The sequence below is a fragment of the Dendronephthya gigantea genome, unplaced genomic scaffold (assembly GCF_004324835.1).
Source record: "Dendronephthya gigantea isolate DGI-Jeju-01 unplaced genomic scaffold, DenGig_1.0 000238F, whole genome shotgun sequence".
Lineage (NCBI taxonomy): Eukaryota > Metazoa > Cnidaria > Anthozoa > Malacalcyonacea > Nephtheidae > Dendronephthya > Dendronephthya gigantea.
In genome coordinates, this window is record NW_021163248.1 from 1 (window position 1) to 144,179 (window position 144,179).

Below are 144,179 nucleotides of genomic sequence, written 5' to 3' on the forward strand. Positions count from 1 at the left end.
TTAAAATTACAACATTAAAAATATATGCAGGGACCATTATACGATATGTCGATATCCAGATGTCAAAATTATAATGATTTACTGTACACTTTTGCATTCTCATTTACCGTTGTATTTCAGATCAAATAGAAAGCAAAATAAGTGCATATATATCTACCTAAATTTTTAACAGTTAATACTTCTTATTAAATATATCTACCTAACTTTTAACAGTTAATACTACTAATTTCAGATGAAATTATTTGTCAGTGGTAGGGTACTGCTATAGTTATAGGCCAAAAAAGTATATGTCTGCTTGAATCTCTTATTAAGACACCTAGTTGTGGCCTACTTCAAAATTTTGCTCTGATTACTCCAACAAATGGGTTAATTCCCAAATTACATTTGTACTGCTGTCCAGCTCAATCATTCTCATATACTATTAATAATCGTGATCCAGCCATTATTTTAAGTTGCAACTACCTGTGCAGCCAATTTCTTTCAATGAAGGAATCTTTAGGATTAACTAATTAAATGAAGAGATTCTTCTAATGAGGCAATCTGCATATAGTATTTAAAGTTATTTAATATTATGCACTACTTTTTCATGGTATTGATTGTGAATCAAAATATACTTATATACAAATTTACAGTGGTGGATCCAGCCTGCTTTTTAAGGGGTTGTTTTCTATCTCCTAATCAACAAAGTTTTAACTTGCTTTACAGCTTGCTAACACTTTACAGCCTAAATATTCTTCTAAACTCCAAATCTTCCATAATGTACTCAATGATTTTTTGTATAAAATATATGATATTGCAGCCAAATATCTTCCAGGCAGAAAATGAATCGTTATAATAAACAGAGCCCAAAATATATCTTTTAATAATATAGCTATTAAAACAGTTAGGATTTAGTTAAGAGTTATAAAGCATAGACTTTTGCAATTAACACTTGTGAATAATTGATTAACAAAAGCTTTTAAAGTAAGGTAAAAAGCAAATTCCGAACAAACAAGACATCTTGAGAATCAAAATATAATTCAAACAAGACACAGATTGAGACTGTAAATTTTCGACTTTATTACAAAGTCATCTTCAGACAGAATGAAATACAATACTTTACAACGCATATATATACAACACAGAGAGAGAGCGCACGTGTCAATCCAGCATGTAGGCGGAAGGCCGGTAAACCAAGCAGAGCAAAACATGATAAGGGTGTGAATAAAACTAAATATGTATGCTATATTTACAACAATATGTTAGATAGATTAATTTAAGGAAAGAAAGACCCGACAATTAAAATAGAGAGATTAAGTGAACAGTTGTAGTTCTTTGCTGGCTTTAAGTCCAGTGTTAAGGAAAGGTTTGTTTTTTAAAAGCTTTTAAATAACTAAGCAGCTTAAACCCTCTCTTAAAAGCTTCATTCGATCAACATGTACCAGTTACGTCTCTTCATATGCACCATGTCATGTACTATTCCTCATCCTCCTATTCTTTATTATCCCTCCTATCTTGTAACTTAACACCTGGCAAATATTGAAACTAATTAGCACTGTAAATTTAGTTATAATTACACAGTCATACATGTAATTATTCTATGAGCACATAATTAATACAAGCTTATAAAAGATTTTAAAGCTGCATAATTTGAATGAATGATAATGGCTTTATTAAAGCACCAAAGTTTTTATTTTAAAGCTTTTATTAAAGTTTTATACTTGCTTATATGAAGTTATGTTTCCCTTATTAGTTGTGCAACTATCAATGTGAATTTAGCAAGGGAATTGATTTACATACAGATGTTTGTATGACACTATAGCTACTTGAAATTTGCTCTTTTACATTCATGCCATTATTCCTGAGATGTGGCACATGGAAACAACATGAATATTAGGTGCATAACTTTACCTTATGCATGTTGAAACAACAACTTTAACACTAAAGAAACTTTGCACATTAACCCATTAAGCACTAGTGCTCTTCCCTTGATAGGTAAAATCATCTGGCAATGGAGTAAAATACCAAAGTAGGATACATCAGGGTGCAATGCAACTTAATGAATTAACCAATTAACTGCTATAAGTCATATTCTTTTAAAGTTTTAAAATGTACAGTGGTTCAGAAAGAAGCACATAAACAAAAACTCTTCATTAAAATTTAACCCATGCAGAGTTAGCACTAACTTATCTTTGAACAACTGGCCCCTGGTGGCTGGTGAGTAAAATAATCTAGCATTAGACAGAGCAAAATACCAAAGTAGATGCATTTAAGTTCAATCGCCAGTTACATGGTCAACAAGAGACACTGGAAAATGGTTTTTTAACTCATAACATGGCAATCATCATTGATAAAATGCTAAAGTTGCTTGAGTATTGGCAAATAATAGGTTATTTAGTTCATAAGACACTACAGTACGTGTCAGATAGATATTTTGGTGTTTTCACAAAGCAATTATAGAACACCCTGCTAACCCAACTCTTAACAGTGAACTAACAGTGAATGCCATATAGTCTTGTAGATAAATGATTATAAATGTACCTTGTTTTATGTTTCTTAATGTATGAATTGGACCTCCAGAGAACAAAAATAAACACTATTTTTAAAGAACAGGGCAATTCCGTACTCTAAAATTGATCCTCTAACAGATTTTTAACATTATGCGCTATTGGCAGGGTATTCTATAATTGTACCTTTTAACAACCTCCCAAGAGAGCTTATTTACCATGTTAAAAATCAGGAAAATTTCGTATAAAACGGATGTTTAAAGCTGTCAAACTCAAACTTTGTATATGTTCGGCAGCTCTATCGGCAGCATAGATAGTTCCCAATAGCGGGGAAAGTATTTAAAGCAATAATCACGGAGGAAACATATTACAATATCAATAATTCAATATGGCTTTCACTAACTAGTTCTAAAATGCTGAAAAGTTAATTAAATAATAGTGCACTAACCATAGAGCTTTTGAAAACCACAAGAAGCATGTACAAATTCTCACCTGTTTGTCTTTCACATTCATCCATATTCATGACAAAAAACGCAAAACAATTTGTATATGTTTGTAAAATTATAATACCGGGAAAAATACCGGGTATAAATTGCGCGAAGATTTTGGATGGGTAAAGATGCGACAGCGATATCTCTCTGAAATCTGTTCAGCGTTTATCATGATAAAAATTAAGGCAATACCTTAATTTGAGAGGCTTTTGACAATTAAGATATAAGCTTAATTTTGGAATGAGATCATGTTGTCCAAGTACCAGTGCTAGTTCCCAGGCCACCTGCGACCTTGCTTCGTTCCCGGGCCACCTCGGACTACAGCTTGCACCTAACCTTCCAAATTGGTAAGTAAGCAGTGGGGACTAGGGTTAACCTACATATTAACTATATATATGATCACTGGGTAGGAAAAGAGAAGTCGACCCCGGCAGGATTCGAACCTGCAATCTTCTGATCCGAAGTCAGACGCCTTATCCATTAGGCCACGAGGCCGCCATGATTACTTGTTATTATTTTATATATTTAACCTATTTTTATATTTAATTTATCCCACAATTCTCATCGATCATTAGTTTGTTTATAAAGTACATTAATCAAATAAAATTTCAAATAAAATTTTTAAAAAGATAATATTTGTATGAACTTTATAAATGTATACTTCAGAGTCTCCTAGTGGTTCCTATGAATCAAATATTACTTGGTGTTTGTTAAAGCGGCAACAGAATTGTCTCTCCTATAAAGAACAGCGCACAATTCTGTTGTATGGCGTATACCAAACAACCCACACTCGTCGGGCTACTCCTTGCAAGTTTCAACAGTCTGCTGTGAGCACGTTTTTTATGGCTTTCAGTCCTAATGGAGAAACCGTTGCGTCGGGCCACGGAGACCACACCGTGCGAATTTGCGACGTCAAATCTGGTTGCTGTCTGCATACTCTAAAAGGCCATCCCCGTTCTCCTTGGTGTGTTGTGTTTCACCCCTCATATCCACATTTGCTTGCGTCGGGTTGCTTGAAAGGAATCGTGAATGTTTGGGACTTGAAAGAGAGAGAAAATAAATTGATTAGTTCGCGTACTTGCTTCAGCGTTACATCACTTGCTTTTCATCCAACTGACATGGTACTATTAATTGCTACAGGAAACCAGCTGCTGTTTTGGGCTTGGCACCAGAATGAACCATTTGCAATAGCAGAATCAGCATCAGTACATGAAAAAATCAGACTTGTTAAATTTGATGCATTTGGAAGTCACATATTAACTGGCATACATGACACTAGTCCTCTTGTTAGTGATGGTGTAAGGGATAAAGTGGATTGTCAAGTCAGAGAGATGTCACAGACTATTAGAACTTCTGTTGTTCATATTGAAAGGCAGAATATGAGAGCAACTGTTAAACATGTTATCACAGAAGGTGTACCTAAACACAGTAGAAGGAAAACTGGCACACTAAACCAAAATGGGCATTTAGTTAGGTTACAGTGGTGGGATGCTACTGAGATTAGAATTCCAAATATTAAACAAAGGAATTTGAATGTGATAGTACACAACTGCAAATTGTTTAATGATTTAGGAGCTGATATATCAGCAGATGGGCAATTTTTGAGTGCCTTAGTTGTTAAATTGGAAAACAATACAGAATTGTGTATGGTATGTGTATTTTCCTTGCAAAAGGGTAGCATTGGTCATTGTTTATACTCTACAGTAGTTGACCATAATTCTTTATGTGTGAGCTTCTCACCTCTGAGTTGTCACCTTTTAGTTGGACTAGCATGGGAAAACAGGGTGTCCTTGTTTCAAGATGAACAAGAAAGCACAACGACTATGCCTATGGCATACATTTTTAAACTATATAAGAAAACTAACTTTTCAACAGAGTTACCAGCAGCTACATTAAAATTTAGTATGCCTACAGATGAGAACACATCAAACCTAAAAGCTAATGTGGTAGTATGGCATCCAGTAATTGGTTATGGCCTAATTGCATGTGGTACAAATAGAGGAGAAGTGTATTTTTGTCATGTTTAAATTCACATTACACATTTTTTGAATTTCAAAATAGTTTGGTATTGGTTGGTATTTTTTGGCACTTATTATTCACAAGTCTAACAGGCATTCTTTTAATATTTCATGAATAATATATTCCACATCAACACTAGATTCAACTATTTTATAATTTAAAGAATGCTTTTTAGCATCAAATGTGGTATAACAACTGCCTAAAATAGACAAAACACTTCTCGACGTTGCGACCTGAGGGCCTTCGTCAGGAGAGTTAGTAAGACTAACTCTCCTGACGAAGGCCCTCAGGTCGAAACGTCGAGAAGTGTTTTGTCTATTATAGGCAGCTGTTATACCACATTTGATGTTAAGTTGTTTGAAGACGCTGCTACGTTGCTCCTTGGTTATATATAAACAATGCTATATTTAACAATTATACCATGAGCTCGCTAGCCAACAAGGCGATGCCATATAAGACGAGAGTGGATGGTAGAATAGACCATTCCCCTTTTAGCTTTCGAGGCTAGCCTTAGCAATGCATGATGGTAGTCAATTATCAAGTAACTTTGAGTTGTAATTTCGCCATGTTAAGCCAGCTAAGGGGCGATTTTCTTTAACAAAGAAGCCAAAAAGAATTGGCAAGGTTTTCTTACAAACAAAATATTTACATTCATACATTCAGTTCTGCCTAGACTATTTTAAAAGTGCAATGCCAATGGACCCTTTCGAAAATTATGTCACAACATTATCGTTTTAAATTTAGAACCTCCTTAACTGGGATGGATTTCAATATTTACTCTCACGAGCCACCTGCAAAGGTGCAAAACACCCTGCTTCAACACAGGCATAAAAAAATATTTTTAATTTTGACCAATAAATGTGGAAATAAGTCTTAACACTAAAACGAGGCTAGCAGGCCACAGTCGGCAGCATCGTTCTTGTGTTATGGCTTATTTTCACACTTGTTGTCAAAATGAAAATTTTTTTTTCATGCACGTGTTGAAGAAGGATGTTTTGCACCTTTGCACATTGCTTGTGAGAGTAAAACTTAAAATCCATATTTCAAATATTTCAAAAGATGAAAAGAATCCCATCTGCTTTAAAAAATCCCGAGATCTCGGAATAAAATCCCGAACTCGGCAGCGCTGACAGGGGTGGATCATACGCAGCCCAAATATGCTTGATAATTTGAACGCGAGAAATTTTTCGGCAATTTATCAAATATCAGCATGGAGTAATAATTAGCTATTTCCTAATCGAGCAGGGTACTGGGTCTAGTCGTGAACCGAAAAGCATCTATGGACTGTTTGGAGGGACAAATCACACAAATGATTTCAGACCAGTGTTTCAGACTACATTATTTTCCTGTCTCTCCAAACAGTCCATAGTTCATACTTCATAGTTGCTTTGCGGTTCGCGACTAAACCCAGGCCAGTACCCTGCTCGATTGGCCGGAAATGGCTAAGTGTACACCATGTTGACAAATTGCCGAAAAGTTTCTTGCGTTCAAATTATCACGAATATCAGGCTGCCTATGGGTGGATCCAGCACTAGTGCACTAATTTACATTACAAAACAAAGTGGTTATATATATTTAACAATTTTCTTGTGTCATTCAAATTAGTGCACTAGTGCTGGATCAATAAAATAGACAAAAACGATTTTGAAAACGCTCGAAAACGACGCTCGTGTGCACAGGAACGTCATCATTTTTTATTTGTTTATTAATGCAGTTTTGATGCGTATGCAACAGTTTGAGTTTCACGCTTGATTTTTATGGTAGAATTGTAAAGAAAATTAAAATGAAAATATCTGTTGTACATTTTTTTAACCCTCTTCATTGTCAAAATATTGAACTTTGTGAGATGTCGAAATAACACAATTGATGATATCGCACTGTATTATGATTAACACATGCACTTTTTACAAGAATAATTGTTACATGATATTTTGAGTAGTTGATCTTCAAGACAACAGATTGTTTAACATTACTAGCTCTGTAATTCATATATCATACAAAGTGCTATATCTTTAAAAAAAGGTAACAAAATTATTCAAAGGGAGTGATTTTAAGTGTTCTTTACAATGCAACCATAAATAAAGTGCAAATTTCCTTTGCATAGCCATAGGCTTTTAAGTTCTTTAACATATATGGCGTATTAGCGAAGGGGCAAATTGCAATTTACCCTGCCCGGCTATGGATTTTCACCCCCAAAAAACAAATCGAGAGAAAGATAGTGGTTAGTTGTTTCTTCTTCAAGCTTTCTAAAGTTTAATCAACCATGAGCTACCTGCAACAAAAAAGTACGTGACAAAATATACAATAAAAAATTAGCAAACTAACGAGTAACGTCCAACTTCATTTGCGTTTTGCTAACCTGACTGACAGGATATGCAAATTTTAATCAAACTTTACCTCCACACCTTTCTATACATGTAAAATCAATACTTAATATTTGCAAATAAACTTTGGGAAGTTGGTTAACGTTAGGAAGTGTATAAAATGTATATACTAAAGTTTACTGGAATTTTCATGTGTGCGTTATAATTAATCCTAGGGATTTTTTATCCCAATTTTTAATGTCAATATGAGTGTATATATATATATATATATATATATATATATATATATATATATATATATTATAATATATATAGAGCCTATATATATATATAGGAAAAGTATATAGGCACCAAACAAAACGATGCAGCCCCCAGTAGAAGGATCCACCATCGGGATACAATTTCCGCTTCTTAACTTATTAGAAGATAGGAATATAGGTATAATAAAAAGCAGACAACTTCTCACTGCTCCATTTATTTATTTAAATAAATATGCGAAGCTGCAATCTCCTAATGGGGAATTGACATATTCAGAAAACCGTTCTAAAAATCGACATGCAAATACATCTTCAATGGCACATGGTTCCACACTTCCACTTTGAAAAAAAAATGATAATGTAATGTCATTACCATGGGGAAATATTCCCTGGCCTCAACTCAATATCCGAGTCGTACTTGTTGCCAAATTTTACTGTTTCAGCTCTGTCATGAAGATACTATCGATAAAGCCAGACAATTAAATAAGGACTCTGGCGTCTGTACGGCTGTATCCAATTTTATGCAGAATTTTCATGTAACATTTTGTTGTCAACCCACTCAGTGGGTCAACTGCAATCAATTGAATCAAGTGGAAAAATGGTGTACATTTTCTATTGTTTGTAAGTTTTTAACTTCAATTTCAAAACTGTTTCATATATTAATATAGTTAACTTGACAAAATTTTCATAAAAAAATGTATTTCGTTCAACCCAAGTGAAAAAGCGACAGTTTTTCGGAGATAGATCGTAGAATATTTAAATTAATAGCTTGTCAAACTATTACGATTGCACGAATTTTAATTGTTCTAGTTTGGGGGGGGGGGGAGGGTAGCGTTATTTTGCCCAACGAACAGAGTGCGGCCAGACTGCCAGTGGTCACTTAACTGAAACTAATAGCTTTTTCAGGTAGAGGTTTATATTTTAGTAACGTTTTTCTCACCTGCGATCAGATTTTATAGTTTATTATACATTATAAAGCCGTTCTATCCGGCAAAACTTACTTGAAGTCAATCTTTTCAGCTAAGTCCTTTTCGGCTGCCAGAACAAGGAAATCTTCCAAACATTCGCCAGCCATCGTTGCCCGACGAATGTATCATTTCAAGAGAATGTACCATTGTCACACCCCCCAAAATCCCCCTGTAGTTGTGCTCCTGATTTCATCATTACAACGGTTAAATTTATTTATTGTGTTTATAAAAATCCGCCCTTTTCCATCGTGATAGGCCTTTCTTGTATTCGTAATTATGGTAACCGAACATTCATTAAACTCTTTTTTTACTCGAACAACTTGCCTAGTAATACGAAAACAATAGATACCAGCATTACCAGGCCAATAGTTCATTACGTTAAATATCTGTTAAAGGATCGATTTTAGAGTATAAAACTATCCCATTCTTTAAAAATAGTGTTTGTTCTTGTTCTGTGAAAGTCAAATTCATGCATTAAAGTAACATGAAACAAGGAAACAAGGTAGTTCTAATTGACCTTCGCTGTTAAGAGTTGGGTTGGCCAGGTTTTCTGGGGGAAAGTTTTAGAAGAAAAATTATTATTCCTCCAGTAATAACAGTATAGCTCAGTGAGTTTGTCAATTGACAAGTGACGTCACGTCAGGTTGGTTTGTTATAGCAATATGGCGGCTTATGCGATCAAAGGTGATGGGTAGGGCTTCGTTATGTCTCGTTTGGCAGATTACTTTGCCGTTATTGGCATACTCAAGGATAGTTCAACAGGTGTATATCACTTTTTTTAATAACATGGGTATTTGTTAAATTAATTTTATCGGGAGTTTATTTTATTGATTTTTACTACCAGTCATCCAAGTGTATGTTTATGTTTTGAAACTTTTATTTTGCACTTGAAAACCAATGAATTCATCCCCTTATAGATGGCCAGGAGTTAGTGGGTAAGGTGCTCGAACGTTTTCCTTCTCAAGACAGAAAGGATGTTACCTTCCCTGAAGGAATTGAAATGGTAATTTAAAAATGAGTTTATAAGACAAAATCATGTTCAATGTTTTTTTATATGTATAACTTACAGGTTTATCAGTGTGTATTCATATCTTGCTACCGTGGGTTCTGAAGTAATCTTTGAAATTTTTACTATCATCAATATAGCATAATAGTGAAAACCCTATTTCTTCCAACCTACCAAGTTTAATAGCTGTTCACTATTTTCACTAAATCTCTTATTCACACAGATTTTTGCCTATGAGTTTCAACCATGGTTAAATTTCAAAATGTTAAGTTTTTAAATTTTAAAACTAGTTACATAAGCAAATTTTTGTTTTCAGTACCATACATATATGCATAAAATATGGTGAATATAGTGAATAAAGTAACTTGTACAGTAACACTATATATCCAGTGTAATATTTTGGAGGCTACTGACCTGTCTTCTTTCAGTGGTGTGTGATTCATACAGTATTGAGTCATATCCTTGTAAGGTTCGCATTTTGGCAGCTGTCTCCAAAACGTTCTCAACAGATATAGATATAATTTACCTAGAAATTTCATCAAATGTCATTTCAACCTTAATATTGATTGAGCAAGATGTAACCAAAGGTTATACTATGCATTTGATATTTTCCTGAAGTAAAAAGCTAAAAGGGAATAACATGTTCTTGAAAAAGGATATATTTTTTTCCTAGTTCTGCCAACCTGGGGGTTGGGAGATATCCTATTACAGCAAACCATCAACATTTTATGTGTCAGTACTGACAGATATGGCTGGTACCAGGAGTTATGTAGCATGTTTGTCATTCTATGAACCTTTTACACTTGTAAGAAAGGGAGATGACTTTGACAATGCCATGAATGTTTCTGGTGATACAACTCATACAAGTAATAGTTCACCAATATCAAAGAAGGATGTGCAGATGGAAGCGTATTATCCAAAGTGTCTTTGTCTTGTCTCAAGATTTACCTACTTTGATATCTTAAAGGTATTTTCAAACTTTATATTCTACTGATTTATCTACTTTTAATTTATACAAATGTGTTAAAAATATGTGCCTGTCCCCAAACAGTACCTTACAGTTTATTTTATACCACTTTTGTTAAAATATTCTGAAGTTAATTGAACTTTGCATGTATGTTTGTGAACAAGGAAAGTTTAAAACTTTCACACACTTATTTGCAAGAAGTTACAACATATCTTCTATGTATTTTTTCATTAGAGTTGTCTTGTGACAATTTATACATCATGGTTGAATGGGGATGCAAATCTCGAAAAGATTATTGGCTCAGTTCTTGGTTTTGTTCATGTCCCCTCTGTTGGTTCTGATGCAGTTACATTCTCTATTGGGATAGGGGAAAAGAAAACTCTTAGTCCACCACACTGGGATGAAGTTCCAATCACTGGAAAATCTGTGGCTAATGTTTTTCGACTTCTTGGTAATATATTTAAAGTGTTGTTGCAGCCTTTCTTTAGAATTGTGGCATTGTGGTTAGGTAACTTTTTATGTGTTTGAGGAATTCAGGTTAATACACAAAATAATTTCTTTTAATCTTAACATGAAAAGAAAGATAATACTTACCGTCCATTTCAATTTAATGTACAGAGGTTTCTTTCCAAATAAGTTTTTGAGTGGAAATAATGTCAACATTGGTAAATTTTGATATGCTGTGTTTACTAGAATCAGTGTTGCCAACTGTAATTTTTTAAAAATCCTGATATTCCCTGCCCATTGTTCCCAGTTTCCACAATTTTTAATTTGGCCTTAGGTGTTATATGAAGGCTTGTGTGTGATGTTATAGAGTCAAAATTTGACAGGAAATCTGAATATACAGCTGAAAAGAACTTTATAGTATAATAATTGTAGTACGTGCTGAAACTTTTAAGACTCAAACGTTCAAATTCACCGAAATATTGACTTCTAAGTTTCAAACACCCCTTGCTTAGGCAAATTGCCGGTCTTAACAAGGGGTGACTAAAACATTCTGAAAATTATTAGTCACGATTGCAAAGCACTTTAATAGACTTTTTTGCAGTATAGCCAGTCACCAGTTCTCCGTCTAATGATGCATGACGTCTATGCACGGGATTCTCACAGACGACTCACATACTACTAACATGCTACTGCATTGATTGTTCTTGATAACATACTCAGCTGCAAATTGGAACTTTATATCTCGGCTATAATGTTACTGTATAAATTTTAGAAACCTGCATGGCATGCATAAAAAATTAGATTTACATCAAGCAGAGATGAAGGCCATCAAATGAAAGAATTTGACTAAATTGCATAATATAAATACCTCAAATATTGCTAACGTTGATTTTAATCTGTTTTAAATCCGTTATTAAGGAAGTGATAATAATACTATTTATTGCTTTTCTGTAGGTATGCACAACGTGCTTTCGTTGTTCTGCGCATTGGTTACAGAGAACAAAGTGCTTCTGTTTTCTAGCAGTTATTCATCGCTCACCAATGCTTCCCTTGGTCTTCTCGCCATTTTATATCCTCTAAAATTTAGGTATGACATAAACATATTTATAATATAAGCATAATTTAAACATGCACATTCAATTCAAGTTGATGCATTTAGTTATTTACACCTTTCATGGCCAGAAATCACGAAATTTTTTTTCAACAGTAAACAATCAATGTATTAGGTCAGAAGCCATATGTGATATGGAGTATACGGTAGTAGAGGTATAACAATGATTGAATGAGGCTGGACATGATATCAAGAATTATCAAGCCGAAGTTTCTGGTTATCGACCGAAGCCGAAGGCTGAAGGTTAGAAACTGTTGTGAGAGTTTTGTTCACAAATAAAAGCACTTGCGACCATACAATGAACATGAAATTTCGAGGTCATTGTATGGTCAGCAAGTGCGTTTATTTGTAAACAAAACACGAACATAAAGTCTCTAACATTTTTTATATACAATCTCAGTTCACTACTGTAATTGCTGCATTGAAGAACCAAGCTTCGTTGCAGGCTGTCATTTTTGAATAAACCATGATTTTCATGGGTTATTGCGAATAAACCATGATTTTCATGGGTTACTGCGAACAAGTTATGATTCTCATGATCTCAAGGAACGCGGATTCTGAAGTAAACCGCGTGATTGATTTTGACCAATCGCGTGAGTAGTTAGGCTAATGCACGAAGATTGTGTATTAAAATGACATAAACTAAGGCTTGATAATTCATCATATCATGTGAAAACCGAATTCAATAATTGTTTTATTATTCATTTAGAAGAATGAACATTACAATTTTGAATTGTTCGCTTGAATTTGTGTCGATTTCACATTTCTGCTCCTTTGGGACGTTGATGTTTTTGGCATTGATGTGACGTCATAACGTAGGGTACGACTATTTATCACACGTTATGACGTAGTAAAGTGCAGGAAAAAAGTCGTATCACGCGTTATAACGTCACACGTTGGACATGACGATTTCACACATTGCTATTAGCAAATCAGAGGCTGTGAATTCTTTTAAATGAATAATAAATACTATTATTAAATATTCAAATTTTATTCTCGTTAGTGCATGATTGAACATTTAAATTTTATTCTTGGCCGAATTGCCTCGAGTAATATTTTGAGGCGGACCAGTTGTTTCAGGTGCTGAAAGTTCGGTCCAAAAAAAGTGTTAAGTGCATAATAACTTGGGAACTACAGCGTGCATGCAATAATAAGTTAGGAACTAGTTTTCAAGTTATTATTACACGCTGTAGTTCCCAAGTTATGATTACACGCTGTAGTTTCCAAGTTATTATTCCAAGCTGTAGTTCCCATGTTATTATTGCATGCTGTAGTTCCCAAGTTATTATTGCATGCTGTAGTTCCCAAGTTATTATTGCATGCATGCTGTAGTTCCCAAGTTATATTATTACACGCTGCAGTTCCCATTTCCCAAGTTATTATTGCATGCTGTGGTTCCCAAGTTATTATTGCAAGCTGTAGTTTCCATGTTATTATTGCATGCTGTAGTTCCCAAGTTATTATTGCATGCTGTAGTTCCCAAGTTATTATTGCACGCTGTAGTTCCCAAGTATATTATTGCACGCTGCAAGTACAGTACACGCTGCATGTAGTTCCTCAGGCTTCGGTGGAAAACACAATCTCGGCCTTGATAATTCTCGATATCATGCAAATGTTTCTTAACACGTAACCTTACTCTAATATTATAGCTTACAATATGCGGCACATGAAACATTACCTAATCAATGTGACACTAAAGCTATTTTTCCTGTTTGTTTAGCTATGTGTATATACCAATATTGCCGTCAGCCTTGCTGGACTTTATAAATGCTCCAACACCTTTTGTAATGGGTGTGCATACAAACTATAAAACCAATATACCCGAGGTGGTAAGTTCACATTATATATATATATATATATATATATATATATATATATATTATAATATATATATATATATCAAATATGTATTTAGAATCATATATGAGTAGAGTGCTCGATATACCAAAGTATAGAGCTAGTATAAAGATAAAATAAAATAAACTTGGTTTACTTCATAAGATTTTATTCACTACAAACTTGTTTCGTATGACAAGCAACGCTTGCCACACTCATCAGGTGAATTTATTTAAATTATATAAAGTTTAAATTCACCTGATGAGTGTGGCAAGCGTTGCTTGTCATACGAAACAAGTTTGTAGTGAATAAAATCTTATGAAGTAAACCAAGTTTTTTATTTTATCTTTATATATATATATATATATATATATATATATATTAATATATAATATATATATATATATATATATATATATATATATATATACATATATTCATTTATTTAAGCAGTTTAGTTGCTAAACAATTTAGTATATATATATATATCGCCTTGGTTTTTTTTATGTTTTTTTTTTCGTCCTCGCAAGTGTGCTTGGCGCGAAATGTACTAGTATTTGAAATGTGTATGTGACCGTATTACGTCCCAGTTTTGTCTCTCAAGACTTGTGGTGCACAGCTTTGTCTAATTTTCCGATGCGCGATTCGATTTCGCTCGTATGATACGGCAATTCCTCCAGTAAACCTTTTTTGATGCTGTTCGATTAAGTTTACATTTAATTGGGGTCAGAATATATTTAATACATGTAGCCAAAGACAAAGTGAACGTATCATGCGGCTTATTTACACTTTAGAACAATTGAACTTCTATACTTTTTAAAGTACGATGTGCTTCTAAAATTCGCGATCGAACAACATTTAGGTTCGCAAGGCATCTATATTTATATTGCAACTAAACTATTTTATAATTGAATAAATGAATATTAGATTAAATATTATAGATTAATATATATATTCAGTACCCCAAAGTCTTCTTACGCTTCGTTTAATCTCTGTTAAGCAGGATTATGTAAACATCTCAGTTAAGCAGAATCATGTAAACATCTCGGTTAATAAGCGGGATCATGCCTCGAAGCCTCGAAGAGGAGTGAGATTTGAGTCTATAGTATATGCAAATACATTCAAATTGTACTATTTACCAAGGAAGGTTGTGATAAAAATTTAATAATTATGTTAAAGTTCAATAAATTGAATCTTTTAATAACAGAATTAAGTTGCCAAAATCATACTCGTATACCCGGTCGGTTGATAATAACTATATTCGTATGATTTTGGCATTAATTGCATGGTATACTGAATTGTGGAATTATTAATGGTATATTGACATTATTTTTTAGAATGATGTTATTTTGGTTGATCTAGACGGTGGACATGTCAGTATACCGGAATCTGTCAATTTATGTTCCATTCCAGAACCATATTTATCCAGGACAAGACATGCATTAACATTGGTATGTCTATATGTAATGTTTACGATATTGTAGTGTATGCGTGATGGGAATTTAATTTAGACCTCCCTAGTGTGTTAAGTTCTTGTGAAGAAGTGGATTTTCCCCCTGAATTAAGAGTTAACTCATCCGACAACTATGCGGTTCTGTTGCTGCGACATGGCGCAAGGCGAAATAAGATTTGGGGAATTAAAATTATCAATGTGTAAAAAAACAGCGCGCGTGAACCTTTCGGTCCGTTAACCCGGGCCTTCATCAGTGCAATTCAAGCGGTATTTTCTACAAATGAATGATTTGATTATGAATTAAACATGCAAAAGTTCAAGAACATTATGGTTTTAATATGTCGTATATTAACATGACAAGAATTCCTCCAGGCTCCAGATGTTTCCTTGCTTCAATAAAAATATTCGTTATGCGTGCACCAGTTATAGTTTCACACATGCACCAGTAAATATTTCTGTATCTTATGCAAAATTTATACTACGTTAATTTGTCCTTCAGGGGGCGGTTGTTCGAAAGGCGTTTAGCTTAAACGGCGCATAAGTTCAGAACGGAAAACAAATGTTATTTATTGGACAAATGAGCTGAAATATTTCGATGTATAGCTTGATTTAGCTAAATGGAAGTACATCTGTTCAATAATAGCTCAATGGAATTACATATTTAATGCATAAAATGCAGGTTCAGTCAATTCACAACATATAGAAGAGTATTTTTAGTGGCCCCAGATGCGACGTCAAGGGTCTAATTAATCGCGCAAAATGCGTGTGATGCATCAAAGGCCTGGCACGAGCGCTTATTTCTTAAAAAATGCAAAGAAAGCAAATTAAAAATATCGCGGAAGTCGTCCGAAAAAAAAAGGAGGAATTTCGTTTTAAACTAGTTGGCATATTTGTTTACATTTTCAGGCACAGCCAATCAGAATACTTCGTGTAAAATGACAAATGTTATTGAGTTGTTCCTTGTAATATGTCGGTATTTTTTACTGTCAAACCATACACAGTCCAAAAGCCAACACAAAAAACTTTTGTTCAACTAAAATAATAGTTTTGTTCAAATAAAAAATAAACAAAACATTGGCGAAATTGACGATCGCTTTTTTTATAAGCAAGGTCGTATATATGAGATTATATATTAAACACACGCTAGGAAAATGTTAAGGGTATATGAAATATATTAAATGAAAGGGACGTTTTGGAGCTTTTATCAAAGAGAGAAGTAGCGACCCGGAAAAAATACTCATTACAACAGTCCACAGCAAGCGCTGTATACAATGTTGTAACAACGTCGTCACAAAAGCTCACACGAAGAGTTTACCACTAAAAGAGGCGTAAATAGTGTGGTTAACCGATGCGGATAAATATATAATTTATTCTGTTTATATACCGGCGAAAGAACGGCAACTACTCATGATTATAAACATTTATGTACTAATTATACTTGACTGAAACTTCGACTGTATATAATGATATATACTTTAACGATCTCAAAGATAGTCGAGGCTCTTTCCCGCAGCAGAGAGGGTTCAATCGCGCACGATACTTACAATAGCGTCTAACTAGATCATGTGTTTTGCGAAGCCGCTAAACCTTTTGGCAGCCATTTCAAGAATGCTCAATCCTGGAAGGAAGCAACAGATGGGTCAGGAGCCTCGATTAAAGTCGTATTATTTGATTATCAAAAGGCGTTTGACCTTGCTCACCATACCATCATCCTGGATAGATTGAAATCCCTAGACATCATGAGCTCTGAAATTAATTGGATAGCAGATTTCCTGACCAACAGGCAACAATTAACGAGTCAAACTTGGAGAAGACTGCTGCTTTTCAGAATGGGGGAATGTCCCTGCTGGTGTTCCGCAGCGAACAAAACTTCGTCCCTGGCTTGTTGTTCTAATTATCAATGACTTAAGTACCACCAGTGTTGATGATCAATTCAAATTTGTAGACGATGTCACAATATCGGAATCCGTCCAGAAATTCGCACCAAGTAACAACAAGAATGCATTCACGGATATTCAGAAATGGTCTGAGGCAAATCACTTTCGCCTTTACAAGAAAAAGTGTAAAGAACTGCGTATTGATTTTAAAAAAATAGGGAGTTAATTACCCCCAATTGAAGTCAACGGGGAACTCTTAGAAGTTGTAGAAGAGGCGAAATTACTTGGTCTTACCATCACGCCAACCTTGAAGTGGAGCAAACACGTCAACAACATTATTTTAAAATCCTCCAAACGGAAATATTTTTAATTCAATTAAAGCGTGCAAGAGTACCTGAAAAGGACATCCTACAGTTCTATTCCACTTGTATTCCACTTGTATTCCCCCTATTTTGGAATACGCATCGACAGTGTTTCATTATGCACTACCAAAATACTTTAGTGGTGAAATTAAACGTGTCCAAAACCAATTTCTACGAATTATTTACCCGTCCGCACATTATAATAATGGATTGATCGAAAGTGGGTTGGAAACACACGCACGAAGGGAATCTGCCTGTAAGAAACTTTTTGACCAGATCTTAGTCAATCGAAGCCACAAATTGAACCATTTGATGTGTAGATCGGAACCTCCATTAACGTACGAGTTGCGTACGGAGAAACATTCTTATATTCCCAAATTTTTTACAGACCGTTTCAAAAACTCTTTTATTGTTAGTAGTTGCCCAAATAAATAAATAATTTAAATTTTTAATCTATATCTGAATACTATATATTGTAAATTTTATAACTATATATGATATTGTAACGTTTTATAATCTATATACTATTTAACTATTAGACAACGAGTCCGAGTTGTCTATGAGCGAATAGTCAACGAAGGCGAAGCCTGAGTATACACTCTGTACCTAGATATATTAATTTCGAGACAATAATCGATACACCGCAATTACACCGAAAAATAATTTAATTAATTCAATTTTATACGGTCGCGCGAGTGAATTTTCCCCAAACGTCTACCATCACGAATAGACAATGGTTGAGTAGCCAATCAGAATGTAGGATTTGTAAAAGACATTATTATATTCACAAGCGCCAGATATGAGGTATGCTGCAATTTCATTGGTTGGCTACTAGACAGATATTAGCTCATATCTGTCTAGTAGAGAAAGTAAACAAAATGGCGGGAAGATTTGGGGAGTTGAGTGAAATAGAAATCCAAGCCTAGTTGATATAATAGAACACCAAAATGCACCGAAAGGGCGACAAAGTTTGTGAATATAAAAAACAGTTACTCTCGTCGTATATGGCCGATAGCCAACTCGGCGCTACGCGCCTCGTCGGCTATCAGCTCATATACGACTCGAGTTCGCAGAATAACTTTTAAATAGTCGGGTGTATACTAAATTATAATTTTTTACTGCCATACTAGCTCAATTATTGTAAATATTTACAACATTTTTAGCCTACTATCACCTGTAATTACTACGTAATTCAGTCCTTGTAACTGCAATGTGTGTGAACTATGAAACTATCTATCTATTTAACACGGCAATGCGATCGACGGAAACGAAGCAATCGAGCTAGACGATGCGATCTAAGTTAATTGCGGTGATACGTAGGAGCATGTGGACCTAAACGGTACCCTGTCCATTCCATGATCACACGCAATTCTCAGCGGTGAATCCGAGTGGAGATAATATACACGCACAAACAAAAAACTTACCGAACCTAAAGAGAACTCACCTACCCGGGTGCGTGTAATTGTCCTGCAAACTAGAACAAAGAAAGAGGGAAAAGCCCCGACGCGAGGGGAAGAGAATTAAGGAGAGTTTTACGCCTCGCGTGGCCAAAAATATTAAGCATGTTTGATAAAAGATTGCGTGAATCGTAAAACTCAGTGAAATGTACTCGCACACGGCGAGTTATTCACAGAACTAACAGGCACGAGTAACCTTTAGCTCAGCTACTAGCTCTCTTGTGCCGCAGGTTTTTATGTATATATAAGACAGAACTCCATGGTTTTGGCACATCTTTAATTAATCAAATGCATTGCGCCATGCAAAGAATTCTTTTTAGCTGATGTATATGCATGTGTCAATTTTTCTGCATGAATAACATTAACAAGCCCTCTAAATCCCAGGCGTCCATGCATGTGGCCAATTTGTATAAGAAAATTGACAATAGGATATAACGTAATTAGCATATATCTATTTTCTGATAATATCTTTCATTACAGGTCCTCAATCCCAATTTAGTCGTGTCTGATCTCACTTTCCCACCGTTGGTCAACCCATCACCCGTACATTTGCAGGTATAATTATCAAAGGCAAGGTTGCATGCAACGAATGAATTTCAGACACGGACGCGTATTTCATGAATGTGCCATTTTTCCGCGACGTTAATTGTTTTGGTTGCAACTGTTGGCCTTCATGCATGACAACCTACAATTTTGCTTTAAAAGTTGTTGACTATACAAAACGTGTCGTCCCTTTCTTTCATATACTCTCTTGGCAAAGGACCAACTGACCGTAGACCAAATCCGCTGTGACATATACTGCATGCATTCTTTATTTTTGTGAATTAAATGCATGTATAGCCAAAATAACTATATAAAACAACGTGCATGACAGCTATAAAATAGACAAGAATATAACTCCTGACAAACGCCATTAGATCGAAACGTTTAAAAGCGTTTTTGTCTAATTTAGGCAGTTGTTGTAGCATGCAATTTGCTGTGAAAGTTAAATGCATGTGTAGACAACCTCGTTCTCAGGGCCATTTTCCTTCATTCTGGGTTGGGGTAAAAGGCCCTGGGATCGGACAGCCGCTTGGCCCGCTTCTGACTGCATGGTTAAATGATTTTTCCTAATTTATGTAATTAGTGGAATATTTTGTAATTATTCCGAAATAGTACAATTCCAATATGCCTAAGTGCGACCATATTATAGTTCTATGTGACGCCGCCATTTTGAAAATATTGCGCAAAATTTAATGATAAATTATGCTAATTCAAAATACCCACGAAATGTGGGTATTTTGAACGGCCGATCCCAGGGCCTTTCCTCTTCTCTCCTCTCGCCCCCATATAAAGTCCCAAGAGGCCCTGGGAACTTGATGTGCAGAGTTAGGTGTCATTCCTACAAGGCAAAATAATTACTGTTTGTATTTTATTTTTTAGGATAAAGAAATCCGTGCAATTTTTATGCGTCTGTTCGCTCAAATATTTTCAGGGTACAGATCATGTTTAAAAGTCATTCGTATTCATCCTAAACCGGTCATCACATTTCATAAGGTATATAGCATACATTATCAGCTCGCGTTTCATTTGCAATGTAAAGTACTAATTTATCTCTTGCGTGTGTTTATTATGTAGGCATTTTAGAGTGCCATCATTGTGTATAATTTGGTATATGTTCGGAATGGCGAGAAGCATATATAGCTATTCTCGACTTGTATAAATTTAATCTAAGCATATATAGCTGATAGTCATATAAGACGTCCACATTGAGACATTTCTCAATAGACCTTTCTTATAATGACGTCAAACGCGGAAAGTCTGATCTGATACAAAATTTGATTGACTCCACAAAACTATCAAGCGAATCAAACTTCGTGTAACATCAGACTTTCCGCGTTTGACGTTATTATGAAAAAGGTCTATTAAGTTTGGCAATGACATGCAGACATTGTATATAATATTGGAATGCTTCTACTTTTCATATGTTAGGGAACATTTATGGAAAAAAGAGGAGTTTTTGGAGATGATTTTTTTAACAAGGTTTGTTTAATAAACTGAAGTGTTACTGAACGCTTTTTATATATAGTTCATAGAATACATTGTGATATAAAGTTCAAGGAATCGAAGGAATACATAAAATCATTACATTTAAATGAAACTCTCCATGGTTGTCCGGCAGGATTTAATCTTGTATTTTATTTATGCCCGATAAGTACACCTTGGATTTTTCCATTAAATCATTTGCAGAAGTTTAATTATATGGACCAAAATGACATCATGATGATATCACAAATTTTAAGAATAATTCATTTGATTCATTCAATTCATTTGTTGCTGGCGTATATTTCTTAACTTTTTGACTAAATTTCACACATTCAAAAGATTTCAGGAGATAGGTCGATTAATTGAATTTCTGAAACGGCAATGAACTTGACACACATGCGTATGCATATTTTTTACAAGGTTTTAGATAGCATCAGTTTTAACCAGTTAATAACTGATCGAGGTCCTCCGCACCGAACATGTGATCTATTTGACGAGGTGAGGCAATAATATATTCCATGTAACATTCTAAAATACATATCTAGTTATCTAAGCTAGTATTTACCATTTTCTCCAAAGCTTGTAGCAAGCATTGATGAAACTTTGAAAAGTGAATTGGGTCTCGACGCTGAAATAACGTCGAATGTTCAACAGATTGCCAAACGGCTGTATGATAGCGTACGTATGTATACATGTATTACTGAAACCTATAGTACATTCTAAAAAATGTAATTCGAAGTTGAATTACCGAGGTATAAACATTTGTCTACATTTGTTGCCTTGTGGTTTGTTTTCAGGAGTCTAATTGTTCCCGAGAAGATGACATGCCACCTTTAATACCAAATATAAATGACGACCCACCATCTACATTCCCCATGCTTGATTCCTCTGTTATTGAAAAGTATTTGGTAGACGACCAAGATCACAGTAACTCTGCAACGTGCAAGACAACCCAGTTATCGTATGACAAAGTTCCGTATGGGTCAGGAGAGTTTAGTTTTCAAACCCGGCATTATATCAATATTCGAAAGTTAGAAGTATTGCACGACTGCGTGGCGTATATATTTGAAAACAAGATATCAGAGGCGCGAAAGGTAAGAATGTCATAAACAATACCAATCGTTTTTATTCAAGGTCAGGTTATCATTTGTGCTATATGGTAATTTGTGGATGCAGCTTTGCTTTCCACCGCTATAAAGAGACAACTGAAAGACACCTCAATTTTATTCACATGACAGATATATTTCAAAATTAAAGGAACTATTGCACTAAAATTATGATTTTTATATTCTCTAATGTCTAACTTAAATTTTGATATATAGCATGAGGTTTTTCATGCAATTTTGACTGAGATATCGCAGTTTCAATTTAAGTATGCATTTTCCAAAAGTGTAAAAATGGCATATTAAAGTGAGTTAACAAATCCTAGTATTTTATGGCACGTATTCTGTCTGTTTCAATGAAGTTTAACTAGAAGCATTTGACAGATGGATTAAGTTTTTAATTTTCTGTGTAATGACATGTTGGAAAGCGTTAAAACAAAAATTATCTATTTTGGTTTGGACTTTGTTCTAAATGTTTCATGTCGCATGGGGGATAAAATTCGTTCGGTAGCTCGCTACCAAATTTAACAAACAATCTCGCATGAATTCTGCTTCTTCTTTTCTTAATATGCCTCGTTTAACGATAGCTACAACAGCTAGCGTGTTTGAGTTTTCACAGAATATGCCAGGGTTAACAATGCTCAAGAAGTCATATCAGGAAAAAAGTTGAAAACGAACATTATCTTTTCTTATTTAATATGCCATTTTTGACTAATTTTTGTATACTTTTCAAAAATACGTATTAAAAGTAAAACGCTGATATCTCGGGGAATATTGTATCAAAATACGCATGGTATATACCAAATTTTAAGTTAGACATTCACGAAGCTAAAGAAAGTTATTTCAGTGTAACAGACGTTTTAGTTTTGAAGTTATACTCAATCAAACAGGTTAACCTTTTTTTAGCGCCACCCGGTATATCGGTATATGTATATATATATATATATATAATATATATATTATATATATATATATATATATATATATATATATATATGTATATATATATAATATTAATATATATATATAATATATATATACACCCGTTTGCAAAAACGTTGGCCGCAGATAGATATATAGATAGATACCCGAAATCTAATTAGAATTGCATATGTTGTGTAATATGATTGAAATCCCATGCAAATGTAATCATATGCAATTCTAATTAGACTTCAAGTATCTATCTATCTATCTATCTGCGGCCAGCGTTATATATATATATATATATATATATATATATACAGTCGTTATCAAAAAGGTTGTCATATGGAAATATATATAAATACGTAAATATCGGTCACGTGATTTTACTACATACGTTAATTTTATGAGAAATCAGTCGTGAAAATTTCTTAAATGTCATAATAAAGTGAACAATATTATAATAATAAAGAAACAAGTGAAAAGTGATATATATATATATATATATATATATATATATATATATATATATATATTTATGATATAACATTTATAGTACGCGCGTGCTGATTGGTCGAGAAGCGTGTTTCTATAACTGTATAGAAACACGGGAATTTTCCCGCCTAACTTGTCAAGCGAAGTAATGTAATGAGCATTTGTAATTGAATTGAATTATAATATTTGTAAAAAAGTCTTTTTATTGAGTTATATTATAAAAGAAATAGAAAACGTTTTTTCCTCGAAATAACGTGGAAAAACTCGCCCTATACGAGCTCGTTTTCCCACTGATTATTTCTCGTTCTCCCAAACTCCCACGCGTGTTTCTATAACTGTATAGAAGCACGGAAAATGTTTTCTTTTTCTTAAATGTGTATGTATATATATATATATATATATATATATATATATATATATATATATATATATATATATATATATATATATATATATATATATATATATATCATTGTGTTATCAGCCATTGTTATTCACTCGTCCTAAATATTATTCCCATTTGGTATAAAAATATTTTTCTATATACCACTTATTAACCGAATTTGAGGTCCATATTAGAAAAATATCAGACCGAGGTCTTGACAGTACCAACCGAGCGATAGTGAGGTCCGTACATAAAAGACCGAGGTCTGATATTTTTCCAGTACGGACCGAACGTATTCGGTTAATGAGAGATTTATTATATGGCATACAGTATTTACTTAATTTTTTTATACAACGCGCTGCAGCATTCTTGCCGACTCTTTCGCCAGCCAGTCAGTCGCCAAGCAAGCAAAGCAAGCACTGAAGTGGCTTCCAAAACTTTGTTTTTTACTCGTTAAATAAGAATAATACGATGAATAGGTATAATATTCACATGTTCCAAATAACAAAATATTATGTCCACAGTTGTATAGGAACATAAAGCTGATGTTACACGGAACGATTTTTAACGACAATTCACAATGTAAATGAAGGAAATTTCGCTATTTTGCTACATTGTTCGGACATGAAATCATTCGATACGCCAAGATCTTCTTGATAGTAAAATTCGTCCGGGTGGTGCTCTTCTTCGTCCATTTTTCGTCGATATTTTTCGTGTCAAAATTAAAAGTGCAAGCTGCTTGTTTTTGTTCAGAAATATGAGAGTTGGACCGTTACTACGGCAACGGTCTAATACTGGGGGATTCCATTAGTCACAAGAGCGCGTGCCATATAATAAAGATGGTTATTAATACTCACATTTCATGAATTTTTCAGGCACTTCCATCGGTCCAAAGAGCTTTAAAATCAAGAGGAGCGCAGTTGGCGTTATGCCAAGAGCTGGCAGCACGTTCAGAACAGCATAGAGCTGTGCTTGAACATGATCAATTTAATCTTGTTATTACGTTAATGAACTGTGCGTTACAGGTAAATAGGGAGATTTGCATACGTTTAACCCTTAGTTTAACAGGGATAGTTTTCAGAGCAGAGTTTGGAAGAGTTTGTGGTTGAAAATTTCGAATTTGATCCCACATATTAGAATAAAATGGGCCGTCTTATCTGAATAGGATGATGCAAGCTTGAACGATGGTGCTGTTGCCTCCGCTTTGCTTCCATTAACGTCGGAATTTTGTCGAGTAAGTTGCATATTTTGTACTAACACACAATACCCGTGGCATTCAATTATTATATATAGTTGGTTTTGATATCCCTTCTCTTTTATAATTGTAGAATTTGGCGCCCGGGGTAATGCAGTTTGCTTATACCTGTGTTCAAGACCATCCAATCTGGCAGAATGCTCAATTCTGGGAAGAAACTTTCTTTAGTGACGTGCAAACAGATATAAAGAAGCTGTATGATGGTTCGAATAATAAGAAGAGACAATCGTCAGATAAGTGTAGGTGTATTTATTATTAGGCCCTGTATGTTTACACAACCATTCGTTTATTAGTGCGAATTTTCAAAGAAACTTTGCAGTATTGTAATGAGTGGCGAAAATTCAAACGAGTAAGTCGGTCAGTTAGTCAGCCATTGTGTAAACTTTCCGGGGTTCATGATCAGTAATGTAAAGTTGTATATGATCAGTAATGTGAAGTTTTTAATTAAGTCAGTTTAACTTGTTTTATTTATTAATTCTCTATCCCTTTTGTTAAGTTCACAAAAATATTAAGGAGTCTGGCCTGTTACTGTAAAATTTGAAGCATTGCTTTTCCGTGGTTTGGGTTTGGTTTTAAAGGAAATTACCCCCCGGAACACCCGATTTTTTCTTAAACGTTGCAACAGCGCATGTGCCGCCTGGCCTTGATCAATATTCATGATGTAAGGAAAGGAGGAACGACGAGTGTTGCTTGAAACATTCCGGGCACAAAAATTGAATAATTCTTTGAGAATCGATGCAATTCATAAACTTATGTTATAAATTACGAGCATTCTATTAAACAAATATAACTTGGACTGTGGTTGTCTAGTTGCTTAGCTATTACAGGGCATGGAAACTTTACGCTATCCTTGCATCACTAGTTGAACTAACCAACCAGTTTGCTTTAGTTCAAGTTAGAGTTTTCAGTGAAAACAGAGGGTTACAGTGGAAGCCAGTGAATCGGTTCTGCTAATAACAATTGGATTGATTACGTTATGTAAACTCCAGGTCATATTAATTTAGAACTACAGCCAACCAAAATAAATTTAAATATTCTGCTACGCATAAATATTGATGCGGTATGATGAGAATTCTACTCTCGAAAAGAATGTTAGAATGAATCATATACCTATACCTCGTCCTCGGTGAAACACATGCTGGCTCCTTTTCCAATTATTTATGGCCATAATCTTCAATTTATTTTAGTATTCGCGAATAATGCAGGCTTGTTTGAACGCCTTTCAACGCCACGTACGTCAAGGACTAGTATGACACAGCACCTTCACAGTCCACCAGTGCATAAACATGATGTTGTTGTGATTACACAGTCGGGTGTTTATCAACAGGAAAACATTGATCGGGAATTGGGAGTGAATAACGAAGCTCTAGATATCGCTGCTACACAGGTACGATAGTTGTTTTTGAAGAAGACGGCCACCGCAGTAGAATTTGGGATTAATGTTCCAATGATGTTTGAAAAGCTTTCCAAAATTACACGAGTCCAATTTGTCAAAATTTTCAAACATGAGGTGGACGATTAAATGGTGCATTTTTGTAGGGCTTTATCGCGGTTCAATTTAACAATAAACACGATAGTTTTTTGTCAAAACATGCGCGTCTTTGCCGGACGTTTTATTTAATACGGGGTGTTTCAAGAAATTCGCGTTAAATCTAAAAATACGGAGTATATGCATGTGCTGCACAAGCTATCAAAGTTTGAAGAAATTTTGGGCACTCGCAGCCAGAAATTCCCTTAAAGCTTTGTCTAATTAACTTGACCTGAACTGAAGCTGAAATTTTTGTTTAAGGTTCTTCCCATTTTTTTTTTGCTTCAAAAACGTTAGAATACCTAAGTTTTAAAGATCTTACGTTTGCCAACGCGTGCACCAAATTTCTTTAAACTTTAACAGCTTATGCGGCATACTCCATATTTTCACTCAGTGTGATGATTATTCTGTTGTAACAATATACTATTCTGATAGTTGTTTTACTGTATTGATGATTCATCATTTTTTTTATGTTTAAATTGTAGTACCTCGGTATAGATACGCCCTCGCAATTATGATATTTCCCATTTCCGGCACACCCCTATTCCACCGTTTTGCAGTAATATATAATATGATAGTATAATTGAAGGTTTATAGCACCTGACGGTGAATTGCAATATGTTTACAATCAATTAAAATAAGGTGAATAAGCTTAGAATCGAGATCTTGGATCTTTTGAAAAATTCTTCCACAAATTTATATGCTGTTTCATCAAGACGCATACCTGCATTGAGCAATTCCATGAGAGTCACTTCATAATCTACTTGCGGATATATATTATACCAGAAGCTCCTTTTTAGAAGTTTTGATATTATCAGACAGGTCACAGGTATTGTGGTGTGCCAGACGGGGCAAGCGTGTTTTAGTTTATATAATAGTTTATATATAGTTCATGATATAGTTTATATATATATTTGTATACAAATGTATACAGACGGACAGATTTGTGTCTTTTTTTAGATGCGCAACTGGGATTCACTTTCCGAGGAGGTACAAAAAACAAATGTTACAAATGAAGAAAGTATCGTGTTTAGTCAGGCAATTCATTTCGTCAACCGTATGGTATACCTTATGATACCTTTGAATGTTTCACAACTGGTCAAACCAAAGAGAAGACGCATTCAGGAAACTGTACACGAAAACGCTGGTTAGTATGCCGCTTTTCAAATGCATAGAGAGGAATTTCATCACTACGTCAGTCGAATGTTTTAAGATAGTTTGTACTTTTTTTGCATGCAGGGGCCGATTGTTCGAAAGGCGTTTAGCTTAAACGGTGGATAAGTGTAAAATGGAAAACAAAACTACATTTATATTTATGAGCTGAAATATTTCGATATAAATAGCTTAATTGTCAATGGAAGTACACATTTAATGCATGCATAAGATGCAGATTTATAGTCATTCACAAGATGCATGAGAGCAATTTTAAACTTTGGCTTATCCACCGTTTAACCTAAAGGCCTTTCGAACAACCGACACTATAAGTATATATATACGCTTCCAGTTACACAGTTATACTTTCTTATTCTATCGTTTGTACCGTAAATACCTTCATGAATTTCAAATTTTGAACTGCCTATGGTAATTTCACTTGTCAGTAGTCGTGTGTAATGGCCCAGGAGTCGATTTTGCAAGATCGCACGATTTTATTTTTCCAAGCCCCGAATGTTCACTTATGCACGATGTCCGAGGCCAAAATAAGTCGTTTTAAACGAGATTTTTTTTTAATTCTAATGGTTTTTGCCCTAAAATATCATTTCAGGATGTCTAAAGAAGTAAAACCAGTTCAAAAAACACTGTTTTTCCTTAAAAACCGGCAAAGCGACCTAAAACAACGAATAGAAATTTTTATATTACAGATTTTAGTTGTTGCTAATGTGGTTGCTAAGGAGGCATCCATGTAGCCAACAGGCGCTTGGTTTAGAATCCGGGACATGAATTTGCCCCCCATTAGCGCGCTCTCTTTTTCGACTGATGTTTCCGATATCAATGACCCCTGTACTGTTATTTATATAATCTCCATGCAACAACTCCCCGAGGGAGCGGAAATGCATGTGAAACCGACACAAATTCGCGCGTTCATTCAAAATTAATAGTCGTTGATAACGACAAACCGAGGCTTGGCAATTCTTCGTATCATGTGAAAGCAGAATTCAATCCTAAATAATTCCTATCTTATTCATAAAACAGGGGCTCCAAAAGATAATATTGATGGATCTTTGGCTAATACTAGCATTGGATCAGACAGTCGGAGTAACGTTGCTAGAGTCGGCCAAAGTACTAATGGGTCCGTTGTTGATGTAACAGATTCTGGCACAGGTAAAAAGTGTTTCCCTTTTTTTGCAAAGGGAAATGTTGTTAAAATGTGTGTCGAATGTGTTTCCGTTTCTTTTTTATTTCAAACATATTGAAAATACAATTTAAATTATTATAATAATATATATATTAAAAATGATTATGAGCAATGTGGCCAAAAACAGTCTAAGACTTTTTATACAGGGTGTATCAGGAAAAACTAGAAGATTTTAAAATGTTCAAAAAATGATCATTTTATCAAAATATCTCAAAAATATATTTACGTCTAAGTATTTTGGCATATTCTGGCTTATCTAACAGTAAAAACTATATAGCAGAAAAATTAACCTCAAAAACCGGGAGAACGGTTTGTAAAAGCCTTATTTTTTACCGCTTGCGCAAAGAAAATGAGAGGTTAAAAATCCAAGTTCATTCAGAGAGGTGGAAGTGTGGACTCTTTTGCATGTGCAATATATCGCATTTTCAGAAAATTTGATAAACATTAACCCCGCCACGAAACGTTTCAAAAGTAGACTTTTTTCCTGTTTACTCCGCTCTCGCGTAACTTTTTAGATGCAAGAATGATTACATGCATGAGTGATAGTAATAAAACAAGAGTATTTATTGTTAGTTATGTTTACGTACGCTTTTCGAGTTAATTTTTCTGCTAGTTTTTACTGTTAAATAAGCCAGATGCTAAAAACAACAAATTAACCTAAATATATTTTTGAGATATTTTGATAAAATGATAGTTTTCTGGACGTTTTAAAATCTTCTAGTTTTTTCTGATACACCCTGTGTAGAAAAGTGCAATCGTGCCCTATATAAAGCTGATTTTCCACTATAGGGAGATTTTTCGCGCGATTTATTCTTTTGCATTGGAGCAATTTGTTCCAGATGGTTGCAGTGACAGTTCTGAGACAAAAGTAACATTTCGCTTTGCGCGAAAATTATCGCTACATGAAAACTGGTTCAAGTGTTTATACCTTGGCGCACGCTGATATTTAATTATTTCCTTGCATGAGCAGACGAACGCTAACGCTCTTTCCCGTAGGTATTGGAGTTTAAAATAAGGTGTTGTTGAATTACTTGATTTCTTCTATGCAGATATTACTGTATCCGTATAGGTGCATGCGTTTTTTGTGGGTAGCCCGTTCGCGGGAATCGCAGAAATGGTATTTCATTGGTATTTCATTGATTATTCTTATGTCTACTTTGTTATAACTGTATCCAACTAGCAAACTAGCCCATTTTTGCCTTTGCGTATGGCATTAGAACGTAAAACTAAGCATCATGCAGTTGATTTCCCCGCCATTATTGCGGCCTGTCATTTGACATTGGAAAAAACTTGAAAATCTTTGCCAATGCTTTGGAGGCTACCCACATGTATGCCTTGCATACCTATTTTTTATTTTTTAGCCCAAGGCAGTGTATATGGTGATGTACATAACAGTGATCACTGGGATGAAGAAGAGGATGATGGCACTATCACTAACGAAGTGACACGATTTGTTATTCGATTTGTCGATCGGGTCGGAACTGCTGCTGGTATATCCACAGAACACCTGAAGTCGTTGTACAGTTTGGTACCAAGTTAGTATAAAATATTGTTTAAAATACTTAAAAGTTAGTATAAAATACTTTTAGAAAGACACATTCCACATGCAGTCTCTTTACTTGGAAAACTTTTTCTTATCTAAAATAGAGAAACTATAGTGAAACATAGTTTGTTTGTTTCTATAACCAGGGCCGGAACTAGAACGATAATTGGGAGGGTGTTTATTGAAAGGGACTTACAGAAGAAACCGTCGGGCAGAACTATAAATATACCGTCGTTGACATAAAGTACATGTGACCACAAAACATGTTTTAATTAGATTCAAAGTTGTAACGACATTTTACAATTATATTACATGTGTGTTTGTGTAAAACAACTCCCGTATGAATAAACACCTCCCCTTCTCAATTGTCTTTCTGGTTTTGGCCCTGCTATACGTTGTGCTTTTACCAAAAACAAATTGCGAAACATGTTAGCAACTTCATAGTCATAATTCTTCATTGCATAAAAGATTGAGACAAAGCTAAAATTTAAGGACATATATAGTTTTTAATAATCTAAATGCATACTTTGTTTCTCTCTACCTTCACTTTCTCTGAGATATCACAAAGTGTTATCACAAAATGTTTTGTGTTATCACAAAAGCAAAAGCTATTGGATGACTCGCAACAGAATAAAAACACAAAATTTTAGTATAAATTTTATATATATAGTGACAAATCAGTTCAAATCAAAATTAAAATATAACATTTATATTACGCACGTGCTGATTGGTCGAGCTTCTATTTAACAATTAGTCGTCGAAGACGCTTCTACGTTTCCAACGTGGCTATATTTCTCAACAGGGAGGGTTAGTGGCTATATAGGTTGAAATTATTTCGCGTAGACCAATTTAGGGTTACATTTCTGGGGTTTAGAAGCAAAAAATGAATAAAATATGATTGTTCAATCACTTCTATACTTGAATAATGTTCAATGATTCTTTTGGTCGTCGTTCTATAGGTGTGGTAACTATGCACACGGAATCGTTGGAACCAGTTTACAGAGAGCATAAGCAACTTGCGCCAATTCGAAAGGTAATTGTTATGCTCACGCTTTCAGTACATTATTTCTTCAATTGTCTCTCACTTATAGTAGGACTATCTATATATTTTCCTGCCTCAACATGCACATACAACATGCATGTAAATAATATATAATACTTTAATCTTGGTCATTGGGACTGATATTTCATATCGAATATTTTTACAGGCGAAAATAATCAGACCAGTGATGTTACCCTATGAGGAGATGCAAATGGATGGACTACGGTGTTATTTGATTCCCGATGGTCGGGAAACCGGGACTGGTCTACATTATGGTGGACCATGTCTGTTTCCTGCGGAAGGAGCTGTTTTTCTTACAAATTACAGGATAATCTTTAAAGGAACTCCTGTTGATGAGTTTGGTAGGTTTTATAAATCGTAGTATTATTATACAAAGATATAGTTGGCACACACTGATTGGCTGCCGATCTGTCCAATAGAAAATAAGTCGTCATTACGCTATCCATCATCGTTGTTGGACCGCTCAAATAAAAATTGGCATTCGAGGATTACGAGATTTGCAATTTTGTCAGTTGTATAATGCAAGAATAATATGGAAAAATATTGTCCATAAATGAAAACAACACCTGCAAATATATTTTATAACCCCGCTCCTTGGCTGAGCGAATTTGACCTTTTCCACTTGTTATTTCCAGCACAAAATAGACATTTATCTGTTTGTTCAGCTCAAAATAATTGATTAAATGTTCAGTTGTTTTATCATTTTACGAAAATAAGCGGGCCAATGGAGGATGATAGCTTCCGACCGATCACGAACCGGTCCTCGGAAGATATCATATTATATGACATTCAAACAGACCATGCTAGTTATATTATACTACTAGAAATACATGCATGCAGCAACCCCTCGCCATTTCAAACGAAGCAAAATATTTCCTGAGCTAGCCAGACCTAACCTTCAATATTATGAAATGTCCTAAATGTAAAGCCGATAGCTGATGTTTCAAATTTTTCGGAAACAAATACAGTCGTAAAGGTGAAGTGAAATCACCCGTTTTCCTGCTGCTTTCCGTTGCATTAAGTTATAGACTTTCACAGTTTAAGTGAGAGTTAATACTTCATTATAGCTATACCTTCAAAACATCAAAACAGCACAAATAATATAAATAACCAAGCAGTGAACGTCGAATGTTGTTTTTCGATTATTAAATTCATGCAGTGATTGCAGTCGACTCTATAAACCTTTAAAGTGATATTTGTTATATAAAAACTCCAAAATACACTTTCAAGAACTCTTTTTGAAGTTAAAACGATGATGTAAAGCCTTAAATAGTCGGTCACGTCTTCGCAAAACCAAGCAAAACGACACACTGTACCAAGCTCATAAAATGTATTCGTACAGCAAACACGAAAGAAACCTCGAAATAAACAAAATAGACTCCTACCATTTCAAGGATTATAAACCAGTTGTTCCTTTTCACCGCTAATTCTTCCAGTTCTGATAATATTTTAAACTCTTCCCAGTGTTTTATCCGTTATTTGATTCCACATTTCATATTGTGTTTTCGAAACATTTTTTTAAAAAAAAAGTTTGCAAAATGACAGTTAAATTGCAGACGTTTTTCACTGAAACACGAACGTTTCGTCTTAGCCAATCAGCAAGTTGCTAATTACCAGTCGTCACTCATTCAAATTTTGCGCGTGCGCACAAGTACCATGACCATTGAACGTCCATGACATTTGGGCGACTTTGGATTCCGCTATGTTCTGCCGGGTTCCGGGTGTAATTCCTAATCTCCGGGCGGAATTAGTACCCTCGCACGGTGCTCCGCACCGGCTCGGGGATTATATTTTTTAAAACTTTATAGAATATGTACATTCTGCATTATATTTTTTGTCAGAGAGGTGCCAGCCTTGGGATAATTATATATGCACTCACCGGGCTAGCTATGGTTATACTTGATTTTAAGTAGAGTGCAATTACATTTAAAATTGTACATACCATACCAACTAGGAACAATAATGTTTTACTATATTTACTATATTTTATATTACGTTAAAATCATAAGAAGCAATGAATATTTTCAGCTTCAGAGATGGTTGTCACTCGAAGCTTTCCACTTGGATCTCTCGTTAGAGAGAAGAAACTTGCTGCTCAATATATACAACATTTGAATTCGTGGATGGGAGAATGTGTTCAGTTACGTTCTGTAACATTTCAGGTTAGATATGATCAGAAACAGGTAATTCGAATTTTTTGGATGGAAACTAATGTATATATTTATTGTTATGACAGATGTTAAAACTTTGTTTTGACGAAGAAGTAGGTGCAGAAAAGGTCGAAGCATTTCGCAAAACTATAATCAAACTTCGCTATCCTCCGTCCGTTTTAAGCACTTTCTCCTTTAAAACGAGTGATAAGAAACAGCCGGTGAAGGTTGTGCGCTTACAACTACCGCCGAATGATCACCAAGTAGCTGAACCCAAGAAAATGAAACCTCGGGCAAGTAATGTGGCTGTGAAAAGAGAAAGTGGAATTAGACATTTTAAAGGTTCGATAAAAAGAGTACGAAATCGAAATGGCTTGTCTTCACCTAGACCAGGTCGCAAAAGAAATTTATCTTCTGATGGCTCAATGGAAAATATATCTGATGGGCAGGTCAGTGTTATTCTAAACGCATTTGGCCATCCGCACTAGTTTGTAAAGTATACATAAATGGTAATGACAATGTGGAGAGTTCCTGGGCTAGTCCCAAGCACAAAATTTTTTAGTTCTTGATTCAAAATGGCGGCGAGAAAATTTATCTCTGATATACTGATCTCAAAATATTTGCATCAGAGACAAAATCAGGGACAATTTTTGAAATCTCAACATTTTGTGCTAGACCTCTCAGCGTTGGCAGCCCCTCCGTGCATAATTAACAGCGCACGTACAAGGCCCGGGACTAGGCTGGAGAGTTCCCTTGTTTTGATTGTGGTTGTGGTTTAATCGATAACCATTGTTGGGAGAAGGGAAAAGTTTTCAATAATCATCTCGCCTTGAAAATGTTAACTATACTTTTATCTCAACCTTCACTATCTAGTGTTTAGTGAATAATCATTCATTTTAATCTTTTAAGCGATGGTTTAAGACTAATTGGATAATACGAAAATTGTTAGAATTAGTGAGAATTAGGCTAGATTAGATTGTAGAAGAATTCGAAGGATTGTCCAAAAGATTAGATTGTACAAAAAAATACTAATAACTTGCCTTTTCACGGATTTGCTTATTTAAGTTAATTTTATGTTATCGTCTGTGCAAGGTAGATAAGGAACTGGGGAGCAGGGGAATGGAGGAACTAGGAAGCGGAAAAACCTGTTTCCATGTTTCACTTGTTTGCGATTTTAAAGATAGCCATGCAGTAAGAATGTCACGTAGTACGATCTCCTCCGAGGACTGTAAAATTTGTGATCGGTCGGAAGCTATTATCCGCCATTACTGTTTGTCAGTTTGTAGATACTCGCGATCTTTTGGGCAAAACAATCCCACTTATTTTCGTAAAATGTAAAAACAACTAAACATCTAAGCAATTATTTTGTGCTGGAAATAGCTACAAGTGCCTGTTTTTTCCATATAGGGATGAATTGGAAATGCTATACCTTACCTAATTCACCTTTTTCGAGGTTAAAGAGGCATTGGGCATGCCCTGTTAGGCAACTAGTCTTCCATTTGAATTTAAGGTTTTATAATGCAAAGCAAAACTTGAAAGGCACCGCTCCACGAAATTGAATCGGGGGAGGGGCTAAGGTTTGAGTTGACTGTCTAGGACCGACCGTGGTTGGGCAACGTGCAAGAAAATCTTATTAATTAGACCTTCCAGGATGGCTAATTGATGCTTGGATGAACTATTTTTAGGTTGATCTTTCTGATATTCCGATATCCCTACCTAATGAAACGGTTCCTCCAATCGACAAACTGAACTCGACTCCTTATTGTAAAGAATATGTACGCCTTGGTTTTGGCTCGTTACTAAATGACTCAAACAGTAAGAGTATGCCTTGGAGAATATCAGTGGTCAACCTCCAATACGTTTGTAGAAGGTAATGCATTCATGTGAATTTCAATTATGATGGAATAATCACCCTACACATATGCAAATGAGATGTGTGGTTCCTTTGAATTCATGATAGCCTAAAGGTCTGTACACACGATCCACTTTTGTTGGATCCAATTAACTTCTGACGAAAGAAATATTAGTCAGTTATTGATAAAGCAGTACTGCATTTTCTTCAGTTGATTTGCTGCTCATATATATTTCAAGACAACAAACTATAAAATATCCATCAGAAGTGAATTGAATCCAACAAAATTGGATCGTGTGAACAGACCTTAAGCCAAAGGAATAACATATAAATACGCTACCTTATCAGACAAGAGAAAGACCCCGCGTTCATCTTCTGATAGATAGATTTTACACCATCGCAAACGTGTCATTCTTCACCCATCCAGTCGGGAATAAAGAATGGGTTTACGCTATAATGCTTTATCGATAGAACTGTTTTACAGTGGCTTAGCCAGCCTAGCTATTTAGTCATGATATGCAAATTTTATGTATCATCACTATTATGCTGAAAGGATGGCGAGGCTATTTGTCGTCGCTACAGACGCTACTTTCTCGCTTGTCCTACAATTACAAATATATAAAGTTTTAAATAACGGCCGGTTTATTTACAAGCTTTGCTTTATATCGTCTTCAAAATATAATAATATTTTCTTCAAAATATAATATTGAATAAGCATATTCATTACAGCCGGTCGAGCGAGAACGAGAAGAAAATAAGAAAATTAAAACGACACATAGGTCATGTAAAGATTATACAACAACATCTTTAATACTGGAAAAGATTTATTTATTCTAGGCTCAACTCCGAGGCAAAAATATTTAGAATTAAATAAAACCAATTCCATCGTTCTAGAGTTAAAACCTAATTTGTTATCGTGTTTACAAAAATCGTCTATTTTCCACCATTGGGTGTGTCTGGTCTGGGTAACTATAGTGATTGAAGATTCCTACAAGCTTTAGCGATTTAGTTTTGCAAAGAAAATTTGCAAGGTTTTCACAAAAAAGAATCGCTTCCGAACACAGTGATATCACAACAGGGCGGATCTAGGATTTTTTACGTTAGTCAAAATTTTCGTAGGCCAGGCTAGTCTGCTAAATTCTTAGGGCACACCTATAGAATGCCACAAAATATTCACAAAATGTAATTACATTAAACTTTTAAGAATTCAATAATATTGGAGTAAAGACTTTTTTTGAGTTACATATATAACAAATATGTAAAATATTTTCATTCGGTTATATTTTCAAAGATGGAATGTTCTTTTCCAAATTTTTATGGCAATTTATTCTCACACCATCTTATTTTGTAGTTATCCGGCTGTTTTGGTCGTTCCTCATCAAGTCTCTGACGATTCCATACTACGAGTGGCAAAAAACCATCGTCAGATGCGCTTTCCGGTTGCTACGTGGAGAAATAAGACAAATATGGCTGTTTTGTTGAGGTCATCCGCGATTGAAAGAAGTTCCGTTGCTTCCATCATCCGCACTGGAGTTGCCGCAAGCGGTGGAAGTACGGACGCCATTCGTTCTTCAAATGTGGAACAAGACAAGTATTTGGCTGCTGTTGGTACGTTTTTGAAGTTAAAAAAATGCAAACGCCAATTTTAATTTTCCCAAAAAACCGCTTTAAAATTCTAGTTTCCTAGAAATCTCCTAACTTTTTTTGTACAAAAGAGCCCAGGTAACGCTAAAGTGTAAACACGGCTGTGAAGTGTAGGGGGGTTCGGAGGCTACGACGTAGGCTATAATTTAGCTGTAATGCGATATAATTATAAGGCGCTAAATGCAATTCCTGAACTTTATCTTTTGTTCTTCAAGAACAGATTGGATTTCCCAAGGGTTTCCAAGGTTGCACACTTGACTGCGTTATATACTGCATAAGCCGTGTTTAATCGACGACTTTTCTCTGTATTATATAGTCGCTGCAACTCCTGTATCAAAAAATAAGGCGGCTGCTAAACAACAATCACTTGCATCAAATGCAAACATGTCAAGTGCTACTCTGGATATGAGAGATCTAAGTGATAAGGATTTAAAACGTGTTTCAGCAATCGATACCATTGACAAAGCAATGATTACACAAGGCTGGGAACCAGCAGCCTTGTATGTTTTTTGCGATAAGAACAATTTGAAGGTGAGTGAGGCGAGGGAATAAAATTCCCGCACGCGTAGTAATATTCAGGACGGCTTAACTTGGAAAACCCCGACATGAAAACCAATTTTTCGATAGGTCCCTACTTCACTGTTGCATAAAAGACCCACAGTTTTGCTTTTTTTGCCGTACGAGCGTCGTCATCGATACAAGTTTTCTTTGTGTTATCGTATAACATCTCCACCGTGTTTTAATCTTCACGTTGTGTCATCTATAGAGCTTAAAGAAAGAAGCTTATCCTAAAATTGAGTTCGTGCCAGCTGAGGTTTGTTTATTTACGTGATCATTGTGGATTCAATAGAAAGATGCATGTTGAAAAACGTTCAAAATAAGAATTAAAGTGAAGCATAAATATATACCGTATCGCTCTTTAGTTGCCCGATTTGCGGGACATGAAAACAAGCTTGAAGAAATTATTTAAAGTGTGCTGTCCAAGTGGCCCACCAAGGGACTCCGCGCAGGGTGAAACGTTTTTGAAAGCTTTGCAAGAAAGCGAATGGTTCAATCAGGTATTTGGACTTTTTTGTATAAATAATTTCATAATGTTCTCTGGTGCTTTTCTATATAATGCCTAGTTTTTTCGTCACATTCTCGTTGCATCGAATGCAATTGAAATAATAGATGACTCATCACAAAGCTAATTTAAATATTCCTCTTGTATTGTGCATGCATTATAAAAAGTATATGATATCGATTTATTATGTATTTATAGTAATGTTCGAATAAATTTCTCTATATACCTTTAAAAAATAATAAAAAAAAATTTTTTCATTCTAGTTGTCGCTTACATTGCGTATTTCCGGTGCTGTTGTTGATCTACTTGACATTCAAGGTTCATCCGTGTTGATCGCGTTTGAAGATGGATGGGATAATACGTCACAAGTGAGTATTTTTAAGTTACATTTAGCAGTTATAGTTTATCTGTTTATTTAGCGAAGGGACCCTTTTGATTGATAGAACTTACCTGCATGCAGTTTTCCATGAAAATTTTTGCACTTATTTACACGAAAAACTTGTTGGAAACATATCCTGCCAATTCTAATACTTCAAGTAACTTGGATCAGTCCCATATGAGGTAAAATACCCGTTCGTTCATTAGGAGTGACATTAAAAATGGACAACATTTTATTGAGGGGGGTCTAAGAATTTACAAATAACAAGGAGGAATTTCGTTTTAAACTAATCGGCATATTTGTTTACATTTTTTAGGCAAAGCCAATTAGAATGCCTAAATTTCAAATACTTCATGTAAAATGGCATATATTGTACTTTTTATCAAAATTTATGCATTCTGATTGGGTTACTGAAAATGTAAACAAACTTGCTGATTGGTCTAAAACGAAATTCCCCTTTTTTTTACAAAGGGCAAAAAACAACTGACTGCAATAATGCCTAAAATAAACAACTTATTTTACTAGGAGACATGAACTGCCCTTTCAATTTAAATCAAAATTATAAATTCTTAAATATCATGTGCTTTAAGGTGGTCTTATACAAAAAAAAATTATTTTTTTATTTTGAAAAATATAAAAATCTTTTCATGCCATATTGCAAGCCAAGTTGCTCTGAGTGAAAAACGGCTTGTATGAATCTTCAATCACTATAGTTACCCAGACCAGACACATCCGATGGTGGAAAATAGACGATTTTTGTAAACACAATAACAAATTAAGTTTTAACTCTAGAACTAAAATTTCTCCGATCTATCTGAAATAAACAGGTCGCTATTTTACTTAGACTGAACGGAATACAAAACTTTTAGTTCATCTCCGAGCAAATTGTCTTTTAAGTCAACCATGAAAATTTTATCAAGTTAGCTTTATTACTTTTTGGTTTTCGTACACAAAACTGAGGGGAGTGAGAAATTCAGTTGCTAAGCAATGCGACGAAAAAGGTTTTGCCCTTTGCTCGGTTTATTAAAACCCCTAATTAATAAACTTTTCGTTTAATTCTCGCGTTCTTTATATATATAAATATATATATATATATATATATATATATATATATATATATTTTTTTTTTTTTTTTTTGAGAAAAAATATTAAGGATCGAATAGGGAGACATTTATATTGGGATCCCTTGAAATTTTAAAAACAATAAATTGTTATAAGACCACCTTAAAAATAACTGAGTGTACGAGTATACACCCCTCCACCCAATTATTCGTTTATAGTCTGATGACCATGAAATTTGATATCTGAGAATAAAAATCAACCAATCAGAAGCCAGATCCTCGACAAAATTGAATTATCAATTCTTTCATTTCATATGACTTTAACACAAATTAGACGTTTAATCCCGCACCCTTTATAGTTTAAACCATTAGTTAGAAGAACGTGGACAAATTCTCCAGGCGCTTGATAACTCAGTTTTGTCGAGGCGTCTTATGATATCATGATCTCAGATCAGCTGGATATGATTATTACTCCAACAATTGTATAATTTTCCGACTATTGTAGATAACGTCTCTCGCACAAGTAATGTTAGATCCCAAGTACAGAACAATTAACGGCTTTAAATTATTGATTGAAAAAGAGTGGTTATCATTTGGGCATCGTTTCTCCCACCGCTGTAATCACACACAATCAACACAGTCGAGTGGATTCGCACCAGTATTTTTGCAATTTCTCGACGGGGTTCATCAAGTAAGTATTTCGAAATCCCACTTTTGAAAAAAATTATAAAATTGTATCAATTTTTCAGAGCCAGTTTATGGATTTGCAAACTAAGAACCTTACTTAGCTTTGATTATGCTTCTTGTCAACACAGTCTTGTGAGTTATTTCTATGGCGAGTAGATCAAAAACATACTGTAAAATGTATTTATGGAAACCAAATTACACATCAGCCTGGGCTGAGGTTAGTCTTTTTGTAACTGAGATTCTTTTTCCAAAAAATTGCGTTTCTTGCAACTACTGAAATTTTGATATAATAATGCACTATTTCAATAATTTTTCATCCATGGTATGGGAGCCTCGCCGCGCTCTCGTTTATCACGGTGAGTCAATCGCTTTGTTCCATGCATGTTTTTCTGGGAGTTTTCTAGCCGTTTTGAGAGTCTTCTATAGCCTAAAATGTTGCCTGGCGTATATTTATTAAAAAGATGTATTTGCCTAATAATAGTGAATATGCACAATTTAATGTAGTTAATTCTCATTTTTTCCTGTCATTTGTATTTTAGATTCTTCATCAATATCCATTATCATTCGAATTCAATGAATATTTCCTTCACTTTCTCGCATACCATCATGTCTCAATGCGCTTTCGTACGTTCTTGTTGGACTCAGAGCACGAACGGCAACAAATGGGGTGGTTGTCTGACGATGAAGATAATGACAAATCACGTGGGAAAAGCCTTTGGGATTATGTTGATGAACTTCATAGAAAGGGTTCAATATTCTACAATTTTAAGTATTCAAGCCAGCACTCGAACAAGGTTAGGTTCTAATAGATTCAGCAACTGCACAAATTTTGTCCACTGCATGATGAGGAAGCAAGATATATAAATAGGAAAACGTATAGGTTTCGTTCGTCGGGTGAAAATCAACAGTATTTCTGCTGATTAGCCATTGTTTTTAAAGTTGATAATTTTTAGCTGATGGAGGCCTGGAAGAAAACCGATGTTTGCAACGTTTTATTCTCTTATTGCATTGTTATAAAAGTAATTCTTCCTATCTCCGTGTTTTGTCAGGTACTTCGGCCTCATTGTAATGTATCTAACCTTAAGTTGTGGAGCTATTTTGTGTCTGAAAATGTTTCGACGGGTCCAACATTTGACCAAGAACTTATCAACGAGACAGAGACTGCAGCCGAAGAAGGCCAACAAAAATTTGAGGACAAGTATAATTCAAACAGGTATGCATGGGAAATTTTTTTTTATGGTACTTTAGAGCACAAAATACGGAAAAATGTGCGTCATATTATTTCTACTTCTTGTGACGTGTGAATTGTACGGTATTTGAATTACACACTGATTTAGCTAGGTTTACTCAGGTTTAGCTTGAGGATGGAAACGTCAAAGACGATGTGAAAATGACGAATATATAAATGGCGTGTAATAAAAAGTGTATTTTCATCGAAATTTTGCGAAACCCAGGCATGCAGAATGGAATTTACTCGACAAACGTTATCGGAAAAATCGTTTGCATGATAGGCTGTTGGAAGTTCGGAAAATTACGAAGGCAAACTTAATGAAGAGAAATTCCTTTGTATACACTATATATGATGATGTTTTAAGCATGAACGTTGCCTTTCGTATAGATAAAAGACTTTGATAAAGCCTTTGCTGTTCCTTGCTTTTTTTTTTGAAAATGTTTTAAGGAGTGCACATAGATAAATCAACGTATAATATTTATTGCGTTGACAGGAAACCCATGCTTACCTGCTTTTTTCAGGCGCTGCTTGAGTGGAATGTACGGCGGTACTGCCAACTATGATAGCAGTGGATGTTCATTCCAACTGCAAGAGTATAACCGGATAGAAGAAGAAGCAGATCGACGAACCAGCCGATGGAAAAGGATATGGGATAAGTTGGAGTCCCCTAACATCCCGAAAAAGGTATGGTATATATATATATATATATATATATATATATATATATGTATATATATATATATATATATAATTATATATATATATTTATTGACTGGTTTTAAAGCAATATTTAGGAGTGGACGCAGCGAGTGAAATGTTCTTTTTATTATAGTTAACACAATTAAGACAGATATTAAATTTTAATAGTTGCACGAGTTTGGTTGAACAATTGAACAACACATTAATGTTTCACTAAACGTCTTAAAAACAACGTCAAAACTGGTTTTACGTCTTCACTGTGACTTTAATACGTCTCGCCAATATTTTCATTTATTATCATCAATCAAATGATCTTGAAAATATCCCCCTGTAAATATATTTTTTCACTCTTTTTTCTTTTCATTGTAAAGATAAAATAATATTGTTCTCTGAACCACTGAGATATTTCAACAATTCAACTACAAAATGGTGATAATGAATAGTGTTGGAGTTACCTATGCTCTGTATAGCTAATATTGTTCATCATATCTATAAAGTATTTTTGTTTTCCATATCCAATTATTATAACAAAAGTTATATATATAGAATTCACAGTATATGTGTTGTCGAATTTTACAATCGATATAATTACCATGCAATAGACCTTTCCCCTTTTAGCTTTCAAGCGCAATGCGTGATGGTAGTTGATTGTCGCGGTTAATTTGGTTTGTGATTTCGCCATGTTCAGGAGTGATTTAGTTTAACAAAGGAGAAAAAAGAATCGGCAAGGTTTTCTTACAAACAAAATCGCTTCTAAGCAGAGCGATATCGTAACTCAAAGTTGCTTGATAATCGACCACCGTCACGCATTGCGCGCTTGAAAGCTAAAAAGGGAAAGGTCTATTAACACTATAATATTATAATTAAACATATTGCATGCAGCGACGAAAGCAAACTGTAAAAAGTATAAAATATCAATGATTTTCTTTATTCAGACAGTCTCACTAAACACAATCGTTTCCCGACACCGAAGTGCTGTGCTACACAAAAGAGATACCATGGATATTGTTTTAAAGGTTTGTACTTCTATATTGTATATTTTATGCATGTATCATGATGTATATTGGAGAAAAATATAGTAATGTTTCTAAATATACTCTCTCTATATAATATACACTTATAACCAGGGAGCAGCGCGGCAGCGTCTTCAAATAACTTAGCGTCAAATGTGGTATAACAACGGCCTAAAATAGACAAAAAACACTTCTCGACGTTTCGACCTGAGGGCCTTCGTCACTCACAGGAAAGTTAGCATGAAGTACGAAGTACTATGATTAGTGCGAAGGACCTCAGGTCGAAATGTCGAGAAGTGTTTTTGTCTATTTTAGGCAGTTGTTATACCACATTTGATAATAATATACACTTATAAATATCGTCATCCTAGTTATTGTCAGTTTCTGTACGAAGTGATGGCGAACTTGCTATATTTATGGTGAAAGTTATTTACAGAGATGGGCTATACTTTATGGTTTATGAAATTCATCTGCATGGCTATGCACTTTTACTTTTGTTTTATTCCAGGGAAAACTGCAAATCGATGACTATAGTCAACGAGGCTTTACTCAACCTCATACGTTTGAGCCTCACAGTTTTGTAGCACCAACAAACTGTGACTTCTGTTTGCAAATGATGTGGTATATCGGCAAAGGAGGTATGTCATTGGTACTTATTTTTTTTAAAACTTCATTTCTCTTTCTTTTCTCCTTTCCTCCATCTCCTCTCTCAGGTAAAATATTTTTGAGGCCCCGGGCCTCAAACGAAGTAATATTGATAATTATAGATTCAGATTAACTTCCAACACCATGCATACCATGTTTCCCAATACATTATAGGACTTCATTTACAATGTAGAACTACATTATTAGTAAACACTGCATTATGTGCATTATATTTTTCTATTTTCAGGATTTAAATGCAAGGAATGTGGGTTTAACTGCCATGAAAAATGTTTATCACGTGTCCCTCAAGCATGTCGTTATTACCGAGATTTGAAAGAACAAAACGATAACATTCCATCCACAAGTAGTAAGAGCTTACACGAGGTAAGACTTTACTGCCTAACTTTCTATTTACTTTACTCGACTTTCTATTACGTGCGTCAACTTGTTGAAAACTTGCTTGTTTAAAATATCCTTGAAATTTTTGTCCAACAATATGTAATTATTGAATTGTGGATATGACTCATATCTATTCAGTACTGTATGCAAAGCTATAACAGCAACTTCTCTGATCCTATCGGAAATATCTCTGAATGACAATTCCTCTTTGAAGATGCATTGACGCAATGCATTTTTATGCATATAAGTATACTGATAATACTGATTATAGCTATCTTCCTTCATACAGTTTTAGGTTTTTAAAACACTTTGTTAACAGATTTAGTTAGAACAAGACTTTTACCTGAGGAGTTAATATAATTTTTTGCAGTCTTCTAGTTCCTCGAAATCCTCCAAATTTTTGTCTGGTTATCTTTGGAAAAAAGGTGCCTTGTTTAAACAGTGGAAGCCTAGATATTTTGTGCTTGACACGGAAAGGCATCAGGTACATATTTCCTTTCTGGTACATATTAATTGTCTTGTTCTATAAAAGTTAAGTTATAGTCAACGTTTTCGGAATTTGTATATGCAACAAATTCAGGATTTTAATGGGCTGCATATATATATAGCTAAAAATTTCTGTTATATCGTTTTAGTTAATTATATTCAATTTTACAGCTCAGATATTATGACGCTGAAGGTGATATTCACTGCCAAGGTGTGGTCAATTTATCGGAAATAATATCATGTGACCTTTCACAACAAAATGGTGAGTTTAGTTTCTTTAAAAATCCAGGAACCGTGTTAAAAATACAATACTACTCTCAGATTATTTGTTGGACGACTATTGTCCATATTTATTACACACATTTTATTTCACATTTAATGTTATATTAATATTTCATCACTTCTGTGAACCATTTTCAGTTTCCAATGAAAAACAAGTATATTTTGATGTAAGTACAGCTGTATTCTGCTGCATTACGTTAAAAGCCTGAAGTTATTTATTATACCAGAAATGATTTTGCTAATTATATGGTATACTATGAATCTCCGTATAGAGCAATAGTTTGAACGCTATCAAAGATGTCCATTATGACATGAAATTAATTTTTTTTCCGTTGGCAAATAGGACCATTTGATGACCTGACGATTTAATGCTGCTATGATTTAAGTTATTATTCATGTAGAAAATTATTCATGTGTTCATTGTTAATACATTCAATGAAAATTAAAATATTAGCATAGCAAAACAAAATTGTCGGGTTGGCTACGCCAGTGTTATTTCCCAAAATTATCTTTTTTGTAATGCCGGGGCGTGTTGTGCTCACTATTAAGGCCTGATAGCTTTTGCAAAATTCACCTCCAGGAAGGTTCAGGGTGGATAGATAAACATTTCGATCAATTTTATTTACCTTTTATCAATATATACTATGCAAAGTTTTCTTTGATGAAATTAATTATATTGAACGACAGACCATTTTTCCTTTTTCTTTATGGTATCGTGTGCATGGTTGCATTTCGTAATATATATGTTGTCCGTTACATGTAGCTCCGTACAGACAAGCGTGCATATAATTTGTATGCCTCGTCCGAAGAAGAAGCGAAGAAGTGGATTAGCAGGCTACAAACTTTGGATACATGAATATTCACGAGGGAGAAAATTAAACGATAATTACTAATTTCAGCTGTTTATATGTGATATATTTTATCATTTTAGACATATGTAGGTTAATTTATCCTAGTATCTTTTAATCTTTTAGTAATTCCCTAGGATTAATTCTCTCTAAAATTATGAAAGATAATTGGAGTATTTTAATAGTATATATTAAAATTGTGGAGGTCAATTTTTAAATTTTTTTCGTAATTCGTTTTGGAAATTAAATTCTTTTTCAAATTTAAACTCCTAAACAAAAAATATTTCGTTAATTTCGTCACCTAGCCATTGTCGATCCAGTCTATTGAGGTCTTCGGACGTAGTTAGGAATAAAATAGAAAAATCGTCCACGTTAGTATGCAAGACCCTAAGGCTAAGGAGCTGTATGTTAATTGGGGAATAAAGAGGGATTGGGGTATATACACCCCCAGAGTTTGGTAATTTTGTGTCCTTTTTTTAGGTGAGATTTTTTACAGTATATTGAATATTATATATTGAATTACGAACAATAATGTCATTCTATCCGTGTGGTATTTTGTGTGCACCAGATTGATTGCAATAAATTATAAAACTAAAACACACATAAAAATCTCACATATTGTTGACAAGTTGTGTTCGCAATTAACAAGCTTGTTGACAAGCTGTAACAATGCTGTTGTTCTGCTAAGTCGCTACTGGCTTGTCAGTGGCTACTTGTTAACAAGTTTCATAAGGTTTCATAACGATAATAAGTTGATGTAGAACAAACTTGCATCTATTGCCTAGTAGCATTTTTTCAACAAACCTGGGACAAGCAGCATGCTAACACATGCAATTTCATTGCACAACAATGTTGCAGAAAGTCTGCTGCAGTTTTGGCACTTGTGCGTTTTTGTGTGTGTACTCGAGCACACAACAACGCATGCAGTTTGTTCCTGTGTTCACAGTTGAAAATTTTTATAGGTAAAGCTCAAGTTTCAAATGTTTTTTAGCAAGTATCGGGATGAAGTAATAACCTAGTGTTAAAGCTGCATGGTTATCATGACATAATACTTATTTCGACGAAATACTTTGAAACCTATATATTAATTTGCGTTTTAAAAATTCTAGCTGTGGTAACAGAACATTAATTTGACTGTGTAAACTAGGTTATACCGCCCGTATTCTGGCACAAAGAATGCCATCTACTCACGACCGTCGCTAGAAGGGGTCAGGGGTGCATACGCATGCATATATCGGTCTTATGCCTGGCTGATGTTTGATGCATTTTGCTGCATTGAATGTTATTGGTTATACGACGTCTTTAGTTCAAAACGAAACGACGGAAACGTCACTTATTTGCGCTTCTGAAAAAGGAAAGCAAAAATTTACGAAGTGTGTTTTTTCAATTGATAAACAATCTATAAGTTTCCTTGGATCTAAATCTAAGTACATCTACATGCAATAAATGTAAAATGTATATTGAATAAGTTTTACCGTGCAGAAGAAAAACTTTTTCTTGATCTCCCAAAAAGAATAAGGTAAACATTGTACGTTTCCATGCAAAACGTGTTTTTCACTAGAGTTCAACTGTCCTTTTTTAGAAAAACGACGCTTTTTGAGAGGTGTATTCAGTTTGGGCGGTGTATCTTTTAGGTGGTGTATTTTTCGTGACTTTCAAACACTTCTCAAATTTTAAACCAAGACTAATGACACGCTGTTGTAGGAAGTGCATATGCATGTATTCATTTAATCATTTTCTTGCACATACATAACTATAGCAGCTGTAATATTAGTTTTTTTACACACAATACCTAATAAACGCAATCCTATCCCTGGTAAAGACATACGTAGCCCTCGTCAACTCAGAGTCTAACAATGATTATTATTGCTAGAGAAACATCGATATATAAACGAACCTGGATCACGCAGTCGGACCATATACATTGGAATTAAGGCATGGTGGATATACTAGCCATTTTTTTATGCCTTTATTGAACTATGTATAAATCAGTTAAGAACCTAGGCATTCAAGGCCCTGAATCTGGAGTTCCATACGACGGTGGAAAGTGCCGTCACAATTCGACTTCTAAAAAACTTTAATTCGCTAACCAGTTTCATTCATATGGTTGCTGGAAGGCTTTACATGACTTACAATATTCTACAGAGATTAAATAATATTCTATATTGTATACTGTACATCTTTACACAAGTTAACGTTTCTTTTATATTTTTCATTTCACAAAAAAGGAAACCAGAAAGTATCCTATTTTATTTTTTTACAAATCAGCAGTGGGAGGAATCCTAGCCTTTCCTGCAATCTGATTGGTTGTAGCAGCGGGCGGAATTTTACGATATCTGATCACGTTCCAAAACTATACTTTATGCTCCACCGAAAGCGTATTTGTTTTGTTTTTCTGAAGATTTTTAAAATGTATGGACCAAATGATTATCACGATTAATTGAAGTGAAATTCAGTAAATTAACCAGTTCAGGTTTTGATTGGTTATGTTTTTGTCGCCATTGCTGCATGAGGCTGACTACACAATGTCAATGATAATACGACCGAACGCTACTTTTTGTAAGAAAAATAAATACGTTATTTACCGCTTTGCTCGGCCCGGATAGAGAAATATTTCCCCTCGGTCTCAAAAAAACGTCCGGCCGTTGTATCCTGACCTCACAGCCGGTAAATAACATATATGTAATTTGAATGCTTGCATGAGCGCAATGAAAAAAAAAGTTCGCATACAAGTAATGTTCTTCATTACAGAATGGAATGCATATTTGGACTATTTAGTATCGGTTAAAGCACGTAATTTCGCCTTACGTACACGTTCACGCCAGTCCCCTGTAATCTTTTCAAAATTTGGATTGTCTACGGCCATCCCACTATAAGGAAGAAATTGCAATTTTGCTATTATAAAATATTCTTTCCAGTACAATGAAAACAGTCATCATTTGTTTTATAACACCCAAATGGATTAAATTAAATTGTTATTGATTCAGAAATGATTTGTAATTATTACACTGGCGGTCAAAAAGAACTGCTCAAAACAAGTTCAAATGCTTTAAATGAACGTAACTGTCCCTCCAACAATATATACGAGTAAATATAGACTAGATTACATGCTAAGCTATATGAAATATTAATATTTTGTTGACCCTCCTTTGGCCTTATAATTGATGACGGACTTACCGGCGTGGCATACTTTTTGTTAAGGTGGTAATCTTGAGCGGTCAAAAGAAATTCATCCTATGGACAGTCTTTACAGCAACCCATAAATCATGGATGCTTTATGAATGAATTCCTTTCTTGGGCTATCCCCTTGACATTGTCCCACAGATTTTCAATAGGGTTAAGTTATTTTGACTGCAGGCCAATTCATTTCTGTCACTCCCTCTTCCCATGAAACCATTGTTTGATTATCTGGGAGGTGTGGCAGGTTGCATTACACTACTGAAATATTGCTTGGAATAAGAGAATTATCCAAAATGCCTATGAAGCTCTCTCCTATATTCGCTTCTTCGTTATGAATTTGTATCTAAACATTTTTTTTTGACCGTTAGTGTACAATAAAAGATTGATTGTTACGATTCCTGTTACATACGACAATAGCAACATTTGAGCAGTTCTTTTTGACCACCAGTGTATTAAAAACACGAATATCTGCGCTACCTATTTGTAGGCTACTGTATTTGTAGGCTAATGAAAAACTGACAATGAAGTTATTATGTTGCTTGTATGCATACAGAACGGTCATTTTCTTTTGGTCTCTTTTTGGAAGTTTTTTTGACAGTATACTCTCTTTTTTTTACTTTGGTTTTTACTTTGCAATTCGTACTTTAGATGTAGATATTCAAAAGCCGCCACTAAAATTATTAGGACGAGGTCTTATTTGAGCGAAATCTTTAGTTCATTAATTCCAGTCATGGCAAATTTGCATAAATAATTACATTAGCCATTGTTCGTGCATATTGCAATTCTCAAAGTGAACGTTAGCTAAACAAACGAAATTAACGTTAAATTCTGACGATTATGAGACAAGTAGAAACTACCTTTTGATTTGTTCCTGTCGCCACTGTTCTATCTGTGCTTCATTTTTAGCTGCGCTATGTTCCTCATCACTTTCGTCTTCAGACAGAACCTCCTCTTGCCTTTTGATAGCTTGCCATTTTTGTACTAATGACGACATCTGTTTTACTTTGGAAGTTCGAATGGCGCCAGACGATTTCGACTAGATTAACAAAGGCATATTGTCACAAAATAGATACAAGTCATATACTATATATGTATAATTAATGGTATTGATACAGTTTGACTTGTCACGAATTATATGAATTTTGGTCTTAACTAAAAATTTCAAAATGCGTCGTCTGTCTATTGCCCACCAAAAAATGAAGGTCCAGGAAGTGAACTTATGTCGCAAATACACTGGAATCTTTTTCACCATCCATACTGTGGAAATAGACTACATGCACCCATAGTTTTTCCATACTATGTGCCGATAGTATGGAAATTGATATTAGTATGGATATTATAACCCACTATAGCATCCATATTATATTTTCATATAATAACAGTTAAGAGTATCAATTGAAAAACCTTTTTCTTTTTTTGCTTCGTAATTGGCTGCACAGGGACAGGAGATGATCCTGAACTCCGACTTCCTTGACTCTAAAAAGGAATAAAGAGGAAGGAATACGATAAAATATAGAAATCTTGGGTTAATATCAAAAAGTAGAATGCAAAGGCCGGTTGTACGAAAGCGGATAGCGCTACATCCACCGGTTTATCCATAGTGGTTTTCCTTAATTGTTAAAACCATGGTATTCTTAAATTGACGGTTCACTTAAAAAATTACAATTCGGTGGATAGCCCTTTTATGCATGCACCTTTCGTACAACCTGGTCTAGAAGACTGATTTTAATAATTAGCCTATAGTATGATTGATTATTCTATTAATTATTTTGTATTCTGATTAATTAAGATTTTCCGTGAAGCCATAGTCATTCGCAAAAGGAAACGCAACCAACATTTTCGGCTATAAGAAAAAATTAATTACAAATGTACACCAGATAAAGCCCCAGAGGTGCGCTTACATTAACGTTGGTTAGATGAGGTGGACTATCCATAACAAGGTCGGAGTAATCTATCAAGGTCTTGCCTTTATCTTGCCGCCTTTATCTACATGCTCAGTTCTAAAAGGTAATAAAACCAAATTTGATTATAGAATGAGGTAAGATAGCTTCCTAATGGCTCGGCGATTAAGGCGTTGGTGCTATATAGAGACCTTGGGATCGATTCTTTTTTAGGGAACTTAAAAATCTAGCTTATCGCAAAAATGTCAAACCTATAATCATGAAACAGCGTGGCAGCGTATTTAACAAAATAAATTCGCATCAAATGCGGTATAACACCTGCCTAAAATAGACAAAAACCTGCTCGACTAACTCCCCTGACGAAGGCCCTTAGGTGGAACGTCGAGAATTTTTTTCTGTCTATTATAGGCAGTTGTTTTACCACATTTGATGCTAATAATTTATTTAAACGCGCTCCTTGATAATAGATACACGTACGTAGCATTTGTGGATAATCTGACGTCAAACCTTTGACGTTTTACACATGCATATATGGCGGAACTGTAATAAAAATATTGGCGAACTTCTATCCTTCGCTTTTCTATGCTTGCACCCAAAAATTTAAATGAGTAATTGCTGCTATATTCTATGATGAATGTCATTGAAATTTTCAGAGCGATCTAAGGAATTTTAGATTTTGCATTTTAGTATAATAGAGCGTACTGCTGATGATTTATAAACTGTAAGAACTATGCTTTTGAAAACCTTGCTTGAGAGGCAACATTCTTCCTAACCGCATTATATTTCGCTGCAGGCGGAGTAAACGCCTGGGTAGGCGTCTTGTTTACGTATCAAGTGATATCTACTTTACATATTTTGCAACCTCACAATATAACTTACTGGATAGACTGTTTGCAATCCTCTGAAACAGGAGGTGGTTCCTGTGGTGGGGGTGGTGGGGCGATCGTTTCCAAATCGTTTGGAAGTGGCGGGGGTGAAGACGATCCCGGAGGCGTTGGTGTGACCTCTAGATAATGATAAACTTAAAATCATTACTGCGTGGTGTGCCACAAAATAAAAGAAATGGTCACAAATACATCAAATCAAACTATTTACATACCATGCTCTGTGGTGCTTCCGGGTGCAGGAGGGCTGTCATCGTCGAGTCTATAGGGATCTAAGTTATAGAATGCTTTTTAGATACGAGCTCTATTTACATATCGTAGACAAAGTGTACGTGCCAAGTTTTGGGGAATATATACTTTTTTATTTCGATAAAACAAAAATTTAAATAGAGAATTACATGCATATGTCCCCCCAAAAACCACATAAAAAGCACACCAATATAATTTTTTTAAATATACTCTATTTAAAAATTTAAAAATGCTTTTGTATTCCAGTAACCTATATCTTCCTGGTAGTTATCATTTATTGCTTGTAATTATTGTAATAGATATATGACCTGGTAAAATTGCGTGTTTTTAACTTTATGAACGCCTGTAACTTTATATTTGGCAGATGGATTTTAATGTAGCAGATTTTAATGCATGTAAATTCTCAAGGCTCTTCGACTAAAGATTCGAACCCCGACGTGAACCCCGAAAGTCTATAACAATGATATTTTTGCAAACTTAGCCCTAAAGTTGCAGATTATATTTTGGTAAATAGAGTTACAAAAATTCTCGGGGTAAAAAATCAAAAAAGTATTTATTATACTTCTACATGCATGGGGCCTCTCTTCTAGGAAAGCTGATGCAGTATTTCAGCGGACATGCATGCAAGTCTGAAAAACTAATCTATAATCGGTCCAATCTATGCGTCACATAGCAAACATTCCCGTTTCAAAGACTATCGCCTGTATTCAAAAACCTCACTCGCACTCACGAGTGAGAAAACTCTTACAGACGAGCAAGTTTTCTATGACAAGTTTTTATATGACAAGTTTTAATTGGCAATTGCACGCGTGTATGCACAACAAAATTTTCTATGACAAGTTTTTCTTTGACAAGTTTTATTTGCTTTGTTTACCAAAGTAAACAAAGTTTGTTTGACATTTTAGTTTGCAGCCAGCGATGTAATCGTACAGCGGACAACGTAAGCGCGCCATTGCAAAATACTATAGCATTCTCGCTCATTACCCTTTTGTCTGAATTCAACCGTACGCGGATGGATAGAGTTCTGGGTCAAAAATCCGCGAACGGCTGAAGGGTACCATCTGAAAACGGGGATTACTGTTGACCTACAGGGAGGTGGGTGATAGTTTTTCCCTAATCGACCGGCTTTCCACTTTCTGCCGCGTTCTAGCTTGTTTGCGACAGTTTACATGAGGCGTCGCCCTTAAGTACCTCTGGGGCACGTGACTACCTGTGCTATCGTTATTCCTTCCCCTCAAGGTCTCATTTTACCTATTTCTTCTTCCGGTACGGATTTTGAATTTTTCCCAGATAATGAGAATACTATAGCATTCTCATTACCCTTTTGTCTGAATTCAACCGTACGCGGATGGATAGAGTTCTGGGTCAGAAATCCGCGAATGCGACTTCCGCGTCCTTACTGAACAATGCATTAACCACACTCTTTTATTACACAATTGCACATGCCCACGCCTTATCGAACATGTCTCCTCCCAAAACTCAGAAAATATCCCTAAACTTGAACATCCTAGTTGGTGGGGCGCGGTCGATGTGGAGGTTTGCATGGTACCAATGACCTTAAAACCGCGATCAGTTTGCCAGCGTGCGCCGGTCGCAACCAAGACGGGTCGCGAAAACGAAGCTGATCAAGTGAGGTCAAACTACGTTCCCTCGACGGAGCCTCGGGGCCAACAAAGGGGAGGGAACGCCCGGCAATTGCACACCATTTTATGCTGCTTGAGTGACACTTTGAATCATTTGCCCTGGTCAACTGGATATCAAATGAAAGCAACGCTTGCTAAATAATTGAAACACAAAGCCATCAAGAAGGGCTCTAACAAAAGCGGTTTTTTTTGTATTTTTGTCTTCCCCCTCCCCCCCCACGTTGGCCCCAAGCGCCGATTGGACATCAGCATTAGAGTCGTTAGTCTAATCGACCGGCTTTCCACTTTCTGCCGCGTTCTAGCTTGTTTGCGACAGTTTACATGAGGCGTTGCCCTTAAGTACCTCTGGGGCACGTGACCACCTGTGCTATCGTTACACCTCCCCTCAAGGTCTTATTTGACCTATTTCTTCTTCCGGTACGGATTTTGAATTCTTCTCAGATAATGAGGATACTATAAAGTCCGCTGGCCAACCGCATACAAGTGCTCACATTATATGACAAGTTTTTTTTGTTGACTCATACAGACGAACAAATTTGCACAATTTTTCTATGACTTCTTGAACAAGTGTACTTGTCATAGAAAAAATTGTCAAAGTTGGGCGTATACAGACAAACAATTAAAACTTGTCACATAAAAACTTGTCATAGAAAACTTGCTCGTCTGTAAGAGGCATGACCAATGACATATATTAATTTTGTTATTTCCAAACAATAACTTTCTTTATTATATTCATTTTGAAATCAATGGTGTTTCTTGCAATCTGATTGGTTAAAAATAGTGTGATTAATAATAGTAATTGCACTGAGTGGAGTGCAAGCTAGTGTGAAATCAAACGCGTGATTACAATTGTAATTGTAATTACGCGTTTGATTTTACACCAAAATTGCACGACACGAAGTGCAATTTCCACTTTATTATATACAAAGAATAGTGTGATTAATACAAAAAATTAAACAAATTCAAAACGATTTATTGGCTGAAAGAACCGTAAACGGTGTAAAATGCGAGTAATCCTTATCTATTTTTGTCAAGAAATTTTGCGGGGCATTTAAAATTCAGAATAAAATTTTGTTCCATTTCCCCCAGTAATTTGATTGGATAGTTAACTGAAATACTAAATCTGATTGGTTATTGTGGTGCAGAGCTTCAATCTCATTGGCTTATAAATGATGTGATTAATGCTCAAAAATAGTGCGATTTGGGAATTAATCAGACTATTTTTAACCAATCAAATTGCAAGAAACACCATTGATTTCTAAATGAATATAATAAATTCCTAAATCGCACTATTTTTGAGGATTAATCACAACATTTATAATCACAACATTTATAGAGGGAATAATACATGGATACGCCGAAATATGGAATTTATTTCGAGTGTTGAGAGTGATATCGAACGAGTGAGATTGCGGATTCGTATATTATTCGTATGTTAACACTGCATATTATATAGTAAAAGCCAATAAGATTGAAGCTCTGCAGCACTATAACCAATCAGATTTGGTATTTCAGTGTAAATATTCAATCAAATTACAGGGGAAAATGTCACAAAATTTTTATATTATTTTGAATTTTTAAATGCGCTGCAAAATTTCTTGACAAAAATAGATGAAAATTACTCAAATTTTACACCGTTTACGGTTCTTTCAGCCAATAAATCGTTTTGAATTTGCTTAATTTTTTGTATGATTTCAAAATGAATATAATAAAGTGGAAATTGCACTTCGTGACGTGCAATTTTTGTGTGAAATCAAACTTTTGATTACAAGTTTTGTAATCACGCGTTTGATTTCACACCAAATTGCACTCCACTCAGTGTAATTACTATTATTAATCAGTGGAAGGATTTAAGGTATATTAGGAAAAACACTGAAAATCAGCTCTTATTCGACTGAAAATACCGTTATGAGAAGAAGTGGAGATTGAGATATCCCACTTCAGCAGTTATGAGTGAGCTTTTGGATGTAGTCTTTGAAACCGGAATGCAAGGTTATAGACATACAGGTTTTTAGGGATTTTTCAGGGGTTTCAAGGGAATCAATTCTCGAAAGTCCACTTGCTCTTGAGATATTTCAGCGCGTATATCTATTACAGACCTTTTGTGACGTCAGTTGGAATCGGATTTTGCGTCGGCTGAAAAGCTGGATATACGTTTGCATTGTTAGGATCAGGATTAACAGTACTCGAGAACATATTGCAGTTGGTTTCATTCATGGACAATCCAAAGCTGGAGATTCCTGTTAAAAACATCATAATTTAATTTTGTATAAAATTGACTCGTTCATTTGAAAGAGATGCGCGGTAGAAGGCACGTAGGAAAATATATATAGAGTTGTATTCAATCACATTTACCTGGACCAATATGCGTTGAAACAGAGGTACTCGGAGAGACTGTTACAACTGGATATGTAGCGTTTTGAAGGATATTTGGGTGATATATATGGCTTTCTATAGAAGACTTTGACACGCTGTACGACGACGAGCTTTCTTTTATGTTAGTTTCTGCATAAATTTATAGATGTATAAAAGATTATTTCAATATAGTTTTCAGATCTTTGGAACCACCCTGTAAACACAGCGAGTGCCCAAAGAAGCCACATGCAGTTAAAAAGAATATTCAATATAAAATTGACGAATGATCACCATTAAAATTACCTGATACGACTTTCTGTTTTTCAATTGGAAACGTCTCAGACGGCGTTTGTGGGTAATCCCATTGTGATTCGCCAGTTTTGTCGTTTGTGTAGAAATATCTCTTATAAGTGCTGAGAAGGAGAAGAAAAATAAAACGAACAATTAACACCCAAATAACGCACAGGGCAAACTACAGAAACTAAGGTATTTATAGACACAAACATTGATGGAAACATTTATGCTTTTGAAACAAAAGTACCATGGCCGGATTAATTCTTTTCAAGGTCCAAAAGAAAATGTTTGCATGTGCATACTTAACATTTCCTACTGGACTTGAGGTGTTTGAAGAGATCCAACCATGTTCCAGCAGGATTACCGAATCAATACGCTATATTTATATACAAATGCAGGAGCATAATTCTAGTATAAATGACCTCTATCTTAAACACATGGACTAAAATCCTAAATATTTCCCATACACTTTTCGCTAAGTTGTCAACCCAGGTTTAAAAAATATGCCAAATTTGCACACATAATTTTAACGAACGATATTATTTCATATGGAAAATTCAGTGTTGACAACATAGCTTAGCCTATATACTTACTCCCATTTATTTTCTTTCTTCAATATATGTCATTCCAAAGGCCAACTTTAATCTCTTTACCTAACTCACCTGGTAAGGGTTACCAAAAATTTTCTTTGACGTGCATGGTAAACGCGGCGTTTAATGAAATGAATAACCACTCAATAATCGTTCCCGGACTTGGATCAACACGACAAATCAATCAACGCCGAGGAATAGGCCGAATAGACATCCAAAAAGAGCAAATATATATATATATATATATATATATATATATATATATTTATATATATATTAATATATATATCGAAACCTTTGATTAAAAAACAGCAGCATGCTAATGTCACACCCTTGCAGATCAAACCATCTGCACTGACTGTATTTTCTAGGATCTACTCATGCAACCTCTCAGTCTTTCTGAGCAAAAATAACCATCCACCATATTTATAAATGGACCTTCAAAATTTAGGACAGAAAACGGTTTGTTAGACAAGCCATTTTCACCGATGCGAAGTAGTCCAATTAGTTAACATGCACCGAAGACCGTAAGCGACGTTATATTCAGTTATGCAAATGTACGAACGTAAAAGTTCTAATTGTGATTGGTTAGATGTATAATAATTGCAAATGAGACGATGTATGCATGCAAGCATGTTGATGTTCGTTAAAAGTAAATAGTCGATTGCAATGTTTTCAAAATTCGTTATATTTTCGGTATTTTCCATAAATCTTGTAGCATAGGATTGTCGAAAAAGCATCCCATATACCTGCACCTGACACTATTAATTTTTATATGATGGTCGCGAAACAAGCACAACATTGTGAAATGTTAGAAAACAATTATAACTCGCATGCAATGCCGGTGTAAATTTTCATGTCATAAGATAAATCAAGACTATTAGTCCTTTGGGACATGCTCTCTCAACACAATAAATATGGAAATATAAAGCAGTCTTTTACAAACAAACATTTATTTAGTTGAAATTACCAAGCTGCGAGAATAGATGAACTTCTAGTATAGAACTAAAAGTTTTACTGCCTTCAATGAGAGGACGCAGGGTAATCCATGAAGTCGAGCGAATTTTAGGGTCTACATAATGTCAAATGAACTTGAATGTACATGCATAAGCTATATATAATGATCGATCAGTGTAAGGCCTGGGATCACACTGGCTCCTAAGAATCGGGGATCCATTGTATTACTTTCCGATAGTCTCAGAAAAGCATTTTGCACACCAGCGGTCAACTTTGTCTGAGGACAAAGCCCAAAGGGAATCCCAGACAAGTGTAAACAGGCTTAAAAGCGTTTTAAGATTAGAATATATTTTAAGCATTCAACTTGCGTTGAAAGAACTTATGCAAAACAGAACTGCAAACTTATTTTCGATTATGAATATATCATACCTGACACTAAATGTTCAACCAATGAGGGCCTGGGATTTTACGGTAACGAACGAATTTGGCAGTCCCAGCCATGCAATAGGGAACAATGATCTTAACGTAAGTTTCGTTCGTTAATCAGGTTATAAGTCCTTTGGTGCATGTTAACTATTGGAAATTTCTCTTTACTCTCTGTATTCTCTTTATTCACTGCTAACACATGGCAATATTCTAATACATAAACCACCTTGACTGGCTTGACACGACAATTACGACTATATGAAAATCAGCCTTAATTACTCAAGATATAATAATATAATATTGATCCATATATGTAGACGTGGTTTTATTCATCGTAGCTATAATTCCTCGACCGTCATGCAATGGAAAATGGAGTACAAACAATAGATCGTAGACCATCAAATGACGGTGTACAATGATGAAAACCAGGTTTTTCTTGGAAGTGCGCCGATGGGTGACGGGTCCAAAAAGGACCACGTGAATTTACAAACTATATGCATGTGTGAACAGGTTCGATGGTAATTTCGAGGCCAGTAACAATGGCCAGACCATGCATTGTATAATAAACGGAAAATTATTGCCCGAATAAGGATTTTTCGATGTTCGTTTGTATGTCCTATACTTTGGAAGCAAAATCAAGTCACAATTGAGCAGGCTAAATGAGACTGACGGTTAATAAATAATAACATCTAATGCAATGAAAGTATCGACCACATTATACTGATTACTGAAGCAGCTGCATTCCTTCAGTTCTTTGTATTGTTTTTTTTTTAAGTTTGAATACACTCCATTAGCCAGATATAATCAACCTAAAATGAACTACTTGGTTCTTGATCTCGCAGAAACTGTCTTAGGGAGTATTTTTATATGTTAAAAAAACATTTAACATCAAAGAATAACCTGCTTTTGAAAATGCACGAAGTATCCGATAACCTTCATGTGTTCTATTCTACTCCAAAACTCAAAGTTCCAATGCATATACTAATACCACGGTGTAGAAATTAGTTGACGTTCTCAGGGTTTGCATATCAAGTAAAGCCCAACTTAGTAGACATGTAATTTGACATATAATTTGACATGTATCCTCAGCTATATATATTTGTTCCCGATTAACGCGAAGCCAATACTGCATGTTAATTGTAATAAGGGAAAGGTAATTGACATTGATGTACTTATATATTAGCTGAAATCTAGCCTAAGATTCATGTCGAGCTCGTATTATTATACTTATTCATTTTGCTGAAAAAAAAATTGTTAGCTGGTTGAACATTAAAAAAGTCCGCCATATACAATGTGAAGAATGAATAATTTCGAACAAATCCAATTTATTTTTTTATATAGAAGCGAACGGAACTCAATCTGAGCTACTTCGCACGCAAGTTTAATTTTGGCCATACAATTTACAAACATGAGTTGAAAAATCAAAAAGCGACTTTCCAATGCGGTTACGACCACATGTAAATTTCTTAGTGATCCAAAATTACTTCCTTTAACCCGAAAGGTCTCACATTGAAAAAAAATTGCTTGACTGATAGAAGTTCTACTCGATGAAATACAGTACCTGTCCCAATTGCAGCTCCATCCTTGTGGTATAGCCGATTGTTCATAACTTTTTAATTCCTCGGCTGCATCGCGTAGTTTTTTCACCATATATGCGCTGCTGAGATTGCCCTCACGCCAATCTTTAATTCTTGTCTACATAAAGAGATGAAAACAGCATAAAAGTTATACGATCCCTTCACTATCACCTCTCTAAAGAAGTACATCATGCATGATCTTGTATAGCTCGCTCATTTATATACATGCATGCATAAAATGCACAATCATACCAGGTAACCATGAGTTAAGTGCAAACACGGATTTTATGTCGCTGTCTGCCCTGTCGTTTAGACAGAGTGAATATATGTAAAACTGTTATATAATTGATTTATCAGCTGTATGTGCGTACACTTTTATTGTTTTAGCTGTTAAATGGATGTGTTAGCAAAGTTTTCAATTGACTTTAATTGCCATACGGTTTTGTCAACTCTAGATTTTTGAGATTACACAGCACTTGAAAATTTTGGTTAAAAATCTCAAAGGACAAACAAAACTGAAATTACTTCAGAGTGTGACCTGCATTAATTTATAAATCTGGACACTAAATGCTCTGTAGAACCTATTAAATCTCATAAATCAGTTTGGTGGTGTTAGTCAGTAGAATGTATGATCTACATAGATATAGCCTTATTCTTCAGTGCATATATAACGCTATAATCTGCGCAATGCCTTGCTGTAGTCACATTTTTAGTGATGGGATGTGTTCCGAGATTGTTATTTTGTATAAATTTGGTGGTACGCTCCGCCTATCTACTTTTATGAAATTATCAGTGATGAAATACGTCGGGCAGGAAATCAACATGTTGACGCCAGCGGTGCGGATTGTTTCTTATTGAATCACAAATATTAATTGGGGGAGGAACAAACTCATACGATACTATTATTCTAGGTGAATGTTTGTCAAATAATCACGTGAGTAGCAAAGGCAACAAAAACCATCACTAGAAGGCCTTCATGACCACATAAAGGGGTAAATGAAAGAGCATGCAGTAGACATTTATTTATAAAATAAAATTTTTAAACCAAATCGAGGTGCATATTACGTGATTATAATCAGAAATGTTTCAATAAACATTGTTTTTAGCTCCATTCTTCTTACCTCCATTTGTATTAATACTATCAATAGCTTGTTCACACCATCCTTGTTAATGTTGAGGAATTCCAGTTTGTTGGACAACAACTGACAAAGATCGTGGATTTCAGTCTATCGTGAAAAATGCAGTTTAGTTTATAGAAAAACAAGCAGGTCGGGGTAATCGGGTATATCACGTCGAACTTTGGATTAACGATGCTTTAGCACATCAATATGCAGTTAATGTCACGGTTTCACTGGAATGGGGACGACAATCGCTTTCAATCTTTGGCAGTGAGTAAAATATAGGTTTAATTTCAAAGCTAATTTTCACGATATTCAAAATGGTAAGAAAAGTGATAATGCATTGTCACTTGTAATAAAACTAAATATGTGTGTGTGTGTGTCCGAAGATGTTTACCGTTAATTTTTGATTTTCCTCTTCTGCAATTTTATCGACATTAACTCGTGATCGAGAAACATCTAAATATAAATCAGATAAAATTAGAAAATGTTCTCATTTTGCGGTTTTTGATTTTGATTTTTGTTTCGTTTGATTTTATTTTAGATTACCAGCAGGCGAAGCACTACCCTCTTCAACAAGTCTATCTGCTTGGTTAGGTAAAAATGCTTCGGGCGGTAGTAGGGACTTTGGTCCATGAAGATCCTGCTGTTCATCACTCTCTACGTCCATGTCATCCCCAGAGGTGACATTATCACCAGCTTTACCCTCGAAAAATTCTACACATATAACAGAGCAATAGATTGATGTTAACCCATCTATTTCACTGATCTGATTACACACTGGATATAGCTCTCGATCTTCGTAGGTACATATAGTTGCTATATCCAGTGTATTATCAGCTGGGTCAGATCAGTGATTTGACTAGAATTAAAGCTGGTCAGATTGAGTTGTGGCATTAAATAACTGTTATGGCACTGAGTGGAATGAAAACATATATATATATATATATATATATATATATTATATATATATATATATATATATATATATATATATATATATAGCTTATATATCTGACTTGGGTTTTCAGATTTGATCAGTAAAATTAGGACTGGTGCATGCAGTCAACTTCAGATTCACTTATCGAAATTCGCAAGAACACTGAACACATTGAAAGACCTTCCAAAAGCTTTTCCGCGAAATCCTCTTCGGACTCGTCTTCATCGTTCTCTTCATTAACTTTCACCTTTTTTGCCGGTACGATGGGATCAGTATCATCATTATTGATGTCATCCAACATAGGCCTGTTTAATAACAGACAAAAATTTTAAAACTTGTAATAGATTATATACTATTTGTGCATTGTGTAACGTTATGTCAAATACTTAAAACCATACAGCAATTATTATAGCGTTTCATGAAAACGTGATTCATGCATGATTGATAGCGCAAGAAAATATTTTCCCCAACAAATTTTCCTACAAATTGTATATATACAAGAGCTGCTAGCAATTATCACGAAAAATATATTCACTCAATTAAAAAAAGTTGAAACTAAACTGTCCCTTCAATTTCTATGACTTTGGAATCTAAGAAAACTGAATTGAAATAAATTCTATGAAGTAAATTTTCCTTCATCTTTGTCTTCTTATATAGTGTTTTAAACCATTTTACCATGCAGTATAACAAGGGGAACATTAAATTCACCCATCAGAGGTATATTCCACTTTCCTCAAAGTGACTTAATATTCTCTTTTACCTCTGCCTATACACAACCCTAAATTCGTCCCCTACCACCCCAGTTTCATATGCTAATTCTTTAATACAATACTAATAGTGCTATGCTAATGTTGCTCTATATTCTATACACATATACAGCTAGGGTGTCCCCAAAAACCCCAAAAATATTGAAATCACCCATAACAATGTAATGATATATACTGACCTTAAATTTACGGCTTGCAATATACCGAAGAACAATACTCAATATCTACATTCAAGTACCTTTTAGACTTGTCGCATTTTTTTCTTTCTTCACCATCCGATTCAACATCAACTGATTTATCGTCATCTTGTTCATCGGTTGAATTTCTGGGTGAAATATTATCTGGCATAGGATTGTATTCAGGCATTTCTTCACCGACAGCGTTTTTTCTCTTCTCTTCATCCCAATATTCTGACGATTGTTCCTCTAAATTAAAAAAAAATGGATAGCAAATTTATCCCAACTTCGATGGAAAGTAATCGACGGACGGTTTCTCGCGTGATAAATAATAACTGAATCGAAAAGAATTACTCATATATATTTTATTTGTAAGACATCTTATCTGAGACAATGCCTCCCCGGGAATCATGGCACAATGTACGAAACGCGAGTCACGAGGACAAGCCTGAAAATAACTATACACCAACGAAGATAGCACTATCGACAAAGGACTTTACACGCTATAGAGTTTTTTATCTTGGCTGCGAAATGTTGTAAAGCACGGAACATATATAGCCATACGAAGTTAGCAAAATTTGTATACTTTTACATGCACTGCGGCCGGTAACTGATGAGTTACACATTTCGGCACGAAATACAAAGTATACAAAATTTGCCAAGTTCGCATGGCTATATATTTCCACATTCTACTAATCATAGTATGATTTTTCTAGCTGTGGTAATATATTTCCTTGTCGCCCAGATCTAAAATTAGTCTATATAACGCATAAATTTCCATTTCACCGAAAATTCTGTCAAAAAAACGAGCTAAAACCAGCTATATTATTTTCTACATACTTTTACTATTATCGTCCCCCTCGTCTGCTATAGCCTCAAATATATCCACCTCTTCGGATCTTTCACGTTTACGGGATATACTCAAGGATTCAGGTTTTAGACCTTCACACTGTTCATTCGATTTTAAAGACGTATTATTCAAATTCTGATCCAAACGTTCAGCAATAAGATTATCAGGCGATGAACTTGCTATCTCCCTCTTTGCTAGCCCTGATGTGCTACCGGGAAGTATAATGGCTGTTCCCAGGATTGGTGATTCCTCTAGTTCAACAGCAACCTTATGTACACCTTCAGCGTGATCAGCAGTTTGCATGGTATTATCATTAGGTTCAGCGGTATTTTCTTCATCGCTTGAAGATGATTGATATTCATCTTGGTTATCCTGAACTAATTGATTTCCTGATAGACTAGACTGTTGCACATTTTCCACTGTAGATATTTGCATCTCGGTAGGCCCACAAATATGTGGCAATTCCCAGGACACTTCATTGGTCAGCGTATTCCAATAGTAGACATAGTTTGTGGTTGGATCACATACTTCTTGCCATGGTTCAGGCAGAACGTAGTCTGGAAGTTACATAGTTTAGTTAATTATAATGCTTAAGATCAAACTGCACAACTCTCCAGGCCAATAACATTTTCCACACACATACATAATAATTATTACAGACTTAAGAACATATCCGTTTTCTCATATAGCTAGATGTTTCAAAAAGATGGTCGCCACAAAATTAATCATCCTGAGATTTCCAGTTTTCCCCTCTGGAGATTAGAGAGAAATCGCATTTCTTTTCAAAACATCTAGTATAGACTACCGTAAATGATCGATTAAGCGCCGCGGCGCTTATTGCAAATATCGATTTAAAGACGCGGCGCTTATTTGACAGCGGTGCTTATTCGACAGCGGTGCTTATTCGACAGCGGCGCTTATTTCAAAGTGAGCAAATAGATTATTTTCTGAAGGCCGATGAATCGAATAAACTTTTGGTAGAGGTTACAGGAAAAAGAAAGCGCGAAGTTGGGCTGGTGATTCCCGCTAAGTTCACAGCATATACGGCGAATCGACGACATGCCCAAGCGTTAGAAACGGAGTTAATTAGGAAGAAGGAAAATTTTAAACTATAAGAACTGTCATATGAGCCCGGTTGTAAGAGATATTCGACAATAAAACTTTAAAGTTTCAATCCTGGTCGTCGTTCTCAATAGTTTAGATGTTAGGATTAACGCGTTTAAATAAAGAATCGTTTATTCTACATTTTTTAGCGTTTATTTATATCTTCCTAAATAGGCGCCGTGGCGCTTATTCAACAGCGGCGCTTATTAATTTTTTTTATTGAGGTGCGGCGCTAATTGACAGCGGCGCTTATTCGAGTAGCGGCGCTTAATCGATCATTTACGGTAGGCTGTTGTAACTTGTAAGTGTTCTTTTCATCTGCTTATGAAAAACATGAAAGTCTGTTCTTTTATATATATAGTACTGTAAACTTGTAAACTGTAAACCACCTCGTTATCTTTTACTTGAATGGCTATTCTACTATGTTCCTAGCATATACACAGCCTAACCTTTAACGTTTTGATAAACTGCACTCCCATCTGCTTGTTCCTCCAGGCTTGTTGAATCCCGAGTTACAGTTTGACCGGACACTTCCGTTGACGTAGAATCTTCGGTGCCTATTGCTTCTATCTCCTGAAAATAAAAAAAAGAAACGAATAGATCAGATATTGTATGCATTATCGTGGGTAAAAAAATTCGTATAATTCCTATACGTATGTGCGAAAAATATCGTTTATATTCAGTACGAATGAATGAAAATATTTTTTAAAAAATCGATTTTTATCGGTAAACAGATAAACCTCCCCAGCCTAGCTATTATACTGACTACAAATTAATGTTCACTATAAAAACAATTTTCGGTTACGGATTGGGCGTTCAGGCGTTGCACATCATTCTTTATATTCGAACCTGAATTAAATGTTGATGGATTAACTATACCCAAAATGTGGTTGAGAGTGTATACAACTGGTCAATGAATTGCATTTTTCGCAGTGCATGTTTACAATTTTGTCTATATATTTCAATATAAGCACAGCTACCGTCTCCTGACAGTGAAGACATCTACTGATAGTCTCAAGTATCACAGTGAAATATACAGAATTACAAAGAACTACACTACAAAGGTGATTAGTAGTGAGAAGTCTTCTCAACTTCTTGTTTGAAGACGCTGCCACGCTGCTCCCTGGTTATATTGTCGTATTGACAGTTTAAGAAATAAGCTATTTTTATATAACGCTGTTTTAAACTTTAACTTTGGCGACTTCGATGATTGTTAATTAAAAGTGTTTAATATTAAAAGGTGAAGAGTTGAAGCACCATATTCACTCTTAATTTAAAACACAGTGAATATTCAAAGCACGTTAATCGAATATTGTGGTAAAAGTTCTATGGCTTCTTAATTAACCAGGCTACAAAACACTTTTGGCAAAAATGTGTTACCGAAGTATGTTTATTTAGCCATAAAGCAGGAGAAGAATTTGTCGACAGGGCAATTGAGGCCTGGTTTCCATTTAATCGTAATTTTCGTGAACAAGTCATTTTCACCGATGAGAAATAGTCCGGATGTAAATTCTTTATTTCTGTATCGAAATCGGTCATTGTTGACTGCACACACATCAGCCATCTTGACATTTTCACAACACTCACGACCATAAATTGAAACCAGGCACTATTAAGGACAATTAACATTCAAACATTTAATATACATACTTTGAAAAAGTCATCAAGTTTCGAGTCAATTTGAACGTTTTCGCTAGGTTTTGTTTCATCTAAATCTTTTGTATTCTCTTCACCACTGGAGGAACCTTGCTGTTCTAAAATTAATGCGAATATAGATTCAGGTAATTATCGGTTTTTCGCTCTGAACGTATCTTGCTTATGGACAAGAGTATAGGAGTTGTAAACGCCATTGGGTAAGAATTTCACCCTCTGTTTATATTTCGTTATACCGAATTCTGAATTTTATGTTTAAAACTACTCATTTAGAACTTAACTTAGTGCTGCAAAAACAAAGTCATGAGTTGGTGCGATTACATAAACGGTCATCCGTAAAATATCACTAAATACAGGATAAATGCCTCTTAAAAGGCCTTTATAAGGGACTTCGCGAGTCGCAACAAGTAGGCGCGAGTCGACCAAAAAAAAGAGCGACTCCAGAAGAAAACGAAAACACAAACACACACGAATAATTATAATAACACATAATTTTTACGAATAATTACAGTGCACCTTTACTTTCTTGTTACAAAATTTTGTGCCATAGAGAAGAACAAAAAACACAACAAAAATCCAAACAACTTCAAAGACTATATATAAATCATACACGGTATTATGTTTTTTACCATCCACATTGTGTTTATATATAGTCTTTCAAAGTTGTTTGGATTTTTGTTGTGTTTTTTGTTCTTCTCTATGGCACATCTCTTAATAAGGTTACGGGCTGAAATGCGTTTGTTCAAGGCATACATGTAAATTACCTTGTCATAGAATATCCTTGTAATAGTCCTGGTAAGTAGTTTAATATAACAATAGAGTTGATGTTCGCAGGCATAAATGTGTTTAAAAGGGCACTGAATTTCTTTAAGCTATAGACTATATCACAATCTCCTTCTGATTCTAAATCATTTATGCCTTCCATTCTACATTCCACCGGTACACTTATTTCCTAGACATACTCATGCAAGCATTGTCTCATTTAAAAAGAAAATATTTTCAAATATGGCCCACATTTAGTTGAACATTTCGATATATTATTCTGGTTGATTACAAAGAAATATGATATGTTGGTATACCAATACCTTTAATGTTAGTTGCACAAAATATGACAACAAAACTATAGGAAGTCCAAAAAATATTTGAAAACAGTTGCAAATGAGTTCAGTGATAACAATAACTATGAGCTAGGTCACTGAACTGAGCAATGCACTGGACTAAATTTCTACAATGATGATTTAACTGATCAAATGTTTAAACAATGTATTGAGACTCTAATTTTAAATTGAAGATAATAAAATTACCTTCATCTTCATCACTGTTTTCAGCATATTGACCAAGTAGTCCAATACCTTAGAAGACAAGTAGATTATTTAGATAACATTGATTGCCTCAAAAGTTAACTACACAATTGGTTCTCAAAGTATATTGTTGTTAAGAAGTAGAGTACCAGGTATTAAACTACAGGAAACAAGTATTATATTATAGGAAGCCCAAATTACAGATCTTTAAATTTTTTAATAGAATTCTTCTCCTACCATTTTCCTACCATAAATTGAAAGCAATCTTTGATAATGCATGACAATTTCGTCACTGACAATTGCAGTACTGGTATTTAATGTTTGTTCGTGCAATCTTGCATGCAGGATATCCCTAATGCAGAATTTTGCAAGGTCTGCATGGAAATGAAACTCATTACTTCCAAATAATAAGTGTATACCTACCTGAAATGCTTGTTGGATTAATCTCTCTTTTCCGTGAACTCAGTTGAACAGTACCTATTTTTAAGGAAATAATTTGTCATTTTTTAAAATATCAACCATAATTATATAGTTAGAGACCCTGATTTGTACCATTTGACCAAGCAATTAGGATTAAGGTCAAATAATTGTGAAACAGGTTTGGGGCAGTTTGGGGTATAAAATATAGTATAACTTGGGTTAGGGTTAGTTTTTAGGTTAGGGTTAGGGCATTTTTCTATGAAAAACCAAAACAAATCAGTTGAGGAGAAATGACCTCATGTCATTTTGGTGGTTAAAACCAAGTGACTAACAAATTGAGCACTGAAAGTTTATCAACCAACATTGTTCATATTTAAGTTTGGAGCAAGGAATTATGAAAAACATAGAACTGTAATGAATACAAGTTGTACAGCTTGCTGCTTGCATGTCTTAAAAATACCAATGGAGATGTGTATCATGTGTTCAAGACTTAAGAAACCTATTAACCTAACCTAAAAAATACAACAAGAATTTCGACGTCTCCAGCAAAGGCTTTTTCCTAAACATAAATCATTTAACGTTTACAGTAACGTTTACAGTATATATTCACAACAATATTAAAAAAAGATTGATTTTACCTTCGTTTTCTTTTCTGCGAGAAACTGGTTCAATTTGAAGGACTGTTCTTCTACGACTAGCCGAACCAACATTAAATTTCTCCCGTCCTCGACGACCCATGTCACGGCTTACGTTTTGTCAACTGGTAAAATTAACTTTCATAATAAAAGCGTCCAAAAAACGAGCAGGTTTACAACTTGCATAGAATTGCATAGAATATATCAGAACAAATATCACAACATTTTCACAGTCAAATTTTGGTTAATTTCGAGTGCGGAGAGGGAAGTAGCCTGGGTACGAAGGTTCCCTGCCGAAATAAAATCTTATTCGCCAAGCCTATATGAAGCTCCGTACATGTTACCACTGACATAGATGCCATTGAAGATGAAGTCGTGGGCTCAGATATGGTAGTTGGTTCTGGTTCTACTGTATCAGTGGTAACCAGTGGTACAGCAATGAGACTGAGCTATTTGTAATTTGTTATTATGTTCAAATACTCAAAAACAGGAAAAAATACATTAGTAGCAATGTTTTTGTGCATATGAATGATAATGCAATCAGGATGTCTGGTTTAACAAAGGAATTTAGTTTTGAGTTTGTGAATGAGGACAAGTTGTGTAAGTTTCTGACAAATGTAACAATCCCAGCTGATGTTTCAAAAGTGAATGAATTGACGAAGAGAATTGTGAATTATCACAATTTGCCAGCCTACTTGGAAGAGGGTATTTTTTATTACATTTTGCTATAAACTACTGGGTTTCATGCAAGTATAATGCAACCTCAATTATACATTGTAGTTGTGATCTGACCCTAGTGTGGAAAGTATCGGGCACAAAATTTTGATGTCTTCTATATATTTACTACTTACTAGTATTTTTTTTAACTCATGGTTGTGCAGTTTGCACAATTTCAATCAGTACATGACCCAACTTGAAATTATGACTTGGTGATGGGAGTGGGATGGTTCTTCAAACTGTATCTGTAGGGTTTGTGCTTGTTGCAATTGTATCCATTGGTCACACTTGCACCACAGGCTAAATCATTAAAATATTTTAAGCTGACCAACACACCAACATTCATACATGCATGTAAAGGTGGCTGATGTGATAGAATATTTCTATGTATGCCTTTTGTATGGTTCAGTCAGCATAACCATTTAATTACTAAAATAAGGACAAATTTACATCCAAACTATTTCTCATCAGTGAAAATCACTTGTTCATGACAATTATGACTAAATGAAATCAAAACCAGGCTTCAGGAGCAATGTCATTAGTCATTATGTTGGGTTTTTATTTTGTTATAAAAAAGTGGACAAAAAGATTATACTGTAAGTCCATATATGACTACAATAACTGACCAATTTTGGTAATATACATTTTAAGATAATTTGGTAAAAGGTTTTTTCAATGGCATACATAAACACAACTTTATTGCTGCCGCAGCAAGCAGGCCTGAAGCAAGCGAGCAAGGCAGCACTCCTCCTAATCTATATATTAGGAGGGAAAATATTGATTTTGCTATGTGCATTGCATTCTGGAAGTTCTTATACATTCTTTCACTTGTGGCTGCACGCATTGCGGCTGGATAAAAATGACATGTCATGACAAGAAACGGCTAGGCATCGGGTAAAACCTCACATTATGGACTGCCACCTTGGTCTGCGCGCTAAATATTCCAACGAATTTATTATTCGTGTAGAGATTCGAAGCGTTGAAAACGCCAGAAATGTACTTCAAGATAACGAATTGGCCATGATAATGTTTTTGATCTATCGATCCTTGGCAACAAGCGATATATCAACAAAGCAGGCGATATATCAACATGTGAATGCGCCAACAATTTCTATAGGTTGGCCGGCCGACATATTGGCAACTTATATACTCGAATTCTGCCATACGTTTTCTATCAAACCACGTAAATGTATAGTATCGAAATGTGCGTCAGAACTAATTTAGTGACGATGCTTAATTCACGCAGGCAAACTTCTAGCCACGCTGCTATTTCGCATCACTACAGAATAAATCTGTAGTAGCTGAATGACAAGCAATATTGCAAATTATCCATTGCATATTCCATTATCATGCCAGGCGGATGAAGATGTCTTAAAAACAGTCCGAGAACTTAATCGCATCATAAAATCTTCAATATGTAGATCTCCGCAACTATCTAAAATCCAAAGTAAATTGGCAGAGATAAATTTTGAACCACATGCACTACCATAACAGGTAAATTTTACAAAGGGTTCATAGATCATCGAACAAACTACTCCATAAGTAAATAGCAACCAAAATAGCAAACACTGGGGTCAAGGATTAAATAAAATATTAAAAATTCAACTAGGAAATAGATTAAGCTATAAACAGCCTTCGTACAGGATCCTTCGTAGTGAATTTCCGTGGGAACGAGATTGGCAACCCGAACACTGACATCGTGCTTTCAGGCAGCATTTCTACCCATGGGTAACCTAGTATAGTACTAGTGAAAAGGCAAACTGTTAGTAGACATTAAACACTTTTTGAAGTACTAAATGAAACCTACAAATCAAATCAAAAAGAGGCTACTGCATCGATTTTGTATTTGATTGGTTTCATTCTAATTGCTTTTAGATTTACTGAATTGTCTTACGCTTTTCATGAGGAAAGAAAATAATGCATTTTTTGATGATCAAGCAGATGAAATTTTAGAGATATGTACACACAATGCAAAACAAGCTGAGATAGCGATTGATTCATGGAACGAAGCTTTTACACAAGAATGCTCAAAATATTCTGATGCAAAAGAAGTGAAAACCGAGGAACTGACCTTCTCTGAGATGTACCACCTCCTCATCCATTCAGCATCCTTAGAGACATTACTTCAGTTAGAGAATACCTATGCATTAGCTGTTCAGGATATGTTGGCACAAAGAGATGCTGCTTTGGACAAGTTAGAACAAAAGTATATTGATTGTTTTAATTTTTATACTTTTTTAGTTACACGTCACAACTTCATTGTTTTTAACTTAGAACCTCTTTCAAACATGCATGCGAAACATCATCCTTCAACACATACATGAAAAAAATTCCATCCATTCGGGACTAAAAAAACCTTTAAAACCAAAACGAGACTGTAAAATAAGGACATTCGTTCAAGATGGTGGACTCTCAACAGCCCCGACAATCTTCATTATTCAAACCTAAATACTTTACAAATATACTCACCCGGGAGGGCAGAGTATGCTTATGCTAATTATATCACATCTTTCCCTTTTTAATAATAGCCTAAATTCTAAATAAATTAAAGTTCAAGTTACTAAGACAAAATGGTAAATGTTCTAGATAAAGCAAAGTCAAATATAAACGTAAGATAATAAGTTCATTAAACTTATAAAAATAACTAAAATTAATGTCAAATAATGTTTCTAACGTTACCACCCAAATCGTTTGGGTTTCACCACTAATCGACCACTTCTTGTAACGTACGGGCTGGTGGTCTTGACAGGTGGTCCAGGTGGTGGGGATATTTCTGGTAAGGGTAAGGGATCTGGATTCACGGTCGATGAGGCAGTGGATTGGTCAGAACCAACGGACGGTGAAACTGCATTCTCGGGAGATGACATTTCTTTGTCAACTGCCGGAGCTATAGTTTGGTCGTTACTGTCAGATCCAAGGGCTGGTCCAACTCGCAAATGCTGTCGATTGCGGCGATACTTTCTTCCATCATCCGTTTGCACTATATATGATCTTGGCGTATGGTGATGCCCCAGTACCGTCGCTGGTTTCCATTCTCTGGAATACGTCCACGGTTCTAACCGGACTTTAGCTCCAGGCTGTAGTTCTTTCAGCTCCTTACTTGCATGCTTGTTGTAGTACTTTTTCTGGTCTTCTTTAGTCTTCATTAAATATTCGGAAATACGTTGTGGGCTGGTGTTAGCAGGTTGAAGTAAACCTTCCATCACAGGCAAGTCGTTTCGCAGTCGACGTCCCATAAGTAGTTGAGCAGGAGACAGTTCAATGTTAGGTAACGGCGTTGTCCGATAGTGAAGTAGGGCTAAGTACTTATCATTATTTTTTCGCCACAAATTCTTAATAGTTTGGATGGCTCTTTCTGCTTCTCCATTTGCTCTTGGAAAGTGCGGTGAGCTGGTGGTATGTTTAAAACCATACTCTTTTGCAAATTCTTGGAACTCGCGACTACTGTATTGGGGCCCATTATCAGAAATGACCTCGGCTGGAATTCCATGGACACCGAATTGGCGTTTGAGCTCGTCTACGACAGCACTACTTCTTGTAGATTCCATCTTGGTGACCTCTGGAAACTTACTGCGGTAACACACAGAAACCAAAAAATGTTCTCCACGAAATTCAAACAGATCGGTTCCTATCTTTTCCCACGGAAACTTTGGAGGGACGGTTGGTTTCAAAGGCTCTGAAGGCTGCTTCTTCGCATAATCGGCACACACGCTACAATTAGTAACCATTTCTTCAATCTGTACTGACATGCCAGGCCAAAATAATACATCTCTGGCTCTTTGTCTACATTTGACTATCCCCAGATGACTCTTGTGAATTTGACGAAGCATATCTGGTCTAAGAACTCTTGGCACGATTAGGCGTGTTCCTTTAAAGAGCAACCCGTCTGCTGTTACAACTTCATCTCTGAATGTCCAGTAAGGTCTGGCTGCGACAGGAACTTGTTGTTTCGTATCCGGCCAACCACTCTTCACTAACGTAATGACGGCTTGTAGTTCCGGATCGGTTTTGGTTTCTTTCTGGAATTCCTCATATCGCTCGTCCGAAACTGCAAGAACCATATGAACTTCCTGGAATTCTGCATAATTTTCCTGTTCGCTATTTGGCAAAGATGCTCGACTCAGAGTGTCAGCCAATACTTGTTTACAGCCAGGAACATAACGGATCTCCACGTCGTATCCACGCACGTTAAGAATCATTTTCTGAAGTCGCAACGGAACCTGCGATAATGGCTTGCTGCTGATGGCTTGTAGTGGTTTATGGTCTGTCTCGACAATCACACTTCTGCCATATATATACTGATGGAACTTACGACAAGCGAAGACTACTGCAAGCATTTCGGCTTCAATGGCAGCATATCTGCTCTCAGTGTCCGTAAGAGCTCGAGAAGCATAACACACAGGCTTTCCCTCTTGTAGTAACACTGCTCCTAATCCTTTGCCACTTGCATCACACTGGATTGTTACCGGTTTGGTGACATCATAATACTGTAGGACTGGTGATTGTGAGACAAGTTTCTTGATCTTCTCAAAGCTTATTTGCTGTGGTCGATCCCAGTGAAACAGTACGTCGGCTTTCTCAAGTTCTCTCAGCGGTGCATCCACTTTGGATAACCCAGGAATATATCGACTTAGGAATTGCACAAATCCAAGAAACCGTTTGACGTCTTCTTTGTTATTTGGCGTTGGCATTTCTCGAATAGCTTCAACTTTCCGAGGATCCATCTTCAAGCCTCCTGCTGTGAGGAGATGCCCTACATAAGGCACTTCTGTTTGGCGAATCTTACATTTTTCTCGATTGAGCTTTAACCCTTGCGTCGATGCTCGCTCCAAGAATTTGTTCAATCGTTCATCATGCGTTGTTTCATCCCCGGCGACGATTACATCATCCATAATAACCTCCACACCATCTAAATCTTCAACCATTCTATCCATGGTTCTTTGGAAGATCTCTGGGGCACATTTTACCCCAAAAGGTAGCCTTGTAAATCTGTACCGTCCTATTGGTGTGTTGAAGGTACAAAGGAGTGAAGACTCTTCATCCAGCTTCAGTTGCCAGAAACCATTCTTCGCATCCAATATGCTAAAGATATTAGCACCTTCGAGACGACTGGCGACTTCATCCACAGTCTTCATCGGATGGTGGGACCTTTTCATGGCGGCATTCAAATCCCTCGGATCAATACACAGCCTCACTGCACCATTAGGCTTTTGAACCACGACCATCGAGTTAACCCAATCTGTCGCTTCTTCCTGTCGCACAATCACACCAAGTCTTTCCATTCTTTTAAGCTCTTCGATAACCTTTTCTCTTTGTGGAATGGGTACTTTTCTTGGAGCATGAACAACAGGGGTGGCACCTTCATTTAATTCGATATGATAATCACCAGGTAAACAGCCCAATCCTTTGAACAGCTCTGGGTAGTCATCCAATTCAACTTTCTCTGGTGCTGCTTTTTGACTTACAACTTGGTAAACTCTCTTCAGCAAACCAAGTTTGACACAAGTGTTTCCACTAAGGACAGATTCAACTTCAGCTTCCACAACAAAAAATTTTACATCTTCTATGTGGTCTTTATACTTTACTTTTAACACAACTTCTCCAAATGGTTTTAGTTTATGCTTGGAAAAAGAAATCAAAACCATATTTGTTTTCTTCAGTGGGCGGAGAGATGTACACTTAAGGTTGTAATAGGTCTTGAGAGACATAACATTCGCTTTCGCCCCACTGTCCAACTGAAATTTAACCTTAGTACTTTCTACATCAACAGTTTCGTAAAACTGTTCGTCCTCAGATGGAATGGTTGACCCAATTGCATATACAAATAAGGATGAGTAATCATCACTATCCTCGGAACTAGTGTCCTCTTTTTTGTGTAACTGTACGTTGTTAACTGGTTTGGCTCGGCAAACCTTTGCGTAGTGATTCATCTTTTGGCATCGTCTACATTGTTGACCCATTGCTGGGCATTTCTGGTGACTTTTATCGAAACCACATCTTCCACACCTATCCTTCAACATGCTGTCCCCTTCCGCATTCGGGTTTTCTCGCTCTGTCTGCCGTTTATTTGAATATCGACGATTTCGAGGGTCCCGCTGACGATACTGTTCCTGTTTAATGGCATTAATGCTGGGGTCTTCTTCTTTTGTGAGCTTCTTTAAACTAGCTAAATTGGTTTCATGGCTTCGTCCAATTTCAATAGCCTTTTCTAATGTCAAAGTATCAGCCAAATCGATACACTTCTCACGAACCTTTATATGTTTACAACTAAACACGATCGCATCACGAACCATACGTTCCTCGTCTCTATAACCACAATCCTTTACCAAAATCCTGAGGTCTGTTACGAAGGACTCAAAACTCTCATTCTCTCCTTGACGTCTTTCATTGAATTTCAAAGCGGCCATGATATAGTTCTTACGTGGAGTACAATAGTCCTCGAATTTCTTTAATACAATGTCTAATTTCTTTGCATCGGCGGGTTCAGCGAATGTAAATCCTTCGAATACATCAAGTCCTTTATCGCCCACCCACAATTTAACATAACTGACTTTAACGCTATCCTCTTTATCGTGTAAAGGACCTTCAAAAATACACATTGCTTGCCTATAGAATCGACGCCATTCTTGATTTAAATCTTGTGCAACCCAAGACATTTCTGGGGTCTTAAATTTCGCCATTGGATACTGTGTTTTTTTTTCCGTTTACTGAACTATTATACTTAGAAAGAACTCTTCTTTCTATTTTCATACAGATTCAAGCACGATGGCTTGAATTCGGCACGGATTCATAAGGAACCTGACACCATGTAAAATAAGGACATTCGTTCAAGATGGTGGACTCTCAACAGCCCCGACAATCTTCATTATTCAAACCTAAATACTTTACAAATATACTCACCCGGGAGGGCAGAGTATGCTTATGCTAATTATATCACAGAGACTTAAGAATCAGGCCTCTAACTCTAAGCCTCATTTTCTTGTCATTGGCTTATTTCCATATTTATTTATTTTTTTTCATGCATGCATTAAAGAAGGATGTTTTGTCTTGGACATAGCCAAAATACCATCCCTTGAGAAAGGAATGCGAAAGAGGTCATAAGAAAACCTTAAAGTCTGCATCTTGTTGCCTTACGTCATTAGGTCGAAAGTTTGCTTTACATGGGGCCAATGCATAGGGCCAATGTCATGGGCGCTCTATATCATATAAGATATAGTTTGGAAGAAGATGTATGGATTTTATGTTCTTGTGCCTAAACTGCATGATATATTTTGGCAAAACATATTCGCTTTGCTTTTCCTCACAACAGTTGTTAGCATCGTCTAAACTTGACTTGGGAGCTTTGGGACCGTAAGGATATGACTTAATGCTATTTATTACAACTTGATTTAGGGTGGTTTAAGAGATACTTGCTCAAATAAAATAGTGATTTAAGGCGATTTATCCCAGAGCCGGTCTAAAATTTAGTTGTGAAGAACTTTCCAAATTGTCCAAAAAGTCTCAAATTGTAAACACCAATTTTTTCAACTTTCTTTACCGATTCAGGCAAAATAAGGAAATGAAAGAAGCACTGGAACCTGGAGTTGCTGGCATTAATTCGGATAACTATCACGAATCAGTAAATAATCTTGCCGCAAGACATTGTGAAGATACACAGGTTACTATATTGGTCCCTAATTTGTTGATGCTTTCCTGTATATTTAGAGTACAATTGAGTGAAATTGAAAAAAAATTCAGAACTTTTAGTCTGTTAAGATAAGAGGTGTGGCACAACCAGAAACAGATCAACACAGAAAATCCTTCATTTATTACATTCTGCAGATGATATCGACGCAATGGTCGAGTGCTTTGTCAGACCTTCAAGAAGTTCAAAAAAGAGAATATCAAGAATGGGTTGGTAAAGTGCACGAAGATCTTGTCCAGACGTCAAGCAAAGGTGTGTTGTACGTAATATATTGCGAAGTCAATTTAGTATTTTAGTATTATTGTAGTACAGTGGACAAACGGTGCGTGTTTAAAAAACATATGAACAATTTATTTCCTCTTTGCATTCTTTCTCTCCAAAAGGGTCGAGTAGTAAATTGTTTCTTGATTTTACCGTTTTTTTACTTGATTTTAACTTTTTTAGATCCGGGTGGTTCTTTTGAAAGGTATATATTTATTTTAATTTACATGACCCTGCTGAATATATTTTTCACCTTTCGAGGCTTCATTAACTAATGTAACGGTAGGGGGGCGGGAGCTCTTATTTCAGATCAGTGGGCGGGAGGCGCGAGAACCTCATCTATTCCTTGCCGCCAGTGGATAGGAAAATTTTCCTTTTATAAATGAATATAAAGTTAAGAATTTTTTGCCTTGTTGAAATTTATCATCAAATTCTGACTAGAATGCCTGTCACGTACGTTGCCTATATAGTGGTCTCGCCACGCAGCATGACCGTTAAAATCTGAATGATGACGCAAGCGAGGGTAATATTTCGTACAATAGTGCACTTTAGATAATATTTCCCCAAATTCTCGCCTCTCTGGTCTATAAATGATGAGTGTATACATTCCAGAAGTTTGTACATACGCGCTTGTATTTTTAAATCTAATTTGCAAAGATGAAATTGAAAAATTCTTTTTACGGTTTGAAATTTCAACTTCTTGCGACAATAAGTATAGGGCAAACCTTAACAAAGTTAATTAAAAGACCTAATTAATTAGATTAGATTAATTAGAACATTTTTATATTCTTATACATATTTCAGAAACGTCAATTTACTTTTATCGCTTCCGTTTCAACTACGAACCCTATAGGAAGTGCCGGCGGTTTCCGAGACTGGTGAGCTCTGTTTTCTGGGCAAATTAAAGGCATGCAACTGCAATAAACAATGACACTTTTTGGATAAAATAATGGCAATGTGCCGGAGCACATGCCGATTTAATTCAACCAAAAGTAACAAATTATAGCTAATTGTTACAATGTTCGTATTTTAGTACAGCACAGAAAAGGTGGGGTGATAAAAAACGCCCACACCATCATAATTACTTAGAAATTATCGTAGCTCACAACCTAGAGAAAGGGAGGGAGGGTCGGGTGAAAACTTCCGAATTTGCTTCGACGAAGACAAATATATGGAATGACCTTGAACCTTTCGGATCTCTTTATATAGGTATGCTGACTGTGCACGTGAAACATGCTCCATGCACGTGAGGGGAATATTACTTAACTGTAGCAAAGTGCGAATAGCCTTGAACTTTCCAAAGAGCACGTTTTCCAAAACGTAACAAAGTTTCCCTGTACTCAAATCTATAGATAGGCCAGTTTACAAAAGAGTTTCCCTCCATTGCTCTACGCGTGCACTACCATATATAGCTATAACGTTATCTACAAACTACAAATAAACTAAGAATAATACACGCAAGCAATAAACTTATTATTCGCTACGGCAAATAACTCCTTTTGTAATGCTGAAAAATAGCACTCGAATTCATTCAATGTATTATTTTCACAGCTTTAGATCTCGCAGTGCATCTACCGTTAGCTTGCTCCCTGATGAGGTGCACAATCAGATGTTGGAAGAAAGTTTTACGATACACTTAGGTTCGTTAACAATGTTCGTAATCGTACAGGGTTCACAATTTGCAGAAATTAAATAATCAGGAAATTAATGTTGTTTGTTTTTTAGTAATCACGGAATTAACTTGGTCAACAAACATTGATATATATATCGCATATAATCTTCTTATAAAACGGGCCCTAGTTTCACCGGGAGGAATTAAAAATATGAAATCGTGTAGCCTTTTAGTAAATGTAACCTTTTAGCGTTTGCTGTAACATATCATAGGTCTCGATTCCTGAAACATATATTTAGCCAGCAATATCTATGCTTACAGTTACAGGCTAATGCTCACGTACAATACGAGCTAGATCAACCTTGCAACATATATTGTATCATTTATGCATGTTATTGTTGTGTAGAAATTAAAAAATAACCGCGGACGTTTGCTTAAAAAGATGTAATGTATAGCTGAAATGAAGATTTTTAAATTATATTATTACGTTTTCTAGGAGCACAGATGAAATCAACGCATAATCTTAGGTTGATGTGTTGTGATCTTCTCGATTTATGTCGTTATAAACCTGCTAAGCAAGGGTATGGAATGTAATTCCTTCAAAAATGTATATTTTATAATTATTGAATTAAATTCTCTATATAATGGTTTGGAACATAAAAGTTAATAATTATTGAATTAAATTCTCTATATAATGGTTTGGAACATAAAAGTTTATAATTATTGAATTAAATTCTCTATATAATGGTTTGGAACATAAAAGTTTTCTGCAAATATCTTTTATGCATGCACAAATTCCATAGCGTATATGGTTATAGGTAAGGCCTCGCTTTCATTTTGTCGTAATTGTCGTGAACATAATCGTGAACATGTATTGGAGTATATATATTATTGCTGCAAGTATGAACTTCTAATAATGACTGGTTAAATACAGAAATTAGAGCAAGAATGCATGACTATAATTTTCCACTAATAAATCCGGTTCTAGCACGCTCAAGATGGAAGAAACAGCGGGAGTGCATTGTAACATCCCATTTTGTCGTTTAGGACTAGTATATGGGCACAACCCCAAAGAATTCAAACTGCAATGTCCTTGTATTCTCAATCACTCTCCGGCTTGGTTTTGCTTGTCGACAATAGAATTAACTCCTACACTGGAATTAAGAAAGGTATCGTTGTACTGTATTCTATTAACACCGGTGGTTTAAAACCAGAAAAAAAGGAGGTGAAATAAGACGATGCAAGAACGTTTTGTTTTTTACGATTATATATATTGGTAAAACTATATAATATAATACTTGAGAAATATATTGTTCTAAATATCTTATAACCTGTTTGATTATTTGTTTGCTATCCTGTAGAGTTTGCGTCCATATGTCAGCAGTCCACGGACTTCCATTTTCCTGACTTGGATAAGCAGTTTTGTATGATTCAACAGAATTTGGAGGAAAGACGACAGAAAAAGATGCAAATAAGTGGGGCTATCGACGCAAGAAATGATGAAGCTTTTAAAACTTCAACCATGGAGACTGGTGAGTTAGAAAAACTTTGTCGATATTTCTTGCCAGTTACTACTTAATAATATTTACTTTTTATCTATAATATTTACTTTAGGTAATTTTTACATTACACGTCACTCCAATCTTTCTCAAGTACATGTTGTGTTTCATCTGGTCGTCGACGACTCTCTAAAATCGCCCACCCTTGCAGCACGAAATGCAATCGTCAGTGGTTTGCGTAATGTCCTGCATACAGCTTCACGTCAAAATATTCACACCATAACACTACCTGTTTTGCTGGCGGAGGAAATGACAGAGGTTTGTCCCTCTTAGAGCTAGCGAGAAATTCACTTGGTTGAGCCGTGAATATCTTAAAAACATTATTCAACTACTGAAAAAACTGATAGAAAAACTTCTATAAAATAACCCATTTTCGTAGGTGGTACTTTGAATTAGGTATTTTACCAACTAAAGAATTGGTTTGTCTGAAAAAAATATATTGGTCACTTCTTATAGGAGAAGCCTGGTACGCATTTGATAAAAACAAAAACAAAATATTGAATTATTTAGTTTACCTAAACTGTCTGGTGGAGTCTTATTAATTGCAAAATCAATTAAATTTTCTCTTGAGCATTTATTTGTGCCTTTTTCATTCAGAATTTCTCTATTTTTTATCTCGTAATGGATCGTCGGTAACGCTGCTCCATTACGGGAAAGTATTGGACCGCTGAAAATTCTTTTTAGCCAAACAATGAGCTCATTTCACCGGAAGTGACGCTTGCCATACAATAAAAATGTATAATGGGCCTTATAACTTCAATACTGGTTTTACCTATACCAAAAGATTTTTCAAAGATAGCTTTTCTTGCATGCAGAGAAAACCAACCCGTTAAAAAATATGCATGTTATGACGTCTCTCAGTATTTTTGTATCACTGCTATATGTTTTGATTCATAATTTCAGGACATGACAGTAACGTGGTGTACAAGGCGAGCAGAATTGGTTCTGAAGTGTGTTAAAGGTATATATATATAATATATACACAGCCGTTGTCATAAAGGTTATCACCTGGAAATAATACGTAAATGTGGATCACGTGATTGTACTGCATACATTAATTTTTTTGGGAAATCGCTGGAAATCTGTCTTGAAAATTTCTTAAATGTCATAGTAAGGCGAACAAAAATTGATATTAATAAAGAAACAAGAGAAGAGTCAACAAAATAAGCCACATTCAATAGTCACGTGATTGATATTTATATATTGTGTAGTCTGAATTATATAATAACGTAAAGAATTCAAGCAATTTCGTTGGTCGAGAGCCATGATCTATAAGAGGACAGACGCACGGAATGACGTCACAGCAATTTTCTTTTTACCGGTTTAATTTTGGATTTTTTTTGGACTCGCCCCGGCGGCTCGTGGCCACTTTTTTTGTTCTTATCACATATGACGTCATACCGTGTATCTATAACTGAACAGACAACGGTTCATTGTAATCTATTTGTTAAAGATACAACATTTGCATTCAAATGTGCAGGTACATGGTAATGAATTGTACGTATATCGTAGAAATTTTGGGTATAGCTGGGTTTTTTAAGGAGATAGGGTTTTTCGGTTAATAAATTGACTATATATTATTATTAAAATTAAAGGTTACTTTTCAGAAGAATTTGTTTTGAAACAGACATTTATTTCACAATTTCAAAATTTCCATCCATATCTGCTCGAAAACCGCCATCTTGAATTTTTAAGGAAAGTGCTACAAATACATTTTATTTTTTTAATCTGGGGTTTATAATCACAATTCTTTTAAACAAGTTCCGAAAACAAAAGAAATACGCGCAAACACAAAACATTTATTGGCTCTATACCATCTATTATATAGTGAAATTATACCGGGTGTCCCAAAAAAAAGTACCTATTTTTAATTCAACAGAACTTGTAAGCAAACTGAAGAATTGCAATCAAATAATTCATAATAAGTGGAATAATGTCTAACTTAAAGTTTGATATATTACATATGAAGTTTGAACGAGTAGTTTCCGAGATATTCGCGTTTAAAGTCGCAGCAACGTTTTGAAACTTGTCAAAAATCAGGGAAAAATGGCCTATTAAACTTGTTTCAACAATACCGGTTCGTAACATGGTGTCTTGTAACTTATTTTTTATTTATTTTTTAAAATCGGGTTTTACTTGTTCTTATTCATCTGCAAATTCATGTCCACCAGCAGCAACGCACTTTCTTGCCCGTGTCGGCATGCCATCAAAAGACCTTTGAATCATGTGGGCGTCCAAATTGCGACATGACCTAACAATCGCCTCGCGAAGTTCTCCCAAGTTTTAAGGTTGTTGGTCATGGCGTTGTTGCTCTGCTGCTTTAAATAGCCCCAGAGGAAGAAATCACACACCGTCAGGTCAGGAGAGCGTGGAGGCCATGGCCAATCGCCGCGTTTACTCATGAGTCGACCAGGAAATTGCCCCTGTAGATATCGGATTGTTGCGTTTAACAAGCCATTTTTTGCTGATTTTTGACACATTTCAAAACGTTACCGTGTCTTTAAACGCGAATATCTCGGAAACTACTCGCTCAAACCTCATATGCAATATATCAAACTTTAAGTTAGACATTACTCAACTATACATGGATTATTTGATTGTAATTCTTTAGTTCGTTTATAAGTTATGTTAAATTAAAAATAGGTACTTTTTTTTGGGACACCCGGTATAAGTGTGCTACATAACAAGGGGGAATTTCGTTTTAGCCAATCAGCAAGTTTGTTTATTTTTTTAGTAACCCAATCAGAATGCATAAATCTTGATAAAAAGTACAATATATACCATTTTACATGAAGTATTAAGAAATTAGGCATTCTGATTGGCTTTTCCTGAAAAATGTAAACAAATATACCGATTAGTTTAAAACGAAATTCCTCCTTGTTGTGCCACAATTCGACGGGGGCTACTTTTTTTTTTGTTCACCCCTGTGTATAGAAGAGAATAATACATGGATGCGCGGAAATATAGAATTTATTTCGAGTGTTAAGAATAATATTGAACGAGTGACCGCATTTTTTTTATTATATAAAAATAAAAGTCTGTTTTTATTAAAGGTTTTTAACTCCCAGGGCGCGTATACCCGATTGCTTGATCAAACACGATAATCGCACATGTGTTAGCTATTATCGATTTCACAATGGCGGATTCGCCAATAGTACACATATATTATATAATAAGAAAACGTGTAATGGTATTCATATATATTGTCTCACGTTCATTATAATATTTCAATTGAAAGATGAGATTGTGTTTTAGAAAGCCACTGCAGAGATTATACTGGAATTTTAAAAATGTTTCCTCCGGTTTTTCAGCTCGATTTTTTTAAGCTTTCGACTAACCCCCAAAAAGCAATGGTGAAAGTTGAGGTAGATTTAGTGGTTGATATAGCAAATCTATACATGGAAATAAAAAGGCAAAATTTTACATTTGCAAAATACTGTTATATTAGCGCTATTTGAAACGTCGATGCACATAACCTCCCATATATGAATCGACTAATAGAGGTAATAATATAGGTTTCTTGATGAACCTATAGGTTTTATGATGGAATGTGCATCTTGGAGTGGCTCTGAATCATTCAATATCCAGTTTGTTTTGCCGAAGGTAACTGAATAATATTCATTGTGAAATAGAAGTTGAATATGACTTCATAAAGTTTAGGTTTGATACATTTGTATAGCTTTGCTGTTGCCACAACCTCGCACTAAAACAAAAACACGTATGACCACTGTGGTATATGTTGTCGAAACGTCGAGAAATACTTTTGTGTATTTTTGGTAGCTGTTACTTTGTTGCAACATTATTCGAGACGACGTCGAGGTGAATATTATTTCCCGATAATCACCGAGCCTAAGCCGAAAAATTGTTTTAGTATTTTTTCACTAGTGAATTGACACAAGAAATTTGTTCGCTTTTCTCTTTGTAACTAGAAACGTCCACAAAACGGCTAGCCGCCGGCATTTTGAAATTTCTTATAATACGTCAAATATGACCAATCAGAATGCAGGATTTGATATATTCACTTGTGCATGCAAAAATACTAAATATATATATCGTGCAAAGCGTGATGGTTCATTTTTGACCGTGCTTTTTTTGACCACGCTCCGTTTAACCATGCTTATCCGTATAAATGCTAAATAATATATCTTTCCTTTAGGACATTTCGTCAGATATGTTTCACACACTTAGCAACATGCTACCCAGCATATTTCGTGTATCAAGGACGCTGGACCTGCAAGATTTATCACGAAAGTAAAAAAAAAACATTACGTCGTAATACGATAACTAGCAACAATACTCATGCATGCATATGTATCTGAAACAAGCCGCGTTTGCATTACGTGTTTGACCTGGCCTGGACCAGGCCTAGGCCTAGATGTGAACATTGTTTGTCCGGCCTAGACCAGGCCTGCATGGACCTGGTGTAGGCCACAAAATCCTGGTCAACAGCAGAAGGTGGCCTGGGCCAGGCCTGGACCTAACCTGGGGCAAGATTTTGGTAATGTGCACATTCTTGGATTCTTGTATATGAATCTAGGCTTTACCTAATCATGACAAATTTTTAACCTAATAGTATGATTTATATAGGATATATATAGTATTATCACCTTCCGGTGTGTTTTGGGTCCTATTCTAAGTATTTTGTCAAATACTTTGGCTATCATATATCAGCAACAAGGAAGACAGAGTGAACGTGGGGCACATATTACCTGGACTTGTCCTAGACCTGGTCCAGTGTAAACGCGGCTATATATAGGTCCTGGTTTTAATTTAGTTCTAGTTGTCGTAAACTGAGTAATTCACCGATGCGATGTAAATGTGTCTTTATTTTCTATATTATATGATATACATTATTGTTTACTGCGCAAATGCATGTTTAACATATTAGCATATTGGCATGCAGATATGTTCATATGCGCAATACATAAACTTCTAGAATTTAATTACAGTTACTAAATTAAAGTTTTTTACATCTAAAATTAGATTTCACTTCATAAAAGGTCTGAAGTATATCAGTGTTTAAAGGCCATCCTAAATAAGTAGGTTCTCAATGCTTTAACATAATTTAAATTGTCCATATTACGAATATTTGCCGGCATACCGTTCCAGAGTTTTGGAGTAGCTGATTTAAATGCTCTCCCACCAAGTCCAAGAGTCGTCAAACATTATCCTGTTGGTAGCGTCAAATAGTGGTAATAGTGTCAAATTTCCACATGATCTTAAACTGTACCTAGTATGCCTTTTAATGTTAGTAAGATCCATTAGATATTTCGGGGCTAATCCATGTATATACTTAAAAATTAATAATAAAATTTTAAACTGAATCCTGTAAGCAACAGGCAACCAGTGCAAAGCGTCCAAGACATGTGTAATGTGTCTGAATCGTGAATTACCGGTGAAAACATGGGAAAGAGCAGTGCTACATGTCTTGTTACATAATATGCTTTGACATGTTTAATTTAGAATCAAGCCAAGATCCCAAGTTTTTCGCCACAGAAGATGGCGTAATCTGCTTGTCTCCCACTTGCAGACAATCGATGTTAACCTTTCCCAGCTGCTGCCAACATAGTTCCAGGTTTAAAGGATAAACACAGTTGAGTATCATCAGCAAAACAATGCGCGTTAGGTAAATGAGATTTGATGATTCTGAACAACTTACTTGTATATAGGATGAAAAGAAATGGTCTCAAACATGATACGGTACATCAAAACTTAGATCAAATTCTTTAGAGTAAGTCCTCCTGTAGTCGCTGAAGAAGAATACAAAGACACTGAATGTAGCTAGTAATATTACATCAAAAACCTAATTGATTGTCATATGGATCCATCAAATATGGCAAAAAATAGAAGAGGAACCGCAATGGGTTTAATTTTGAATTATCATTATTTGAATTATCACTCTAAGCTTTGTCCATAACAGAAATTCGTGACTTGTTCTAATTTTTATCTGATTCGTTTTTATTATATACAGGCCTTTTCAGCTTGCATGCTGAAATTAAGCCATTTCAGATGTGGTGACCATGGAATAACCAATAAAACTTAACCATTTCATTTGAAATGGGTTAATTTGCATACAAGCTGAAAAGGTCTATTTATTTGGCCTTTTTAGAATAATGATTTTAAAAGAACATTCATATGAATTATGCGTGATTAATAGATATAATAAATGACTACATAGTATATTTACCTAATAGAAAGATTAAATTATATATGTGACGAAGTTATCATTTTTGTAATATTGGTAGATATATATAGCTAATCGTTCAATGTATCTTCACTTCTAGTGAAAAATTTTTAGGAAAAAGATTCTCATTCTCTGAAAACATTGAAGCAATCTCCCCATGCGCGAGATTGTTTGAAACAATACGGCGGCAGTAAAACCTCGTTTTTTCACGGCGATTATCTTCTGGTGTATGGCTGTATATGCCGGCATGCTATTAAGTAGTGAATGCAACAGAATAGATTAATTTTCTTTCTCATGCAATACAACTATGTCACTGCATGCACTGCAAAAGTCATAACTCACTCAAACACATATACTAGAAATGGAAAATCGGGGGAAAAATGCTCGTGGCTATATGAAAAGTTTGAATTAACGACAGACCTGTTACAACCAGTCGAAAACACATTCAAAGTTTTCTAATTTTAATTCACAGTCAGTAGTAAAATGAAGACCATTGTTACGTTCCAGGGGCCGGTTGTATAAAAACGTTGTTATTACTATGATTAGCGCTAACTAAAGTAAACGACGTTTTAACTGTAAAAAAAGTGATTAAAAAGTGATTAAGAGTCAGTTTATACAACCGGCCCCTATAGGCTAACTAATTAACAGTAGGACTGAATCTTAATCCTTGTCTCTGAGTAAAACTAAAAAACGCACCAATGGACTTCATTCAATCACTTCACGCAATGTGAAAAACAGCACAAGTTTAATCTTTGCAACAATAATGTGATCTCTCTTTGATAAAACCTAAAAATGATAAAACCGGCTGAGAAGAATTATACTAGTTACTAATCTACAAGCTTATGGATGTTGTATTTGGTTTGTGACGACAGGGACTTTTGTGTGGGTAGATTCTCTTAACATTCAAAATTGCGTAATTTGTAAAGTGTTGTAAATGCGCTGTTATTTCCTTTGTAATCAGCTCAACTTTTTGTTACGTAACGACTTGTTGAAAAACAATTTATTCTCGTGTAGTGAAGGGGAAATTAGGAAAAGATGACAAAGTGCTCATTTTAAACAAAATTTCTCGTTCAGCGTTAGTGGGACTCAAAAGCAATACATATTTAGGCAAAAAGTGATAAAGTGAGTCTTCCTAGTTGGAAAATTAGTTCACAGAGGAATGGTCAATTCTGAAACTTTGGGAGATTCGATTATAGACAATTTTAAAAATATGACGAATGGTTACCGGTAGCTCTTACCTTTTTGAGTTTTGATGCAAGAAAACGAAATTTCAACTTTTAGATTGGAAACACGCAGTGCATGCGCCCGACGGCCCGATTTCGCGCAATTTGGCGGGAGATATTGTTAAAACGTTGCTTGTCTTGCTTCGAAGTGAAATCGTTTCGATAAGACACTGATAAATCTTGTACAAAAATGTCTAATCCGTTGACTGCAGGAGCGATTAAGGTAGGAAAGCATCTATATATTTATTATTTTTTGTTTGTGCTTAGAATAAATTCATGTGGGGTAAGAAAATATTTAAGGCCATATTTCAGCTAGCCCCTTATATCGTATTAACGTATTCGATTGATTTTTAATATTGCAGAATCATCCACAGAGTTACTTAATTCATTAAATTTTCTTACTTTGCAGGAAATTTTTTTAGATCATAGCAATTTGCCAAAATCTCCTGTTTTGCAAGTGTTGGTGAGTTTTGCAAGTGTTATTTTTGTTTATTTGCTTTATATTATTTTGGGCAAAACTATTTGTACAATTTATTCACAAATGCTATTACAATACATCACCATTCATATACAAGAATCCAAGAATGAGCATGCTTTGTATCAAGGGCTGTGAAAGCCATCCCTGAGGAGGTTTTGTTGGGCCAAGAAAACTTTGTTTTCCAAAAATGTAGAATCTCAGAAACTTGGTACTATCAGTGATTCTGGATCCCTTTGATTATTTGAGATAATTCTACACAGACATTTTATACATATATTCATATTTACCTAAACATTTGAATATTGTAGGGTTTGAAAAAAGTTCAAGGCAATCAAGGCGGAAGTGAAAGATACCGGTATGTTGAAGTAAGGGTGGTGCTAGCTAAAATTTATGAACATTCTTGAAAGTGGTCTCTTTACAAAGACTGTGTTTGGAGTTGTTTTACCTTCAGATCTTTAACCTTGCAATCCTATCAGTAATAAACCATGCAGGTCTAAATATTGAGACCATGTTCTTATAGGCTGTAATTCTTGGATTACCTATCCCTTTTACCCAATCAAATTATGAGGTGATAGGCAAAACTAAGAACAGTCATATATCCCATGTTATGGTGTCACTGGTTGAACATGACAATTTCACTCATTGCTATCAACCAATCAAAGACTTTAATCTTTTCTGAGTAAAGAGTAATACTGAATGATTAAATCTGTGTTAGATAGGTTCTACCATGTTCTGCTGAACTTAATTACAATGAATGTTGCATTACCAATAATTTAGCAACAAGGTCTATTATGTGATTAATGAATAGACTAGAAGAAATTAAACAGTGTGTCAAGACTTGTCATGAATTAACACATCCCAAAATGATGTATCCCAATCTACAAAATGATGTACATTCCCTTCCCCACCCCAAGTATTATGTGGTGAAAAAAGGACTTCTGATAGTTAAACCACAGTCTCTGATTGATGTTCGTAATTTTTTGTATTATTGTGTACCAAATGCATTTCTGAATTTTTTCAGGATGATTCTTTCTGATGGCATACATCTTCATACATGTATGTACATTTATTTATTTATTTTTTCAAATCAAGTCTGTCTCGATTTGTAGTTTTAGCCACCTACTATGCAAAGTGGATGGTCTTAAAGATTGCCCTACCGCTAGTAAAATATGGTTGGGTTAGAATTATTCTAATATTTAGGTGCTATGTTAGCCACTCAACTAAATGACATGGTAGTTGATAATCAACTTGACACAAAAGCTGTCATCCGGTTGGATAAATACATCTGCAATATTATCCATGAAACACGGTAACTATTTAACTTTTTGTGACTGGGTGAAGTTCAATATATTTTATCATTCGTCAGAGCAAATTTGAGTGTGTTTTAGTGTATAAAAGTGCCAAGGTATTGTAGGCAGGTAGGAAGGAGTGAAGTGGCTTCTCAGTGTTAAAAAAGGCTAACAGTGACATGTGAACAAATGTATAATGGATCTTTATATGGAATGGTCTTTGTTAGAGGGTCATATCAGGGTTTACGTTTTATACTTATATTATGTCATGCCGCTTTATTTTCCTGGACATCTATTATTTAACTATCATTTATGAAATTGTAGAAAGGTTTTAATTATTTTGGAATTGTCAATCATCAAGAAGGGATCGGAGTGCCCACGTTATGGTGATCCAAAACAGTATGTCGAGAACACAGATGAAAAGAGCAACACTGGTACAACCCAAAACAACAATAAGCCTAGTGTCCAACAAAATCCAAATCCTGGTTAGTGTGAATTCTTTGAATATTATGCTGTTGGGCGGGTCTTTTCAAAGTGCTTGACTCGGGGATCCTTTTATTGTCTTTTTCATTTGAGGATTAATCGTAAATTCATATACCGTATTTACTCGTTTGAGCGCGGCGCTGTTTAAGTTTTTCGAGCCTCAGATGCTTCGTTTAATCGAGGGCGGCGCTCATTCGGGGGCGGCGCTCTAAAAATTTTCGCAAGTGCGGCGCTCATTTGGGGAAGGCGAAATTAAAATGGGCGCATCGAAATAGCGCGCGGAGTATTTTTCGCCCTCCTAGGATGCAACATCAGATATTTTTCCTAGTCCCTGATCTATAAATATCACTGATATAGATGAGTATCACTGATATGAAAGTCATTAAGGGATTGTGGAGGAGTCAGTAAAGGCTATTTACATGATCCCATTTAGCCGAGATTTAACGAAGCGTAAAATGATTTTGATGACACCCTACCAACATGCAAATCATTTCTAGGGAATACTCTATAAATACTGTAATGTTCAATATTTAAACAAGCTTACCTTGCAGTATAGCATGCAGTCGTCTAAAATATTTGAGCATTCATGCACTCTTATCTGTAAACATTTTCATTTCAGGCTCAGCGAACGTTAAACGAAATCAGGCCCCACCTAGCGGGTCCAGATTTGCTAGGTAACAATGCATTTAAATACTGCTTTTTGAAGTACTTGTTTTGTGAGTCAGTGATAAATTATACAAACCCTTTTCAATTTCTAGTCACCAAACTCCTGTATCACGAACTCAAACCGGGCCTACTGTCTTTCCTATCAGCAGCCTGAATCCTTACAACAACAAGTGAGTATAAAGCAATAAGAGGCTGTTCACATTAGCCCGGTTATTAGAGGTTCAACGAAGCGTAGGATGATTCTGAGATTCGAAATAAGTCTTTTATGAAACCAAATAAGAATGTGCTGTTTTCAGGATGATTGCACGTCATCGACTGCCAGGATCATTTTATATGCTCATTTCAAATATTCTCAGTCCCCTGAATCACTCTTCGCTGAATCTTGGCTAAATTGCATCTTTCTGTTTAGTTTTTATCTAAACAATCTTCAAAACAAAAGTCATGTCAGTAGAAATATACATGTACATGTTTAAGTGTTTCCGCTCATCGTGTTTACGTACTTGTTAACGTGCCATCCATTTTGAATCGTTTAACCAGGATTAAAAAGTTAAACCACCTAGATAGCTCGGTTATTATATTTATCACTTTTATTTATCAAGAGTAACGCTAACCAGGCTTTGTGCAACTAAAATTAACCAAGATTTATAATTAAACCCTTGGTTTAGGAATTGTAATCCTTGGTTAACCTTAACCCGGCTTTTAAACAATCGGCCCCTGAAGCTTTGCTTCTTGCATGTATACGTTTTTTTTAAATTCGCTGAAATTCAAAGAACTTAACTTTGGCGCGGTCGTTTTAGCTGGTGAAAGAATAACAATGTACTGTACCAATTTTCGGGTCTGAATATGTGAATGAGTAATTATACATACGCGAACCGCATAAATTGTAACATTCCCCGAATCGAACACTTGTAATCAGTTTAAAAAACCCACTAAAATCACCGTAACTAACATGCATTGCATTAAGAGATATATGCTTTTTTAATGTAGGTGGACAATTTGTGCCAGAGTGACTTCAAAATCTAGTATTAGAGAATGGTCAAACTCGAAAGGCCAAGGACGATTGTTCAGTGTTGATCTAATTGATGAATCTGTAAGTGCGATGACAGTGATATTGCACAACAGCGTTTGTATTTCTGAAAATTAAATTGTCGCGTTAATTTCAATGGTTGAGCGATGACGTTTCTAGGCAGATATAGACACATTTCTAGGGCGTGGCTTCAACGTTCTGAAATTTTCGGCATTCTGTTTTTGTTAGCAACGTTTGAATTTTGAACATAAACACTATAAACGTGTCAATGTTCAGCTAGACGCGTCATCGCGAAACGGTTAAAAGTGAGGCGACAACTTTCTATATTTAACGGTCTACCTAAATCTGCAGTATCTATGGTTGACTCAGAAAGCAACATTTTAGAATTTTAAACTCTAACTAGAAATACATGCATGCATCAACCCCTCGCCATTTCAAACGAAGCAAAATTTTTCTAGCGCTAGCCAGACCTCAATATAATAGCTGATATTTCACATTTTTCGGAAACAATTGAAATCATGCTGTGATCGCAGTCGACTCTGTAAAAGCTTCAAAGTGATATTGGTTATATTAAGTCTCTGGATTACACTTACCACCAAGTCACTCTTACCACCAAGCTCATAAAATGCATTCCTACAGGTGCGCTCAAAAGTTATTGGACACACAGTTTTTTTATTATTTTTTTGTCTGGTGAGGGTTTGGTCGGATAATAACAACTTGTTTTAGCACAGAATTTCAAATAAAATATTTTAGTATTCAAAAGTTTATGCTTTAATACAACATTTCGAGCTACATACTATATAGTCTTGTCATTTATGCAATTTGCACAATTATCAGTAGCACATCACACATCACACAACAACCTTTTTCACGCCAAATCAGAACTTGGTATGCCATCCTTTGGCCTGAATAACTGCCTCTATACGACTGGGCATTGATTCTATGTATTTAACCAGTTTATCGTTGGGATAGTTATTCCAAATTTGCTCAATTTTCTCGAACAAATCATTTGCATTAGAAGGAAGAGGTTCGTCCAAAAGTACTTGTTCTATTGCCCACCAAATATTCTCCAATGGATTTAAGTTAGGTGATTGGGCAGGATGGTCCAGCAAATCATAGTTATTTCGCTCAAGGAACATTAGATTCTTCTTAGCTGTATATGCACGGAGGCATTGTCTTGCATAAAAACGAAAGACTGCCGGCTATCTTGGAGTTTCATAGTGGGCGCCATTTGGTGACGTAGTATGCGATAATAGGCTTCAGCATCTACTTTTCCTTCCAACCTTTTTATTTTACCCATATACCATCCCCGCTAACACAGCCCCAAACCATGATACTTCTACCTCCGTGTTTGACAGTGAGTTTAAGACATTTGCGTTGGAACTTTTCGCCAGGTCGCCGCCGCACATATATACACTTTACCACAATTGGGAAAAAGATTAAATGTACTTTCGTCAGACCACATAACTTTTAACCACTGATCAGCTGTCCAATGTCTCTTCGCTAACGCATATTTTAGACGGGCCAGCACATTGACTTCACTTATCAATGGTTTCTTTCTTGCTATTCGTCCATTCATATTACCTTCTTTCAAACGTCTCTTTATTGTTGATACAGACACTCGTGTGCCTTCTGCTATTAGGTCTCGTCTGTGCTGGGGAGCTGTTTTAAATCTATCGCGCTCGCTGGCAGGCACGAGTGCTCTTTTGAATACTAAAATATTTTATTTCAAATTCTGTGTTAAAATAAGTTGTTATTATCCGACCAAATCCTCACAAGGCAAAAAAATAATCAAAAAACTGTGTGTCCAATAACTTTTGAGCGCACCTGTATACTACAAATGAAATAAACTAAGTAGACACCTACCATTTCAAGGATTATAAAGTACGAGTTGTTCACCGCTTAACTTTAACCGCTTAATTCTCCCAGTTCTGATCATATTTTAATCTTTTCCCAGTGTTTTTATCATTTTATTTTATACGCATTTCATATTGTGATTACGAGACATTTTTAAAAAAAATAGTTTGCAAAATGACAGTTAAATTGCTGACGTTTTTCATTGAAATACAAACATTTTGTCTTAGCCAATCAGCAAGTTGCTAATATCTACTCCTTACTTGTTCAAATTTTGCGCATGCGCACAAGTGCCATGACCATTGAACGTCCATGGTCCATGAGATAGAATTTGGACAACTTTGAATTCCGCTATGTTCTGTAACAATACCAAGGTGTAATTCCTAATCTCCGGGCGGAATTAGAACCCTCGCACGGCGATCGCGCCCGCTTGGGGATTATATATGTCCTACGTCATAATCGAAAAGAAAAATTACTGGATATCCTTGCCCCTCCTCTGTACCTATCTTACTGCCTATTTAATGTGTCCTTTGAATTTCTATTCCGGGTTTCCTTTAAACCTTAATTCTTCCAGATTAGGAACTGTAATATCTAGAAAGATATCTCCATATAGATGTGTCTATGATTAATAAATGACGCCCCTCCAAGTACGCCCCTTTAAATGACAATTATTATCTCCGCGAATAATACGGTAGAACTCTTGTATCCCGCATATAGTTTTAATAATGTTGTCCCTTTAGGGTGAAATACGAGCTACATGTTTCACCGAACTTGTGGACAGATTTTATCCATTACTTGAACAAAATAAGGTATTGTCTGCCGGTAAAAACCTGTTTGTCAGAACATGTTTATATATTTGCCCTATTAGTTACAGTAGCTATATTACAGTAAGTGAAGACATAGCATTCTGAAAAATCATCTAAAACAACGTCTTTGTTCTAATCTTTTTTCTTGTTAGCGAACTTGTGCATATACTACTACTTTGGTAATAAGTGTAATAACGTAATCTAGCTGCACTGCTGCGATTATCTGTTGCACGATAGTGCTTGAATTAGTGCCTATAACCTAAGGGAATGTTGAAGTGGAATGGGTATGAGAACCGGGACTGGACGGGTGCCGGAATGGAACTTTTTCATCACGCGTAGCTATACAGTGGCGGATCTAGGGGTGTGCAAAATAAATTACTAAGGCTTAAAATCGAAATCACATTGGCAGATTTTAAGTTAAAAGTAATCTTTTCAAATCTATAACCAATAGTGTTGTTATTAAGGTGTTTTGAATTTAAAATTAAGCTCTGTAATTTATTCTGCACACCCCTATATCCGCCACTGTAGCTATAATTATACAGGGTGAGTAAAAAAAAACTGACATCTTTGAAATTCAAATTAGCCGCTATGCGGCTGTAATGTGACAGAAGTTGCCTAAAATATTTCATTGGTATACGAAGAATATCATATTAATTAACCTAAAACATAAAGTTTGTTCCCTTTGGGAGTTAAAATGCTTTCTAAGCTCTGTAAATACAAAAGAACAGTTTTATCAAATCGTTTTTGTTGATTGTACAATGGGAACTGTCATATTCCAGCAATAAGTTCGCAGCTAATTTAAATTTCAAAGGTTTCAGGGTTTTTTTACTCACCCTGTATAGAAGTTATTCTTCAGCTATACAGGGTGTCCCAAAAAAAACGCAACCACTTAAATATGCAAGAATATTAATATTGTTCGGGTTTTCACCATAGTTCAGCTAAAATAACTTTTAGCATTGTAAATGAAGGATTAAGAGCCATTTTCAATTCCCAGAGGTGCTTATCTATTGCGCTTTAGAGCTGTATTAATGTTCTGCATATTTAAGTGGTTGCGTTTTTTTTATACACCCTGTATATAGAAGTTATTCTTTACAGCTTTTCTCAATTTTTTGTATACTGCTAATAAGCAGTATTTCATTTATTTTTAAGCATTGTTAGTATTTGTTACCAAAATTTCTTAATGTCACGTTTGTTCCTTCGTATTTAAACCAGCGGCACTGTTATTAAAACGTGCTTCCGGCGTCTACCAGCAGTTTCGGAATCCGAGTCAGGCGGGATGGAGCATTTATATGGCAAAAAGCATCCCGGGTGCACAGAATTCGATAAATATTATACAGGGTGTCTCAAAAAAGTCCCCCCTATTGAAATGAAGCTTTTGTTGGAATTTAAATGCATGATTAACTCAGTAGTGTGTAAATAGCATAGTTATTAGGTTGAGGCATTCAAAAAAAACGTTTTGTTTTAAATTGGGTGTATCATAATATTAGTAAGGCAATCAGATTCTAACAAAGGCTTGATTTCAATAGAGGGGACCATCCATACATGCTTGGAATAGATCGTCCCTTGCCGGCTCACATACAGGGTGTCCCAAAAAAAACGCAACCACTTAAATATGCAAGAATATTAATATTGTTCGGGTTTGCACCATAGTTCAGCTAAAATGACTTTTAGCATTGTAAATGAAGGATTAAGAGCCATTTTCAATTCCCAGAGGTGCTTATCTATTGCGCTTTAGAGCTGTATTAATGTTCTGCATATTTAAGTGGTTGCTTTTTTTTTGGGACACCCTGTATAAGCAGGCCCTAATATGAGCGAGTTTTGAGTAGTGCTTAAAAGATTTGTTCGTTTTAAAATCAATTTCTATTGTTTATTGTGTGTTATTGTTATCGTCAAACAGTAGCAAAGCTTGTTCGTATAGGTGGGAACCGACCCTACTGTCAGCATAATGATCGTTTGGCTTTGGTTTAGATTTACTACATCTCAAAAGGAAGTATGCGACCAGCAAACAAAAGATTTTGCTCATTAAAAAATGACTATGAATTGACCTTCAATAACGATACAACAGTTGAACTGGTAAGTAATGAGTCTTATCTTATCACGGTTGATTCTTCTTTGATTTACGTTACATCTCTTTACGTATCATCTTGCAGTGTCAAGAGAACAACAGCATTCCCACTTTGCAGTTCAATTTCGTCGAAATTGCCAAAATCCAAGATGTTCAACCTGAAAATCTGATTGGTAAGTTTTATTTAAATTCAATTTAAAGAGATTAAAGTTTCGAGGATATGGCTAAAGAGAGATTTACTAACTGTAGAGTCGACGAATGTCGAAGAGGTATGATTCAGGAGAGTTATATTTAGACCACGGCTGAACCACGCTCATTATTTACGAGGACCCCACCTATTTTCTTAACTCACCCCATCCAGTTTATCTGAGATAGTGACGTCATGAGGAAAAAAATTAAATTCTAATTTACAGTTGAATCGAAAAAAACGTGTTTCGATATAAACGAAATAGATAAAGATAAAGCCCGTAGTCTCATATGAAATGAAGGAAATGATAACTCAGTTTGGTCGAGGATGTGGCTTCTGATTGGTTGATTTTTACACTCAAATCAGCTGGATGTTCCCTAGAACTAACATGAGAGATTTACTGTAGTATATATATATATATATATATATATATATATATATATATATATATATATATATATATATATATATATATATATATATATATATGTTTGACGTACCTTTAATATCCGATAGTCTTTTTCATCTCTGTTTTGACGAATACTGTATATCTATAAAAAGTGATAGTTAAGTTAAATATAACTTTCCCATACATGGACGTGGTTTGTGCGAGGAACGAACATAACCTTTCAAAATCATAACTCTCCAAGATAACTCTCTGCATCCTAAATTTCGTCCAGTTACAACCGGAGACGACGACGTCATTATTATCTGAATCAGCATTATGAAATGAATTATAAAAATTGAAACACCCCAGAAAGTTGTGGCTTTTCCTAGCAACGACATTCTAAAAGATTTACCCTTCTCTTCACAACGTCAGCTGTATTTTGCTCTTATTTGCCCACTGGCCTTCTCATGTGCCGAACGCATTAACACCAATAGATAATGAGCCGTCTTAATGATTATCTAGTATTTTTAATGCGTCCAGTACATGAGTAAAGGACGTTTGAAGGCAGCCTAAGAGCATCTACCTGGACTGCATGTGTTTAACTGAATTAATTTTAAGTGATCGATCTAATGCTGATTCAGATAATAATGACGACGATCTTGCTTTGTTTTGTCCATAAGTTGAACTGAGCAACATTACCTCTAGCTATTTGACTTCGAGTTGAAGAAGTTTTAATCGAACGAATTGACAACGCAAAAAAATAGGATATTTGGAAATAATTTAGGAAAAGAACTGTTTTTTTTGCTCGCGCTATTGATTTTTACGAAAATCACTCAACTGTCAACACTTCCGCTATGAATTTCAAACGGAGGAAGACGTTTCAAATTTCAGATTGGGTTAAATTATGTGATCAAATTGGTTCATCGTTTTGGTCACATGACTTCACGATTTGTGAATTCTAAATTTGCACGCCGTTAAAAAATTTCCCGAACTACATATTAAACATTAAATCTACGTGCAATCGCTCGAAAGCTCGCTGTAACATCCCCACCTTCAGATGAAAGCGTAGCTCTTTGTCCACGGTTTTTCCTTAGCTGTGTATGTTCCTCCAGATGCATTTTCGTAGCACGGTAAGATACGCGCGTAAATTCATAATTACAACAAATTATAACAATACATTGAATTAAAATAATGAACCAATTTGATCACATGACTTAACAAAATTTGAATCGTCAAACGTCTTCCATTTGAAATTCATAGCGCCAGTGTCGATAGTTTAGTGATTTCGTAATAAAAAGTTTCGATTCGCTTACTAAACAATTATGAAAGAAACTAAATCGCTCATGCCATCCTGGTGTGTGCAGGAGCTTTTCAACGGGATACAAAGTTCCTGCACACACCAGTATAGGGTTCATTATATATGGTATCATTTATATATACTTATAAGGTGTTATTGGTTTGTTCAGATATCGTTGCTGTTTGTTCAAATATCGCTGAGGTGAAAGAGGTTAACACTAGAGCTGGAAAGCAGGTGAGAAGGGCTTTCCCAAATGGAGGTTTTAGTAATTCATCATTTTTCAAGCGTGAATTTTTTAGAACACTCCAATAGTACAGTAGTCAAAACAGTAAAATGCATTTACATGCTTATTATTATCTCAGGGCGGAAACAGCTATTATCCTGGTAGTTAAGATCCATCGACATTTAGTTTGTTAGCGCTCTCCGGTCCCATAGATTTCCTGCCATAGAGAATATTCATGTCTTGAATATTTCGAGTTGATTCGCCTCACTACTTGTATTGATGGCTTATATTTCGCGTTAAATATGAGCTCAACTCTTGTACACGTTCTTTCCGCAGGTCTCAAAACGAGATCTAACTTTGATGGATTCAACTGCTTCTGTAACCTGCACACTTTGGGGAAAAGAAGTAAGTTTGCCAATTAATTAGTCTAGGACCTGTAAAGGAGTTTGTATTTCATTTAGGACAGATCATCTCAAATGGTTTAGAGTAAAATGACCCTGGCGGTCAACATGCTTGGCATATGTGCCAAAATTCGAATCCCCGGCGAGACCTAAAAAATGACCACACCCTGTCGGCAAACGGCACAGTCGACATAGCTGTAAATCCTGAATTATCAAAGCCACAGTCTTTATAGAATGTTTATATAGTTACATTTACGCATTAAGAAATCGTTAAAGCGTGCGAATGTTATTAACTCATGCGCGCTTGCGCGGACATATAAATGACGTGACCGAGAATTTGTAGAACTGTTGACGAAAAATGAAGACAAAATGATGGCGTATTCGTCATCGAACGTTCACTCCCCCCTGTTTATAAAATGCTTTTTAAGTTGGTCCACAACAAAAAATATCTCTTCACTGAAGAGTGTAATACCGAAAAATAAAAAAATACTAAAAGGTTTTTCGAAAACAGCCGAAGAACGAAGGAGTGCGCTTAATTTAACATGATTGTTATAAATTTCGTTGTGATATGATATATTTCATTTCACTCACCCCCCGCCAGATTCAGCCAAACACCATCCAAATATTGCGCATTAACACGATTCTAGTTGACTAAAAAATTCAACCAATTTTCGATGGGTTTTACAGTAAGGCAATGTAATATTTTTTAGAATTAGTGTCCCTAGGCATTTTATCGATATATGTTACTATTGCAATGTTTGATATTATGTTTCTTTAAGCATTTATCTTACCTAGAGGATTAGTTGTGGAGTTTTAAATTATTTTGGCTCTTTCGAACTTAAGTTAATTTCATTCCCGAAGAACCAGGGGAAGTTTTTGACTTCCATGCAGGTTGGACAAAGACTTTTAAATTTTGGATAGCTGCTATTGTACTATCAATTATCTCTCGATGCTGTTAATAAAATACAGCTGTGCATGGATCAGGAAACAAAATGAAATTAGTCATATCTAGGAAAACACAATGTTACTTCTTAGGAAATTTATAATAAATATATTAAAATTCAGATTCCGATTTTGGCACATATGCCATGTTGACGCGCGTCGCGCGATGGTCATTTTAACCTAAACCAGTTCAGATAATCTGTCTTAAATGAAATATATACAATTTACAGTCCTAGACTAAATAATAAATTCATAGCTCCTATTTTTATATTAATTATATTTTTAAATATTTAAGTTGGCTAATTAAGCAGTCAGATAATTTTCTCATTCCAAAACACCGAGAATTGCTGAATATAATCCCCTCTGCGCTTTTGATTATCTATGTATAATATGTATATGTATGTATTATTATTGATTTTGCATGGGAGGATATCTAAAAAGTATTTTCTTGATAAAAAATTGTAACTAAAACTGACTTTTAAGGCGGAAAACTTTGAAAAGTATGTTGGATCGAATCCAATTATTGCCATGAAAGGGGTTAAAGTCTCAGATTTTGGAGGTAAGATATTTAACAGTTATATATTCTGCGAACTCGAGTCATATATGTGCTGATAGCCGACAAGGCGCGTTGACAAGAGTGAGCAGAAAAACTGTTTTGTTATATATACATATACAAGCGCTGGATAAAACAACTTTCAAATTTATTCGTAATTTGATCAATAGTTAATACCGTGTATTTTATATACAGAAAAATAGAAAAAAAAAGTGTATTTTGTAAACGTATATAGTTTTAACCTACAGTTGCATGAATACTTTCTTTCAAAGTTTGTCGTTTCAAAGTTATATCGGGTTTCCCAAAAAAATACTCTGCTTTGATTAAAAACAGCTTTCATTTGTTAAAGGAAAGACTATGTTATAGTTGTGTTATTTAAGGAAATTCATGGAGATATTACTTTCCAAATTCGGTACTTTATTTCCAGATATATATATACGTTCATGGATTTTACTTTATAGGTCGCACGCTGAGCACGTTGCCCTCCAGTACGATGATGATAGACCCAGATACTATCCAAGAAGCGTTTAAGCTGCGTGGATGGCAAGTCACAGATGGTTTTATTTATAATGACTTTATTTTATGATATAATTGAGCTTAAGTAAGGGACGTTCTTGACAACAAAAAAGGCACGAGTAACGTCAAAAGACTGGGTCAATGATTGTGATTGGTAAAAAACCAAATCTCAGCTTCCGGTGAACGTACGTGTTGTCAAAAATGTCACTTGCTTAGCTCACTATTATTAGATATATATACGATGTGCCAACTATATAGTGTGAGTTAAAATTACTAAAAATAATGCCAACATGACATAGGCTATAGCTACAATATAACCATTATAACCGCTCTGGTTTTAACATACTTATAGGTATGATAATGTTGGTCATTCAGAAAGCATCGGTTCAATATCTGGACAGAGAGGAGATGGAATGAGTGAGTACTTAACTTCGATTAGCGTTTAAGCCTAGTTCTCATTCAGTGCAAATCATCAACGATGAGAGTTTTTCGACGTCAGCGGCATGCGTGCAATTTATGAGAACGATTTAGAAATTATGTCGCCGATCTTAGCTGATTATCGGCAAAGCTGAATCAGGTCTACACAAAAGAGAGAAGTAAATAGGTATAGGAGAATTATGAACCTTTTGTTAATTCACTAAACAGAAAACGGTATCTAACAATATCTTGTTTTCTAGGTACGAGTGTTTATAAAACTATCAGTGATATTAAGAAAGAAGGACTAGGAACGTCAGAGAAAGTAAGTAATAATTACATATAGCAATTATTTTTTTATTTATTAATTTTCGGGTTACCTAAATATTGTTTTTTTTTCTTTAGCCCGACTACTTTAATTTAGTCGCAATCGTTTCCTACTTTAAGAAAGATAACTGTTTGTACAAGGTATGTCTGCCTATATGTTTGTCTAATGGATCTATAGTAATATATGTTAGGTATTTAACGGTAGTATTGCTACATGTAAATTTACCTTTAAAAATTTGCTTTTTAACTTCATAGCAACAAATTGTTGTTTTATTAGGCATGCCCAAAGCAAGACTGTAATAAGAAAGTTATTGAAGATGCGGATCACTACAGATGCGAAAAATGTAACCAAACATATCCCAACTTTAAACACAGACTGCTTCTAAAGGTAATAAATATTTTGTAGATTCAGGCATCTGTTTCATATGCTGGATTGTAAAAAAAAAGATGGTGGCAGTGAAAAAGTTTTAATTAGGATGGCTCTTTAAACATGGTAGCTAGAGATTTGTGAAGGGGGTCATTGAATTTTTTTATGATGCAAGGGGATGAAATATTTTATTTAGTTTCTTATCAGTGAAATTTGCCAGCCCACACCCGGACTATAGCTAGTTATTTTAGAGGACCGAATAATATACTAATAATTAATCTTTTTAACGACACGGTAAGCATATTTTTATGAGGTGGTTAACAAGCCGAGTTTTAATTAACAAGTAAATAACATTGAACCGTTGTCTGTTCAGTTATACAGGGTGTCCCAAAAAAAAGTCCCCCCTATTGAAATGAAGCCTTTGTTGATTTGAATGCATGATCAACGCAGTAGTGTGTAAATAGCATAGTTATTAGGTTGAGGCATTCAAATAAAGCGTCTTGCTTTCAATTGGGTTTATCATAATATTAAGGCAAATCAGATTCTAACAAAGGCTTGATTTCAATAGAGGGGACTTTTTTTTGGGACACCCTGTAGATACACGGTATGACGTCATTTGTGATAAAGCAAAGTGGCAACGAAACGCCGGGGCATCACTAATGACGTCTACTGTGTATCTATAACTGAACAGACAACGGTCCAATGTTATAGTTTCCCCAAACACTTGAAAAATTGTCAAAGTAAAGAATTTGCAGGTATCACGCGTACATGATCTATAGGATTGAAGAAATGCTATTGGCTATAGCCTAAGACACGTGGTAAAATTTGATTGGCTCACAAAAAAAAGAGATGAGTGGTCAAATTCGTTAAAATGATCTGTGTCGTCATTCCATGCGTCTGTCCTCTTATAGATCTTGGCTCTCGACTAATGAAAATTGCGTGAATTCTTAACGTTATTGTATATAACTTAGCATCAACTGTGGTAAAACAACTGCCCAAAAACACTTCTCGACGTTTCGACCTGAGGGCCTTCGTCAGGAGAGTTAGTATGAGAATAAATAGGGGAAAACACATGTTTTGTATTGGGGCTAAACACGTGTTAAAAATGGGCAAAAACATTAAAATCAAAACAAATTGGAAAAATTACGTTGCAAAAGAAGCGCCTGATTGTGGGCTAAGAATAGCCCGCAATGAGGGAACCCTGATCAGCAACGAAAATAGATTACAACCAGGCTCGATGTAAACAAAGAAAAATAAATCATTACTCTAGGCGAAGTAGCTTAAATGAAAGAGAGTCTTTCATTTATGTGAGAGGTATGATAAGTGCCAAGACTGTGGATGAGTCGCATTTCTTGTCGCTTACGGATATTGTTAGTACCGGAAATGGGACAGAGGGCTCTAATTCTCATGTCCGTGACACAATGATTACCAGAGCTGGCAACAGGCTTGGTGTTATATCGTGGTTGTTAACCGACCTTATCCTTAGAGATCTTCCAGTTTCACCGATATATAGTAAAACACATTTGTTGCATGAGATGCAATAAATGAGGTTGGAGGAGAGGTGAAATGGTGCCTGAAGAAAACCGTGAATAGGAAGCCGAAATAACTTATTTGTTGGTTTTGTGGAAAAACAAATCTTTTAGCAGTACACTGGGCCTCTACCTGAGTACCTGGGAAGATACAGTTCTCGTGCTGAGTTGGAGAAATTCATCAAAGTTGTTGATGAATTTCATCCAGCACTCCAATTCACATGGGAGATCAGTGGTGAGACCAGAGTATCATTTATAAGGTCTGTTCACACGATCCAATATTGTTGGATCCAATTCACTTCTGATTGATGTTTTATAGTCTTTTGTCGAATGATGTTTATGGGCAGCAAGTGCACTGAAGCCAATGCAGTACTGCTTTATCAATAACAGACTATATTCCATACGTCAGAAGTGAATTTGATCCAGCAAAATTGGATCGTGTGAACAGACCTTTAGATATACTGGTTTCCATCAATGGTAATAGGCTCTCTACCTCAGTGTTCTACAAGCCCACTGAAGCCCATAGCTACTTCTTATATTCTTCCTTCCACCCCAGTCCACACTAACGTCTGTATTCTAAAAGCTCACTCACACTCAAACTCATTGAGTGGGAGATCTTAATCTTCTCATAAAGTTTCAATGGCGGTATTTCCAGCCGAACAGGGGCTTGATTTTCAGTGATTTACCTTATATCTTTCCATCTATTCAGAAAAAACTTTCTCATTGATCAGCATTAACGAAATTTATATGTCACACTTGATGAGTATGAGTGTGAGTGAGCTTTTTGAATACAGGCGTAAGAGTCAAACTTCTACCTCCTCACTTATTGACACTGCCTTATCTAAGGCCTCCACATTTCCTGCATGCTTAGACACTCTAGAGACCCTGTCTAGCACCCCTAGGATTAATTCTTTTCCTTAGTTCTAACACATCATACCGCATTTCATGCTAAGTTATTTCACAGTTAATAGAATATACATGGTTTAGAGACTACATGAAAGTACAATAGAACTCATTAACTATGTCCGGGAACATTTATGCAAAAAATTGTTCCTTATTCGTCACATGTCTATTGTATTTTGAACAAATAAACCAATAGTAAGGTCTGAATTAACATGTTGTTCAAGTCACGGTGGAGGAGCTAAGCCAAGCCATTGCTATTGGTTAGTTAAGAAAAAATACAATAGACATGTGACGAATAAGGAACCATTTTTTGCATAAACCTGGACAATAACATAGATAATGAGTTGTATTTGTACTTTTATTTAGTCTCCAAACCATGTATATTCTAATAACTGTGGTTATTATTTGAAGATGCTGTCACGCTGCTCCTTGGTTATTATGATATATAACATCAAATAGAACACTGAAAAACTAATCTAATGCGTGTTATTGAATAATTTAAAGTATCCCTTAAAGAATCCCTTAAAGTAAACAATTGTGCATGTATATAAATGATAATTACATAAGCTATATATGTTATTCGAATTCGTGATCGAGCACAGTACGATTAATACTGTGAGTGATTGAATTTAGCGAAAGCAACCGTGCAGTGGAAGAAACTATTAGCGCAACTAAACCGTGCAATGGAAATTTTTTAATGCCACGTTTATTAAAGAACATTGAATTGATAAGGTGTTATATAATACATAACATATTATAGGCTGCATGTGTTTCAGTATTTTAGGGTAAGTTGGTTGCTTATAGTTAACTCGTATAACAAATTAAAATATGCAATTTACCTGTCGCCTATGAAAATGTTTTGTCTCTTTTATCTTGTGTAGATCAATGTGGCAGACTACACGGGCGAGCAATGGCTGACTTGTTTCCAAGATACAGCTGAACAATTGCTAGGGAAAACAGCAGATGAAATTGGAACATTAAGAGACACGGTAAGCCTCGCATTATATATAGGAAGAACAGTTTAGTTTAATAAATACAGTGTTTTGACGTTTATACAATAAATACTTACATAATTTTATCTTCTTCCAAAATATTTTCAGGACGAGAAGGCATTTGAACAGGTGTTCAGCAAGAACGCTTTCATAAAAAAATTGTTTCGAGTCAAGGCTAAAGTTGACACGTATAATGTAAGTTTTTTTTAAAGATTCTTTTTTTCATTCTTTTAGATTTTTTTTTAGGTATACACTTATTCGGCAACGATGCGTCACATGATGTCGGATCGAAGCTTTAGCATTTTCGATTCTACGTTTAACAAACGTTTTTTGTTTTACCAAATTTTGTCGCTGTTACCGTGATTATAGGTACAGTGTTTCTTCAAACTCACATATTGCATCATTTCTCTTGGATGAACAACGGTCGAAAGTCGCTTTACCAATCAGAATTTTCGATAATTAGCCACACCTTAATTAGTATATATAATCGCCTATAAGGCGAGGTGATAACAAGACTTTTGTAACGAACGATTTCACGCCATATTTTGGTGCCTCCTTTCTTTTCATATACAGAAATTTTGAGAATTTTTTAATTCTTATTAATTCATTTAACCCTGAGAATAAGAAAGAGGCCAATCGCAATGATATAAGAGTGAGCTCAATATTGCAACGTCTATCTATTAGCTAATATATGTATATTAGGGTAAATCAATTCTGATTTTTGGCACTTCACTCGATGCACGTAAATTCAAATTCAAGCCAAGAACAGTTGAAGGAAAAATGAGTCAGCTATTTGACCCTTTAAACCCTACGAAGAATAACGGTTTATTGACTTCATTCACGTATAATTATAAATTTATATTCAGTTGTTTATTGCGAAGAAATGCGAATCAAGCATTTTAATATATTTTTCCAAGAGTGTCGCAGTAATGCAGATTGCAATGGGCCTATGTATACAAATATTTGTTGTGGAGGGCAACAATATTGGCGGCGTTGATATGCCAGGCAGCCAGGATCAAAGGAAATGCACGACAACTCTATATTTAGAGCACAATTTTCTAGCAAGTCGTTATCTGGGGAAGTTTAAACCAGAGAACTTGTATACGGGAATACATACTTCATGAATCGCAAATCACTATATTGCGCGAAAGAGCTTTCTAAACTGTCGGTTGAAAGATAGACATGCTAAAGATAGCGTCCATTCACATGCAGACTGTCTCAAAATAATCGAATGACTGTTAATATGTTTTGTCTGTGGAAAGCAATTCTATAATTCTCTTTTTTTTCTTTTTTTTTTTGCACTGTTGGAAATTGAATGAAGATTATCATTAATCCAGATATACGCATTAAGCTCATATAATAAATTCAAGTTTGCGCCGTTTTGCTTTCAACTGGGCAAGTTTGATTTTGATCGCAAAATTCCCACTCCTGCAAGCTAACTGGACGAATGAGGCACGAACCGTTTCCTCTTTAAAACATGTAAATTTGCTGTTAATAACTACAGTGTGTTGCATATATATTTAAGGACAATCTACATGGCAAGCAAGTATAATTATTACTTTATCATGATAAAATTGGTTACTCCTAAGTACTATTTCCTTTATAATTATTTTATTTCACAAATTTTATTTTTTGTGCGTACACACATGAGAGTTGTCTGTCAAATGCGAGCCAGAGTTGCACGTTTTGTTGGTTTTTTTATGAACAGATTTTTAATGTGTTTTTAGGATGAAACTCGCGTTAATTGTTCTGCCGACAGAGTAGCTTCTTTAGATTTACGAAAAGAAGCCAGGCGTTTGGCAGAGGAAATCGAGAAGTTAATGGTCTCAAATGGACAAGTTTAGATCACATTTTTGCGCGATAAAAAAGAAAATAGTCTGCTCACTGTGTGGGTTGGTTCGGTTATGTTGACAGTTTGTTTTCAGTTCTTCTAGTTTCAAGTTTTCTATAGTGGGTCTAAGTATAGCGCAGGACTGTTCAAAATATGCGGTATTATGTATAACTGATTTGTGGTGGCTATAAAAATGTAAAAACTTTAACTTCAGTAGTGGGTCTAAGTATAACGCAGGACTGTTCAAAGTATGCGGTATTAATGTAATTTATTTGTTGTGACTACAAAAATATAAAAACTTTAACTTCAGTAGTGGGTCTAAGTATAGCGCAGGACTGTTCAAAGTATGCGGTATTAATGTAATATATTTGTTGTGACTACAAAAATATAAAAACTTTAACTTCAGATATTGCGTGTTTTTCTTCACCATACAGGGTGTATCAGAAAAAAATAGACATAGAATTTTGCAAATATGGGTACGTTAATTAGCATCGTCAGCTCAATTTAACATTAAAAACGAACAGGAAATTTAACCTCGAAAAACGGAAAAGGGGTTGGTAAAATAGTTAACTGCTATTCTGCAAACTCGAGTCGTATATGAAAATAACTTTCAAATTTAGTGAATGCACTTTTTTAAAAAATTGAAAATTAAATTCCATATCGTGTTTATTTCGAAGGCAAAAGCGTATATTTTGTAAACCTATTATAAAATAATTATTAAATAAAATAATTATCACTTTTATTTAATGACTATTTTAGTTAGTTGAGGTGAATAATAAAATGATTATTGGATTCGTTTTTGTGCGTGATATTGAGAATTATCAAGACCTCGGTTGGCATTATCCTGCGGCTTCGGCATATAACGTCAACCTCTTGGAAATTCTCAATATCACGCCCAATCTCATCCAATTTAATACACAGCTGTATGTTCAAACATTCAACATCGCTAAAGTAAAGGTGTCGCCCCTCTTTTAAGGTAGTCTTATAAAAAAAATATTTTTCTCATTTTGTAAGATATAAAAATTTTTCCATGCCATATTGCAAGCCACTGAGTTGCTCTGAGTGAAAAAAAAATTTGCCCTGGAGCTGTAGAACAAATTTTACCCTGGAGAACAATACAATGAAACAATAGAACAGGCCAATCGACTCGTTTTGTTTGCTCGGGGTGAACCGTAATAAAACTTTTCGTTTAATTCCAGCGTTCTTTATATATTTTTGCAGGGTTTTTTTTAACGTGCAGTTCTACACAAAATGTGCAGTTCTAAACCAATTTGTGCAATTCTAAAAAAAAATTGTGCAGTTGAAAAAACTGACTCGCGAACTTTCAGATCTAAAATATAAATTTAATTAATGGAAACTTTTATATTTCAGTTCTTATTGACTTCCTAGTAAATTTTAACAATAACTAAAATGTTTTCTTTTTTTTTGCTGGTTCTTCTTCACAATCCGCCAAATTCTCTTCGGTTTTCGAAGCTTCGGAAAATATTCCCTTGAAATATTGCTGTTGTTTTCCTTTTGGACGATCTCGGGTGCGACGTGCTCTTTCATTCATCCAATTCATCACAGCTGGTTTAGGATCCCATTGATCCAACGGTGGCATGTTATAATGCACATACAAATTGAGATTTTCGGTTTCAGGAAGCATTCGAGAACGACCAGACGACTTCAGTGCCACACTGCAGCTGATCAGACGTTCTACATCTGCGCTATGTGGCTTAGCTGCAAGGATCCTTGCAAATGCAACTTTCAAGTTAGGCAACTCGTCGGATTGGACAAACCTTTGGAATCGCTCTCTTAATGATAGTTTTCTAAAATCTTCTATATCTTCCATACTAAGAACATCATCAAATTCCATACCAAGTTCCATTAAGTCTAGGTCTTGAAAGAATTGCTTGTGAACCTCCTTCAAATCTGCTGACTGCTGCAAATTTACAAATGGCTTGAGTAGATCAATATCATCATCTTGGTTCAAAAACCTTTGGGTCAAAAATTCTTTCAGAGACTCAATGATCTCATTCTTAATTGCATCAATGTCCCTTGTGTCAGTGACGTAAAGATGGTGAATTTGTCGACGATGCCTTGCATTTCCACAGTCTAATTCAACTTCTTTTAAAGACACGGTTCCATCTTCTTCCTCCGATACTTGCTCGTTTAGTGCTTCAACCCATCCACCGAGGAGAGCCGTTTCTTTTAATCCTAACACCTTTGCTTTCACCTTCGATGTGTATCTGTCCATGTCAAGTAGTGTTATTGAGTCCGACTGTAGCTGTTGCTGGTATCGTGAAAATACAGCAAGCAAATCTGTAATGAAGGTCAGCAGGTCAAGATTGGATTTCTTTGTTAAAAAAGACAAGAAACCTCCAGCTTCTTTCTCATTACTTTTTTTGAAATAGGCAACAAGAGCACGCCAAGATCTTAAGACCACTTCAATTAACGACGATGTGAATTCTGTCCAACGCACTTCGAAGACGCGAGGTAATGATAACACGCAACAGCGCTCAGCATTTGCAGCATCAGTAAGTTCTCGTGTCCGGATGCCAGATGCATGGAAAAATGTAGATATGCTTGAAAGCTGCTGAATTAAATGATTTACTTCCTGAATTGAGTTTGTGACAGATTTCCATGCCAGCTGCGAACGGTGAGCAGCGCACCAAATTTTAATCATTGGTGTTGGTACTTCATCGTCTAACGGATGGTTTAAATCCCGATCAATCAAAGCCCAAAGACCATTTTTTCTCCAGTATTTACTGATGCGCCGTCAGTGACAAAAGAAGAAGCACGCTGAAACACTTTCTTGCTTTGATTAAGCAAAACATCTTCTTCATCTTCGGTATCTTCGCCAAGGGTTGCTGAACATGCTGAAAGAACAGCCTTATGAACTCCAACTGCTCCTCTTTCTTTGGGCTCTTCCGCGCCGAGAAAGATATTGTCTTCTTTTCCGTCTCTATATATAACTTTAGCCATTAAATATATCTTATCTATCTGCGTTCTATCAACCGATCCGTCACATCTTAAGGAGATGGCCAACGAATTTGACATCTTGGAAGCAAGTGAATTTCTATCTGACTTTACAATGCATTTGAGGAATTCTCTGTGTGCATTTGGTGAAAGGTATTGGAGATCATTAGGCATGTCGTTTATACTCCAATCATCAAAAGAAAACGCATTGGCTATCCGACTTACAACCACACGTGAAGGAAACGAATTGGCAGACAAAGTAAGTCTCTTAGCACTATGGTAAACGTGAAAAAATAGGCTACCAATTTTCGCAGCCAATTGTGCATCTGCAGTCGATATTGCCCTTCCAATTGGTGTCAGTGACGTAATGTGAACCTTTTCGGATCCTTTTAAAGACAACAATCTCTTTGTCTTTTTTGCTTCACGATGAATCTCAGTGTTCAGGTGGTCGGAAACAATGCTTTTACGGTATATAGTCCCCGGTTCTTGAGCAATCGCTGGAACTTTAGCTCTCCTGCTGAAAATCCTGACCACATTGGGGTTGGAAAAGCATGTCTCACAACGTACATAGTGGCGACCATTCTTGTGAAAGTGTTTCAGATCATCCTCTTTCTCTGATATTTTTGCAGTTCCACCTTGATCCTCAACTTCCTTATTCATTTCATTATAATTTTAAAAATGTTATATATATATATATAAATTCGCATCTGATTTAATATCGAAAAAAATATTACAAAAGGCGCGAACATTGGGAATCCCATCTAATCCAATCTAGCAATGGCCAACTGTATACATAGATCCCATTTATACCCTATAATATCCCATCGTTTCCCTCTAAAAACAAATATGGCGGTCGTATTGCGAGTGGTATTTGCATAGGTAGCCCAACACTCGTGGTCCGCGCGCGTACACGCTACTCAGTGATTAGCATATATTAATTTATCCTAAGGTTGGCAACTTTATCAACAATTATCAATAATATATCACATACATACATGTCAAACTTCGATAAAAACTGAAAAACTGCCACAAAATACTGCAAAATTAATAAATATAAATGAACTTGGATATATTTTCTAAATTTCGACATAGTTTTTAGCTTCAAAATGTATTGGGAAATACGGAAATTTGTTCATTTAAAATAAAGTTTTTGAAAATATATTGTCGAAATTTTCTTGTCGATAGGCGGGATCCAATTTACTCTACATTACGTCACCTTCGGAGTCAATCGGAGAAATCCCGAGTCAATCCTATTGGCTGCTGAAAAGTCGGAAAATTTCCGAAGATTGCTCCATGAGAGAACAGCCAATAGGATTGACTCGGGATTTCTCCGATTGACTCCGAAGGTGACGTAATGTAGAGTAAATTGGATCCCGCCTATCGACAAGAAAATTTCGACAATATATTTTCAAAAACTTTATTTTAAATGAACAAATTTCCGTATTTCCCAATACATTTTGAAGCTAAAAACTATGTCGAAACTTAGAAAATATATCCAAGTTCATTTATATTTATTAATTTTGCAGTATTTTGTGGTAGTTTTTCAGTTTTTATCGAAGTTTGACATGTATGTATGTGATATATTATTGATAATTGGTGATAAAGTTGCCAACCTTAGGATAAATTAATATATGCTAATCACTGAGTAGCGTGTACGCGCGCGGACCACGAGTGTTGGGCTACCTATGGTATTTGCAATTCAAATAAGAAAAACAGTCAAACAGCGGTGCTCACTGGAGTTCGAAAATACCGGTATAATTTAAATTTCTAGTTTCCTACATGATTTTTTTCTATATAACTTTCAATGAATTAATTATAACAAATCTACAAATTTAACTGCAAGTTGTATTGAACTTTAACTGTTTGGTATGTTACTACAAAGACAAAATGTGCAGTTCTAAATTTTTCTTAAAAAAACCCCTGTATTTTTGTGTGAACAAGTACGATCGTACTATAGTGGACCAGGAACTGCGTGACCGAGTTTCTGAACTGCATTATATTTACAACAATAGAGAGAACAATGTATTTCTAATCGTTTGCGTATTCTTATACGTATATAGGCTGAATATTAATGATATATAGGCTGAATATTAATGATATGTATATATTATTTGCTGCACATATAGTCAAGAATTGCTTGTAACTTGCTTCAACGGTCAAAAGTAAAAATTCGAACTCCGTTAATCGATGCGGAATATTGCTTAGAATAATTGTGCCAAGTTTCATTCCGATCAAACAAGTAATGATAGAGCCTTAGGGTTTTTTTAAAGAGCGTCGCCCCCTAATAACAACAACAAGAAGAAGAATAGCAGCTGTTAGGGACCAGTTCCTGGTCCAAAAATAATTCACCATGGAATAGGGTTTAAGTTCACATCATTTAAGTTCACATCCCTTGAAATTGTTTTTCCAATAAGACCACTTACTCGGTTGTATATAATTTTAACGGCTGTGGCTTTTAGGTTGTTACATAAAAATAACTACGTTTTAAAAATTTGGCGCCAGATGTACATGCACGTTTGAGACACAGTTTGAATTATTCAAGTTTGAATTATCAAGCACCCCCACGCGCTCGCCTTTTTTCAGTTGACCTCTATCTATATAATAGAGAGTTTACGATTCACGACGCGAAGATTATTTCATAAAAGCACATCCGGGATTACAAAAATTAGTGAGCTTGAGCAAGTGATGTTTTTGAAAACACGAACCGCATGAGTAACGTGAAAAGACTGGGTCAAGGATTGTGATTGGTAAAAAGCAAAAACTTTACTTCCGGTCAACGTACATGTTGTCAAAAACGTCACTTACTTAAGCTCACTATTAATAAACAACGAATTTCAACCACACAGTTTCTCGCAAAGTTCATTCACGAAATTCGTTTTCATTTAAACTTGTTCTTACAAAAACTGCGTAACAAAGATTTTGAAAAACCAAAATTCTCCTGCCAAAATTTATGTTTTACGCGAGCGCGTTGTGTTTCGTAACATAACTTACGTAAGGCCCTAAATGGCAAGCCTTTTTCACGCTTTCTAACGTCTTCTTTAGACGTGTCGTGAATCGTAAACTCTAATGGCGGAATGCAACGTTATTTTTTTCCCCTAAATGGCCTGGGTACGTACGAGCTATGCCACAATTGTTTGACTTCAATAACTAACAAACCAATTACAGTTGATTTCATAAAACTTTGGCCGCTCCAGTTGCGAACTATGTTTGGAAGCTGTCAAGTGGGCGGGGAAGTTGTCAATTCCGTTTTGTAATATAAAATACCAGGGCAAACCAATTACAATGCAGCAAAGAAATATGTTGTAATTGCTTTGCCATGGTATTTTATAGTGGCCATTTTATAGAGACTTAGCCAAATTGCCCACAAAGTTCGATTTGAAATTCCTAAGTTCAAATAGAACTTCGGAACTTCGTTGCGAATTACAAAACGGAATTGACAACTTCCCCGCCCACTTGACAGTTTCCAAACATAGTTCGCAACTGGAGCGGCCAAAGTTTTATGAAATCAACTGTAAACTATCCAACGTCCACCATAACATAGAATTTGGACAACTTTGATTTACGTTATATTCTAGTTGTCACGACACCTAAACGTAATTTCCAATCTTTAAGTAGAGGAATTAGTACACGCCGGCTTGGGGATTATGCCCCTTATATTTTTCCTGGATTCTACAAGTTCTTCATTCAATTTTTAAGATAAAATTTAAAAGGTCTGTATAATATAAGAATTTTGGCTTGGCCATGCACGTATGAGTTGTCGTGAAAATGTGTCAAATGTCATGTTTGTCTGTATAGAGTTGTTGTGTATTATATATATTCATATAATTATATTCATTTATCGCTTCCGTTTCAACTACAAACCCCACAGGAGGTGCTGGCGGTTTCCGAGACTGCATAGCGAGCTCTGTTTTCTTGGCAAATATAGAGGCATGCAACTGAAATGAAGAATGACAATTTTTGGATAAAAAATGGCAATGTGCTAGAGCACATGCCGATTTAATTAAACCAAAAGTGACAAATTATAGCTAATTGTTACAACGTTCGTATTTTAGTACAGCACAGAAAAGGTGGGGTGATAAAAGCGCCCACACTATCATAACTACATAGAACTTATCGTAGCTCACAACCTACAGAAGGGGAGAGAGGGTCGGGTGAAAACTTCCGAAATTGCTTCGACGAAACCAAGTATAAAATGACCTTGAACTTTTCGGACTGCGGGCGACTTTGTTGTGTTGAACCTTAAATTTTAAAACTTTATGGTAAGTGAATGTTTTTTCACTAAAAAAGTATTTTATTGGTAAATACATGAAATAAATTACAGCGTAAAAGCTTTGGTGAGATGGCCTGTCGGCATGAAAGCCGCATGCCGGTTTACTTCCGAACTTCGACAGGGAAAATGCCCATTCTATAAATTTGTAGTTGGACATATGTGTTTTCTGCTCTCTAATCATTAAAACAGTTTGCTTTGACCCTCAATCTCATCTAAATAATGTAATTTTATTTTCTTTGCAACTAGGTTTTTTATGAATAATTTATAAATAGGAAAACTACAAATTATTCAATGAACTTGAACTGTTAAAATTACACTTTTATACTAATATACAACAACATTTTATAAGGATCTTGACAAATAGTCAACAAAAAATCAAGGGTACTAACAGTACGATCAATTTACAGTACATGAATTGTATACAGTCATTTCTAATTACATGATTTATATAAAAGCTAAGCTGGTATAAATGAAAGCCACCTGGTATAAATAAGATGCATTTTATAGTATTACTTAAGTATAAATACATTTAAGGCCCAGTGCTACACAGTGCAATTTTTCTTGTGACTTTCAATGCAATTCTACTTCTAAGAGATGTGAATAAGTAAAGAGTCTTGCAGAAGAAAAGTGCATGAAGTGTAATAAAGTGATAAACACAAAAGTTTCGTTGTTCCCAAATTTACATCTCTCAGAATCAGAATTGCATTGAAAGTTGCAAGGAAAATTGCACCGTGTAACAGGGCCTTTAGTATTACCTACATAAATAAATTTATATTCACATACACACACATACACAATACAGTATTACTTACAAATGTTGAACTTTTAAGTACTTTTTTCTTTTCCTTTGTTTTCAGGTCTTGGTTTCCAAATATCAGTGCATAATGCAATCGCATTTTGATGAAAAGTTTGACCAAGTGAGTAAAAGGAAAGCTTTTGCATTTAAATTCTGCTGTAAATGTGGGCATTTTTGAAATTAGTTCAGTAGTTAGGTGGCAATATGCTTTCTTTCAATACAGCTGCTAAACTCTTTAAGAAACACATCCTCCATTCGTGATGCATGTTGTACAAACATATCTTGTGGAACCGTCAACCCCCCACAGTTTTTGTTATTTTCAAATGCCTTGAAAAGGTAGAATAGCTGACTGCTTTCATTGATGGTCTCAGTGGTGAAAGTGTGGTGGCATGTGTCACAGCTGTGCTTCTTGAGACACTTTCTCAACAGGTATCCTGCCGCATTTGTCAGTGCATTGGCTGATACCAAATTCTTCTTGACATCGCTTGTGTTGTAATCAGTATCATCAACAGGTTGCACGGGTGATGAGCTGGGCTTATTTCTTCCAGTTCTCTTTTTCTTTGGTGATAATCCGATTAAAAAGCTGTCAAAATCTTCAGCACAATTACCAGATGACAGGGGAGTTAAGTACGTGTCAACAAACAACTTGCGAAATGCCCTGGTAAACTGTAGAGGTGTTGGGTTATCAGAATTCCCACCTTGTTGTCTGATTAAACCAAAAAAAATTTCCAACGGATCTTGATTTAGCCATCTGGGGCCGGTTGTTCAAAAGGTATTTAGCTTAAACGGTGGATAAGCCAAAATTTAAAAGTACTCTCATACATCTTGTGAATGACTGAACCTGCATTTTATGCATTAAATATGTACATTCATTGAAAATTAAGCTATTTACATCAAAATATTCCACCTCACTTGTACAGTAAAGAGATCATTTTGTTTTTCATTTTGAACTTCTCAACCGTTTAAGCTAAACGCCTTTCGAACATCCGGCCCCTGGGCAAAAACCAAGGCGTTTCAGGGGTGACATTCAACTCGCGAAGTAATTGCTGGAAGTTTGAACCCAAGTCAGATATAATGCTTTTAACGAGTAAGCCCATAATTGATGTCAATTCATCAATCATTTCAAATAACTTGGATTCAATCTTTTTTGCTTGGACAAGCCTCATGAACCAGTACGTAGCCAAGAGGTTGCTTCCAGTTTTCTGTGATGCCCCTTGCCATAAAGACAAGTGCAGCTGTGGCAACTCGGTTTGTTCTCTCTCCATCTCCAAAATCTTCGAGACCAGTTACTTCATCTTTTGTTTGATCATATTGCAGATTAGCTTTCAGAGATCTCTGAAAAAAAAAATTTATTTACAGACGGTAAATATAGCAGGAAGATTGAAGTCTTTACTCTGCTTATGCTTACCCCATCCATTGTCAAGGAACACAATTTTCCTGACTCACTGATCAATTTGACTTTTTGGCGCAGCATCTCCTGTAATAACAATTAGTCTATTATAAGTGTCTGGTGTGTGTAATATAAGTGTGTAATATAACTGCTAACCATTAAACAAAATACATAAAGTTATAGATTAATTTGACAGTTACTACGACTGTAAGATCATTCTGAAATAAATCAAATCTATATACAGTACCTACCTTTACAACTTTGGACAATCCAGAACATGCAGGTATCCCCGAAACTCATCTTTTTAATGTGCTTCTTAATGGAAGGCAAAAGAACTTGCTAACCATTCTGTAAGCTTTCCCACTCAAGTGGAAAAGAGATAACGCAAACGACTTGATCTCCTTGGAATACCTCTGACCTTTATTCTTCCTTTGATGTAGATCAATCTGATGACTAATGAAATTTACAACATTCTCTGGCAGCATAGTTTTTAGTGCATTCAGTGTGGTTTTTCCATAGGTAGCCCAACACTCGTGTTCCGCGTGCGTACACGCTACTCAGTGATTAGCATATATTAATTAATCCTATTGGCTGCTCTCTCATGGAGCAATCTTCGGAAATTTTTCGACTTCTCAGAAGCCAATAGGATAAATAGGATTGACTCGGGATTTCTCCGAAGGTGACGTAATGTAGGGTAAATTGGATCCCGCCTATCGACAAGAAAATTTCGACAATGTATTTTCAAAAACTTTGTTTTAAATGAACAAATTTCCGTATTTCCCAATACATTTTGAAGCTAAAAACTATGTCGGAATTTAGAAAGTATATCCAAGTTCATTTATATTTATTAATTTTGCAGTATTTTGTGGTGGTTTTTCAGTTTTTATCGAAGTTTGACATGTATGTATGTATCTTATATATTATTGATAATTGGTGATAAAGTTGCCAACCTTAGGATAAATTAATATAATTATGCTAATCACTGAGTAGCGTGTACGCGCGCGGAACACGAGTATTGAAGTATTGGGCTACCTATGGTTTTTCTATCGATATTCTTTTTCTTCTTTTTTATGTTACACGGTGCAATTCCTCTTGCAACTTGCAATGCAATCCTACTTTTAAGAGATGTGAATTAGAGTTTTCAAAATGTAAGTTTAAGAAACGTACATGGAGTGTAATAAACATAAAAGATTCGTAGTGGCCAAATTTACGTCTCTGAAAAGTAGAATTGCATTGCAAGTTGCAAGAAAAGTTGCAACGTGTAACCTTTATCATCATTATTTGCTACTAACAGCGTTTAAACTAGAAAAGGTTGAATAAAGGGAAAATGTTTTGGTACAAACGTTTTACCTACCATTTTGACATTTGGTGGTATAGTATGGTGATTATGTATATTCTCAGCTATAGGTTGGAGGCTGAAAGGTCTTGTTGAAACCGGCGTGCTGATGTCGCCTTTAATGAGTCGTTAGAAGAATCTAAGGTGTCATTATAATTTTAAGAACTCAAAATGTAAACAGTTTCGAACGTTTCAAACGACAATTAGGATAAATGTTGTGTTTTTGTAGCGTTATTTGACATATCTTTCTGCATGTAATTTTATTTGACGCGTAGCTGGTGTGTTATTAATACTGAACTTCTTTTTTCTTGCCTAAATTTTTGTGAGATTATAGTTAACTTTTGTTAATACATTGCATGTAAAAATATAGTTTATAAACTTTATATTGACATAATTTTATTGTATTTGTAAATAAACCGTTTCGTACTAGATATGGCGTCCTTTGTCGCCTCCCAGCTGTATTAAGAGTTAATCCTTTTCATACCAATTTGTGGCGGCGGGTTTGGAACTTTGGGACAGCGAACAAGGTCGGGATAGCCATGGTTGTCAATCTTTTTTTTTCCGGCGATAAAAACATTTCATCCTCGAAAGGAGCGGCGCATATTTTTATGTCATTGTATAAATAGTCGACATCTTTGTTTACCAAGTCATTTCGTCTTGTATTAATACCCATCTTTTTGACCAGATTAGTAAAACATTTTACAACTGATTTGTGAGAAAAAAAACACGAGAAAAATTTATAGGGTAAAATAAAGTAAACAATTTATAAAATGTATAATCTTGCTTGGTCATTTGGGAAGTGGAAAAAAGCTATATCTTTATTTTTCCTTTATTATTATTGCAGACTGCAGTAGAAAACGATTCGACGCCCAAGTTCGAGCAAAAATGTCACTCATCCGACTTGGGAAGAGTTTAAACAGGCTGTACAGTACAATATCTGGTCAACTTCTAAAGAGCGTATTGACAAGACCATTTCCACGATGCCAAAAAGGTTACAACAAATTGCTAAAACCAATGGAACGCGTACAAAATACTGAAACATTTTATTGATAATAAAGTTTTACACTCCACAGTATGTGCATTATATCCCAACATTGCCAACCACTGCTTAAACAACTCAAATATTCTTTGCCGAATAGTCAATAAATGCTTAACGTCTAATTGTTTACATGTACTTTTTAAAGATTACGAGGCAGTTCACGCCCCACACATGACAGCCCGTGGCCGTATTACTGCTATTCCTCTGCACAGCGCAACAAAATTTTAAAGTCACCGCGGCACATGTCCTGGGAAAGGAAAACGGTATTGCTGATGCCCTCTCTCGGTTTAAAATGCAGGTATTTCGCTCCTGTTTGTCTCAGGTGTCTTCGTTTCTGTTAGGGTAAAGTAGGGATATTTTGGAAAAAGATTTGGAATTACCAATGATAATGCGGGATAAATGTGTGCGTAGTAATTTTTTGCTTTATGTTGTAATTTCTGTCACCTTATTTGGTAATTGCCCTTCAGAAAACCTGGTCAGTGGTCACACTGCAGTGACTGCACCGAACAGTGAATTTTGTGAACAAGTCGACAAGTGCAGAACTCGCATTTTGGTAACAGATTCCAGGTCCAGAAGGATGGCTGCACAGGAGAGCGAATACGAGTTAAAACGAAAACAAAAGATTAAGGAAAATAATGAAATAATGCGAACGATATTTGGCGAAGCTCTTAATTTCCCGAATGCAAGTGAAAACCGCTTATCCGCTGCACGAACTACAACGCCAACAGCACGTGCGAAGTCCTGCGACCCTTGTTTGCCTTATGCTGCTGGAAAGCAGAGAGTTTTAACGCCACTACGCCGAAATCCTAAACGTAGTGCTCGATCATACAGTACTGATGACATTATGGGCTATAGTGATGCGTCGGATGATGATGACATTATATCTGAAAATATTCAGAATAGATTGTTCGTGCATTGGATTGGGCCTTTAACCAAGAAGAGACGGATAGAAGGTAAATACCGACGTTCATATGACGATGAATGATTTTAAATCATCTTACCCTTGGCCTTTTTTTTATTATTAATGATTATTGCGACAAATTATTGAAAGAAACATTTCAAATGCAGTACGAATAGCAAATCACACTCGGCGTACTGTTCCAGTACGAATAGCCACTTCGTTTCCCTTAAATTACCTGACATATCTCGATATTTGATGTTGTCCTGTAGTTACATGGCATATTACCGTCCTGCAAAAGATTTTAAATTTTAAACCGGGGATTTTGATATGCTAAATACCAGTCACTTTGCTATCAAAATATTTGTTCTCAAACAAACAGGACAAACCTTGTTAGTGTATGGTTATTGTCACCAGAAATCTCATGACAGTTGTGTGAAGGGTGAAAAATTAGCAGCAGAAAGGTATACTCCCTCTTTTCTGAAAAGGAGGGGACATTATTTTTTAAGAGATTTTCAATGCATAGTTTCTGCAAATAAAAATGTGTGATTATATTGCAACCGCAATCCTTTATAAGAAACTTTATGCAACAACCTTTTTGAGACATGTATTATTATAAGATAAATTATAATCAGGACTCAGCAGATCTAGGGTTGGGCAGAATGAATTATGTGGCTTAATTTTAAATTTAAAATATCTTAAAACAAAGCTATTGGTTTTGAATTTCAAAAGAATATTTTAAAATAAAATTTACCAGTTGGAAACTCTAGTAATTCATTCTGCTTTATTCTGGATCCAATACTGCTTATAAATTATAATCACCCTTAGGATGTAATTCCTAACTAATTAAAATGACTGTCATCATACTAGGATTTCTTTTCAAACCAGTCAACCCATTTATTACATACTCACAATGATTTTTGCAGTGGTGTCAGTGTAGCTAACATTTTTTCCACAGTTTAATATAAAGGAGGGTCTTGGACAAAGATCCAAATCTCCTTTTCCACCAAGTATTCTAGGAAAATCACATTTCCATAGCACTTAGGGCCTGTTCATATGAGATGGACAATAAACCGGGATCTCACTTCACATTTTATTTCACTGTATTTGTAAAATTGCATTCATATAGAATGGAATCAGTCCGGCTTTGTCGAGATCTAGCCTGGGATGAATCGTGATCTTGCCTTTAAAGCAGGCACATATAAAAACATCAAGTAGGCTAGCAAAAGCAAGGTTAAATGGGCAGGCCTATCTTGTATGAACAGGCCCTTATTGTGTAAATTATTTAAAACAGCTGTAGTTGATGGATATTAGAAGCATATTCTACTAAGCGGCAATGTTTGGAAGGTTGTTCCCCTAAGGTCTCTCTTTAAAAATACAGTAAATACTTTGCTGTTGCACTGGAGAAAAGGTTCTTTCAACTACCAATGCCTTACACACCTTGTGTCTGTAGATGTACATATGCAGTCCCATTAATTGTGAGAACATATGCAATCCATTAATTTCTAACTTAGTGTTAATTCCAAAAGTGTTAATTTTTTAGCTTATTTAATCCTTTTATACACATTTTGAAAACCTGGCAAATGTTTTACTGTACATTGAAAAGGAATACATTTGAACCTAAAAATTCTGAGTATGTCTAAGAATAGGAATATGTCTATATTCACAGGTAGAGCTTTTAATTATGTACAGTTTGCCTGCCAAACATGTTTATGATTAAATAGGAACCTGGTGAAACATTTCTATAATAATTCAAAATATGTAGTCAACCCAAGTTTGAATAGGTGCATTGTTTCCAGGATATAAAACTTGTTGTGGGGACTCGTGACTGTTCATGTTCAGTTTATGTTTTCAGATAAATGAACTCCCTGTATGGTAATTATAGCCATTTACCCTTTTAGCCGTTTAGTATACGTGTTGTGAAAGATGTTGCACTTTCATGTAAAAAAATTGAAAATTTCACCAGTGTAGACCATATGACAGCTACTATATATGCACCACATGCCAAACGTTTGTGAAAATGTTTTCAGTGACAATGTTACAATGTTAAGTTTCTTTGACACTTTGTAGTATTTTGATGAGTTACAAAAACAGTACAAACTAATAAGTCATGTTAGTTTTGAAACGTATTTAATTTTATATGTGTTTTTTTAAGAGTTCCGAAGGTAAGCACATGCAGAAATTCACTAATAGAGCTCAAAAATTATGTTTAACTCTACGTTATATATCTCTGGAAGTGTTGATCATACAAACCGATGTGGCCGCTTCGCTTTTAATGCAAATCTTTTCTTCTTTTTCAGAATCTCAGCCCGGTGTTACAGGAAATTTGCCCCCCCCCCGAAAATTTGCTCCCCCCGGGCCAAATTTCCTCGGAAATATGCCCTAGGAGATTTGGCCCTAAATATCCTAGGAAATTTGGCCCTCCCTTCGGAAATTTGGCCCCCTCTAAAAAACATAGTTTACCTTACCATTTTAAAGCTAGAACCGTTAAGTGTATAAAAGTTTTAAGTGTATAAAAGTCTATCTAGCCGTGGTTTGAGTTTCAACTTACAAACAGCACTGGCGGATTTTATATTGTGCATGTTACCTGTTTTTGTGTTTGCCGATTGTTTTTAAACGTTTTTATTTAAATTTGTATTAATTACTCCCCAAATGTTAGCCGTATGAACATTAACACTTACGCTAACCATGTTGTCGTCGCTTGCTAAAGTGTGGTTGTTATTCTGACGAATTTCATATTAGGTTCAGAAACTTGTTGAATATTGAGTCAAAAGTTCGCGATTTCAAAACTATATCTATTTTATATATATATATTGAGAGTATAAAGTATGTTATCCTGGGGGACCTAATTTCCGAACTGTGAAATACGTGATTTGTCCTCCCCAGAAATTCTTAATTTGGCGACCTTATGAATTATAGGCTTAGTGATTATACATACATAGGAAAGGTTGTTTTAGGAAATTACCACTTATTTATTTTTCGATTAAAGCCCCTAGTAATGTTATGATAATCCTAGAAGTTAGCCACGTGCACATTAACAATATTCGTCTTAGCTCTTCGCCGAGATGAAAAGTTCTAAGAAAATAAATGAAGCAAACTAAGTATGAATACAAACAAACATTTACGATCTTGCTTTTAGAAGCTTCGCGATTCTCAAACTCATGGATATAAAGTATATGTTTTCGAGGGAGCCAAATTTCCGAAAGGGGGGCCATATTTCCTAGGAAATATGGCCCGGGGGGGCCAAATTTTGGGGGGCCAAATTTCCTGGGACACCTCGGGCTGAAATTCTTGTCATGTAATCGTTTGCGCGATTTTGTTAGGATTTTATAACAACCCAGTGAGTCAGCCCGGGCTTCACTCTTTACGAAGAGTTTTTGTAAAAAACTAAAAGATGGCCATTCCAGAGAAAACTTATGAGAATATCCTTATTAGTCTAGGACCTGTAAAGGACTTTGTATGCATTTCATTTAGGACAGATTATCTCAACTGTTTTAGGGTAAAATGACCATGGTGGTCAACATGGCATATGTGCCAAAATGTGAATCCGGGACGAAAGTCCTGAAAATGACCACACCCAGAAACAGCATAGTCGACATAGCTCTAAATCCTGAATTGTCAAAGCTACAGTCGTTCTGAATTGTTTATATGGCTCAGAATGGTTGCTTTTAGGGGTGGTGAAATTAGCCTACTAGAGAGTGAAATTAGCCTACAATCAATCCCCAGGCTCGAACTGTTGGGGCAGTTATTTTAGCGAGGCTTATTACGTGCGTGCGAAAAGCCATTACGTCTTTACCGGTGGTTGCAAGGGTGGTATTGTAGATGTATTCTTATAAAATGCTATGCTGGATTCGTAACTCGAAGACCTGGGAGACGTATGTATAGAATCGAGTGAACGAAATACGGAAACTTACTACAACCGAACAATGGAAATTTTGTCCCGGAGAGGTCAACCCGGCAGATATACCCTCAAGGGGATGTAATGCGTCAGAGCTTGCGGAAAATAAAACGTGGTGGAATGGCCCAGACTTCCTGAAACAATCCGAAGATCATTGGCCACTCGATCCAGACCACAATCAGAAAGACGAACAACGAACCACCGAAGAATTGTCCAAGTCACAAACCGAAGTAACGAGATCGTTAGCGACGGTTAACACAAATTCGACTCTTAATCTCGATAAGATTATAGATTGTACTCGCTATAGCACGAAATTGAAGTTGTTACGAGTCACTGCGTACGTACAGAGATTTATCGATAAGACTCGACGTGTGCGAATTACATCTGTGGAATTAGCTGCCAAGGAAGTGAACGAAGCAGAAAGATTATGGCTACGCTCTATACAATATGCTCATTTCGTGGATGAATCCAATCATTTGCTTGAACCGAAGTGTAAAAAACCTCCGCTCGTGAAGCGACTAGGAATATTTCGGGACGAAGAGGGACTGATACGTTGCCAAGCTAGGATCGAACAATGGTTATCAACCGTGTCAAAAAATGCCAAACAAGCTGTTCTTCTTCCAACCAAACGTCGTTTCACCGACCTTGTCATTCTCCAGCATCACACATCGGTGCATCACAACGGTATCAGAGAAACTTTGAACAGCGTGCGAGAAATTTATTGGATCGTGAGGTGTCGAGAAGTAGTAAAGCGTGTGACAAGAGCTTGCATCGTGTGTAAGAGATTCGAGGATAAGCCATTGGGAACTCCAAAGGCTCCACTAGTCGAGTTAGCGACGCTCCTCCATTTGCCAACGCGAGGATCGACTTCGCGGGCCCAATATACGTGAGTACGAACGGGAAAAACCAAACAGAAAAAGAAAGGAAAAAGGCATACGTTTGCCTTTCGACTTGCGCTTCAACCCGGGCTCTACATTTAGAACTGGTGCCGAGCTTATCGGTAGCAAAATTTTTCAAGCATTTCGGCGTTTTGTTGCACGCAGAGGGTTACCATCGAGAATATTATCAAACAATGCAAAAACTTTTAAAGGAGCTGAAGAACATATCAAAAAGATAACGAGATCTACCGAAGTGCAACGATACCTGACCAATAAAGGAGTAACGTGGGAGTTCATAATCCCTAATGCCCCTTGGCATGGGGGGTTTTGGGAAAGGATGTTTAAATGCGTGAAGCGATGCTTAAAGAAAGTCGTGGGTCGTGCATTTTTGTCCTTTGAGGAGATGAGGACTTTGCTGATCGAGATCGAAGGAACTTTAAATAACTGACCCTTAACTTACGTTTATGACGATGAGCAAGGCGTCTCCTATCCATTAACGCCTTCTTCTCTGATTTATGGCCGTACAACTGCAACCACTGCAAATGACAAGCACACTGAGATCGTTAGCACAAATCAATCCCTTACGCGAAGAGAAAAGTATCATCGGAGGCTGTTGGAGAATTTCGCTAACCAGTGGAGAGCTGAGTATCTTTTAAGTCTATTGGAAACCGCTAGGACGACATCGGGATCCGGCCAAATTGTTGTAAACGAAGGGGATATGGTGATTCAGAAATCAGATCGGACATCACGCGCCTTTTGGAAGGTGGCGAAAGTTGAAGAGCTAATTCCAAGTGTAGATAACGTTGTTCGAGCGGCAAGAATTCGTGTGATTAACGAGAAAAGTGGGAAACCGTCATGTCTGAGATGACCTATCCAACATTTGATTCCACGAGAAAATTTTGAAGACAAACAAAAGGACGAAGCGGGTGTGACCGAGGCAGCAATGGCTAGCGATGCTGAAAGAAAGAACATATTGAAACATTGTTGAACTTTATAACCGTTTATATTGTTATTAGTTTTAGTTCATTTCTTTAGACGAATGATATCCTCAGGAGTGTGAGTAACTTCCGGGTTTTGCCATATTAGGAAATAGGAAACGAAAACGTGCGATACATCTAAGAAAGGTTTTGGGGAGAATGTAAAACACTGCAGTGAACTAGCTGCTACGATGTTTTTAGTTTATTTTATTTGGTCTGATGTTTTGGGTGTGTTAAAGATAAATCAACACCATCATTTACGATCGAGTTTATTACATAATTCCACGTTGCTTTGATCTCAGGGAAAACTCGTATATTAGAGTTAACTATTCACCTAATAAAATATATAGGAGTTTCCCTGATGTCAAAACAACATGATTGTATAACATCGCTCAGGATCTTTTTGTCGACAGTTTGGGTTCTCATGAGGTGTTGTCGCTACATGTCCAAAGGCTTTTATTCTTTTATAATATAGCAGTATGAATATAAGTCTCAAATGGCCATCTTTTAGAATTTTATATGAACTAAAAACAGCAACGAAATCTGCGAAACAATCCGAGTGATGTTCAGCTTACTTTACTTATTTCTAGCCGTTTGAGAACTTAAGCCGTTTTTAGTACCATCGTTTAGCGATGCTGTTACAATAAAACCCTCATTTACGGCTATGTTCTTAACAATATAACAAAGAAAAATGGCTGTAAATTTTTCGTTTTTCTATAAAGGGCTTCGCTTTGTTTGAAAACTTGTCAGTTCATAACAAGTGCAACCAAACATAACAATTCTAACGGTACTTTAGCAATTCAAAATATAAAACAAGCAGACTGCACAAAATTATGCTAGGGATTTCTTTCCACTGTCGCGTTTTTTGTACGTACATATACGCGTGTAGAAATTTAAAATCATATAAATAATATTTTGGAAATCAACGATTGAATAGATGCATAGGGTTGGATTCTGTTGATGATATAATTTTTTTTTCTGGCATAAAATTAATTATACAAATATATAGTCAGCATCTGAATTGTTTATACATTTCAGAGCATTTACACCGTCACTGCATCGCTCTTCTTCGTCTAAGGTCTGGTTTTCCGTATCATAAATATATAAAGTCAAAATTAATGTTGTCAGTAATGTATTTTAAGTTCAGAAATTCTTAATAAAATGGTTGATTCTCGTGTTAAAAATGTTTAAAACAATGCCTTATGCCTTATCGCCCCTTTCGTCATTCTACCTTCGTGAATATTGATGAAAATCGGATTGCACATCCGCATTGACGTCGTTCCAGAAGAAATCCGGTGTTTCGGGGGAAATTCCTTTACAGCAGATAACAGATATGCACACGATGAAAGGGGAATCTTAGAAAATTTGCAGTTAAGACCTTGATTTTTTTGTGACTTTTGCCATTATATAAGACAACTAAAATTGATTAAATGCCTTTTAATCATTATGGACTATATCAATAGCTATGCCTAAATTACTTAAAATACAAATACAAGACACCCCCGAAAAGTTTACACTCTGAATGCACAACTGACTGACTGTCTCGATTGAATTTTGGCTACTCATCACAATACTGCAAAGTTTCAAAGAAACTTTCAAAATTCATCCGCATTGACAATTAAACGACTCATGAACCTTCAGCTTTATACCCGATAGCCGTGTCGTGGAAGATCGTTTAGTGTGTGCATGTGTGGGGGGAAGCACTCGTATTAAATATCCCCCTTACTTAGCTTAGAGCGGTTTTATAGAAATATTTTTGAGTAAGCGATTATTACTCTTTGTTTTTTAATTTAGACAACAAATCTGGTGTTAATGGCGTCATTAGCGAATTGAGCCACAAACATGTGAAACCTCGTCCTAGAATTATACAGCATCTAGTGAGGCCCGTATCTGATTTTACCGAGGAAGACCTTTTATTAGTTGCTGAGACTGTAGCAGAGAAACGGTATGATTCAATTAATGGGTCATCCTGTCATCAATGTCGTCAAAAAACTGATGACTTGAAAACTGTTTGCCGTAATGAAAACTGTGTTGGTATCAGAGGGCAATTTTGTGGTCCATGCCTAAGAAATCGTTACGGAGAGAGTGTTAAAGAAGCTATCATGGATCCTGACTGGATTTGCCCGCCATGCAGAAATATATGTAACTGTAGTTTCTGCATGAAGAAAAGAGGCCGAAGATGTACAGGCCAGCTGATTGGTGTTGCTCGACAAAATGGATATACAGATGTTAAATCATTTCTTGGTGATTAGAGAACTAATACTTTTGACAAATTGGAAAAACGTTTTTGCATTATTGCATACATCGCCCTATATCGGCATTTATATCTACTAATACATTTGCATGCTTTCAGCACTTTCGGCCATATATTGCATTTGTTTCAATATTATAAAATTTATTGCCTATTAAAATAAAGTTAAAACCAGTAGTTTCATCAGTACAGCTTTACAGTGAAAAAAATGGCAATACGTTGTTGCCAAATTTTGCATAAAGTGTGGTATAAATATACTATTTGATATTATTTTGGAAAGAGGTAACGCTTTTTCGCGCGTAATACTAAAATTTATTTAAAATTTGGTAACTTCGCACGGCCCAATATATACACTTGTTATAATTTAAAATTTCGCAATCATGCAAACGACCTGATTTCAGTACTAATTTTGGGATCCGTGTTTCAGCTGTACATCTCAGAATGATCTATTGAGTATGTTAGCCCCCCCTCCCATGCAGCAGAAAAAACACGCAACGCGTGGATCCCACGCGGAACGTCGAAAACTGGCGGATTATATCGCAGATATGCGCTATTCACGCGTGAGCAGAATAATGTGTGGAGTGGTGCAAACAATGTATATTATTATGCATTACTAATGCAATCTCAATTGTTATTGGCTAAAAACCTACAGAATTCTTAATGTCTTGCCACCTACGTGACATTGAAAATTATTGGTAGGTGACGTAATTTTTTGCCGCTAGTTTGTTGTCAAAAATGGCTCAGGCTTCCTCTCTAAAAAGGAAATACATAATAAAACAATTATTGAATTCGCTTTTTTTCATGATATCGAGAATTATCAAGCCTCAGTTTGCGTATCCTCCTCAGCTTCGTTTCGGCGAATAACGCAAACTTCGGCTTGATAATTCTCGATATCACACTCAACCTAATCCAATAATTGTTAAATAACTAGGTTACCCATGCGGTAGAAATAATTAAATTCTTGATAAATCTGGAAAAGCTGCTGCAGTTTAACTTTGTTTGATCCAAAATTTTTTAGATCTTTTTCAGATGCTAAAAAGTAAAAATATAAATTAAAACATACAGTACTTCAAATTTAGTTATTTATACGAACCGTTATCCTTATTCATAGCTGCGTTGGGTTTTGTTTTTTCAGACTCTAAAAATATAATTTATGATTAACAAGGATACCCACCTGTGTGAGTGAATGAGCAATAATAAACATTTGCTGTCACCATTCATCGTCATTTAGCAAACATGGTATCTGCAAATTCATAAGTTTCATAGACATCTGAGAATAGGGTTTGAAGAGCAAGAGTATTGCAAAACTATAAAATGTGCAAAATGCAAACATATATTACGTACCAATCTCTCCACCGGCTAAATGACTGATATTCATTTCTAAAGCGAAAACAAGTTAAATAGTTCATATTGATTACACTGAAACAAAACTTCAGATCAGGTGTTCACTCAAGCTGTGGGGAACACTTTGACCAAACCCACACTAAAGTCCCAATATCACACGTCTGACATCACACAGTTTTATAGATTTCTTGTTTACTCCCCTCAGTCTCAAGTACCAATAACAATAATAATAAAAAACCTCCAAAAGTATCCCTAACTCACATGACGTCCACGTCATAATCACCTAATTTACATAATTTCCGACACTCTCCCCCATGTGACTCCAGGATGGAGACATGCAAAAAGGAAACTATATGATTTAATAAAGTTTTAAAGTGCCTATATCAACCTCAGGGAAATAACCTACTTAGATAGATTAGACGATTTTAAGAACATTTCAATATATTTGATGAGACGAAAATTTGATCTTCATGTACTTTTCGGGCCTCAAAGTTGGCTTTTTTCGTGTTTGACCGTGAGGTGCTGTGAGTGGGAACTAGTTGCCCTTTGTCACCGGAAGTGACGTACATTGGAGAACACGCTAATTTTGTAAACAAGAAACACGCTTTGAAATATGGAAATATTGCGGCTATATAAAAGTGCGAAATCTTGTAGTATATAGAGTTTTTGGTTCGTTTTTCGCTAAAACGACGTCGTCAAGTTTTTCCAACAACTTAGACAGCCAACTTTCAGTCGGATATTTAATTCATCCCGGATTATGTATTGCCAATATTGGAATTTGAAGACGATGCGATACTGTTGCTTCAAGAGACAGTACGCCTACACATGACGGTTTATATCAACCTTACAAGACAAACCGATTGCTGACCGTGGTGAGTATAACGAAGACTAAAAGAGGGACGTGTACATGAAGAAAGAAGGCAGCTTCTTTTATTCGCAAAACAGCCGGACTATCCCAGTGTCAGATTGGTAAGTGAAATATATAAAGGCACTATATCATTACATATAAAGCACTACATATACTGACATTTCACCCTATTGTTTCACAATCAATATAAATATGTTTTTGTAGGTGCAAATGTAAAAATTGCAAGATCGATCTCTTGGTAAATGAAAAACAGGAGCGTTGAAGCGTTGAGTGGAGAACTTGTCTTACAAGAAGTTGGAGAAGTCCCACACTGCATAACAATGCGACCTGGTCGTTGCGTCTGTTTGATAACATAGATGGAAGGAAGTATAAATGTGCAAGGTGATTAAAATAGGCAAGTATTCAACAATAACTAGTGGCTAATATGCATGTCCATTAGCCATTTCAATTCAAACATGATAATTACTCCGGCGTCAGCGACGGAGTTGAAAATTCGCCCCGGTTTTGTTTTGCTTTTGTTTTTTTTTTATTTTTCGTCGTCGCAAGTGTGTAATGGCGCGAAATATACTAGTATTTAAAACGTGTTTGTGACCGTATTTATCTACGTCCCAGTCTTATCTCCCAAGAGTTGTGGTGCACAGCTTTGGCTAATTCTCCTTCGCATAATACTCCGCACTGCAGGATTCATTATGCATTTTTCGCCACTATTCACCAGGCCATCACGGTTTAAAGTTCTTTGTTATGCAAATCGAGCCCTATATAAACGACAATGAGCCTTTCCCAACCGTCTTATTTTCGCGTGCATAGAACCAGGCTCATCGATTTCTAAACTACAATGACGGAAAGACAACCTCAAGGGGTCGTTGATACAGATGAACATGATCCTCCTGTTCATTCAGAGCTTTCTAATGATGCCAGATTTGATGTCCTATTCCGTAATATGGAGCGAATGTCGAACCAGATAGCAATGTTAACTGAAGCAAACAACGCGGATCCTATTGACCTTGATCTTGAGGAAGAATCGCAAGCCGATACAAATTCTGTCTTCGACCCGACTGAGAGTCTTACCAACGGCTCAAGCGGCAAAAGCCTCGAGGAGGCAGAGTTGCCGTACGACGATTTATTCAAGGACTCTGAGGACTGCGGTCCTAAGGTTCTCGACGGCGTTGCTAAACGTATTAACAGCTCGTGTACTAAGAAACCTGCTAAAGAGCAATTTCAGAGTATTCAACGGAAATACTTGCGACCGGAGAATTGTGAGTTTTTAAAAGCTCCTAGAGTCAATCCCGAACTGTGGGACGATTTACAAGATAAAACCAAGTCACGGGAAGTTTCATTTCAGGCGTTTCAAAGGAATTTGATCAAAGGAGTTATTCCGGTAATTATGCTCACCAATAAAGTGGTCAACGCCAAGAAAGATAAAAAGGATACTATCCCGGTATCGGATATCTACGATTTGGCTGTCGACGCTCTAACACTTCTTGGTAATTCAGTTTACGAATTCTCAATGAAGAAACGGGAATCTCTCAAATCTGAAGTGGCGCCAGCTAGCTTACAAATCATTATGTCATGAATCGCAGCCTATAACAACGATGCTCTTTGGGGACGAGCTGCCCCAGAATATCCGAAATATTTCGCAAGTTAAGCGCATGGCTGCCAAGAGCGTCAGCAATAAGCGAAGACAGGACTTCAGTCCTTCATCGTATCCTCGCGATAGTAAGAAACCCCGATATCATGGTCGCAATGATCGTTTAAACTCCAAGCGCTACGACTACCGGAAACCTCCCTTTCGGAGGCCACATTCGCCCGTAGCAGCAAAAAAGTTGGGGACGTCAACCAAACAGTAACGAATCAGATATATCCTAAGGTAGGCGGCCGTTTACGCCAGTTTTACGATGTGTGGAAGTGTTTAACAGATGACACTTGGATTTTACAGGCTGTGCATGGCTATAAAATTGAGTTTACGACTGAACCTACTCAACGGAAAATCCCTGGAAGAATAGGGTTTTCCTTGGCTGAGAAAAATTCAATTGATATTGAAATTCAAAAGCTATTAGACAAAGGAGCAATCCGACAGGCTTCTTTTCACCCAAGACAGTTTCTGTCAAACTTGTTTGTAATTCCCAAGAAGAGTGGCGAGCTTCGCCCTGTTATTAATTTAAAGCCACTGAATGAGTTTGTTATTTATCATCATTTTAAAATGGAAAGTCTACATCATTTGGTAGATTTATTGTCAGTTGGTCAGTATATGACCACGATTGACTTAAAAGATGCGTATTTTACAATTCCTATTCATAATAAGCATACAAAATTCCTCAGGTTTGAATGGAATTCTTGTTTATTCGAGTTTACTTGTTTGCCGTTTGGGCTTTCCTCAGCGCCCAGAGTATTTACTAAAGTGATGAAGCCTATCGTGGCAGAGCTCCGCAGTAAGGGTATTTCTATAGTGATTTACCTAGACGACTTGGCTATATTAAGTCCTTCACATGATAAGGCAATAGAGGAAGTACAGACTGCGATACGGACCCTAGAATCTCTGGGTTTCCTTATAAATCGTGAAAAGTCTAGTCTCGTTCCTTCTCACATTATTCAATACCTCGGGTTTAAAATTAACTCCGTGACTATGACGTTATTTCTCCCAGAAGAAAAACTGGGAAATTTGATAAGAGAGGTCTCTCAGTTATACACTAGCAATACTTGTTCAATTAGACAACTAGCTAGCGTCATTGGTTTAATTGTGTCCACTTTTCCGGCAATTAAACCTGCCAAATTGTATTATCGAAATTTGGAGGCTATTAAAATTGAAGCCTTGCGTAAACACAGTGGGGAATATTATTATTATTATTATTATTATTATAAGTGGGTTTATAAAAAACGTTCAATAGCTTAAGCTAAATTACAACGTTCAACAATAAAATTTAAGCTATACTATGTACATCTAAAATTACCTATCTAAAAATGAATTATACAAGTCTATAGCATGGACTATTGGACGTTCTGTCGTTCTACAATAAAAATTTAAGCTATACTATGTACATCTAAAATTACCTATCTAAAAATGAGTTATATAAGTCTATAGCATGGACTATTGGACTATGTCTGCAACGTTCTGTCCTACAGAAGTAATTATATAATTTATCTTTGTTAAATCTCGTTTCTTTTTCACTAACGTTTTTCACCTGTTTTGGCAACAATTCGTGAAGCCGATGATTCGGGTCAATCAAATCTTTAATCAACAATACACATGCTTTATTTCTACGTTCTTCCAGTGTTTCCAATTTACTCACAGTTAATTTGCTGCTATAATCCTTATAACCAGTATGCTCCGGATAAATAATGTTAAGAGCCCTTCTTTAAACTCTCTCTATATTATCCCTTTGCATCTTTGTAAGTCCACCACTCCATATCTGCATACCGTACTCTAGAACAGATCGAATAACTGTACAGTAGAACATCAAAAGATCCTCAATAGGTGCTCCATACCTTCTCAAAATTTTTAAAAAATGTAATCGCTTGGTTGCCTTTTTTACAATATATTCTGTGTTGGTCCTCCATTTCAGATCATCATCAATCCATACTCCAAGCAATTTATAGGAGAGTACTCGAGCTACTTGACAACCGCCAATATTAATCGCCGGTATATCTGTTTTATTCTTTCTAAAATCAATAATCATTTCCTTACACTTTCCTCCGTTCAACTCCATCATCTCGTCTCTGGTAAATTGGATTACTTTATCCACCCATTCCTGTGAGATTCCAATTGGACTTCCCGATGTATGGGATGATACATCAATCACTTCATACGAGGTGGTGTCATCCATAAACATTGTTACATCTTGTTCCTCAGATGTGATGGGTTTGGATTTCATCGGGAGGTCATTAATTTTCAGGATAAAGGATATTGGCCCTAATTTGGTTCCCTGTGGCACTCCACCGTTGATTCGCTTTAAACTTGATCGTTCCCCCTGAAACGTTATTTGGGATCTTCCTTGTAGATAAGATGCAAGCCAAGCAACTAGTTCAGGTCTAACACCATTATTGAGAAATGACTCGAGCAGTTTATTGTGGTCAATCAAATCAAAAGCCTTCGAAAGTCAAGGAAGATGATGCGAATAACTTTTTTAGTATTATCCATAGCCATATGCCATTTGTGTATCAATAACAACAATGCATAAATTGTTGATGACCCAGGGAGCCCACCATACTGGCATCGACTTATCTTTTCTCCAACATCCTCGATGATCCAACTGTTAACGTAAGATTCTTGAATTTTGGATAAAACACTCGTTAAGGCAACTGGTCTCAATTCATCAGCAGAACAACAAGGTTTGGTTTTAGGAATAGCACATACGTTTGATATTTTCCAAATATCAGGAAAAACACGTTCTTTAAATGATTCGTTGAAAATATGAGCTAATGGGAAAGCAAAGTGCTCAGCGAAATACTTGATTATTCTGACATCAGGGTCGTGGGGACCCGCTGCTTTATTTACGTTAAGATTCCTTAGGTTGGATAACACACTATCAACTGGTATATTAGGTAGAGGGCGATTTCCAATCGAAGTCCACTCATTATTAACTACAGAAAATCCGGTAGTAAGATTCGTAAAAAAGTTATTGATATGTTCGGCAGTTCCTCTGGAGTTTAGTGGTGCAGCACTTTCCGGATCGGTAAGACTAAATTCTTGCTTCTTTTTGCGCACTATCTTTTTAACGTTTTTCCACCATGCTTTCGGTTCATGAACGCGTAGAGGCTTGATCCTTTCGTTGTACAATTTACTTTTTTCTTTACGGATCTCCGATATAATTTTATTTCTCATTTCTCTAGATTCTACCATTCTTCCTTGCTGATACAGTTTGTCTCTCTTGATTATCATGCTCTTGATTCTTCCTGATATGAAGGGTTTATCGTTTTCATGACGTTTGAACGTTTTAATGGGAAAACACTTTGTAATCAAATCATTGGTGATATTTAGAAACGCTTCCACTTTGGAATTTACACTGCACGAGTCGTACACCGAAGACCAACTTTGTCGAGTTATGAGTTCATGAAACAGATGAACACTAGACTCCTGAATTGGGCGACAGGTGACTTTTCTAGTTTGATTACCTTTGGGGGTATAGTCTTTAGACTTCAACTCAATCATGCAATGATCGGAATTTCCAAGTGGGGCTAAAACAGTTGGCTTCTCATAAGATTGATGTATGTTGGTGAATACAAGGTCTAGTGTTGCATTCCTTCGTGTAGGATCTTTAACTAGTTGTTTTAATTGGCATTGCTTCTTGATTATTCTTTCTTGAAAGCCATTTCCTTTTGGGTTAAAGTCCCAGAGACGATTATCGCTATATTTGGACTTTCCGAAGTTAGGGTGTCATAGCAATGACAAAAATAGTCGTAGAATTTGTCAATTTCATCGGAGTTTAACGATGGAGGAAGATATACACATGCTAATGCTATCTTTGACATTGTTCGTGGTAGCCATTTAGGGCGAATTACGATCCATAAACATTCATGATCCACGCTAGAAAGATCATATCGAACTTTTGTTGGGATAGAGTCTTTAATAAAAAAGGCTACGCCGCCACCTCTACCATATTCTCTATCATTCCTAAGTACATTGAATTGTGGTAATCCAGGAAGGTGCACAGCTTCATCTGGTACGTCATTGGATAACCACGTTTCTGAAATCATCACAATGTCAGTTTTTCTATTGTCGATAACATGCGAAAGTTCATCAGTTTTCTTCAAAATTGATCGAGCATTTAGACTCAAAATATTAGGTAAATTACGATTGGGTTTAAAGTTCTCGATCGTGCGTATTTTAACCAAATTTGAAGTATTTCTTGAATTGCAAGGATTCGTAATTGTCGCACCATTTGATTCGCTCTCCATCATAAATAACTCGTTTGGATGTGATGTATACATTTATCTTATCAAAATCGCAGTCATTACGAATATTACCTCTGTTTATATCAGAGCTACGTTCAAGCTGACCGCCCGCCATGTTGTAAACTCGACGCTGTTGTTCCATTGTCATCTCGACGCTGTTGTTCCATTGTCAAATATGACGCTGTTGTTCCATTGTCATCTCTCGCGAAACGGGACCTTTCTTGGTTTGTTAATAAAAGCCGTTTATACAATGGCACTAAACTTATTAAACCTACTAAAGTGATAACGCTAACAACAGATGCCTCGTTATCTGGTTGGGGTGCCGTATCTGATGTTGGAGTTACCAATGGGATATGGTCCCAGGAGGAGAAAGCCCAACATATTAATTGGTTAGAGCTTACCGCAATCTGGCTAGGCGTGCAATGCTTTGTCCTAACTTCCTATTGTTACATTAAAGTATTTTGTGATAATGGATCAGCCGTAGCTTACATTAATAACATGGGTGGTTCGTGCCCTAATTTGCATTCAGTTGCATCCCAAATTTGGCAATGGTGCATTGATCGTTCTTGTGTAATTGAGGCCTTCTATATCCCGGGAAGACTTAACATTCGAGCGGATAGTCTTTCCAGGGGTCACCAGCAAAATTTGGAATGGAAATTACACCCAACTGTATTTCGGTGGATAAGCCAATCGTATTTTACTCCGGGAATAGATTTGTTTGCTTCAAGGCTGAATCACCAAGTAGCTGATTACGCGTCATGGCAACCAGACCCTGGGCAGTGGCTGAGGATGCCTTTTCCCTTAACTGGGTAGGAACTAAACCTTATTTCTTTCCACCTTTCAGTCTAATAGGAAGAGTGCTCACGAAAATGAAAAGAGATCAAGTTGCCGATGCAATAATAATAGCACCCTGGTGGCCAACAGCTCATTGGTACCCAATGTTGGTACACCGGATATTCTCTCGTCCGCTCCTACTCCCTCAATGGAAACAGCTGTTATTACACCCTGGGAACAAGGACATGTTGCACCCTCTGTGGCAAACGATCCGCTTAGCCGCGTGGCGTGTCTCAGCTCTAGACTCCAAAGTAGAGGACTTTCAGAAAGGGCTGCCAAGTACGTGCTCAAGTCTTGGCGTCCAGGCACCGCAAAGCAGTATTCCGCAGCATGGAAGTGTTTCTGTAGCTGGTGTAGTGCGAGGAAGGAAGATCCTCTTCAAGCGTCTTTAGGTGTTGTGTGTGAATTTCTAACTGATCAGTTCGAGGTACAGAAGAAGGCATATTCAACAGTGAACTCATACAGGTCAGCGTTATCTTCTATATTGCCCCCGGTAGACGGGGCCTTGTTGGGGGAACACCCGGTTATTGTACGACTATTGAAAGGAATGTTTGTCACACGTCCTCCCCAACCAAAATATTCCACTACATGGGACGTTAATGTATTGCTGAAGTGCTTAGAATTATGGGATCCACTTAAAGATTTAACGTTAAAACTTTTGACTCTCAAAACTGTGGCCCTGGTGGCTCTTGTTTCTGCTCAACGCAGCCAAACCTTGGCTGTATTAAGCGTTGATTCTATGACTAAGACGCAAGATGAAATTCAATTCGTGTAACGGACATTTTAAAGACATCTCGTCCGGGGAGAGCTTCCCTTGTGGTACACTTTCCCGCGTTTCCTGAAAACAAGAAGTTGTGTGTATACTCTACGTTGTGGCGTACATTGCCCAGACTACGGAAGCTAGACAGTCCTTGAACACTTCAAAGTTATTTCTCTCGTTTGGCAAACCATATAAAATTGTTTGCGCATCTACAATTGCTCGCTGGTTAAAAATGGCGTTGGATTTTTCCGGAATCAACACCGATATATTCAAAGGGCATAGTTTTAGATCTGCTTCTACCTCGAAAGCAGAGGCACTTGGTGTATCAATAGACGTCATCTTACGAACTGCAGATTGGAAACGATCTGGAACTTTTTGTAAGTTCTACAAGAAAGCTTTAAGCGATGACGCTGTGTATGCAAAAACGATACTTAGTTCATGAAATGGAATGATTGCTGCGTGTGTGTCCAATTAAATATGGCCTTGCACTTCTCTTGAGTACGTGTGTATTAATTGTTCGGTGCTCAGGCCACACTTTAAACATGCATAATGAATCCTGCAGTGCGGAGTATTATGCGAAGGAGAATATAAAATTAGACAAAGGTCTTACCTGCAGGATAATTGTGATTCTCCGAGTATAATACGAAGCACCAAGGATTCATGTCCCTCGCACCTTCAAATTTTATGAGTATGCCCGCTCATTAAGACGGTTGGGAAGGGCTCGATTTGCATAACAAAGAACTTTAAACCGTGATGGCCTGGTGAATAGTGGCGAAAAATGCATAATGAATCCTTGGTGCTTCGTATTATACTCGGAGAATCACAATTATCCTGCAGGTAAGACCTTTGTCTAATTTTATATTTTCCAATGCGCGATTCGATTTCGCTCGCATGATACGGCAATTCCTCCAAGAGGAACAAATAAACCGTTCTTTTCATGCTGTTCGATAAGTTTAGATGAATTGGGGTAAGAATATATTTAATACATGTAGATTCCGGTCCTATTTTAATAATATCGCTGCTATTTCGCTGTTTAACAAGATGATGTGGTCGTGTATGGGCGCGTTGACACGTCGCGTAGTTTGCACAGGATCAAAGATTTAATATAACTATATAAGCGCGAATTCCAAAGGCAAAGTGTAAGACGAAGCGAATGTATCATGCGGTTTATTTACATTTTTGAACAATTGAACTTCTATACTGCGATGTGCTTCTGAATTTCGCGATCGAACATTTAGGTTCGTAAGGCATCTAAATGCGAATATGTATGCGAAACAATACGCGAACTGTATTGTTTATGTCCAGAAGCTGTATAGTGTCCAGAAGACTGGCACGTGCGCCGGAGTTAACGCCAGAACGGCGTCTTGTTTAGAATAAGTTTTCAATACTTCACATTGATCTATATTGTATATGCTTATGATTCCAAAAGACAAAGGTTTGAAGGCTTTAAAATCTTTCTTCCAAAACTTTGTCTGGATTGGAATCATAAGCACATGCTGACAAAGGTATTCTTCTCTCTCCCAAGTAGCCATAAACCAATAAACCTTTTCAGCTTGTATGCAATGGTGACTTGAAATAGGTTAATTTGGATACAAACTGAAAAGGTCTATTCACTCTATTGGTTTATAGCTACTTGGGAAAGAGAAAATCGAATACCTTTGTCAGCATGTGCTTATGATTTCATTCCAGACAATGTTTTGGAGGAAAGATCTTTAAAACCTTCAAACCTTTGTCTTTTGGAATCATAAGCATATACAATATAGATCAATGACAAGGTAAAGTATTGAGAACTTATTTTAAACAAGACGCCTGTTCTGGCGTTAACTCCGGTGTCAAGCGAAATTTATGACCATTGCGAAATACATGACCACGCGTGACGAGTCACGAATTTCGCGGCTTACTCGAGCGAAAAACATGACGATTGCGAAATCTATGACTTCGGCGGCCGAGTGCGACTGTTTGGTTTTGGCTAATTTTGATCAAAATTTTAGTACGTTTCGGTAGTTAATCGAGAAACGTGTAAAACAAAGATTCACTAGGACAGATAAAACATCATTGAAGGCTATTTAAATCGCTAAAATACTATTGATTATTGAATTTGAAAAAGTATAGTTGGTATTATACTACCACAAAAATTCAAGTATAATGGTACATTGCTTCATTTAATTTCTGACAAGATCATTTTAACAGTTCTACCAAAATTATTTACGTCATTGGAATTTATATCTTATTTACATATATTTACATCTGCACCTTGCATCACTTCACCTAGCTGCACATTAGCAATAAAATTTTCCTGAAAGTGCTGTTGCGAAGTTTACACTTCTGCAACTGGCGTGAAAGAATTGATAGCACCGGTCACACCCAAGCCAGTCTTCACCATCATCTTTCTTGCAAATTTTGCACACACTTGTATTTCTCCCAACAGCACTGCAACAAAAATTCCAAACAGTAGTTAGTAGACATGTGTGTAAGTTTTCAGATTCACTTTTGAATGTGTACATAAAGGGTAAATATATAAGCTAAATGAATAATAAGAGCTATAAAAGCCAAATGAATAATAAGAGCTATAAAACAAGTAACAATAATAAAATTTATAAGATCATATCACATATTATTATGATGCGATGCGTCAATGCGAAGTTATTAAATGGCTAGACATACCTTCATATTCAAAGTTTCTCGAGAATTGAGACAGCATGTGGATATTTTTTCCTTGCGACTTTGTCAAGAGTGGCAAAATGAGTAGGCTCCTGGCATCCTGATTTTAGGAAGTGCAGCACTTCTTCCACTTAAGCCTAAGACATTCAATTTATAGTGTTAATACATGGCCAAAACAACGACAAATTAATAAATATCAATAACAGTAATATCTTGGTTATGATCAGTATGATCACAATAATTACATTAAAACAACAGTCCGAATATCGGTATCAGATCGAAGTCATCGAACATTTGAATTCGAACTAAACAGAGTTTGGACGACAATGACATACCTTATATTTACTGATTTCCGAGTCAGGTTTCTTCGCTTTAACGCCAGAACAGCAAGCTGATTCAGTTGTTGAATTTGCAGCCATTTAGGAAAGAAAAAACTTCGAAAAATCTTCCTTCGAGACAAGTCAGAGAATACGTGTTGAACGGTAAACAAGTTGCGAAATTTATGAACAGAATGTAATTTATGCGCGCATTTGCGCATGCCCAGAACAGCGACACTCATATATTTCGCAAGTCATAAATTTCGCGTGACACCTGCGTGGTGCTCACGTGCCAGTCTTCAATATAAAGCTTCTGAACATAAACAATACAGTTCATATTCATTTAGATGCCTTGCGAACCTAAATGTTGTTCGATCGCGAAATTTAGAAGCACATCGTACTTTAAAAAGTATAGAAGTTCAATTGTTCAAAAATGTAAATAAACGGCATGATACATTCGCTTTGTCTTACACTTTGCCTTTGGAATTCGCGCTTATATAGTTTATTAAATCTTCATCCTGTGCAAACTACGACGAGTCAAAGCGCCCATACACGACCACATCATCTTGTGAAACGGCGAAATAGCAGCGATATTACTAAAATAGGACCAGAATCTACATGTATTAAATATATTCTTACCCCAATTCAATCTAAACTTAATCGAAAAGCATGAAAAGAACGGTTTATTTGTTCCTTTTGGAGGAATTGCCGTATCATGCGAACGAAATCGAATCGCGCATCGGAAAATTAGCCAAAGCTGTGCACCACAACTCTTGGGAGACAAGACTGGGACATAGATAAATCCAATCACATACGCATTTTAAGTACTAGTACATTTTAAGTACTAGTAGAATTTTCAACTCTGTCGCTGACGCCGGAGTAATTATCATGTTTGAATTGAAATGGTTAAAAGACATGCATATTAGCCAATAGTTATTGTTGAATACTTGCCTGTTTTAATCACCTTGACATTTATACTTCCTTCCATCTATGTTATGAAACAGACGCAACGACCAGGGCGCATTGTTGGACCAAGAACTGGTCCCTAACCGCTGCTAATCTTCTTCTTCTTCTTGTTAGGGGGCAACGCTCTTTAAAGTGCCTATGAAATGAAATTTTTATTTCCATGTTCGTGAAGTGTTTAGTGTACAAACGACTATGTTGAAGTCGCAAGCTCTACAAATAATTTAATGAAAAGTTATTGGGGTTTAAACTTGCCGATTTGGCCAAAAAATGTGGTTCACTTTCTGCGCGGTCAAATGGCGTCAAATTACTTCCGATGACGTAAAGAACAGGGCACACACAAATGACACAATAACATAAGCTCTTACTTTTATACGAGATACACGAAATCTCGACTTTTCGAACAGTCTTATCGCATATTATAAAACTCTAAAAAACGAAGAGTCTCGCTCGAAACGTCAAATTGAACCTTCGTACAACTTCAATATGACGAAGCGGTTTAGTTTAACTTTTATATAGGCTTGCGTGAATCGCAACATATGACAAGATTACACTGCGCGCTAAGCGCATTTTATGATAAACAACTAAGGGAAAGGTTTTTATACATTAGAATATAAGCCGTAGATATGGAGGAAACATCTCCTTTATGTGCAAATGAAAAAAGAGAAATTCTTGTTGTGTTGCTGGAAGGCCAAATAAGAAATCGTGCACAAATAGTGGCGAGACACGAGGTATTAGCATGCATTGTTTTTTTAAAGATCCGTCTGTACGAAAACAGCGGGTCCAATTTGTTCGAATACATCGGTCTGACTTCGACCTGGGAAAATATTCGTCAAGAATATGGTTGTGCTCGGCGCATTTTGACGAGAGTTGCTTCTGCAAACGTTTTGCAAGCAATTTACAAGGCTTCGATAGCAGTAACACCAAGCGCTTTTTGACTTGAGGTTCAAACATGGACCCATGTAGCCAAATATCCATCTTGCCAACTACCTATAACCAACAGCACGGATATACCTATATAAAGTCCATTGCTTTTGTCAAGTTTCTCACTTTAAATTACAGAAGTTCAAACTCTTAAGTATTTTATTTACTACCAAACTGAAAAAAGCGTACATGCAAGGAATCTACTTTATCCTCTTGGTCATATCTAGCCTCTATAGAATAATCGGTGTCAAGCCATCGATCGATATCAACTTCTTCGGATTTTCCCTTGTTAATATCAACCATTATATCGTCTCCCTGAGGAGCTAATGGTTCGCCTTCATATGGCATGTATTGAGAATCGCATACATACTCGCTTCAAACGTTTGCATCCGAATTCGCAACAGAATTATTACTGCTATTCGACTACTTCGTCCTATATTGTTTGTTTATAATTTGCGTTATTTGCGTTGTGTCAATTTCATGTGCCCTGCGCTTTACGTCACATCCGTCTGATTTGTTCCCAGTCTCCGAACAATATTTTTATTGCGAAATCGATACAAAAACGTTCAAAAACTCATGTTTGTATTTCGAATTGGACATTTTTATGGTCAAATTCGAATTCTCCGCTGTCGAAAGTACCAAATGATTGAATAAAAAAATTCGTCAGTTTCATAGGCACTTTAAAAAAACCCTAAGGCTCTAGCATTACTTGTTTGATCGGAATGAAACTTGGCACAATTATTCTAAGCAATATTCGGCATCGATTGACGGAGTTCGAATTTTTACTTTTGACCGTTGAAGCAAGTTACAAGCAATTCTTGACAGAATATGTGCAGCAAATAATATATACGTATCATTAATATTCAGCCTATATACGCAAACGATTAGAAATACATTGTCCTCTCTATTGTTGTAAATACAATGCAGTTCAGAAACTCGGTCACGCAGTTCCTGGTCCA

General features: G+C 35.8%; 7 protein-coding genes, 1 non-coding gene and 1 pseudogene across 8 annotated transcripts; 6 read left to right on the top strand and 3 right to left on the bottom strand.

Moving 5' to 3' along the window:
* Nucleotides 1-3,399: 3,399 nt before the first annotated feature.
* Nucleotides 3,400-3,472, bottom strand: Trnar-ucg. Its single transcript has one exon. It is a non-coding gene; the product is annotated as a tRNA-Arg (tRNA).
* Nucleotides 3,473-3,612: 140 nt separating this feature from the next.
* Nucleotides 3,613-5,116, top strand: LOC114540526 (activating molecule in BECN1-regulated autophagy protein 1-like). The gene has a single exon (XM_028560646.1). The coding sequence runs from the start codon at nucleotides 3,631-3,633 to the stop codon at nucleotides 5,002-5,004; it is 1,374 nt and encodes a 457-aa protein (XP_028416447.1). The 5' UTR covers nucleotides 3,613-3,630; the 3' UTR covers nucleotides 5,005-5,116.
* A 4,092-nt stretch (nucleotides 5,117-9,208) lies between these two features.
* Nucleotides 9,209-46,631, top strand: LOC114540521 (myotubularin-related protein 13-like). The gene is made up of 41 exons (XM_028560642.1): nucleotides 9,209-9,307; nucleotides 9,463-9,548; nucleotides 10,225-10,518; nucleotides 10,753-10,969; nucleotides 11,920-12,052; nucleotides 13,797-13,905; nucleotides 15,250-15,363; nucleotides 19,542-19,616; nucleotides 20,484-20,597; nucleotides 21,033-21,083; nucleotides 21,507-21,584; nucleotides 21,666-21,764; nucleotides 21,884-22,180; nucleotides 24,866-25,015; nucleotides 25,156-25,224; nucleotides 25,319-25,484; nucleotides 26,433-26,632; nucleotides 27,734-27,920; nucleotides 28,964-29,092; nucleotides 30,488-30,661; nucleotides 31,629-31,702; nucleotides 31,878-32,073; nucleotides 33,761-33,894; nucleotides 33,969-34,331; nucleotides 35,568-35,752; nucleotides 37,086-37,342; nucleotides 37,695-37,909; nucleotides 38,145-38,192; nucleotides 38,302-38,436; nucleotides 38,705-38,809; nucleotides 40,387-40,572; nucleotides 41,108-41,362; nucleotides 41,618-41,781; nucleotides 42,321-42,483; nucleotides 43,434-43,514; nucleotides 44,020-44,149; nucleotides 44,404-44,540; nucleotides 44,926-45,039; nucleotides 45,213-45,303; nucleotides 45,462-45,490; nucleotides 46,087-46,631. Exons 1-41 carry the CDS (start codon nucleotides 9,250-9,252, stop codon nucleotides 46,177-46,179), a joined length of 5,955 nt encoding a protein of 1,984 aa, XP_028416443.1. The 5' UTR covers nucleotides 9,209-9,249; the 3' UTR covers nucleotides 46,180-46,631.
* A 1,223-nt stretch (nucleotides 46,632-47,854) lies between these two features.
* LOC114540523 (formin-binding protein 4-like) lies at nucleotides 47,855-69,438 on the bottom strand. Its single transcript, XM_028560644.1, has 22 exons — nucleotides 69,195-69,438; nucleotides 68,560-68,613; nucleotides 68,140-68,187; nucleotides 66,833-66,936; nucleotides 65,632-65,755; nucleotides 64,069-64,635; nucleotides 63,291-63,477; nucleotides 62,466-62,590; nucleotides 61,895-62,062; nucleotides 61,743-61,804; nucleotides 61,349-61,453; nucleotides 60,212-60,345; nucleotides 56,687-56,796; nucleotides 56,384-56,533; nucleotides 56,128-56,268; nucleotides 52,352-52,408; nucleotides 52,132-52,258; nucleotides 51,313-51,351; nucleotides 51,253-51,277; nucleotides 50,756-50,827; nucleotides 50,209-50,387; nucleotides 47,855-49,041 (listed from the first exon to the last, which is right to left on the bottom strand). Exons 1-22 carry the CDS (start codon nucleotides 69,292-69,294, stop codon nucleotides 48,942-48,944), a joined length of 2,778 nt encoding a protein of 925 aa, XP_028416445.1. The 5' UTR covers nucleotides 69,295-69,438; the 3' UTR covers nucleotides 47,855-48,941.
* A 136-nt stretch (nucleotides 69,439-69,574) lies between these two features.
* Nucleotides 69,575-85,287, top strand: LOC114540527 (protein C12orf4 homolog). Its single transcript, XM_028560647.1, has 13 exons — nucleotides 69,575-69,896; nucleotides 71,784-72,114; nucleotides 77,454-77,565; nucleotides 77,730-77,844; nucleotides 78,037-78,058; nucleotides 79,405-79,493; nucleotides 79,962-80,046; nucleotides 80,513-80,634; nucleotides 80,827-80,997; nucleotides 81,080-81,282; nucleotides 81,928-81,985; nucleotides 84,560-84,627; nucleotides 85,181-85,287. Exons 1-13 carry the CDS (start codon nucleotides 69,716-69,718, stop codon nucleotides 85,277-85,279), a joined length of 1,656 nt encoding a protein of 551 aa, XP_028416448.1. The 5' UTR covers nucleotides 69,575-69,715; the 3' UTR covers nucleotides 85,280-85,287.
* A 3,248-nt stretch (nucleotides 85,288-88,535) lies between these two features.
* Nucleotides 88,536-108,200, top strand: LOC114540528 (replication protein A 70 kDa DNA-binding subunit-like). Its single transcript, XM_028560649.1, has 23 exons — nucleotides 88,536-88,654; nucleotides 88,841-88,894; nucleotides 89,218-89,264; nucleotides 89,931-89,965; nucleotides 90,110-90,218; nucleotides 90,523-90,683; nucleotides 91,301-91,355; nucleotides 91,440-91,517; nucleotides 92,335-92,437; nucleotides 94,969-95,037; nucleotides 97,003-97,107; nucleotides 97,185-97,272; nucleotides 99,141-99,205; nucleotides 99,531-99,599; nucleotides 101,021-101,096; nucleotides 101,552-101,633; nucleotides 101,959-102,023; nucleotides 102,284-102,345; nucleotides 102,426-102,488; nucleotides 102,625-102,735; nucleotides 106,028-106,135; nucleotides 106,247-106,333; nucleotides 107,866-108,200. The coding sequence occupies exons 1-23, from the start codon at nucleotides 88,622-88,624 to the stop codon at nucleotides 107,980-107,982; spliced, it is 1,842 nt and encodes a 613-aa protein (XP_028416450.1). The 5' UTR covers nucleotides 88,536-88,621; the 3' UTR covers nucleotides 107,983-108,200.
* A 12,066-nt stretch (nucleotides 108,201-120,266) lies between these two features.
* On the top strand, nucleotides 120,267-128,928 carry LOC114540525 (cell division cycle-associated protein 7-like). Its single transcript, XM_028560645.1, has 2 exons — nucleotides 120,267-120,711; nucleotides 128,204-128,928. The coding sequence occupies exons 1-2, from the start codon at nucleotides 120,336-120,338 to the stop codon at nucleotides 128,659-128,661; spliced, it is 834 nt and encodes a 277-aa protein (XP_028416446.1). The 5' UTR covers nucleotides 120,267-120,335; the 3' UTR covers nucleotides 128,662-128,928.
* A 2,779-nt stretch (nucleotides 128,929-131,707) lies between these two features.
* Nucleotides 131,708-132,719, top strand: LOC114540529 (annotated as a pseudogene).
* A 1,506-nt stretch (nucleotides 132,720-134,225) lies between these two features.
* LOC114540530 lies at nucleotides 134,226-136,909 on the bottom strand. Its single transcript, XM_028560650.1, has 4 exons — nucleotides 136,834-136,909; nucleotides 136,464-136,553; nucleotides 135,104-136,182; nucleotides 134,226-134,957 (listed from the first exon to the last, which is right to left on the bottom strand). The coding sequence occupies exons 1-4, from the start codon at nucleotides 136,907-136,909 to the stop codon at nucleotides 134,226-134,228; spliced, it is 1,977 nt and encodes a 658-aa protein (XP_028416451.1).
* Between the last annotated feature and the right edge of the window lie 7,270 nt (nucleotides 136,910-144,179).

Bases quoted from the DNA above. Each gene is read 5' to 3' on its own strand.
- LOC114540526 (XM_028560646.1), top strand. From the start codon at position 3,631: ATGTATACTTCAGAGTCTCCTAGTGGTTCCTATGAATCAAATATTACT.
- LOC114540521 (XM_028560642.1), top strand. From the start codon at position 9,250: ATGTCTCGTTTGGCAGATTACTTTGCCGTTATTGGCATACTCAAGGAT. The intron at 13,906-15,249 runs GTAAGTTCACAT...ATTATTTTTTAG, and splicing joins AAACCAATATACCCGAGGTG to AATGATGTTATTTTGGTTGA. The intron at 44,150-44,403 runs GTATGTCATTGG...TTCTATTTTCAG, and splicing joins GTGGTATATCGGCAAAGGAG to GATTTAAATGCAAGGAATGT.
- LOC114540523 (XM_028560644.1), bottom strand. From the start codon at position 69,294: ATGGGTCGTCGAGGACGGGAGAAATTTAATGTTGGTTCGGCTAGTCGT. The intron at 68,614-69,194 runs GTAAAATCAATC...CCTTAAAAATAG, and splicing joins TCGCAGAAAAGAAAACGAAG to GTACTGTTCAACTGAGTTCA. The intron at 50,388-50,755 runs GTTTTTCAATTG...TTGTTAATCTAG, and splicing joins CGAAGCAAAAAAAGAAAAAG to TCGAAATCGTCTGGCGCCAT.
- LOC114540527 (XM_028560647.1), top strand. From the start codon at position 69,716: ATGAATGATAATGCAATCAGGATGTCTGGTTTAACAAAGGAATTTAGT. The intron at 69,897-71,783 runs GTATTTTTTATT...AATTGCTTTTAG, and splicing joins GCCAGCCTACTTGGAAGAGG to ATTTACTGAATTGTCTTACG. The intron at 80,635-80,826 runs GTATCGTTGTAC...GCTATCCTGTAG, and splicing joins CTACACTGGAATTAAGAAAG to AGTTTGCGTCCATATGTCAG.
- LOC114540528 (XM_028560649.1), top strand. From the start codon at position 88,622: ATGTCTAATCCGTTGACTGCAGGAGCGATTAAG. The intron at 88,895-89,217 runs GTGAGTTTTGCA...TGAATATTGTAG, and splicing joins CTCCTGTTTTGCAAGTGTTG to GGTTTGAAAAAAGTTCAAGG. The intron at 102,736-106,027 runs GTAATAAATATT...TATCTTGTGTAG, and splicing joins AACACAGACTGCTTCTAAAG to ATCAATGTGGCAGACTACAC.
- LOC114540525 (XM_028560645.1), top strand. From the start codon at position 120,336: ATGGCTGCACAGGAGAGCGAATACGAGTTAAAACGAAAACAAAAGATT. The intron at 120,712-128,203 runs GTAAATACCGAC...TTTTTAATTTAG, and splicing joins CAAGAAGAGACGGATAGAAG to ACAACAAATCTGGTGTTAAT.
- LOC114540530 (XM_028560650.1), bottom strand. From the start codon at position 136,909: ATGACAATGGAACAACAGCGTCGAGTTTACAACATGGCGGGCGGTCAG. The intron at 136,554-136,833 runs GTAATATTCGTA...TGATGATTTCAG, and splicing joins TAGCTCTGATATAAACAGAG to AAACGTGGTTATCCAATGAC. The intron at 134,958-135,103 runs GTTGGAGAAAAG...TGACTTTCGAAG, and splicing joins ACAGTTGGATCATCGAGGAT to GCTTTTGATTTGATTGACCA.